We start from the raw sequence: 144179 nt of genomic DNA on the forward strand, positions 1-144179 counted from the left end.
AGGCCTGAACCAGAAATGTCTGAGAGAGACAATTCGGCAGCAGGGGCTGTAAAGAGTTTTATTCTAGCTGTTGGGGAAATAGAGAGGACAGGACAGAGTAATGACGAGGAGGGAAGGCTCTCCAGTGCTGCCTGCTCCCCCATGGCAGGGCAGGGCCTGTGGTACGGAGTGGTTTCTGTGCAGTAAGGGACCACCCCAAAATGGGCCAGGTGGATGAAGACCACAGAAACCGTAGAAGGGGAGTTTTTAAGTTAAAAACAAGGAAAACCCACACAAAGAACACGAATAGCCTTGCATTTCACGTTTCCCGTGTCCCCTGAGGTCTACCCCGGGCAAATGGAGGGAAAGTAGTGACGTCTGCTGTCACTGGGCTGGGCCAGGCTCAGGCCCCTGGGGCAGCTACTCTTGGGGGCGGGGGAACAGACCCTCCCCAGGCAGGGCTGTTGCTCCAGGATAGAGCCGCTGCTGCCATTTCCTCCCCAGGTAGCTGCGTGAGCCTTTCTGCCCGGTTGGTATCCGTCTCTTATTGAAGAATCAAGGCTGACTAGAGGAGAAAAGCCCAGTCTGGGGGAATGACCCAGGCAGAGCAGTTAGTGTGGTCCTGTGGGGCGTGCAGCTAGGCAGGGCTTCCTCCCAGACTTCTGTGCAAGGGGAGAGCTGAAGACACCGGTCTGAGGAAGTGGGGCTGGTAAGGGGCTGAAATTGCCCCTTGTGGTGGAGGGTGAAAGGGCAGAACCTCAAGGTCTTCTAGAACGGTCTGCCAAGTGGCCTCCTCCTCTCCACATAGGCTCAGGCTCCTTGACTCCTTGTCAAAAGCCCAGGTTGCCTGGGATGCAGGTCACTGGGACAGCTCTGGTGGTGACCTTCATCCCCTACCCTCAGTCTCCTTCTCCTTTACCTTGAGAAAGCTCATGTCAAGGACAAGCAAAAGAAGCCTCTTGACACAATCTTCCATTCCTAGACCCCTCCCCACAGGCCAAAATAGAGTTTAAAATTAAGAAGTCTTTAAAAAAAAAAATGGACCAACAACTTCCTAAGTTCACACAGACCCCAATACAAGACAACTAACCTGATTTTCAGACCCAGGAAGGACCCTGGTGGCATGTGTCACCCACTAGACGTCCCCCTAAACTTGGGAGAACATTCAAGGCAGATGGATGGTGGAGAGCTCTGTGGGCAACTTCTAGATGCCAGTGGCCTTGCTCCTCAGAAATGCTTTCCATCTGCCAGGTACTCACCAGGGAGCCAAGCAGGCTGGGAACCTGGGGTGGCTCATCAGATGCAGCAAATGACAGACACCGAGAGAGGAAGGTCAAGGGCATGTTTAGTTCAGGCAATAAGAGATGCTCTGAACACTTCGTGATTCATTCCCAGTTTGCCTCCACAGCAGGTACATGCCTCTTAACTGTGAGTTGAATTTTAGAGATTGCATTCACCATGGCCCCTGACAAAATCAGTCTTAGAATTGAATCCAGCCAAGTAAAGTCACTGGCTTTAGTACCAAAAGTACAATATTTAGTACCAAATTCAATTTAATCTAGGGCTCTGGAGGGGGATTCTGTTCTCTCCCCAGCGGTTTCTTAAATTCTGCCATCCTGTGTGCCCGTCAGCTTCGGTCCAGCTCTGCTAAGCAAAGCTGTGTGTGCTTGGCCTCCCTGGGGCCCTTTCCCTGGGGTGGGGGGGCTCTGAATCAGTGTGCAAGTGGGGATGGCAGATGAAGCAGGCACGCAGGGCAAGGGGTGACCGGGGCCACACAGGTGTCTACACACACACATACATGTATATAGAAACAAAATATTTTAATTCTCTTTTCACAGGGCCCCAGGCCGCCTCCTGTCAGGTGAGCTCCAGCAGGGAGATGTCTTGCAGCCACGTGCCTCGGGACAGGTCGTGGAGGCCAGTGGGGGCGAGTTCCAGCTGCAGCTCTGCAGACAACTGTCTGAGCATTGAGCAGTCCCTGCCTCCTTGGGTGACCGAGCCGCGGCTCCAGATGCCGCATGTCCCGGCTGTCAGGCGCCTCCGAACACCCAGCGGGTGGCTGACGCCTACTGTGGAGTTCGAGAAAACCTGTGATACGGAGCGAGCACAGTCAATGTGCCTATGACGCACTCTAACGTAGAGTACAGGAATACACACCACGGAGCGCAGTCCCGGCCGCTCCACAGCGGGGAGGTGCCAACGGCCAACGTCAGCGCGTGGGGGTGGGAAGGCACAGGGCGCCGCCCGCCACGCCGTTCCCCGTGACCGGCACCGAGAACTTGTCCTTTGTCCTGTTGGTGGTAGGAGCGGTAACAGAAACTATGGCATTTTCTAAGAGCAGAGGATGTCATGACCCAGAGATTACTTAGAACTAATTACTGAAGGTCAGGCTGCTCTCTGGCGGGCGGGACTGGCTTTGGGGGCCAAGGAGGGCTGGCGGGGAATCTCTCAGACACTCACATTCTCACCTGGGGGTGGGGGGGAGCACAGGACGGGACCAGAGTGCACTTCCAAAAGCTGACACAAAAATAGATTGGCACACTCTTTTGATACAGTGAGGATATCTTTTAAAAGCTCTCCCCCAGCTACTACAGATTCTCTTCCCCACTCCGTTCTAGAACTTTGCCCTCCTGAGTTGGATCAGGTCTGCAGGGGAGGCCCTGAACCATGCTTGCGAGGTTTGGATGGGCCCAGGGAAGAACCCCAGGGTGGGGACAGCGGGGAACTCTTGCCAGGGGAAAGCCAAAAGGCCTTCTGCCACCTCTGCACAGGTCTCCCTTCCCCTGCTGTGTAATAAACCGCTCCCGGCTCATCCCGGCTAGCCAGACCAGGACTCCCTGAAAAGTTTCCAGTACTGCTTCTACCCAAAAACATGTTGAGAAGAAAAAAGGTTGGTATGTCGAGTTGTTTTTGCATTTCCAGTAGTAAGTGCTGTTCCATGGGCTCAGAGGAAGTGGTCTCTACCCATCCTTGGGGCCTGTGCTAGGAGCTCTGGATCAGGCGTCTGTAATGGGGCATGACTTCGTGCTCTGGCAGGTGGAGAGCAAACTCCAAGGCCACTAACACTGGGAATTCGAAGGCAATCAGTTCTCGTCTATTCAGCCGGAACTTCTCTTCCAGTTTCTGCAGCAGAATGAAAGGAAACCAAGAGCATTTTAGCTTTGAAATCAAATTCCGAGGCTTTCTCCATGTGTAAGCTCTCTATCCCCCTAGCTAATGAGTGTTTACGGAGAATCCCTTTAGGGGCAAGACTAGGAGGACGGAAGGGGGGGCGTCAGCTGTACTTCCTGTTCTCAGTCCAGGCTGAGAAGGAACCGAACCTCCCCTAGGACACACGGTCTGCCAGGAGACTACCATATAGCCCAGACTTCATCTCTCAAGAATCCTGCAAGGTCAATGCTACATTTTTTTTTTTTTTTTAAGATTTTATTTATCTGTCAGAGAGAGAGTGAGCGAGCGCATGCAGAGGCAGGAGAAGCAGGCTCCCTGCCAAGCAAGGAGCCCGATGTGGGACTCGATCCCAAGACCCTGGGATCACGACCTGAGCCGAAGGCAACTGCTTAACCAACTGAGCCACCCAGGCGTCCCGGTCAATGCTACGGTTATGTCCACTTGACAGATGAGAGAAGATGGGAGTCAAGAGAGTAAGAAGTCTGTCAAAGGGGACGTGTGCGGTAAACTTCAACACTGAGCTCCAACCTTGACCGGGATTCAACCTCTGCCTGTTAACGGTAGAGGATTCAGGCGTGGAGGGAAGACTAAAAAGATACCATATCCTCTACAATAGTAGTAACGACATGGTAAGTCTGGGATTGGAGCAACTGACTACGTAGTTTGGTCCTTTCATTTCATACATAAGGACCCCAAGACCTGCTGAGATCACCTGCCTTTCAGGGCATCGCCCAGCTGGAGTGTGTGCATGCGGACAGCAGTGCTCAGCTTGTGCCCAGGGGCTCCCCTCCTGCACTGCCTCTCGCTCCAACCAGCTGTGAAGGCGGACACCTCGGGGTAGAGTGTTTTTGCCCAAGTGCATTCCGCTTTGGCTTAATAAAAACAAGGACAACAACTAAACTGGCCACCAGAGCCGTTTGTGCCCATGTTCAGGTTCTAACTGGGCTGGGACCTTGCATCAGCTTCGTTGCTACTGCAAATGTCAAACCACAGCCTGTGTGTTCTGCGTGGACACGGTCGGCTCTTGCCGGATGGTGTCTTACTCAAATACAACTCGATGTGCATAACATCACACGCACAAAGATTAGTTCATCGAACATCTATGTACACCTGTTGATTCTCCGATTTGGTAACCAAAGATCCCCCTCCATGTTCCTAAAAGTACAGACAAGGTAGACGAGCATCCATTTCTTAGGAGTAGTAAAGCACGACTTAAAAAACACTTCCATCAATGGTTGAATAGATACACAAAATGTGGAACAGACATGCAGTGACATTCTGCTCAGCCTTAAAAAGGAAGGAAATTCTGACACGTCACAACACAGATGAATCTTGAAGACCTGATGGTAAGGGAAATAAGCCCATCACAAAAGACAAAGAGGAGATGATTTCACTTAGGCGAGATCGCCTGAGTCTGGTTCAGAGACTGTAAGCAGACCAGTGGTGGCCGAGGCCTGGGATGGGTAGGAGGGGGAGTTGGTGTTTAACGGGGACACAGTTTCAGTTTTGCCAGACGATGGTGACAGCCACACAATATGAATGCACTCAATGCCACTGAACTGTACACTTAAAAATAGTAAAAATGGGGCGCTTGGGGGGCTCAGTTGTTAAGAGTCTGCCTTTGACTCAGGTCATGATCCCAGGGTCCTGGGATTGAGCCCCACATTGGGCTCCCTGCTCAGCCAGAAGCCTGCTTCTCCCTCTCCCACTCCCCCTGCTTGTGTTCCTTCCTTCGCGGTCTTTCTCGCTGTCAAATAAAATCTTATAAAAAAGAAGAGTAAAATTGGTAAATTAAAGCAAAAAAGAATGCTCTTACGAGGGAAGTACCTCCATTAGCTCCCTTTCTGCTTTTTCTCCAACTGAGTCAGCCACACAAACACATACACAGGGCCTTGTCATAGCCACGACCTGGAGTTGCAGGATTCTGACGCTTTGAATTCTAGGTTCTTGTTGGCCCGGGCACCTCCTAGGGTTAGCCTAGGGTGCACAATTTGCCAGTGGGCACATCTTTCCTGTGCAAACCCACCAATCCAAGGCCCATACCCCGACTGTCTCCTCAATCTGCCTCTCGCACTCTACCTGCCCTTAGCACCCAGAGTCAGGGAGACAAGTAGGGACAGTGCCTCAGCCCAAGTCCACGGAAATGACTCTCACTAGACAGCCTGAAGCCTGCCTACCCTGCCTGGCCTGTTCCTTCCCACAGGAACCACAAGAGAGTCTCCTGCCCACAGTTCCCCCTTCTCCTTCTGCCTCCTGACCAACCCGGTACTTCCCCACATGGCTCCCTATGGTATGATGTCCCTCCCCACCCCATCCTTATGTTGGCACCCTATCCCCCAACATGCTGATATTAGGTGGGGGGCTCTGGGAGGTGATCAGGCTGAGGAGTGCAGTCCTCGCGATGTAAGAAGAGAGCTGAAGGCTTGCTTGTTAGCTTTCCCTGCCATGTGAGGACACAGTGAAAACCTGTCCATCACAAGCCAAGGAGAGGACTCTCACCAGGAACCGAAGCAGCTGGCACCTTGATCTTGGGCCTTCCTAGCCTCCAGAACTGTGAGAAATAAAGGTCTGTTGTTTAAGCCGCCCTGGCTATGGGATCTCGCTGTGGCAGACAGAACTAAAACACTTCTCTTGGGAACTGTGGTAAGAAGCGTTCTTTTCAATGGCAACTGTCTCCTGATCTGTTGGTTTTTACTGTATCTCAAATTTTCTGACTACAGGCACTCACATATCCATCCAAGATCGGGGTCTCCTTGCTTTGATGGGGCGCTCCTTTAAAAGCAGGAGAAACCACTCAATCAAACCCATGCCCTTCCTCAAAGAAGAGGCAAGTTAAGACCACAGGAAGCCAAGGTCTGTTGAGCCAAAGTGTCTGACGGACGTTCTGTGGTCACAACGCCCCCTAAGTCCCCTTCCTGTTACAATGGCTTCTGTGACTCTGAGAATAAGTTCGCCCCTCAGGGTGTCTGAAAATGGATTTTTATAGCCAGACCCAATACTGGGGATCTTTGGTCTCGTCAAAGTGGATCCTCCCTCTGTTCCAGAACAGCCTGAGCTGGGGGGCCTGACCGCTGCTGCAGGATGACCTCCCAGTCCTGCTCTTTCAGTGGCTACTAACAACCGGAATTCTCCCAGGCAGGATCACCAAGCAGGCTCTTCCCACGTGCTCCCTCAGCCAACGGGACTCAGGTCACTCACGTCAATTAAATGCTTGACTTCGTGTTTTTTGAGGTCACTTCCGATTTTGGCTGCTAACAGTACACACGCTCCAGCACAAAGCTTCCGGTTCTGTTTGTTTAGCTTTCCCTTGAGGGCGAGCTTCTCAAAATAGACAAAGGCCATGGCCACTGTGGGCTCCTCAAAGCCACAGTCCTCCTGGGCAAGCTTCCGCATCTCTCGCTTCAGACTAGAGAAACACAGGAAGAAAGGAACATTATTAGAAGTTGGGAGTTTCAGAGGACTCCAAAGAAAACGACTAGTCCATCCTGAAAGCCTTTCCTTTTTCTCATTCCCAGAAGGGTGACGTGGAATGGGAACAAATCCTGAGGAGTAAGAACTTTCCATTCCCTGTGGGCAACAGACTTAAGCTGCTAGAGTTCTTCTCTGTTGGTGGAACTGGAGACCACGTCAACAAGGGACACGGAAGACCACACTGAACCCAGGTGGTGTCTGAGGGTCTCTGTAAACTAGGCGTAGAGCTGTCCAAAGGGAAAGAGGGAAACTGAGGGGTATTACGATCAATCCACAGCAACACCAAGAGAAAGAAACTAGGTGCTTGGTATCAATTCTGCTGAGGGTCCGTCATGTTCAGAAACTATGGCAGAAGAGGGGTTAGGCTAACAGCACAACGGCCAGTGTACTTAAGAATGCTACCCAGCAAATGGACACAGTGGGAATATTCCATTTTTCTCACATCTTTGGCTTGGAACATGCCAGAGTCAAATCGGCACTGGGCTACACAGCATGTAAATGCTGGCACATACTCCCACGCTGTGTTGGCATATAGTCTAGCCTCTGTCACCATGTGCACTGAGAGTCTGCCCTGCTAGACAGACGCAACCCCAGGCGGCTCCTCTCTGGCCCGGCACATGTGGGTCACTACAAAGTCAATCCAATCTGCTGTAGGGGAAACATGGGCCTGATTCTGCTCTGGCTGCTCTGCTAAATGCTTAAAGGTAGTGCTTGGCTGGCAACTCTTGGGTGGAAGGCTGTGGGCAAAGAATTCCCTCAAAGGCTATCAAACCAACTCTTTTCTGTCTTGTCTACATTTGAGAAAGCAGGGAACTGAATGTTTCCTATTCCGAGTTCTCTGTAACATAACCCTGACTGAAAAGCTGAGCCTCGGACAGTAGGAAATCATGGTTCTTTCACATAAGGAAACTACCCTCACACCCATGTCAACTCGAGTTGAGAGCTCCGCCTTCTGCTCTGCTTCCCTCAGCTCTCGCTCACGGAGGCAGGAGCCAGCCAGAGGTGGGTGAGCCTTTCCTCGCTGCACACACCTGTTTTATTTCCCTGAACTACACGAGGAACCTGCATACAAAAAGTGAGCTGAAAGCATGCCAGGAAGAGGGTCTGAGTGGAGAGTTCAAGTGGATGTTGAGTCTCACGTACCTCCTTATTTTGCTGAGTGTCAACTTAATGTGAGGAAACTTCTCCTTGAATGTCTCATTCATGTCCTTCTTGAGATCTGAGGGCTTCACATAGTCGATTACTGTGGTCTGTAACAGATCGGGCAACTCGGGTCACTCTTTCAAAAAAATTTTTGAAGAGTTTATTTATTTGAAAGAGAGAAAGAGCACGAGTAGGGGTGGGAAGAAGGAGAAGTAGACCCCCCACTGAGCAGGGAGCCCAACACGGGGCTCGATCCCAGGACCCTGGGATCATGACCTGAGCCAAAGGGAGTTGCTTAACCGACTGAGCCACTCAGATCACGGGTTACAATTATGTGCACATTATGGCTATCTTACAACTTTTGACAGCACCAAGCAGTGAGGAAGCCCGGAGGAGAGGCACAGCAAGAGCCCCGCTGAGCCTGAGCGCCTGAAGGGGACACAGTCTCTGGAACACAAATCTGTGCTACAGCAGGACCAGGCAACGTGGGGAAGCAGCAGCCTCCAGACAGTCAGCAATCAGGGTCTGGCAGGAAGGGAGCCCCTCTCTCAGTTCCTGTGCTTTAGCCTGGTATTCAGACAGCACAGCGTTTAGGGCACGGTGTGGGCACCCACACACGAGGCTTCAAACCACACTTGACCATCACTAGTTGTCCAGCCGTGGGGCGTTATCCAATTACCCCAAACGTCAGGTTCTACATCTATAAGATGAAAGCAGCTAACAGTGCCTACTTCACATGGCTATTTGGAGAACTATGAGACATGTCAAGGGCTCTGTGCAGCGCTTGGCATACAGCAAGCACTCGAGAAATGTTAGCGATTTTCTTTTTCATTGTGGGAAAATATATATCACACAAATATACATCACACAAAACTTAGCATTTTAACCATTTTAAAATACATGGTTCAGCGGCATTCAGTACATTCATGTTGGTGCGTGGCCATCATCACAACTTTCATCATCTTGCAAAACTGAAACTCTGTACCCCTTCATCAAGTCCTTATTCACCCCCCACCCCAGCTCCCACCGACAACTGCCATTCTGCTTTCTGTCTCTGAACCTGACTCCTCTTGGTCCCTCATATGAGTGAGATCACAGTGTTGGTGTTGGTCCTTTTATGCCTGGCTTATTTCACTCAGCATCATGTTCTCCAGGGTCAAAAAGTGCAGCAGGGGTCAGAATTCCCTACCTTTTTAAGGCTGGATAACCTTCTGTTGCATGTACATGATGTCCGCTGCCAGTAACAGTCCTTTAAACCCTGGGTTTCTTCCTCTTCCCCTCCCCTTTTCTAAGTAGGCTCTTTGCCCAACACGGGGCTTGAACTCACAACCCCAAGATCAAGAGCTGCATGCTCTATGGATCGAGCCAACCAGGCACCCCTCCCCTCTCCCTTTCTAATCCTAGCCATCCTTGAAGAGTGGTTCCTTCGAGCCCCTTCTGAGGCTTCTGAGGCCCCGGGTCTTCCTGGCTAGTCTGCACTGCACAGTATTAACTCTGAAGGAAACACGTCTCCGGCCAGGCCTCACTAGGTTAGCCTCACTCCTCCTCCTTGGAATTCTGCTTTTGAGGGGCAGCAACAATGCCTGACGCCTCCCTGGCTGGCTGGAGGCGATAACCTTCACCAGGCAGAGCCCGAGAAAGGAGCAAGCGCAGATTCTGCTGAGAAGGCCCGATCCTGGGGATGGCTTCTGCGGCCTGGCGCCTTCCAGGGGATGCGTCACCACTTTCCTCCACGGCTCTAACACCAGCAGGGGGCTATCCGTAAACACCTCCACTGAAAGGTGCCTGGCTGGACAGGATTTTAGTACAGGCACGTGGAAGGTCTCTGGTGTGCGTTAATAACCCAGAGGAGACGAAAAGCCAGCATGTCCCCACTCACATTGATCCTAACAGCACCTTCATACCAGCAGCTTTGGCGAGTAAAAGCGAAACCACAGCAAGACAAACTCAAAACGGTTCCGCCAAACTTGTTCAGGACTTTCTCAGATTCTGAGTGGAAGCAGACTTGGTGCAATGCCAAGAGCTCTTCCGTGGCGCCATGTCTCTCTGGCCCGGTCAAGCTGGCCCAGGACATGCCCGTTCCGGGAGCTGCCCTGTGCCCCTGCGATGTGCGGGCAAGGAGCCAAGGGAGTGGCCCCGTGGCCCCGATGTGCAAACACACGCATGCACACACTTGAGGTTTTGCTGGACGCCCAGAGGAGGGGAGCACTGGACATCATGGAGGCCGCTCAGTGTCTCGCAGAGTGGGCGCTTCCCCTGTGGCAGCCCTCCAAGATGCGTTTATCATCCCGAACAGACGGGGTGGAACAGGATGTACGATTTTTCATTTAGGAAACAGGCAGCAGAATGGGGAACTACATCTAACACGGTTACCTCAAGCTGGGCCGGCTGGCCGATCAGCCAATTCTTCTGGTTCCAAAACACCCAGCCCTCCCTCCTTCTTCTACCCCACACAAGGCATCCCAAACTCTCGAAGACAGCCTCTTCTGCTGGTCCTCGGTGGATGAAAGTCTTAAGCAAAGACTCACCAGCCCTTGCTGGGGACTGAAGCCCTGGGAGCTCCAAGCAAGGATCTCCTGGAATGGGAAGGGGAGATCTGGAGCCTTGCGAGGATACTCTGCTGGGCGGTGTTCTCTCTCTTAGCTTCAAGAGGAACCTGTGAAGCAGCCGCACCAGCCACAGCAGCTCTGCTCTATCTTCTATGGAGCTACACACACCATGGCTTTCCCGCGGCCAGAGAAGCAGCCTACAGCCGTGAGCCGTGAGCCCCATCTCCCAGATGGGGAGGCAGAGGCTCGGAGCAGGGAAGGGGCAGGGCCAGCACCAGGAACTGGGGCTCTCAGCTCGCCACTCGCACTGCCTTCCTGCATCTCCATTCTTCATCGGGCTGAATGAGCAGGGGAGACAGCTCGAGACTGCCGGCAGGAAGGAAGGGCCGGCTGGCGGAGGGCAGCTCTGCCTCCAGCAAGACGGCGGCCCTGAGAAAGACGTTTGGCCTCCCTCGGCCTCGCCTCCCACATCCCTGAAAAAGGATGGACACCTGGCGAGAATACCTGGTGCGGCTGCTTCACAGGTTCCTCTTGAAGCTAAGAGAGAGAACACTGTGTACCCAAAGGCCACCGGCGAATCAAGAGCACGGAGGCAGGTGATGGCAGAGACCAGGCTGCCCCAGGTTCCCTGAGTCAGGGCATGTGGGCAGCACCCTGGGAGTCATCCGCATGGTGAGGCTGCCCAGGGGACCTGCACGCCCAGCAGAGTATCCTCGAGGGGCTGGCACCCAGCCATGGTCTGGCCCGGAGCCACTCTTGTGGGGTCACCTTCTCCCAACCTCCAGTGGCCTGTCCCTCTTCCAGTGATTGGCCTTCACTGCACATGACAGTCCGGACAGGGGACTGTCCAGGGAGGATTCCAGATACCGTTCCAGCTATTTGTGGCCTGCGCACCGGTGCAAGAAGGCACCACTGAAACAGAAACCGGGCTTCTGGTTTTCCTGCTGCCAAGAAAAGTCACGGCAGGAGTCCTGAAGTCCTGGGTGCCTGTTCTGCTGGTGGAGATCACAGCAGGCAGCACGGATCTGAAGCGGCCTGAAGGCGGCGGTGGCACTGCCATGTCTGAAACTGGCAGCTGGTGCCCGATCCCAACCATCTTCCGGGCTCTGATCAAGGACGAGGTCAGGCAGAGGCTCCCCTGGTGGCCTAGCTCTGCAGGGTGGTCCTGGGGTCATTCCTGAAATCCCAACTTAGGCAGTCGTGCGCGCCTCCCCAGTGACTCTGCAAGCTGTTCAGTATTCGGTGATAAATCCCTTATAAACTAGCTTGCATGGATGCTGTTCTTTGTAACCGAACCATCACTGATGCACACACTACCTTCACTGATCGCCTTGATTGATACCCTAAGTGAATCTCACCTGGGAAGACATGGGATAAGGGCAGAGCCCATGGGGGATCCCCTGGGGGATAAGGCCCCGATATCATCAGTTCCCCAGGGTGCCGAGACTTATCCCGGGGGCCCTCACACACCATTTCCTGACCAGACTGAATTTCAGAAGGACCCCATGAACACGGATGACCCAGTTCAGCCTGTAGCCCTGGGCCCAGGAGAGACTGTTTTCACAAGCAACTCTGCCCTAGCCTGCCCTAGCTCTTGGGGTACAGATCCAGAGCCTACTATTCCTGAGAGTAGGAGTGGACACGTGCATTTACTTCCAGGCCAGTCCTGGACAGGTGAAAAGAGGGTGGGCCAGTGAGCTGACACGGAGTCCTGGGCCCAATGCCTGGCTTCCAGCGTGGGCGGCACATGGCAGCTGCAGGGAGAGCCAAGCCCTCGACTTCATCTTCTGGGTGACAGAATTCCTGTGGATCCTGGCTCTGCTGTCCAGAGGTACAGAAGCAGCACTCTGTCATCCTTCCTGTGTGGGGTTTCCAGCCTTACAGTCATGTCCATGCCACTGCTCCTGGCGTGGAGTAGAAGCCTGCCGGGAGCCTCACCCTTCACTTATTTGGCTGACACTGGGCTACTCCGGGTCATTTCTAAAGTAGATATGGTCTATTTGGGGGTGGAGGATCTCTGCAAACCTCTGTCTCTGTCGAGGCCCCCGATTTCCTGACCCCCATGTGGCTGGCAGCTGTCAGGACATGTGGCGGGGGAAGGGCTCCGCTGGACATGGGAGAGCTGAGCCCAGCAGTGCCAGGGTGGCTACTCTGGGAAGTCCAAAGGCATCCGGGGAAGGAGAAGAGAATATAGACTACTGGACGACCGTAGCTGCCGCACCTGAGGCAGGGGCCCAATGAGGCCATCATTTCAGTCCATTTGCTGACATATGGCAGTGGGGTAGGCTGGCCTCTGGGGCAATGAAAGGCCTCCATGACTTAAGACAGGAAGAGGACGGTGGTAAACTATGGACGTCAGTCTGAGCACCCCAGGAAGGCAGAGAATGCGAAAGTGGCTGCGTTCAGTTTCCTGTGGCTGCCGTCACCCAGCACCACAGGCTGCGCGGCTCAAACAGCAATTTATGGTCTCTCAGTTCTGGAGGCTCCGGGTCTAGATCAAGGTGTCAGGTGGGCTCTGTTCCCTCTCAAACCGTGGCTAGAATCCTTCCTTGCTTCTCCCAGCTTCTGGCAGTCCCGGGCAGCCCCTGGCTTGTAGAGGCATCACTGTAGTCTCTGCCAGTCACCACCCGGTGCTCTCCCCACGTCTGTCCACGTGGCTGTCCTCTCTCTGGCTCTCTGTTTATGACATCAAGTCATACTGAGTTAGGTCCACTTACTCCAGTAAAACCTCGCCTTAACTGGTTTATACCTGCAACATCCTACTTCTAAAATAAGGGTCCAGTCTGAAGTACTAGGGATTAGGACCTCAGCCTGTATTTTGGGGGGACACCTTTCACCTCAGTGCAGTGGTGTTTGCTCCTAATGGTGCAGCTACACAGCCCTGCCGTGCTCTGATCCCAGCTGCTCTTCCCAGGCTGGACACGGCTATCCCCACGGGCCTTGGCTTCTACCCAGGCAGCAGGCACTGTTGGCCTTGGCCTCAGTGTGTGGGAACTCTTCCAGTTTCTCCTTTCTCTACCTCCTCTCCTTGCTGGGACGGCTCTGTCTTCAGTCTTGCTGTCATCTCTGCTTCTCTGAGCTGTGGCTCTGTGGGGGAAGATCACAAACCGTGGAGCCAGAGGCCCCGGGTCAGGCCCCAGCCCCACCGCTCAGGAGCTGGGTGGCCCAGTGAAACTGCTCCGTGTGCTGTGCTGCAGGTCCTTCCTCTGGCTTCTCAGCCATCTGCTTCACGTCGGTAGCTGCAGGGCACCTGGACATCTGTGGGGCTGTTTCAGTCTGACTTAAACTCAGCTGCTTGGGGTCCACAACAAGGGCAGCTGAGTGGGCAACCCCTAAAGCGACCATCTGCTCCCAGCCCCATGCTCGCCTGCTGCACCTTGAGCCCACTGCTCCTGAATGGTGCTGCACCGCCCAGACTCTGGGTACTGGCTGAATCACCCCGAGTCCACAACCACCAGGCCAGGCAGTTTCCAGAAGGGATGACAATTCTTGCTGTCCTCGGCTCCAGTTCCTGTTGAGAAGCACTCTCTGGAATGTACGCAGCCACGATTCTCCTGCGTGGTCCTGTCTCGAGGGTGCCTTATGACCTCTTGAAAGGCAGGACCTCTCCACCACCCAGAAGGCAGCTACCCTCTTTGCAGAGACAGAGGTGAGCCGAGGCGGCAGTCCCTGAGGCTGAGCTGCACGCACAGAGGTACGAAGGGTCCCCAGTTACTCAATCCTTCTGGCTTCAGAGGAAATGAATTAAAAGTGAGGCACTGCTATATACCAGCTCCCCTATGAGTCTGACTGTATAAAGACTCCTAATGCCCAGGTTTTGCCAGCATGTGTTACTACAAATCAAAACGCTATGAAGCTGGTGTGGTTCCTTCCTGGCCTGGGACAGACTCAGTGGCCACTGTTTTCAAAGCCACCTAATTCCAGACCACGGGATTTGCCAGACGTAGGGCTCCTTATGGTCCAGGGCAGAGGCTGACAGCTGGGCCAGGCCACATGGTAGACAGAGAGTTCCAGCCCCATGGTGCTTGCCGTTCCACTCTCAGTATGAGAGATGGCTCAGGTGCACGGTCGTGCCACGGCCTGCCCACAAGGAAGCTGTGTGCACAGCTACAGAGGAGGCAACAGAGGAAAGTCAGCTGGGAGGAGACCATCCCAAATGCACAAGGTCCAGAGATGCAATTCAGAAAGTGGCCTGACCTGCTAGAGATGGGAGTCAGCGTCAGGAAGGCCTGCTGTGGGGCTGACACCTCAACTACCTTCCAAGGCGACAGGAAAAGATGGTGAGACCAGACCTTAGTTATCTATCTGGAAGAGTCTACCACATCTATTGTGGACAAAAGGAGGTATCTTTTGCTTTTTAAAGAAAACAAAGACTGACTGACAATAGGAGGGAGGGAAGGGAACTGGGCCTCCCCGGGCTCACAGCAGCAGACACAGTGCTGTGCAGCGGGGGCCTCAGGGGGCTGGATGCAACAGGAGATGGTGGGGGCAGGTGAGGCAGGGAGCAGAGGGAGCAGGGGTGTGTGGAGGGTATGCATACCCTAATAATAGTGCTGGAGAACAAAGAGGGTCTCAGAGCTGACAAGTTGCTGGTCTACTTTCAAGAGAAACAATATAAAAGGTGCTTCCACTTCTGGGCCCAGTAAGTCCCTCCTGCCTTCCTATCCTCTGCCCTCCACAGCTCCCCAGGCATTCTTGCGAGCAGTTCTGAACAGATGTGCTCTTGCTGTAGACTCAGCTATGGTTCCCCTCTGGGTCACAGGAGCTCCCGGGGGCAGAACGTTCCAAGGGAAGGAGGGCTAACTGGCAGGGCTCCCTGCAGCACCTTCCAGCCCCGATGGCCCCCGCACAACTGGGGCTCTTCCACCTGACTGCCTGCCCCACCCACATCCATGGGCGCCCGCTCAGGTCGTTAAGCCAAGCAGCGGCCCTCACTCCATCTATCTAACCACCAGCAGCTGGGCATTTTAGCTCTTCTCGGCATTTCTCCTTTTCCCTAAGAGGACAGTAAATCACGAGGAAAACCGTGGGAATGAGCGGAGGGCCTCTGCAGCCTGGGGCAGCATCTCCTGCTATTTCTACCCATTGGATTCCAAATCCGTGACCCTGGATTTACTCTCTCCCTTGCCCTGAGAGGAGCAGCTCTTTAGTTTCCTTCACTAAAATGAAACCGTGTGCAAATCAAGGAGAGAAACTCAGGGAAAACTACTTCTGTCTCAGGCTTACACCACCAACGTGGAGATGCCAGGAGACGCCCAGCAGGGCCATGGTCTCAGGCATTTGTAGGATACAGGAACTTCTAGAGTAGTGTCTTCACTCACACCAGAAGACACCGGGTGGGTGTGGCCCTGAGGGCACTTATGCAAGCGCGAACACACACACCACATAGTATTTGGACGTACTTGTAAACACATGCTCCTTAATTAAGCGGTCACCTCAGAGCAGGAGCTGATGAACCAAGCCCGGAGAAGCACAGTAGAGACACAAAATGGTCACTGCAAATCTGAGACAAACATGCAGAAATGAAGCAGATGCTACGGCATCTTGCATACAATGTAAAGCTAGTATTTCATTTTGTATTATTTTTGTAAGAAAAGATGAAAAAAACCCCACAATACTGATGCACACTACAACGTGGATGGACCCTGAAAACATTATCTAAGTAAAAGCCAGACACAAAAGACCGCAGAGTGTATGATTCCATTTTTATGAAATCTCCAGAACAGGCAAGTCTATGGAGACAGAAAGTAGATTAGTGGTTGCCTAGGGCTTAGGGGATGGAGGGCTGAGGGTACAGGGGCTTCTTCTGGGGATGATGAAAATGTCTGAAATGCATTATGGTGATGGCTGCACAACTCTGTGAATGTTCTAAAAACCACTTTATTATACACTTTATTATTTATTTTTAGTGGGCTCTATGCCCAATGTGGGGCTTGAACTCACAACCCCTAGACCAAGAGCATGTCCCACCGACTGAGCCAGCCAGGGGCCCCTATACACTGTACACAAGTGAACTGTATGCTATGTGAAATATATCCAATAGAGCTGTCACATACAACCCAAAAAAGCCCTAGATCGAGAAAACAACCCCACCACAATGCAACAGGGGATTCAAGAAGGCACTTTAACACTTGCACCGAAAGCTAGTGGGCCTCAGAGATCCCACCGCTCAGCTCCTATGCAGTGCCTGGCAGATCTTCCCTAGAGCTGGGGAAGCTCTAAGGCCCTTCCAGGTCTCAGGGGAGGCCCAGCAAAGGTATTACTGTAATGACTTATTACTTTTCCTAAACTGAATGAGCTTCAAGCACCTTGCAACCTGAGGGCCCTGGAAGGAGCCTTACACGGGAGGAGCCCCTGGGGCTCACGCTGCTTTAGCTTCTCTATAAACCCACCCTGCAGACAGGTAAGTACCTAGTCATCAAGATGGCTTTCAGCACAAAAGAAATAGGGTGAGGGAAACCAGAGCCCAACCGCCTGCCACACAGAAGGTTGACTTCGCCTTCCTTTTATTGAGTCTTGAATTTCCCACTGCTCAGCATCTCATACTGTGCTGAAAAAGCTCTAAGACATACTCCCACAACGCTGGTCGGGGGTGGGGGGGGACCTGGGGGTAGGAAGGAGGAGTTTTTTCCTAGGAGCAGTTAGATTATAATATTAAGTAAATACGTGAATAGGCATTTTATCAAGATCAATCCAAGACCTGTCCTCTCGAGATTTACATACCTACAGCTATCTGTCGTAAAGGTTATTAGTCGGTTTTCCTTCTGATGTCAAAACAGTCTGAGAGGGATTTCTTCCTGAGACAGGAAAAGGATCCAGATATGCGTTCAAATAACATTAATTTTGTTGGCATTATCTCAGTCAGCTCTTTTGCTTACTTTCTCCTCTTAATTGCTCTCCACACCCAGAAAGGGAAGAAAAAACAAAACCACTACTGGCTTCAGCTGCCAGGTTCTAATGATAAGCAACCACTTTCTGGCGAAACTTTAATGACAAGGCAGGCGGCGCACAGAGCAGGAAGCACCCGGCTCCGACTCGAGGCCTCGCGCCCACCCTCACCACACTGAGAAACACCATCATTAAGCTAAGGCCCTGCGAGAACCTGCGTGTAGCCAGGAGGCTCAACATACTTTCCTACTCTGTGGTCACCGTCTAGAAACTTCAGGGCCAAAACCACAGGGGCAGCTGCGACTTGGGTTTCCAGACCTGCCCCAGGAATTTTTGTTTTTTTACTTCAAAATGTCCCCTTTGCCCCTTCCCAGCGGCCAATAGTGGGAGGGACTTGCACAGATCAAAGTTAAAAACCTGTGTCATTCCGAATGTAAGGGCAGTTCTAAAGGGCTCCCACTTAAACTTTGTACATGACAGGTTTCTTTCTAGGCCTCAGGGAAATGTTCACCTCTGGAACTCTCCCACTTTTGAAGGCATGGCAACTGTGGCCATGAGTGGCCTTTTTATCTTGTACTTAGAACACACATGAATGAAAATACACACCCAGCCACATCCTGGTGAGTTACCACCACTTACACTAGGATCCAGAAGGCGCACTCCTGGGTATTTACCCAAGAGAGATGAAAATGTCCACGAAAACACTTGTGTAAGCATGCCCATGGCAGCAATGTTCAAGGCATCCCCTCCCAGGAAACCACCCAAATGTCCATCAACAGGAGTGGAGATAAATAAACTGGGGTACGTCCAAACAAGGGAAACCTACTCAGCAATTAAAAAAACCCGAGCTACTGATAATGTCCAACACGAGTGAATCTCACCTATTAAATTCCGTGAAGAAGGACAAAAAAAAACTTTTTAAAGAAGCGCATAGTATATGATTCCACTTACATCAAGCACTGGAATAGGCGAAACTAGTTTACGGTGACAGAAGTCAGAACAGGATGTATGGGAAGGAACTTTCCAAGGGGAAAGAAATGTTCTATCTTGATTAAAGCAGAGGCGACAAAATTCATGGAACTGTACACTCAAATGTGTGTGTTTGATCATACGTAAATCACACCCTAACGTGAAAAGAGAAAACAAATGGCGGCTGGGGGATGCGATGGGGTGAGAGGTTTAGCCTGTCACTTTCTGGGTTGCTTGATTCTGCAGAGGCCACATGAACATCTCAGCCCCCGAAACGCCATGCAAACAGAGCACCCGTGAACCCCGGACAACAGCCCCTGGGACTCAGGCTCGAGGCCTCCACTAGGTTGGCCTCCCCTGAGCTGCGCTGGCAACCTAAGGGAGACAGGCATTGGCAGCAGGACCTCAAAGGCCTCGGGGGCCAATATGAAGGGGGGTGGGCAGTGCTGTGCAGTCAGCCTGGCACCTGGCCAGCACCCTTGCCCAGTCTTTCAGCAAAGGCCACACCAGGAAGCCCTGTGGGACGGCACAGAGGAGCCGGCTGCACACAGGTCTGACATCTGCCTGCAGGGGGCGCGCTGCCAATGATGAGGGTTTGCAGACCAGGAGAAAAGCTCTAAGCTGGGTGAGCTTGTCTGGGCTGAGTGCCTCTTACCCACCCACCCACAGGCCAAGATGGGCCCTGGAGCCTCAAAGAGGGTTTTCAAGTAACCATGTTACTTGGGTCATGTAACCGTGTAGCTCTGTCTACCCTGGTAGCTGGTGCCTATTACAAGCACAGCTCCGTGTGCCTGGGGTTCAGTAAGTATGGACAACCTGTCAGGATGATTGTTCTATGGGCTTGCCTTCTCCACTTGTGGCTATGTCCATGTGCACACGTGTAGAGGGAAGGACGGGGACTGTCACTGCTAAAAATACCAATTTCCTACTTGCCCTCACTCACCTCTTCACAAGACAACAGGGGCCTTTCCCACCAAGGCCTGGAATGGCTGCTCCTTACTCCTCACACTCCCTTCAATGCCATTTCTTCAGGGAGACCTTCCTTAAGGTTGACCTCCCACCTCCACCTCCATGCCCTGCTGCCATCCTAGCACTTTCCTTACCCTCCTCATGACCGCAGTGACTTGGCTATTTGCTCACTATCTGACTTCTCTATGCACAGTAAGGCTGAGGAAAATGGGGATCGTGGCCGGTTTGTTCTCCACTATAAGGCCTCAGTCAATACTGGCTGAATGGGCAAATTCTGTATCTTCAAGCAAACCAACAAAAGCCAAAACCAAAACCCCCACATGTACTCGTGCAAGTTTGATGTATTCGAGACAGCCTTATGATGCATGCTTGCTTCTAGAGAAGTCTTTTGGGAGCCAGTCTGAGTCTCTCTGTGACATAGGACACGCATGGCCCTGACAGAGAGGAGGATGCTGAAAAGTGGGTGTCCCACATCTGATCAAAGTACCAATCTCTGTGGCCAGAAGAGGAGATGTACACCTTATGGAACTGACCAGAAAATGCGGTTCATGAGCCATTTCATTCTCTAAAACACGTACTATTACAGGAAACAGAGGTTGCAGATGCAACCTGGTAAGATGAAAAATGAGCCAGCTGGGAACATAAAACAAGGAGGACAGGTCATATGTGCTGACTTGGCAAGCCATCTAGCACACTGCCCAAGGAGGAGAAATCGCTCATGTGCACAGGTGCGCACATGTAGTCTGTGGCCCAGAACCTTGAAGTTCACAGTGAGATCATTTAAAGAAAAAAAATAAATAAGATCTGGCACCAGCCTGCCACCAGGCCTACCGGAGAGGTCAACGTTTTCGCCAAATGTAATGTTACCTAGGGAAGAGCTCCCTGCCAAACCCCAGTCAAAAACAGTGCCCTCTCTTATTCTCTGGGTTACTTAGAAATCTGTTAAACTGTTGGCCCAAAGAGTCATTTTCACGTCCTCCCCTGAGTTCGGCAGTTCTGCCCCCAACTGCTGAGAGATGTGGGAGTCACGGGCCGAGTGAGAAGAGCACCGAGCCAGGAGTTTTGGCCTCGGCCCCCCACTTCCTGTCTGTCAACCGTGACAGCCTCACTCAGACTCCCCAAGCCACAGTTTCCTGCCCATTACTTAGTAAATAAGGCAATGAATAACATAAAGAATACTATTCTTACACAAGTCATGACGTTCCAGTTGTTCCCTCCTTGACATTAGGGCAGTGATTCTGGTCATTTATTAAACACTTATTATGTGCTAGCTTACATGAATAAGGCCTGGTTTTGTAAAAGTAACAACTAATCTTAACAGGTCACAGAGTGGAAAAAAAAAACATACATGGCTCTGGTTCTGCTTTTTGTGTTAGGAGGTGGGAAATAAAGATGGGAAAGTGAGAAGTGGGGCAATTTTAAACTCAGAGCCTTCGGTAATTCATTCTGACTCAGCATGGCATATTAGAATAGAATTTATGCTGGAAGCAACTGGCAAGGACCTGAGTTCTGCCTGGTATTTCTCTGATGGCAGATACTTGCCGAATGTTCAGCTAAGAAAGCGAGGCTGGAGGGTAAAAGCCCAGCACTGAGAACTCCCAGTTCAGAGTGAGTGTTCAGGGGCCCTCTGAGTAAATGGGCTCCCACTCTGGTCTCTGCAGACACAAGAGTCCAGAACAAAAAAAGGACCATTTGCTCATTCCCAAGGCCAGGGCTGCTGAGAACGGCATGGGCTGGGGAGGAGTAAGGGAGCCGGAGTGGGATGTTCTCAGCTGTGCCCACCTCCTCTGGGCCCATCAGGGAGGGGGTGGAAGCATTCTGGGTCGGTGCTCTCCTACCTGGTGCCGTGTGCAGCACGCCTGGCCTGGCAGCCTTCTCTCAAGCCCAGCTCTCCCCTCCTCCCACGGCTGCCTGGGATCCGCCTGCCACGGTGTTGGAGCAAGCCTGCCCCAAGAAGGTACACAGGACCCAGCCAGGCCCCACGGGTGTCTGGAGAAATGGCGGACCAAGTGGTGGGAAATGGTGGTCAGCCAAAAACAGAAACCAAAATTACACAAAGGGAAAAACAGGAAGAGTCCAGGAAGTAAAAACGGCAAGGGAAGTTTTTGCATTTAACGCCCACAGTGGCCTACCTTCATTCCCCCAGGAAAGAATTCTGTCATCCAGAGCCCAGTTCCCAATGATTGACTGGAGTGCACGTGGAGGCCTACAGTCACCAGGAACTCCAGACAGAGCCGTGAGCAACCCACACTGGGGAGTCCCCCAGAAGCTTCCCAGGCTGTGCAGTGTTTGAACCAGCCCCCCGATGCCAGAGAGCAGCCACCTGTTAAAGGTGAGCACGCTTGAGGGGGCAGCAGGGTGAGGCTGAGGGGGTCAGCACACAGACCGTCTCTCCACCGCTACTCACCATGTACGAAGGAAAGATCAGAACTCGCTTGTGCTTGCCACAAGGCCACTGGGGGTCATCCAAGAGATTTGGGTCATAATCCATGAAGTCTCCCAGGTCGCTACCTGAGGATCCCACACAAAATAATCAATAGGGGTCCTGGACTCCCTGAAGCAGAAGCAGGGGGGCGAACACCAAGTCTAAAGTTAGGGTCTCAGGTTGTTGAGGCCAGAATCACGCTGCCCACTCTGCCCCTCAGGAGACATCCCTACAGGCCAGTGAAGGGTACCCCCCACACGAGGGGTCACCAATACTTAACATCCTGACAGGTTCTCCACTTTAGAAAATTATGTATCACTCCCCAGACCTGGGAGAGCACAAACCCTCGTGAGGACAAAAGATGCAGCAGGCACTTGGGTTACAAAATGGGGCACCTAGAAGGCGCATTTGCTGAACCTGCAGATCAAACGAGTCACTCAAGTCCTGCCTCTCGAGCCACTCACTTCTGGTGTGAAGGCTTCCAGGCGGACTACTGTGTCTGCACAGAGGTCAGAGCGGGCGCCAGTGCCAACAGCGGTCAACGGCCAGAGCTGGCGGGAGCAGGAGGACAGTGCTTCCAAACTCCGCACCTGGACAGGCCCGAGGAACTTCCCCGTCATCTGGAGTTTCTCTGACAGTGGACATAAAACTGTTTCATACAGTTCTCTCCCTTGTTCGCACCTTACAAAGGTTTGCAGAGGCAAAGCTAGAAGCAAGCAAGCCTTCCTTCACGCTCACAGGGCCATGTTAGCTCACCCACTAGGGGAATCACCAAAAAGTTCTCACACCTGATCCAAATCTGAACACTAGGAAAACAGCAGCAAAACCCAGGCTGAAGTGAGGAGCTGAGTGGTGGGGAGAGGGTGGGAGAGAGGGCAATCCGGCCATGCCTACGGGTGCAGGTGCCTTCGGTATTTCTCCTTGCAGGAGCTCCGGAGTTTGTGGCTAAAACATCTCCTTGTTAAGGTCCCTCTGTGGCCCGGCCATGAACATGTATGGCCTGAGGCTGGACTTGTCCCAAAGTCACGTGGCGTGTGGGATGGGCTCAGGCTCCATCCAGAGGCCCTAGCTCCAGTCTGTACAAAGGGAGACCCCGCCCACACAGTGCACCGAGGCACCTTCTCCACGTGCTGCCCGGCCCCGCCTGAGGTTACCTGTGTCCAGGCTCCCCTGGGTGCTGCTTGCACGTCCTATGGAGAGACTTCGGTGGCTCAGGTTACGGAACTGGGAGAAGGAGGAGGCGGAGTCTATGGTATTTCTCCGGGCTCCAAAGGCATTTGTGGGTAACAGAAACTGCGTGTAGGAAACAGTCTAAAAGGTGAAAACAAAAATGGACAAAATGGATTACTTCCAAGCCATGAAAGGTGTGCATTCAAATTCTTACATCTGCACTTCTAAAATCCAATGAGATCGGGGTTGAAATATATTTTGGTACTTATTTGCACCAAAACCTAACCTCAACTGACATGAGGCTACACAGAATTTTAATTTATTTCACTGTGTGCAAATATTCACATTATATGGTAGAAACAGCAGTGTTTGAGAACTATCCCAGAGGCACTAGGATGTTGTGTAATACCCGAGGCACATACCACACTGTCTTTATTTTTTTCTTTTTTTTGAACACCACACAAGCTTTATAACCCACCGAGTACAGAATTCCAGAACACATCAGGCCCCAAGAGTAATCATAAGGGGCTTTGGGCTCATTCTTGTGTCGACACTCCTCACTGTCCCTTTTACTAGATGAGAGAAATGAATTCTTGCCCTTAACAGTTCCCCAGATTACTGCTGATAATGAAGGAATTAATGTCACCACAGAACACCCCTGTATGTTCTGCTGGCAGATGTGATCTCTGATGCTTGTCTCTGGCTCACCTCCCTCATTCCTGTGTAGACACTCAACCTTCAGGAATGGACACAGAACAAGTGTTTTTCTTTTCACCTACTTGGAGAAGCCCGGCTCATACTCCCCTGCTTGTGAGCTCAGGGCAGATGACACCCGGACACAGTGGTGACCAACTGTTCTGGGAGAGCGGAGATGGGGAGATCAATGGCTGCCCCAGCAGCTTCAGCTGGAAGCAAACTATCCTGAGATGGCTTCCCCAAATACTTGCATCATCTCCATAAACGGGCTTCTGAAGGGTTTACAAAGACTGCCTGGGTCCAGCACAAAAAGGTCAAGTTCATCTTTGAATCTTCACCCCTCAGATTTCCAGGCAGCAGCTCACTGGATTGCACATAAGGAGGAATGTGACGGCCTTACCGCTAGGTGCTCACTAAGGCTGAGAGACTCAGCTTCTCAGCATTGTGGGAAGCCTCCCCCATCCCTCACACTCAAAGCAAACTTCCTAGTAGCAGGAATGCAGCTTGGTGACACCATCAGCTAACGCATGTCCAAGCCACTTGGTTCTAGAACATGCATGTGGTGTGGGGGATACTTGTCAGTATCCTGCATTCCATCATAAATGGCACTGGTGGAAAAATACTCATGCTGCTACTTCCTCACTGGCTCGGTGGGTTCCCGAGTGCAGGCTAGGGGAGTGGGGGACAAGCTGGCCCAGACCTGGTTCGTCCACCGTGAGCAAGGACCGTGGTCTGTCATGCTGCCTCCGGTCCTGACCCACCCTGGTGGTGTCAGCACAGACTCGCTGACTAGAAGCTAGGAAGCCTTACCTTCCCGTCAGCTCCCAGCTCCACACCTTCAAGTCCAATAATCTCTTTCAAGCTCACGGCACCTGTGGACTGCTTCCCTCCATCCAACTTCAAATCCCTGGGGAGGACAAGCCCAAGAGAAAATGCTTTGGTTTGTACCCCAAAAAGCCACGATGACGTTTACTACACAAGACACCAGTCACACTGATGAAAACAAGCACATGGGCTCCGGCCAACAGGGCATCCCTCTGGCCCTCCTCGGGGGCTGGTTAACGACATTCTAAGGCAGTTCCACCTTGTCTCATCCACTTTGATATAAACGAAATCCAAGCAAACGGAAAGCCAGAAGATGAAAGGCAGGCTCAGAAGCCGATGGACCACTGGCAATCCTTCGGGCAAGGCCCCTCCACTCGCAGTCCGCTAACAGGAAGCCAGGGAGCATTCCCCAGGTGTCACGAGGCCAGTGGTTCTCTTAGGCTCTGGCTGCTGGTTTCATTTTATTTTATTTTTTTTTAAAGATTTTATTTATTTATTTGACAGACAGAGACCACAAGTAGGCAGAGAGGCAGGCAGAGAGAGGAGGAAGCAGGTTCCCCGCTGAGCAGAGAGCCCGATGCGGGGCTCGATCCCAGGACCCTGGGATCATGACCTGAGCCGAAAGCAGAGGCTTTAACCCACTGAGCCACCCAGGTTCCCTGCTGGTTTCATTTTAAAGCTGGCAGAGACCATCTCTCCTCACCGCCCCTTTTACTAGAAGAGAGAAATGAATTCTTACCCTAAACAGTTCCCGAGATTACTGCTGGTAATGAAAGAATTAATGCCACCACAGCCACCCCAGCCACCTCGCCAGGGGACCTAAGAACATGAGCGTCTTAGAGTAATCTCCAGTACTAACCAGCATTTATACAGCACTTTACAATTCACAAAGACTTCCACACATTGTCTCTGCCATGCCTTAAGATGACCCTATCAGACAGGTACTGCTATCATTAACTTCTTTTACAGACAAAAAACCCACAGGAGGCTGAGTGGTTTGCCAAGGTCAACAGGAGAGGAGGTTGTAGAGATGGGGTTTGCATCCAGCGCTGTTTCTAGAACACAGCGTTGTGACTGATGCAAGACTGAGCTGGCTGTGGTTATGCTCAAGTGTAACTGCTTACATTGTCAAGGACAATCCCCCTCCTTATGGTGGTCCTCGGGCTTGGCTGCTGATTAGAATCACGTGGGGAGCTCTGACAAACCAGCACTGCCTGGACCCCACCTGCAGACATTGTTTCAGTTGGTATGAGGGGCAACCTGGGTGCCCGTTTTAAACACTTGCCAGGGGATTTTAAAATGCAGCCTTGTTTGGGAAGGACTGTCTTCCAGTTTCTGTCCCTAGGATGTGGTGCTTGTGAGTCAAAAGTCATCTCAGGCTGGCAGTGCTCTTGCTTTGTGGCCTGGAGAGAGGCCCCACGTTCAAGGGCAGGCTCCTACAACCCAAGCAAGAACAAAAAGAACGTAAAGGCAAGACTCTCCAGGCCAAAGAAAAAGAATTCGAGGAAAAAAAGAGGGAGCCGGGTGAGTAAGGGAAGACAGACAAGGAGCCTCCCCTTCTGGGAAGGAAAACAGGGATTCTCTGATTTAGTTGATCTATCACTGGCTCTAAAAGCCTACCTCTAATGCAGCAGTGTGATTAACGACACTTTTAAAAGAAACAGCCAAGGGGCACATCTGACTTGATTTTGGGCTCAGATCATGATCTTGGGTCCCTGGGATCAGCCCTGTGTGGGTTCCATGCTCAGTGGGGAATCTGCTTGTCCCTCTCCTTCTGGCCCTTCCCACTGCTCACGCATGTACAGGCTTGTTCTCTCAAAAACAAATAAATAAATAGACATTTTAAAAAAAAGGAATAACTAAAATTTGCATCCAGTAAGTATTGCATTTTTTAAAGTAGTCTCCTTAGGACACCGTAATATTGCCATGCTCAAACACTGTGGAGCCCATCCCAGTCTGCAAGCTTTATATTTATACACATTTTTATTCTAAACACTATTACTTGAATTAGGGCTTTCCCCCTTCCCCCCAGCCTACTGAACACAGACTATACATGACTGTAAATGATTTCAGGTAATTCCAGACATCAAGCTCACCCACTAGGGATGGTGCAGAATAGGACAGTAACTCACAGAGCTGTAGACACTGTTAGAAGGTGCAGACCATTCCATCCAGAGCTCCAAGCATATTGTGAACAATGGGAGGACTCTGGGCATGTGCTTGCATTCTCTGGAGGTGGGGGGGGGGCTCTTCTGTGGGGGGACTGTGAGATCCAGGATGACTGAAGTCACGTCACTTTATAAACATGCCTTGTGAACAGAGACCTGCATTCCAGGTCCGGATTGCTAATCTGCAGCTGGAAAGACCAGGCAAGCAGGCGGGGAGCAAAGTGGGGCTCAGCAAGGCCACCAAAACCCGGGGATGGCCCATGCCAGAGACCACCCACCCTGCTGCCCCGCCTCCTGCGGGAGCCGTCCAGGCGGCCGGCCCTCACAAAGGGAAATGCCATCAGAGCAAGAACCTGAACCAGGCACCGAGGCAAAAGTGGCCGTGGCTGGCAAGGAGAAAGGGGATGGCCGTGGGAGCCCAGGAGGGGAGCGGGTACAAAGACGGCAGTGCCTCGCATTTCATGAAAGGATCTCCGGCTCGCTTCCAGGACATCCTCCTTGCCGGAAGCGCAACCCAGCGGGCACGGGCCTCAAATTCCCAACTCCCAAACAACTGTCTCCTTGTTTCCGTTTTGCCAGACAGAGAATGTTATTTAGGGCTGAATCTAATTTAAAAGCAGGGCCTATCTTCATGGGGTAAGAAAACCCAAAGAAGTACGGATATTAAAAATATGCCCATTTTAAGGGTGCTCCTAAATGGAGAGCCGGCTGCAGGCAGGGACAGAGGCTCATTCCATGTTTGTGTCCTACCTACACAATGTCTGATGTGCAGTATTTACTTGAAGAAGCCAAGTAGCCTGGCTCTTTGCTGCCTCACCAGAGCTGGTTTACACAGATGGCAGGGGCGAGGCTATTTTTCTATCATGCCTCATACCATCGGTCTCAATTTGCTCACAGGCTCCTGCTTCCCTGGGCAGCCTTGCCTTAGCCAGGGGCCCCTCCGTGCTGATGTACACAACCCAGGTCACAGAAGGAAACCGGCCATGCTCAAACCACACTCCCCTTCCCGATACCGCCCCCGAGGGAAATGCAGCCCTAACACGCATTCAACTTCATGTGCGCACAAACAGCCGAGATGCCTCTCATGAGATAAATCCCAAAACGCACTTAAACAAACAGGGCAGATCCAGGGAGTATTCTAGCACCTCGGGACACCCCGGACCACACAGAGGACAAAGGGTAACAGGCACAGCCCCACCACACATAACCACGGGAACCCATCTCTCGAAAATGACTGTGTGGGTCTGTTCCCTGCAGCCATCACGTCCCACAGCCCTTCACTTGTATCATTGTCCTTTCTCAGTAACTAAGGCCAAGCTGAGTCAGAAAACAGGCCCGGAGAGCAGTGGGTCCACCCTCAACTGCTCCTAGGAACAACGCAGACTGCTCGTTATGGACCGGCCCTGTCCAACAGTGCTTCCTGCAGCGATGGACACATCCTCTGTCTGAGCTGTCTGATGTGCTAGCCAGCAGTTCTATGTGGCAACAGGGTACTTGAAGTGCGATCACTTGACTGAGGAACTGAATTGTTTATTTCATTTCATTTATTATTTATTTAAAGATTTTTATGTCATCTCTACAGCCAACGTGGGGTTTGAACTCTCAAACCCAAGATCAAGAGTCACATGCTCTACCCAATGAGCCAGCCAGGGACCCCTCATTTTAGTCAATTTAAATGTAAACAGCTAGCTAGCAAGCTAATAACATAGCAAGCGGCTACTGTATTGGACCAAGTAAGCCTTCCACAAGCAGCCTGGCCACTGCCTCGGGGTTTCAGGCCCGGCTCACTGGAGAAGAGACTGTGTCAGGTGTGGGAGGTGGGAGGTGGGAGACAGGCAGGACCCTGCAGATGGAGCAAGCACAGGACCACCCTCCGTGGGGAGGGAAAGGACGACAGTGGGACTCGTGTTCAAAGGGGACCCACGCTCCGCACCCCTTCAACACTCTGGAACAGGGCTCCTGACGGTGATAAAATGCACATCCTAGGTGAGGCACAGAGCAGCAGGGCCCCCAAATCTGAGGCATGAGAGAAACTCCAGGTCCTTTACACATCCTGGTGGAGAAAGAGGAGGATATCCAGTGATGATTATGTTTTAATTTCCCTTAAGTCTTGGGGAGGTGGGGCACTAATAGTTCATATTAAGTTTTTGTTTTTTTTTTTAAGATGAGACATTTTCCGCACACCACATCTGGTGCCTTCTATCTGCTCCATTTGAACTTCAAAACCTCATCCACGTGGTAATAAATATATCTGCTCCAGAAAACCCACAGCTTCATGGCAGTGGCTGAGGGCAAACTTTCCAATTTTTCTGCCTCCCACTCAAGAAGAGTTTGTCCCTAACTTCCGGGCTGCTGTTTTGGTGGCACTGAATTAGGAGCACACTTGTACACACATCTGTTTGCATGTGCATGTCCACCGATCGAGGCCCAGATCTCATCTAAGCTAGGTCAGTATGTTGGTTTCCTAGCTTTTTATTGTCTCTATATTAAGATTTTTGGCATCTGAAAATGGCATCTTTCATAAAGAGGCTGACAAACTTTTCTAGGTTGCTTAGCTAAGTGCTTGCTGAAACCTTGTATTAACACGAGCCACATGAAAATGCTGTTATTTGCCCATTTTGACCTATGTACACAGAGACTGCAAGCACTTCGCGCCACCTGATTTACAGGTAAGGCAGCTGCTCAGGACTGTAGGCGTGACTGTAAACCAAGCAAGAGACTATGGCCCCGGACACCCCCGGTCTGGGGATCCAGGAAGAGCTGCCTATAGAAGGGAACTGTGAACGGTCCTGCTGCTTCACCCAGAAAGAATCTTTTAAAAACTTCAGTGAAAAGGGATTAAGCTGAAGTCCCCAGGGAGTCATGATAAAATCTTGATGTTTTCTTTCTAACATCACTGTCCTGAATTCTCATTAAAATCGTGTATGAAAACAGAAGTATCTGTTTGGCTCAAAAGCCAGCATTAACCCTCCCGGAGCAGGAGAGAAAACTGGAGAACACGGAACTGCAGCTGTAAGTAATTGAAAGCAGAATGAAGTCGGACTTTCCAGTTTCTTTGAAAAGCCTAGGAGATTATTTTCCCCAGATACACGTAGAGTCCAAATATTAATTTATGTTCTGCCTTCTTCTAAAAATGGCATGGAGGCAAGTTCAAATACCATATGTGGATACTGGCCAAAGCTGTGTGCATTACGGTTTACAAGCCGTAGCTCGCACTCACAGACAGACGTGGCTAGGCAGGTCATAGGGAAGGATCTCATTTGGACCAATGCACTAACAGAAGCATCGGTCAGGAACCATGGACAATGCAAGGGTCTGTTTTCTTCTCTTCCACAGGCCCGGGTGACGCTATAGCTCAGACCTACTTAGCTGCAAGAGCTCATTTCTCATCTATTCAAGTTTGTTTTGCAGAGGCTGTAAGCAACAGACACACTTTGAAAACCCAGCACAAAGGTTTTCTTACAAAGTCTGGCCGATGGGGATGGGGGTGGCTGGGAGATGGTTTAAGGCGGGACGGTGCAGGGGCTCCCAGAAGATGGGGGAAGCAATGAAAACAGAAGATGAAATGCATTTGGGGAGACAGCCAAGCAGCAGTTATGCCCTTAAGCGAGGGGCAGAAATAGAGGTTGGTTCTTTGTGGAGTGAAACCCTATTCTTCTTAGGATGGGCCACAAGTCACTGAGTGTAGCTCTCCTTGAAAGCCTGTGACTTGGTGGTTGCAAACCCCCCCGCTGGACCTGTCTTGGTTTCAGCTCTCATGGCAAAGAGTAAATGCAGATGATTCTGCAGTTGTGGAATCATCTGGTCAGAGCAGATGGCCAATCTAGATATCCTGGTACCCAAAGGGGATTACCTAGGTCACTGCCACCACACTATGGCCAACTCCTGATTTCATCGTGTTTAACAGGCAAAATGATCTTTCATTACCTTTTCTGATACTCATGGAGCCATAATGCATGGAACTGATCAAACCAGATTCCCTATTAAGTAACAAGAAGTTTCAGGATGCCTGGGTGACTCGGTTAAATGCCTGCCTTCATCTCAGGTCATGATCCTGGGGTTCTGGGTTGGAGTCCCGCATGGGGCTCCTCGCTCAGCGGGGAGCCTGCTTCTCCCTCTGCCCCTCCTCCCCTGTTTGCGCATGCACACACGCTTGCTCTCTCTGACAAATAAAGTCTTTAAAAAAGAAAAAAAAATAAGTTTAAGGTAAGCCCTTTCTCTTAAGGAGTATATGATTAGTGAACCAATGTTACTCCTAATAAAAGAAAGGTATGATTTAAATACTTAACACTGGAAAGTAGATGGAACTGTGTGAGTAATCCAATTAACTAGTTTCCAGGGCTTTTAGCTTCCAGGATGGCCTGACTGCCACTTGTGATCATTTAATGGTGCTCTAAACTTGAGACCTTGTAATGCCACACAGAAACACCACTGGGCACTTGCTCGTTAAGGGACAACAATAGTTTAAACACTTTGATGCATAAATAATTTAAAAGCCAGTTAAATATTAATAGGATTTCTAGATCTTAAAAAAAAAAAAAGAAAAAGAAAAAAGAGATTTACTGCAGAGAGCAAAGCTTGAAAGCTGGATTAGGAAATACCACTTGTGAGCTAATTTTAATTAAGAGATTATGCATCAACTGGAACTCAGTGATTTAAGTATTTATCATAGTTTAAGAAGTCCTATGTGTCGCCTCTTCAGATACAATACAGCTGCCATCTTGGACTGGGTCTGCTTACTTGTATCAGAGGAGAGCATTACACCACCACAGTTCAGAGTCAATGGAACAAAGCCCAGGGCTGACAGGAAAAAATGAAATCAAAGCAGCTTTTAGTCTACAAGGCCTGCGCCTCACACTCAGCACTCCATCGATAAGCCAGCCCCCCAAGGGTAACTGGCAGACAATGAAGCGGTCTTAATGTAGCTTACACCAAAATCTTTGTCTAAAGGCAGCTCCTATAAACAGCCGGATAACGGCATGATTCATCCATGAGATCATTCCAGAATCTGTCTCTGTGTGGGAATATGGTTGGTGTGAGGAAAGAAACACAATTTGTGAATGTGTAATTTTCCACAACAAAAAAGAGATGTTCTGGGAGAAAGTGGGTAGGGAGGAAGAGGGGGATGGCAGGGGGCATTCAGGCTTCCAGGCCCCCTCCCAGAAGCAGCTGTTCTCTATGGCTGATCTCTCAATGATCAACACTCAGGAAACAGACCCAAGAGGATGACCTCATCTGAAAGGCCCCCATGCCAAAAGCTAAGAAGGACATAAACAAATACCATGTGGGCACTGCTATTTATTTTTTTAAGATTTATTTATTTATTGGGACACCTGGGTGGCTCAGTTGGTTAAGTGTTTGTCTTCGGCTCACGTTATGATCCCAGGACCTGGATAGAGACCAGCACTGGGCTCTTTGCTTAGCAGGGAACCTGCTTCTCCCTCTGCCTGCCGCTCCCCTCTTTCTCTCTCTAGCAAATAAAATATTAAAAAAAAAATAAAAATAAAGGATTTGAGAGAGCGAGCGAACGAGAGGGGAGGTGGGGAGGGAGTGTAGAGGGAGAGGCAGAGAATCTCAAGCAGCCTCCCTGCTAAGCGCGGAGCCAATGCGGGGCTCAACCTCATGCCCCTGAGATCACAACCTGAGCTGGAACCAAGAGTCAGCCACTCAAATGACTGAGCCACCCAGGTGCCCCTGGACACTGTTATTTTAAAACACGCCCCAGAGATAACCCGTGCTGCACTGGGAAGCCATCTTCTTCACAGCAAGGTCTCAGATACATCCGTAGTAAGCGAACCCAGTCACTATCATTTAGTCAGGTCTGGTTATCTGAATGGGTCCGTTCCTACACACACATCAACAAGCTGGAATCATCCAGCGTGGTTACTTTATATAACCCTGAATCACAAGTTAACTCGGTTCACTGCTACTTCCTTCTGAATCAGATCCCTATATACAGAAATACCTACTGATGTCTGTTTCAGGAAATAAAGTGCATCTGGGCACTTGTCTCAGTTCCCGTAAGCAGAGATGGTCCTAGGACTGGCCCTCAATACAACGCTTGCAGTCTCTCACGCCCCAGTGGTTGTGTTCCAAAGCTTTCGAGTTGGATGTCTGGAACTTGGAATGCGTTTTCCCACTGACACTATGTTACAAATGGAGACCGCCCACACAGTGCTCTTTTAGCCTATAATGTCACCAAACTAGCCCTGCGCAAAGCAAGAGGTCTGGTTGTAGGAGCAACAGGTCAGAGGGTGTAAGAGGGGAAAGAAATAGGAAAAAGTGGAGTCTCTCTCATGGTTTCCTGGTTTGGGGCTGACCTTCAGTAACATTTTAAAGGGGGTCAAGTTTGCATTATTTCCCTCTCCCTCTCTGGGGCTCCTTTTCCTTCTCAGGACCCCAGGATCCTTACTCCTAAGCCGTTCTTGTCCATAGTTTCTCCCCTCTCTCTACTTCTCAACCCATAAATTGTTTTGCGGCTTCTGGTCCCAGGGTGATGGCACAGCGGCCCAGAGGACAGGGCCGGGGTGCAAGAGGAGGGGGCAGTGGTCTTAGGTAGAGGTGTGGATGAGCTGTTTATCAAAGTGGGGTCTGCCTACTGAAGAGAGTCGGGAAACTTGACTTGCAATTTATTTTGTAGCAAAGGGTTGCCACGCCAAACCACAGATCTACACTAGAAAAGAGAAGGCAGTGACTCATGTGGATAAAAGGCAAAAAGACTCCATCGGGCCTTGGCAAACTGCTGGTAGAGAGAAGAGGAGCCGGTTTAAGGCTGGGACTTTTCCCAGAAAATAGTATAATTTACAAGCTTAATCTGAGAAGAGTGTTTACAGCTATGGGAAGGTTTGATGTTACAGTTATAGTGAAAGAGACGGGCAACATCTGTTCCTCTTCTCAGTGACCAGCTTCCAATAGCTTGTTTTGAAAGGTGGGATTTGGCAAAGCTTCTCCCCACAAGCAAGAAAGATCAAAACAAAACAATCATCTCCTCATATCCCATACAAGCACGTGTACTACGGGATAAGACGTTAAAAAAAAAAAAAAAAAGACTGGAAGGAAAAAGGCCAAAATGTTAATGAAGGTTTTGTTTAGAAGGTAAAGGCTCAGTAAATTTTACCTTCCTTTCACTTTCACATACATTCTAGATTATTAAAAATAAGCCATGTCCACTAAGGAAAACAATTTAAAGACCAGATAAAAGCAGCTCTGAAGATGAATCCTTTGTGTCTGCAGAAACATAGTGCTGCCTAACTCATCAAAAATTGGACTGAGACCTGCTATGCTGGGGCGGACTTAGAGCAATGAAATAGCTCTGTGACTGGACAAAAATGGAACTAAAGCGGACATTTAATGAGTACTTACTACATACGGCCTGGCAGGTTGCTCGAAGCTTTCATATGTAATACTTCCTTTGATACTCTCAAAACTCCAAGGCTGACATCATAGCCGGTTCTACAGATGAGTGAGCACCAGCAAAGCTAATTAATTTGCTGGGACTGAAGAGTCTGCCTGACCACCAACTCTAACCTGTGCAACCTATGCTCGTTGGCTTCAGCTGCCTATCAGCCCCGAAGGCAGGGATGGAGGGCTGTGGTTTTCCTACTGGGATCATGAAGGACGGAGTGAAAATGAGTGGGCTTCTCATTCCCACCCACTTTTCTGGAATAACTCTGTGGTTAGCTATTTTATTTATGGGCATTCTGTGTAAACTTGTATTGGAGGAATGGTTTCTTCAGAAAAAAAAAAAAAAAAAAAAAAAAAGTCTGAAAACCACAGGACTAAACAGTCTCCAAGTTCCTTCTAGCTCTAAATGTCTATCTTTGAAGTGTGCTCCTTACCACTGAACTGATGTGAAATAGCATTATGTGGCGAACCTTCTGGGTCATGTATCCTTTAGTGAGTTAGCCTGGGGATGCCCCGAGAAGTGGCAATGGCCTCATGTCGAGGAGGGGCTTCTATACCCTTGGAAGTGGTTTCTGCTCTCTGAGCTCAGCCCACAGGCCTGCTGTTATGAGTGACAACTCACTCCTGCTAATGATTAGTGGGACTCGGGGGCCCAACTGCAGTTTACTTGAAAGGAGTTAGGGCAGCCCGACGCCAGTCTTCAATCTAAGCATGCAAGAAAATTCCAGCACACCTTCCCAACACATGCCCCTGATCACACCTGGCCAAGTTAGGCCCCAGAAAAGGCTGGACAGCGAGGACCAGACTACACACCAATATGTGAAGGTGTGAGCTGGTGATGGGAAGGACCAAAGCAAAAGCGTCAATTCATCCAACATAGAAAGGGCACCAGTGACGAGATGAAACTCCCCACTGCCCCTTTGGGAAAACCACCCCCTTCTAACTCGATATAAAAGTCAACTCAAAGATGTCCATTGCTTTAAGTATACATGAAAGGAAAAAAATCACATGTTGGTCAAGGGCTAGAAAAGCAAGCCAGTTAAAGCCAGGAAACCCTGATGGGGCTTGGGCAGATTAGGTGTGACATCAGCAAAAGGCCCTTGGCATTCCTGGGGTTAATATTCAGGGCGTTAGTATTTGAGAGGAACTCCAAGAGCACAGCATGAGTGATACACTGTGTTGGTGAAGCTACATGTGGGGGTCATTTGTCTGGGTAGGTCAGGCAAGGAAACCTAGCTGGGGCTTAGCGCCTGCAGCCTGACACCCCCTTTAGTCACTGCAGACTTAGCAACTTTCACTGTGGCCATGACAGCTATTTGCAGAAAAGCAAGGTGCGGAGGCCCATGACCACTCATCCTTGTTGGCACCTTCCAGGCCCCTCCTGCCCGTCTGGTGCTGCCATTCCCATCAAGACACCCACAGGGATGGGGTGCCAGGCTGAGGACTCCAGAGAGCACTTGCTCCTATGGAAGGTGACAGTCTGGCCATCATTTTCGGGGGCAATGACATATCCATAAAATTAGCCATTCTCAAAGGTCCAGAGACACAGTCCTCAGAAATACTGCCTATATTCATTTATTCAACAAATACCGTGTCTACTAAGCACACTGCAGTGTGAGCAATGCCTTGAAAACTAAGACAATCCACACCCTCAAGGAAGGTTAAGGACAAATTACAAAGACGTTAAAATAGATTTGTTAAGTGCTAGGACAGGCCTAAGGGTACCATAGGACACGAGCGGCCTCTTAGTAGGGCCTTGAGGCAGGGCATTAGGGGGACTGTGACAGTGGCCTGAGAAAGGGCCCTGGAGGAAAGGTCTGAGTTCCCGCAATAAGAAGCGCCAATGGGTTGAAGGATAAGAACAGTCTTTCAAGCTCTGCACCAAGTATAAAAGCCCCAAAGGCAAGGAGAACCTATTGCGGGGCTGGGCATCCTGTTAAGGCCAACAAGAGAAGCCATGGGGAAGAAGGGTCTGAGAGGAGAAGTGAAGCCAGAGCCCAAGGCCCTGTCTCTGTGCTCATTAATCTAGAAAATCACGAAAGAGGCTTTCAGCAGGAGTCAGAAACCTAGAGTCACAAACAACAACAAACACCCAGGGTGCAGGGGCTCCCACGTATCTGACTTCGGTCCTGTTTTCCGAAACTCAACACTAGTTCCAGCTGAGGGCTGCGGTCAGGAGCCAGCTGTGGCACTGGTGAGAACTGAGGAGGCTGGGAAGGGGATGAGACGTGCCAGCAGCACCAGTCTTGGGCCCAGGGCTGGGGGTGCTGCTTTCGCCTGGGGTTTGGAGATGTATGGAGTCTGACTAGATGTCATCTTCTCAATAAAACTGGAAAAAAAAAACCCAATAAAAACAAAATGAAAGTGAAACAAAGACATTTTCAGATAAAAGAAAACTTGAAGCAATAGATCCATACGAGAGAAATAGTAAAGGAAGGGCAAGTTCTTCAAGATGAAACCAAAAGATACCCAGGAAAATTTAGAAGTTTGGGAAGGAATGAACGCTGGAGTGAGTATCTGGCTAACTGCAAGGTCTTTTTGTTCCTTTTTGTCATTATTTCTTTACAAACTACATGCCTGTTTGCAAACACTAAGAGTTTCTTCTTTCAGGGAAGCATGTTTGCGGGGGGCTGTGAGGGGCAGAGTAAAGGGTCCCTTACTTCCTGATGGTTCCTTCCTGGGATAGATGCCAGGTTAAGGCCTGGAGTCCTCTGGTGGCCTCCACAGGTTCAGTGAGGGGACAGGTGGATTCTCCAGTGAGCCACTGATGGCAAGAGACCACAGATGGGCCCACAGTACCCAGGAAGGCCAAAGACTACATTTCCTGGACACCTGGAAGTGGCCTATGTTCTGTGGAGCAGAAGTCCTCACGTGGAGGCTGGAGGCGGAAATAACACAGAGTGGAGCTGGGGGTCAGAGCTTCCGGTGACTGTGGGGTGGCGACATCCAGCATGTTTCCACAGAGGCAGACCAGAGCATGGCTGCATGTTTGTCCCCGCTACACTGCCTCCCGCTGGGTCACTCCTGGGTACCTATACTGCTTTCTCTGTCTGTCCTGGACATTCTGTGGACCATCCCAAGTCCACTGCCTCCCCACCAACAGTCAGGGAGGAGCCTGTCATCTCAGCCTATCCGTCCTGCACTCCATCCCTCCGTGCCCAGCAGAGCCACAGCAAGACTCTGAATTCCTAAACTGGAAGAGCAGGAACAGAGGACAGTTGTTAGAAGCACCTTGTTTTATCTAACAGATGATTTCTAGAAGTGTTGTATGCAAGCAAACTCTGTAAATCAAATGATATTTTAAGAAGGAAGAGAGCTCATTAAGCAGGCAAGAAAACCATCTTTAAAAAAACAAAACAAAACAAAAAACTCTGTCACCAATCCTTTTGTGAAGTGAAGACATGTTTGGTGCTGATGTAACTACTTAGCACACCTTCTCAAAGAGCAGCATCTTCCAGCACAGTGTAAAGACAGGAGGAAGACGCCTACCAGTCCCTCAATCGCTTCCTGGTAGCGTTTGTGGATGACCAGGCTGTGGCTGCATGGGTACTGGGGAGACTGAGCAAGCAACACTTCAGGATCCTGAGCCAGCGACGCCCACACGCAGCCAGGCTGTCTGCACCACAGGGACACCTGCATCATGCGACCTCCTCTCTGCTCTACGTAGACCCTATTCTCTAGCCAACAAACCCTCAGGTGATGGCAATGATAGATTATTTTCACCCCAAGACTCTCCCTAGATATACCTGCAGTTTGTCCTTGGAGGAGCCGGGCCACAGGGTGAACTGGCGACTTCCAAAGCTTTCAGAAGGTCATCACCCAGCACCAAGGCCACTGGGTCCCCAGGAGGTAGCCCTCCTAAGGGCATATACAGAGCTCCACCAACATCCAGGTATGCACTAGCCAGCCAGCATCCTGCACCGGTCACTGCCAGCAGGATCCAAGCCAGCAGGCGGAGCCCAGAGCCTGCGGTCTGCCTGCTCGCCCCCCTTGCTACCTTGGCCATCGCTGCTAAGCTAGTCCCTGTCCCAACCTCGTATCCGCAAACTGACCATCCCAGAATCTAGCGCATGAGCTTCTAGAAGTGATTCAATGAGCGAATGTATAAAAGCCCTCAGCATAGTGCCTGGTGTACCGTAAGCATTATTTTATGCTTCGGCGTGTGTTCCTACAGTTATCATGTTCACACACATGGAGGACTACCTAGTCAGGGAATCCTAAGGACACAGACTTTTTCTCAAGAATCTTCATCTATAAATCAAGGCAGGAAAGAACAGTGTGAAGACTGCGGTACTCACTAAACACCCAGGACAATCTGCTTCAAGCAGGGGCTCTAGAAATCACTGTGAAGATTCTACTACTGTCAGCTTGAAGTGTTAACCTGATGGCATCCAAATGACCCCAAACCCTGCATGTCAACCCTGGGGTGATCCAGCCCTCACTAGGCAACCATATACCAAACAAAGCTACAAAGTCACCAGACTTGTGCTTTTTTTTAAAAAAAAATCTCAAATTTTAAAAAACTGAATGGAGACTCATTATTCAGATAGGAGCTCTAGAAGCAGCTGATCGTCGGTGGATGGAAAATGTGAAAAGCACGCCTCATTCATAAACTCCTCGTTCAGCCAGACTTAACAGCTTCCACATTAGCAAAATTGACAAGGGTGAGAACGGAGTGTGCAGGATCTCTGGAGTCTACTCAAGCCTCCACACGGTACACACTGAGACCTGGGGCAGGCTGAGTGATGGGTCTGTGGCCGGGACGTCCCAGGACAGCCCACTTCGGTCTCCGCCCCCTCCCCTGCCCCCTAGAGCAAACTGCTGCAGTGTGGGTCGGCAGTGGGAGTCCTGCTGGGATGGTGCTTTACCCAATTCTCCCAATGCCAGGCCTTACCGAGAATCCCCACCCCAACCCCAAGAAGTTCACAAGGGGTGAGGCCATCTACATCCTCCTAAGTCACTGGGGAGGCTGGAATATGCCCCTCCCCTTCTCCAAGACCTCACACTTCTCCATCTTGATGAAGAGCTTTGGTCTCTGGGGAGCACTCCCGGATCCCTTGGTCCCAATTCCCTGAGCACCTTCCTCTGTGCTCCAGCTGCTCACTGCTGAGGACTCATTTCATTGCTGGCTCTCGAGTCTGATGGTCTCCTACCCTTAGATGGTAACAAGCAAAGGGACATCTTCTTGTTCACCACTGTGTCCCTACTGCTTAGAACAGTGCCTGGCACATAGTAGGTCTGATGGGTTCTATGGAGCGAATGAGTAAATCCTGCTGTGCAGCAGCAGTGCCTGGATTCCTGCCCGGGAGGCAGGCAGGGGTGGCAATATACTTGGAAGGGGATGGAGACTCACACAGCAAACTCTTGGCTTTTACTGCCAATAGTAGATTCCCTATAAATGTGGGTGCTGATAAAGATCTGGGGGGAGTTAAACACTCCGTAACACCTCTTTGGGGGTCCCCAGTTGTGCTGGATTGGTTGTTTCCATGTCTTGCTTCCGGCTCGATCATAAGCTCCTAGAGTGGGAGTCTTACTTATCCCTATACCCTCCCAGCCTCCATCAAGGCCTGTACCCACCCACAGGGGCAGAAGAAATGCACGAGTGAGTATACGAATAAATAGTAAAACCTCTCCTGAGACTGGCCTGTCTGCTTTGGTCAATGGACGCCAGGAGCCAAAGTGCATGCTCATTTCAGTTTAAAACCAAGAACAAAGCTTTGGGGTCAGGGTGGGAGGCAGGGCCAGCCAAGACGTGAGAGCCAGACTTGGGAAGCTCCAGCACAGCGTAAGCCAGAAAACAAAGCCGAAAGAGATAAGGCCATCCTGATAGATGCTTTGTAAAAGAGGTTCAAGTACACACTGGATGAACTTCTGAGTTTCCTGTTTTTAAAATTTCCTTATGATGAAGTTGGAGTTGGACATCATCCCTTTCAGCAGGGGGGTTTTGCTTGTCTGGAATAATCAGGCACCTGTGGCTCAGTCCACGTGCGTAAGCAGAGCAGAAAAATGGCAACCAGTAACCACAAAGTCAGTGGGCTAAGGTGGCTGGAGTACTGGGTTCTGGAGCGGCTGGTTCTGCTGGGCGTCCACCCCTGAGCCCGAGGGGCCCCAGCTATGAAGCAAGGAGGCCAGGCCATGTCATCTCTGAAATCCTTTCCAGCCCTGCAATTCTAAGATTTGAGTCTCAGTCACACTGAGAATTCCGGCAGAAGGTACTGGTTTGTACAGGCATGAGCTAAAGTGCCGTAAAATACAGATGTATAGAATTTACTGGTATAAATACTTCCGTTATTTGAGCATAGTGATTTCACACAATTAGTGAAAATAATCCTAATTTTAAGTGGCAGTTGTTCATTCTAGGATGTCAGCTCATCAAAAAATTTACAAAGCACAACTGCTTCTTCGTCTCACTGCTAAATTACAATATTTTGAGTGGTGTTCATACTTCCTTGTGTGAGTTCTTAAGCAGAATATGCTACCGAAACAGGCATGTTCTTTTGTCTGTCAAGCATTACAATGGACCCGGTGTTTTTTTGTTAAAGAAAGTTAACCTTACTGCACCTTGGTTTCCTCATTTATAAAGTAGGAAGGAGTAGAGTTTATTCATGTCAAAGATGGAAGAGGTTATGCCCTGTGAGCCCCCAAACACACTTTGCTACTTCCTCTAGGCCACCAGCAGCACAGCTGAGCAAGCTGGCCACCCTATGTCATCTCCCCGGTAACACACAGGGCCCTCCCAGCAGGAGTCAAGGCGACCCAGGTAGTGACAGATGCCCCTCTCCCCCGGTGTCAAAGATGAGGAGGGCCACGTATTTCTAATAAGGATATCAAACCCAGATAGCAGGGGTGATCTCTTTCTGGGAAGTTTAAGTTAAACTGTGTTCCCACGAGCTCTGTATAAAATGCAGGGATCTTCAAAGCTAACAACACTGGTGGTAACTTGTGAACCCCATCCTACAGAGGAACAAGCAGAGGCTCGCAGAGGCTTGCAGAGGCAAGTGATCTGCCGAAGCAAAAAATGACAAGTCTCCCAAGTTCTCCTCACTGATTCCCACATTGTGTTTACTTAAGAAATTTGGGGTCCTTGACAAGTTGGCCCCATCTACCTCTGTTAGGGGCTGTGCTGGACTGTGCATAGTCAGTTGCCCTGGGAGTCTTACTTCACCTCCGTGAGGCAGTTATTATAAAAGCTCCATTTCACAGACGGCATTCTGTGAATATGGAACTTACTTTGCCTGCTGGCCAGAGTGAGTCACGGGAAGTCCCAGGGCTGGACGGACTTGGGTTCAAATTCCCATTCTGGCCCAAAGCGATGTCTGAGACCGTAACTCTTGAGGATCAGTGGTCCTATCTATAAAATGGGGATAAGTACTTGGGTACCATGTTGAGGGGGCCTCAGAACTTGGAAAGAAGAGCACCATTCCAGAATGAAACAAACACGAACAGTTCTAAGATGAAAGCACAGAGAAGTCAGATTATGTTAAAGAAACCAGATGAGTTCTTAGTCAGGAAAACTTGGCAGTCCCGACTGAACATCTTTAGCCTTAATTGAAAGTAGTAATTAATCGTATGGGAAATTTTAATGTGTTTCCCCGTCGTGGTTTTAAGTTTCAGGAGACAGGAACCAGGCCCATCTTTTACTGTCTTTACCCCTGCACCTAGTCACATAGGAAGCACTCAATACATGAGAAAATGGACCATGGCCGGAGGGCAAACACATCAGTCAGAAAGGTTAGCAGGGGAAGCCCAGAAAAATACAAAAATAAGGCCAAGCCCACAGTGGCCATCCAAGCTGGCCATGAGAGGACAAACTTGCACACAACCTTCCACGGCTGATTCAGATCTCCCTGGAAATGTGTTCACAGGCTGGTCACACCAACATCATCTGGGCCCTGGCGTGATTATTTGTGTAAAATCAGTGAACTGGCCTTCTGGGTCACGTGGAGGTCTAAGAGCTAGTACCACCCATTTCCACAGGGAGTAAGTAAGCCTGCTGTCAGGTGCAGCCAAACCCGGAACCACGACAGGTTGGTAAGGTCAAGCAAGCCTCCTCATGAGGTCTCTTGCAGGCAGCTCTGTAGGCCACGCCCGGGGTGATCCTTGAATCCCTGACCGGAAGGGTTTGTTGTTACTTTTTTGAGAACACCTACTTTGTAAGGTCGTTGTAAGGACGCAGGGAGTGAAAAGGACCCGCACAAAGTGTGCCCTCAATCAACAGTAAGATTACTGCGACTCTTTAAGGCACACATCTAATACAGGACCGAGTCAGAATTCCATGAAGATGTGCTTCTGTCTGCCCATGAAGCTTACGGTACAGAGCAGAAATAAGGACCGTGGGTGAGTTGAACAGCCCAAGTCTAACGGGGGTGGTGGGAGGGGGAAGCCATGGTGAACAGGAATGACCAGGGGAGAGAACTCGTAGAATACGGTGGAAGATGAATACATGGTGAGTCAGCACCAGAGGCCACACCACCCTCCCACAGGGCAGCGGTCATGAGTGGGTAGTGTGCCGTTGTCACAGTGTCCAGGGGGGCATTTTACCTGTAGAGTGGAGTCAACATGCCGCACGATTCCTGGCATCCTACACGTTGAGCTGTCTTACCCTAAACACCAGCAGCTCCCCGGCGACAAACACCGGATACAGTGACAGGTGAGGGGCAAGGTCGTGAAGACTCAGAGGAACCAGCACAGAGTTTGGCAAGGGGAGTGAAGGGGAGGCTCCGCAAGGACAGAGCCTCACTTACCTACTTCTCTTCAGAGCAAAAGGAAAGGCTTGTTGAGCTAGAGAAGTAAGCATTCTTTTGGCCTGTGGCGAATCACAGAGGTCTGTTCCTGTACCATTTTGCTTTGGTATTTGCTCCAGCCTGCTGGTCAGTCTCCAGCCCCAAGCCCAAGATGCAAAGAGGCAGGACATTCACATGGTTTTTCTGATTTTTTTCTTCACCTACCTTTCTCCAAAAGCCGACACGGCCCCGAGCAATGGGGTGGGTCCCCGGATTGCTCTTGCTTTACAGCATTGGAAGAGGGGACAAAATGCACATTTGTAAACAGCAGGCCAGATGGTGAGGACGGACGGGCGGACGGACACACACGGACACACACACACACACACACACACACACACAATAACAAGAAAGCTTTCTGGCTGAAAAGAAAGCAGAACTTTCTTCCCAGTTTATAAGCACTCAGTTTGCAGTGTTAGAGCCAGGCAAGTTCTTGGAAACAGAAAGTGCAGCCACATTACGCACACGGTGTCACAACTTTTCACCCAGAGAACTAGAAAGCAAGCATGCATATACATACCCAACTTGGGCACTGTCACGATAGGGCAGCACTGAAAATATACTACAGAAGGATCTTCTGCCACTGATAAGGACTATTCTAAAAAATAAAAAAAAAAAGAACAAACAACAAACAACAAACTAAATGCAAGGACTCTTAAATTAAAAAAAAAAGAAAAGAAACAACTATAGCAATTAAGCATTCATGGAATTCACAGCAATATTTGCACACTCCCGCCGCCTCCTCTGACAGATGGTATTCTGTGCTCCTTGCAAAATGCAACCTCAGCGCAGCCGAAGGACGCTGCCTCTCCTTACCCAGAGGTTAGCTAGCGCGAGAGACGCCGGCTCGGGTCTCTAAGGAGTACACACAAGTCCTCCCCAGCGGGAGCTGTTGGCTGTGGGTTGCACAGCAAGATGGAGCAGACAGAGCCATGAGTCTGGGGTGCCCAGTGCTGCCAACAGTCATGCCACACTGAAACCATCCATGTCTCCTCTGCAGTGAACAATGCAAAAGCCATAGTGCCAGAAACCGTGAGCAAGAGACGCTCAGATGCCATTGTGATCGCTGGGGTTTTTTTTATATGCTGGCAGCACGTTAGGTTCTGAGAATAAATTAAGGGAACAATTACATAATCAGTCTTAGCCTCCATTCCTGCTATAAAGATACGACTGGAAACAGTTCTGCATGATGCTCTTATGCAATCAAAGGCCACTTAAGAAAACATTAAAAAAAAACTCTCTCAAGTACTTATCCTGGCATATGAAAATAACTTTTGCCAAAGAGAATTGCTAGTTTAAAAAAAAGAAGAAAAGAAACAAGCGGAGAAGATTAAAAACCTAACATTCTTTAACACAGTAGAAACACACATCAGATATGAAACTTATTCTTGTAAACTTTTTCTAAAATAATCATGATGAAAAATTAGAGGGGAAAAAAAACCCCAATACTACTAACTGCGCATCAACGTTGGGAGACTGTGACCTTGTTTTTACAGCTATGATATTACACTGTCGACCTGCCCAGGATAAAGTCGGGTTCCCTGGCATGGCCAAGCAGGCCCTCCGTCTTCTGGCTCTTTCTCCTTCTCTGGTCTCAGCAAACACGACCCTACCCCCCACCCCCGACTTTATCATCCATCTATGCTAAAGGGCTTGCTGTCCCCCACCTTGAAAAGACCCTGCTGTTGCATGCCTGTCCCTTGCCTGCCGTGTCCAACTGAGTATGCTCAGAGTGTTAACTACTCTTCCAAACCCAGCTCAAAAGTCATGGCCCTAGGAAGCATTTCCTCCCCCTTCTCCGAGTTCCTCATTTCTGTGTAGAGGAGGACATTAATCACAAAGGGCTGCTCTCCGCTGCCTCCCCGCCCTTCCAGAGGGTGTGTCCAAGGGTGGGGCCCACAGCAGCTCCTCCATAAACAGGGCCATGCTGGGCTTCACAGCAGCACCCCAGTCCCCGTCCCTGGGAAGGCAGGACCAGGGCTACCCGTTCACCCCACACTGACCCATGTCGCCAGTGGTTAACAGGACTGAAGCCACAGTCCCAGTCTCAAATATCAGCTGTGTCGTCTTTGTATGACCTTGCACCTTTTACTAACTCTTCTGAGCCTCAGTTTCCACAACTAAAATGATAGGATACAATTACTAACTAGCCCACAGAAATGCTGTAAAGAGTAAGTCAGTCTGTACTGGGAAAGCCCTTGGAACAATGCCTGGCAAACAATGACACTCAATAAATATTAACTCGTTTTACTGGGCACCGCTTTTTTCCCTGGTAAAACTGAGGGAAGTTTTACCAGCATAGCACCTGGATTCTGAACCTCTTCAGACCTCTGTGCTAAAATACACAGGCCTGCTAAGACGTCAGAAGTGTGCCCAAGGGCAGCTGAGGGATGACACGTGATTACAGGTGTATAACCCACACGCAGAGCTAGCTGTCCCTCCTCTCCAGAAGGAGAAGCTTTTCATCAGGTACCACAGACCCAAACCTTGTCACTGCTGCAAGAACAAGAATGCCACAAGCAGAGTGGGCCACCAAGGCTTCCAGGGCCAACAGCTAAATAAATCATGAGCACACCACCTTGCTCAACACCAGCCAGCCTCCTTGGGCTCTCACTCACGGTGACCAGTGGCAGATTCTCACTATAATGCCTCTGTATGTTTACTTACACAGACATAATAATAGTTAATACTTACTAAGTACCCATTAGATGCCCAATTCTAGATGCTTCAACTGATGAAAGCAAGTGACATGCCAAAGGGGACACATTAGCAGGTGAGACCAGTCGGGGGTCTGAAGCCATGCCCTTCTCCACCTTGTGCCCTGATGCTTTGCCCTTCACTAAGACTTACTAGAAGAGTCTGCCCCTGTGGGTTTGACTGGGTATCCATGGACTTCCTGGACACCAAGAAGTCAACCTTCACCACATTTTCTAGGGTGGCTTTCCAGCCCCGCCTGTAGGTGACCAGGCTGGGAATGGGTGGGGCCAGAGGGTGACCCATCACAGCCACCCTGACTTCAGAGCTGCCCGGTGCCTCCTTCTCCTGCTCTGCTCAGCTGGAGTGCCTTCCCAGGTGGAAGGATAGAGACTCTTCAAACAACCCCCACCAGCCCCTGAAATCCACCCAGGAGGAAAGTCTGGAACTACTCATTCCTTGAGGCTCTCAGTATCCACATCTCCTGCAACAGAGGAAGGAATGGATCGAACAGCCTCAGCTGGCTTAGTGTTAGCGCATATCCTTCATTACTTAGTGCTAATGTGTGCTTCCTTCCCACATACTGAATTTGCTGGGACATTTCTAATAGAACAAGGACACGAGAGAACATAAATGCATGTGAAATTAAGTATCCTTTCCGAAGTTCTAACCACAACGTGCCTATTAGCAAATGGGCTGCACTGTTCTCTAAATGAGTGCTCATCTGTGTGGCCCTCACCATTTAGGTGTCAAGAAGAGGCTGACAGCCTGAGTTTCATTCAGAAAAATGTGTTATTCTACTGCACAGGTCAAGTTTAGCAACTACGAATATGGAATGTTTCCCAACAGTCCAGTCAGGCAGGTCCTTTTCCGGTTGGCCATTCTCAAGCAGCTGGAATGGGAAGGAGGTTAAGTAAGAGCATAGCATCCTTGGGTACTTCCCTTCATTTTTGGGTGGAACCGCCCCGCCGATTCCAACATCATGCAGGGTTCAGAGGAGGAATCCAAAACAGAGACCCGACAGCAGCTCCACACAAGTCTGTGGCTGCTGAAGCCCTGGGGAGCTGGAAATGGCCAACGGAGCTCCCAAGAATGCATCCAACATGTTGCCTAAAGTAGCTCTGGCTTCAGGCTTTAGCTAGAGCAGGCAAATATCAGCAAGTGGCAAGTTCTTGTCTTCTATCTCCTCCACGAGCAACTTGGAGCAGTGCGAACCTAAACAAAGGCCCATAGTGACCAACTGCTGTGTCCCAAACCTGGAGGATTCCTGTGAATTTGCAGCTTTCTTCTTTGTAAGTGTTAGGGAAATACCCATTGTCACGGTGATGCCCAAGGAAATCAGATTTGTTCGCCTTCTTCAAGTGCTTCTGGATTTGTGAGAGAATTAAATCAGATAGTAGTTGTCAAGAATGACACAAGACAGCCACATTCCATTTCCAGGGGACTTTGGAAACTGGCTACCTCCATGTGTTGGCCTCTAACCACTGTAGTTATTTCTTGTATGCCCACATTGCACACAGAAAGCCCACATGATTTTCCCTTCTGTGCCACTCAACACAGAGTCGAGGTGACCAGAAAACATTATACAAAAGACTCTAACTTCAAAATAGGAATTAACTCCAGGGAGACAGGTCTTTAAGGAATTAAAGATCATATTTCCATACAAACATCTGCCAGAGAAGGAAAAAAACAACAAAACAAAGGAAAAAGCTCCCAGGGCAGCAGCCCCCAAAAGCAGAACTGCTTCAAGATATACAATGTTTTCCAAACCTCTCCAGGATGCATGAAGAGCACCATGTTTCTCCTTCACGTGGCTTCAGCTCCTTGCTTAGAAAAGTGTTTCTGGTATGCAGCAGCGAGGGCTTCAGGCCACAAAGCTTCCAAAGGCACACACTGCCTGTGAGATACTGGAGTGTTCCAAATAGCCTGGAGATGCTCAAGGGCCCCATGGTTGACAGAGTATCACAGACCCATCATTAAATCCACTCTCAACCCCTTAGCCCAGAGCCAGGCAAGATTTCATGCCATCCCGGACCCTCAAGTGTTCCCTCAATTGCTGAAAACTGGCTTTCTGTTCTATTTCTAGAGCCCTGGGGCGTCTCTGTTAGCTGTGAGAAAGTTCAATCTCTCCCAGGTGGAATATTCCATGAGAGCAGAAATACACTCTTAAGGACATAAAAACAAGCTACCAACACCTGAAGTTAGAGCAAAGAAAATCACATTCGCAATAACGGTGGGTGAGCACGAACACAGCCCAGGGGTGTCCCTGACCCAGGAGTCTGTTAGGCATTGGGCGCACATGTACACTGCATTTCCCAATTCTGTAGTCCATTCCCTACATAACCAGGAAGAAAAGAAAAACACACTTTCAAATGCTGGTGTCAGGGGTTGAATCGTGTCCCCCCAAAAAGGCATGAAGTCCGTGGCACCTGCAAATGTGGCCAGAAACATGGTCTTCACAGATGCAATCATGTTGGGATACATTCATACTGAATCAGGGTGGGCTTCGACCCAGTTGCTGGGTCTCATAAAGACAGACATTTGCAGACACCCAGATACACACAGAGGAAAAGCCGTGTGACAATGGAGGCGTGCACTGGACTGGCACGGCCTAGAGCCCAAGCCACCAGGGACTGCCAGCCACCCCCAGAAGCTGGACTAGGTGACAGATGATCCCTTTCTAGAGCCCTCAGGAGGCACAAGGCCCCGCTGCCACCTTGACTGCTGATTTTCGGCCTCCAGAGCTGCAAGAGCACGCACTTGTGCGGTTTTTGGCCTCTTCTTCCGTAACGATTTGTAGGGCAGCCCTGGACAGTGCATCCGCCTGGCATCGGTCACTTTGTTCCCATGGCTGCACAGTGCCGCACGCCTCCCGTTCGGCAGGTCAGCCGTGCAATCATGAACGGGGGCGGGTGCATGCAGAAAGTAAAGCTGCTGAGACTGACGCCAGAAAACAAGCGAGTATTATGAAATCTCAGGACCAGAGCCTGCCAGGCGCTTTCTCTTCCCAGCCCCCATCCCTCCCCCAACTGCTTCCTCCTCCCACAGTACTTTGTTACAAGCTGGGGGGGGGTCTTGACACCCCCTCCCTTGCCTTCTGAAGGGCTGGCAATTACATAGCAGATGAATGAAAATTAAACCAAAATCAAGATGTTCTTGTTTCCTCTATTTAAACTCTATTAGCTGTGGGGATGGGGGATGCTCTTCCTCCTTAGGAACACTCACTCCTGCGTGTGCTATAGTGGGGAGGAGGGCAAGGCCAGACAACCTGTGGCCATTCCAAGGCTGTTCTTCACAGGGAGCTCTGTCCCTTGCATCATGGAGTGGGATGAAGACAAACTCCCAATTCTGGGAGTGGGAAAAGGAAGGAGACTATGGAGAAGAGGGACCAGAAGTCTGAGCAAGAGGCAGGGCTGAGGCCAGGGGCAGGTGCTTGGAACCTGGGCTGGGCCCTAGTGGAGGAGTAGAATTCTGATGGCTGAGAACAGGGAACGCAGAGCCCAGGATGAAGGGAAACATGACCATGGCAGATGTGGCAGGCTCTCAGGCAGTCAGAGTAAGGGCAACGGGGGGCCACAGAGCTGGCCTGAGTTAGATGGTAGAAAGTACTGGAAGGTCTAGGCTAAACAGGCCACAAATACAAGATGGTGGTCTTATCATCAGTGGCTGTGTTCCTCTACTAATCCTGAGTGCTCACACCACCCTCATCCTCACAGCTATCCCATGACTGCCAACACCACTACCACCACAGCACAGGCCTTCAGCACCGGCTTACGGGGGCACAGCTTATCCTACAGCGTAGGGAGTGGTGGAGGACCCCTGAGAAAAAGCTGTGTGCGATCTGCCTCTCCTCCCTCCCTTCCACAAACACTTTCCTAGCACTTACTCTATGCCAGACCCTGGGGAGCTGATGATGGGATGACAAAGATGGGAGCTCCACCCTCACAAAACTTGTGGTAGTGGGAGTGGCCTGATTGGGAAAGAGGTTGCTATCCAAGGGACAGCTAACCTGGCCTGAGGGAAGCAAGGTGGGCTTCCTAGAGGAAGTGACACCTAAGTCAAACCCTGAGGGATAAGGGACAAGAAGATACACTGGCAGAGGGACTGCATGAGTCAAGGCTGAGAGGAGAAAGAGCAGAAGGCCTACTGGAGGAGCTGAGTATGCCAGAAAACTCTGCTGGCCTCACGTGCCTGACCCACCAGGGTCTCCACATCCCTCTGTGAGTCACTTTGACCAACTGTCTCACTCACAGCTTGGCCTTAGAGGCTGTTCTCTAGAATAGCCACACTGAGCTGTGCACTTACTAGGGGCCAGTTATGTACCTCCCCAGGTAAAGGGGTATGAGCAGCCAGTTACAGCCAGTGTAACTGGCTGCTCATACTTGTTCGGTAATGACTGCACAGACTGGTGAAATGTGAAGGGAAAACAGGAGCAACGCTACAAAAAACACCAAATGCTTAGAAAGTATTCAAATAAGTCACTAAAAAAGGGGGGGGGTGCTAGAAAGACAACTTTCGAATATCAGGAAAACATCGTGAAAATCCAATAGGATTCTGCACTTGAATTCTTGAGTCACTTTAAAAACGTCCAATCTGAGGACGCCTGGCTGGCTCAGTCAGTAGAGAATGTGACTCTTTATCTCGGGATGATGAGTTCGAGCCCCACGGTGGGTGTCAAGATTACTTAAAAGAAAAAAAAAAAAATCTTAGGGCTCTTGGCTGGCTCAGTCAGAAGAACACAGGACTCTTGACCTCAGGGTTGTGAATTCAAGCCCCACGTTGGGAGTACAGAGATTATTTAAAAATAAAATCTTTTAAAAACACGTAAAATAAAAATCTTTTTAAAAAATTTAAAAGTAAGTGAAATCTTAAACAATAAATTAAAAAAATAAAGAAACCCAGTCAGGACATAGCAGCAATAGGTGGGAATAATGACGGGTGGTTTTGATGCCAGAGACAGAGTCTGATCAGCAGGCCCAGATACAAAGAAGAGGCTTGGCATCAAAAAAATGTGAATGGATGACCACTGATAGGCCTGAAGGTGAAGCACAGTGTTTAAGCAACACATGTGGTTTCTGTGGAGAGCTCTTCCACAGGTCACGGAACTTCCCTCCTAAGCACACACTGCCCGTCAGTAATCGTGCAGAGCTGGATGGTGGCTCGGCAGCAGAAGAGCAGCAGAGCTGTGAAGGCCACAGGCGTGTTCCTGAAAGGCCTCCTAAGCTGCGGACGGAGGGAGTCCCGGAGCTCAGGGAGCCTGGGAGTGGTTAAGATGGTGATGGTGACAGGGACCAAAGCTGTGGCCAGACGAGCTCCCCAAGACAGGACAGGCATTGGAGCTCCTGGCAGTCGTGTGAGCAAGAAAGGGAGGGGGTCTTCGAGGGCTGGCTGCCATGACAAGTGACCACCTGCACATGGCTAACACACAGGAACTGCTCATCTCTTGGTCTAGGAGCCCAAGTCTGAGCCCACGGTGTTCACAGGCCACGCTGCCTCTGATGAAGGCGCTAGGGAAGGTCTGATCCAGACCTCCCTCCCAGCTTCCAGTAGCGCCTTGGCAGGCATCAACGTAACACCAGCCTCTGGCCACGTAGCGTTCTCCCTGCGTGCAGATCTGCGCAAACTTCCCCCTTTTAACAAGGACACCCGGCAGATGAGATTAGGGGCCTGCCCGGCTTCAGTACAATCTTAACTAATTACATCTGCAATGACTCTGTAGCCAAAGAACTCATTCTGTAGTACTGGGCTTGGGACTCAGCAAAATAATCTGGGGGGTGGGGGTACACAAACCAGCCAAAAGCAGGGAAGGAGGAGGAAAACAAGCTGAGCGTGAGGTCAGAAGTCTCACCTTGAGCCATGGAGCTCTCTGCTACCTGCTCTCGTGGGCCCCAGGCCAGGACTTGTCACTGTGTCCTGAGCCCTGGCCCCCAAGCCACGTGCATGAACGGTTTTCTCCTCTGACTGCTGTATTCCACTGGTGGGGACCACGACCTGGTCTCCCCCAGGCTCCTAGGCCCTCTCACCACGCAGAGAACTGAAGCAGAACCACCAAGAGAAGGTTCTAACTCCCAAGCCCTACCTCTGTGACTCATTTTATTTCCTGTAAATCAAACTGGTTGAAAAGCAGCGACCAGTGTTTGCATACTTCGAATACGTTTGTACACCTGAAGCACTGAAAATCATTTCTCTCTACAGCTCCGTGCGGAGTCCCCGATAACCTCCGTGCTTCTTAAAAAGGCTCGAGTGATAAAACCTGGCCTGAGGGTGTTGGCCCCGAGGCACCAGCATCCCCAGTGGACGGTAGACATGCCCAGCTGTTCCCTTCCTCCAGCTGCTGCTCACAGCACTAGGGAAGGTGCGAAGGAAAGCCGCCGGGTCAGCACGGAGGGCACTGTGGGGGCCATTTGGGGTCGGGAGTCTGAGTGAGGTCTGGGGATGGCTGAAGGCTTCTTCAGTCTGTCCACTCACAGCCCCCCAGGCCTGAGGTTTCGCTGACACCTGGTTGCAGACAATAGATGGATACAAATAAAGATGCTTCCAAGCCAGCCCGTGCTACCGGGGGATGGGGGTCCTGGTCTTTTAACAAGGAAAAGTTCCTCGATGGGAAAGGCATGCTTGGGAGGGGTAGATAGATGTTGCACAGAGCCTCACAGAAGATGCTTGACATTTATCAAATCAGGTACATTTATTTCAGAAGAGACAAGGCAATGACATTTTTTTTTCTTCTGAGAAGGTCAGTCCAGAAATTAGCCAGCAGCTTTATTTTATTTTATTTTTTTGAGAGATGCCATTTCCTCCAACTCATTTTTTCAAACTAAACTAGGCTGACAGATTGGGACTGATGAGATCACAGGCAAAGTCTTAATTTAGTTATTACCCGTCCCCTGCCTTCCCTCCAAAATTTTTAGTATAAAAAGTAAAGGCTACAACTTGACTTCGGTTACCATACTTTCCCCATCTGACTTTGGAAAGCAGATAAAGGGAGCTAAAATCTTTTATACCTTTTCCTTCCTGCTGAGTCCACACTTTAAAGAGGCAACACTCCAGAGCTCACTTCTTTGTGTACACCGGCACCTCAAAGCCTTTTTAAACCTCTTTGAAAATTCCTCCCAAAGGATGAGACAGCCTAGTCAGTGACTGCAAAGAACACCTGTCTGCCTGTTCAGAGTGAAATGACTCTCAAAGCGGAGCCGGGGGCGGGCGCTTCCAGCGGACTTGACAGCCATCGCCTCGTGCCACACAGATGCCTGAAAACCAGAGGACTTCCGCGGAGCGCTGAATGATGCCTACCAGCCGCATGCCTGAGGAAAGGTGTCACCCACTTGCAATGAGGGCTCTTGCCTCCTACTATTCTCAAGGACAAACATTCGACGCTCCGGAACTGGAAGCACCAAAAGAAAAGGACCATGATGGTTACTAGATAGAAATGCCCTGAAAGGTCATAGGCCACCTTCGTGTCTTCAGTCTTCATGCTCAGAAGCTCCATCGTCTGCTCTGATGGCCCCGTTCTACCCGGCCAGCAACCCGCTTTCCACCAGCACTTGCTGCCCTGCCAAGGCTGGGCATCTGTAAGGGCGTATCTCATCCCCGAGGACCGAGGTTTGTCTTCACTTCTGCTGAACCTCTCTTCCCCAGCAGACAGAGGGGCTCTCGGTAAAGATGCAGATTAGAGCGAACCATGACTGGCTTTTCTCTAACAACCAACTGGCCCGCGGCCCCCACCTGCCAACTCCCCTCCTCACGGGATGCTCAGAGGCACCTTGCTCCAGATGCTCTGGCACAGGATCACTGGTCATCTCTCCTCCACGACAGAGGGTGTGCTCATATGTCTGTAATAGTTTTTTGAAGACTTCGAGTCATTTTTAAATGTTTAAAAAATAAACCCACTTTTGAAAGACAATACACAATATACATATCCACTAATTTTCTGTAAGGATAAGGTTACCGAAAAAGTCCTGCAATGCTTGCCCTTGATTTTTGGTTAGCCGGAGTATTCCTGGTTCAAGTGCAAGCCAGACCATGCTGGTCCTCTACTGGGCACCCTCTACGGCTCTCATTGGGCTCACAAAAAAAATAGACATCATCACAATCCAGCCTCCAAGACTTCTCCTCTCTCCTCTCTACTCCTCCCATGTCTGCTTTCCTACAGTTCTGCAGGCACACCCCTCAGCCACGTTCCACCATTAGTGACTCTACTGCTGCTGTTCCACCTACCCTGCTGAATGCCCTTCCCTGCTGGGACAGCTCAGAGCTGGCTCCCTCACCTCCTTCAGACCTATGCTTAAAAGTCTCCCCACTGGGGTGCCTGGGTGGCTCAGCCTGTTAAGTAACTGACTCTTGATCTCAGCTCAGGTCATGATCTCAGGATCATGAGTTCAAACCCCACAATGGGCTCTGTGGTGGGTGTGGAGCCTACTTAAATAAAAAAAAAGTCTCCCCATCAGTAGACCCTCCCCCACGCCTTACCCCACCTCCCCAGCCAGCCTGGAAGTCCTTGAAGCAGGATCTTTGTCTGCTTTATTTATAGAAATATCCCATCACTACAAATGCCCAGCAAGGGCAGGTGCCAGTACCCCCAAAGGGATCACTCTGCATTCTACATAGTTAAGGAACTACTTTATCAGGCACCTTCTGCCTGGACGCACATCTCTTTCCCCAGAAATGACGGTTTTATATAAGGCAGTTCAATGAAATGGACTCTGGCTGTTCCCATTCACTCTGTGTCATCCATCCTTCTGTGAGAAAGAGGACTGGAGAATCCTAGGCCACTGCAATGAGGCCATGCCAGTACAAATCCAGTGTTCTAAAACAGGACACTCATGCTGACTCCAACAGGGCAGATGGGACTGACCCTGGCTGGGTGCGAGAGTGATACGTTTCCCTCCGTTAGGACAAGGTAAATGAGCTCACTCTGTGGTTACAACACACTGCTAGGCTCTCTGGAAAACAGTGTCCATCCAGATTCCAAGATACGTTTCACTTCTGAAGAGTCTTTACCCTGTACTGAAAACTATCACCAACCTCCATGACGGTTATCCCTGCTGACTGAACCACCTTGAGCTGGGTCTAGCATCTCCAGCCGCTGGGGAGCTGCGGTGCAGGTGGTCATCCATCACACGTGCCCCTTCTCTCCCTGCCTCTGGCCTCCTGTACGGCCCATGGTGAGGCTTGCTGGCCTTGGCTCTGAGGAACACTCAACATGCTCTGGGGAAGATGGTATGCCAGGCCCCTCCGGGTCCCCTTTAGGCAGACAGCAGTCACTGCGTGCAGGGGCTCTGGCTTCACAATCCCCCAGTGAATGCTGGGCTGAGTGATGAGGAACAGTCTAGCATGTTGTCCAGATCGAGAAATGTCACGTTTATAGCAGTCCGCTAATTTACTAACCTAGTTATTCCATCAGTGCAGAACTGAAGTTAACCTAACGTGGCTCCTTCTCAGTGAGGTCATGTTAACGGCTATCAACCTCCACTCCTTCTGAAAGCACACGAACCATCTGTTTCAGTCCTCCCAGCTCTGCCAGCAATCTACCCAAGGCTTGCCTGCTCGCTTGTGATGGTTAGGGCTCACCCACTGCTACCACCTTGGTCTCTTTTTGATTTTTTTTAGGCAACATCTGCCTGGCAGTTGACTTAGAACTTCTTTTATTCTCGGTGATATTTTAAAGGTCATTTGTTGTTTTTAAATTCTTTCGGTTCCCTAGGATCTAGGCCCCGAGGGCTGGCACTCACTTCAAAATATAAGGCCTCTCTGTTCACTTATTCCACAATAAGTGGTATCTATTTACTGAGTGCCAGTGGTGTGCCCAGCCCGACACCTGGTTTAGAGTCGACATTTCACAGTTCCGCCAGTTGGAGCAGCGAAAACGATGCCAGCGGCTAACTTCTGCTCTGTCCTTATACCATCAACCCCAAGAAGTTAACCATCTCTCCCTTCCCTCTTCTGAATGTGGTTTGAAAAGCCCCACGGCTATCGCTGGCATTTTATTTGATTGTGGCAAAATACATATAGAACAGAAAATAGTAGGTGTACGACTGGCTGTTAGTTAGTAAGTAAGTACATGCGCAAGGCCATGCCTTCACCACCACTGCTCCCAGAACTCTTCCATAACCCCACACAGAGGCTCCATCCCCCTTCACCCGGTCCCTGGCAACTGCTGATCTGCGAGTGTCTCTCCAGATTTACCTCTTCCGGATACTCTGTATAAATGCAATCATACACTCTGTGACCTTCTGTGTCTGGCCTATTTCGATCAGCATGATGTTTTCAGGGTTCATACCTACTTTCTCAGGCGTGTTAGCAGCACTTTGATCCTTGATTACAGCTGAGTATTATTTCTTCGCAGGGACAGCCCGTATTTTGTTTATTAGCAGTCACCTGCTGATGGACACTCGGTTTGTTTCTACCTTCTGGCTGTTGTAAACGGTGCTACTATGAACACTGGCACACAACTATGATTTGAACTCCTTTTTTTGATGCTTTTAGGTATCACCTGGTAGTGGGATTGTTGGGTTATAGGATAATTTTATGTTTAACTTTTTGAGGAACTGCCAAACTGTTTTCATTAGCAGCTGCACCATTTTACATTCCCACCAGCCATGTACAAGGGTGCCAGTTGTTCTTTCTTTTCCTCAATTCTGACTTCACTCGGGACTTTAGGGCTCCTCAAACTATTCTTCCAAGCTTACCTACTAGTCTGGGGCCTTTAGCGAATAAATTTTAAAAAGCAGAATTCAATAGTTTTCTCAAAATCCACCAGGACATACTGTCTTATAATATTTAGATTTTTACCTCCCACCTCTCCCTTTGATTACGAGAATGAGCTTTGCAATCTGATGCCTGGATCTGGATTCTACCCCTCACTTTCCAGTCATGTGTTCCAGCTTCCTCCTTTGTAAACTGGGATGTTGAGTGTTTTCGTTTACTATGGCTGTGGTAACAAATCACCACAGTCATGAGCTTAGAACAAGAGTCATTATCTTATAACTCTGGTGGTCAGAACTCTGAAATGGGTCTTGTGGGGCTAACATCGAGGGGTTAGAGCCAGATCCCACTGAGGGCTCAAAGAAAGAATCTGTTTTCTTGCCTCTTACAGCTTCCACCACAGTCCTTGGTGCAAGGCCCCTTTCTCCATCTTCAAGGCCAACAACGGCGAGTGAGTCTTTCTCACATCCTATCACTCTGACACGGACTCTGCTGCCTCCCTCTTCCACCTTTAAGAACCCCGGTGATTACCTGGGCAAACCTAGATAACCCAGAATCAGGGACCTCAACTCCCCTTGCCACGTAACCACATATTCACAGGCACCAGGGATACTGGCCGGCATCATTCTACTTAACACAGTAACAGCAATACCTTCCTCTCAAGGTTGTTTCTAAATTCTTTCCATTCCTCAAGATACATAGTTCTGAAGACTAGAAGTCACCTAGAAGATCTCTCTACTCACTTACTCAACAAATACCCACTGAGTTAATGAAACAAAGCATATAAAGTACTTAGAGCCTGGCACCCAGTAAACACTTAATAAATGTTACCCATCATCACTGTATGATCCACATATTTTATAATCCCTTTTGGCCATGGGATTGTAGCCACAAGAATCCACTTCATAGTCTGAACGTTCTGGGACCAGTCTTCCTAAAACCCAGCCAAACACTACTTCCTTTCACAACCATCAAGTCCAACACAACTTCCCCATCACTAACCCGTGCTTGCGTTATAACAATAGTGGAACCGGAGCATGGCGGCTCCCCTCACCATGTCCCCTGACCTCGAGGAGATGAAGCACAACATGGAGCTGGTCAAGAACTCATGATACCATCTGGTTCCAATAGCAGAGCCGAAGCTTCCGTCACTGGGTCTCTAACCTGTATCCAGCCTGCAGCCTTCAGCTCCACCTGGCTCAAGAGTCTGCAACATGATCCCGAAACATGCTGAGCTTGGTGCTCTGCACTTTACTCCCACACGAAGCCTTCCAGTAGGTCCCCAAGGCCAGCTGCACAGAATTCACTGATTTTGAAGAAGGTGATGATGGGTTTTCCTTCAAGAAGAGTCCATCCTCCATCAGAACCACACCTTTTACTGAAGGTGCTTACCTCTACTTCAGATGTTGTTGAGATTCCTCTAATGTCACAGAGTGAAGTGGGAGAACGTGAAGCTGGCCGAGACCCCAATGTTTGTTTCTAAGCAGCTACCCTGACATTGATCATTATGTCCCCCTGAGTTTGATGCAAGTGTTGTCTTTTATCATATTTGGTCCTCAGTTTTTATGATTTTTCTCCTTCCTGTTTTAAACTCTTTTTCATACTCACAGGTTGGCAATGAATCCCAGAACAGATGCTTCCTTCCCCTGGTGTCAGTTGCACTAGTCCTTCCTGAGCCTGGAGCCCCAATTTCCCTCCATGGTGGTGGCTCTGTCACAGAGTCAGCAGGCCTGGGGACGGAGCAGCCTCCATACTGAGGTCTTCAGATCCAGAGCGGCAAGTGGGCCCCAGGTCCGGCCTGCAGTCTTGAAAGTCTGGTGTGTGCTAGTCATGCACTTGGGAGCTGGCACAGGCTTGAGTGGGAACCGCTGTGGGACTGGGCCTCAGGACTCTGAAGGGACCCTTCTCGGTCTCCTTCCCCAAGTACAAGAGGCAGGATACTACTACTCAGGCCATTCCATTTGCAGTTCAGACCTTCAAGCTCTCTAATGAACACCTCTGGCCTTAACTGTAAAGCCTCAATCCTTTCCAACCCTAGCAGGCAAACCTGAGCTCAATCCTCACTGCAACAATGCGCCCTCTGGTGTGGTGCCACACACGTGCCTCAGTACACCCAAGGTGGCAGAATCGGAGACTCCCGCCCATGCACCTGCCCCTCCCCTCCGAGAGCATGACCAGGATCCCTCCTCCCCACCACCGCTGGACTAGAGCTCATCCACATGCCCCTCTGTCGGGACAATCTCATGGCTGCTGCTGAGCCGTGATGGGGGCAATTCTCCTTCCCTTTCTCAAAAGGCTGGGTCACATCTTCCCCTTCATTAGCTATTGACCACAACTTCCTTCTGTCATCTCAGAAACCATATTATCTTCCTGGTATCCCCTCAGGTTGTTTCTTTCATCTATGGACAATCCAACCTTGCCAATAACGCAGAGGAAGAGAGGAGAGCACCTCCAGCCCTTTTACTGTCCTCTGGCACAGGAGAAGCTGCTCTCACCTGGGAAGATACAACCAACTGTGGCCCAGCCCATAGCCCATGGGTCCCACAACAGCTCTTAGCTTGCTTTCCTGCCCTAAATTCCAGTTCTCAGATCTTCAGATAAGCTAATAATCCTTCCTGGCTCCCTCTGAAAATTCCCCAGCAAAACTGCTAGCAACTGCATGCTTTCTGGACTGTTTATGCTGTTCCTGGGTCAAGGGTGTGCCAGGAAGGCCAGCTCTGTCCTGTAGGCCGGCAAGCCCCTCGGCCCAAATATCTTCCTTGCTACATCCTCTCGCTACCACAGCAGGCCAGGAGCTTAGCTGCCTCTGCACCCCTCCACAGCATCAGCACCCCCAGAGGTGGGCAAGCCTACTCATCTGGCCCACTCCTTTGGTTCTGTCTTGATTTGGGAATTAAAGGCTATCTACGTTTATTTTATGATTAAAGAGATTATGACAAGAACACAAATGTAAATAAACAATGATTAATTATACTAAAAACAGCATGAGTGAGGTTTCAGTTCAGTAAGAGCCTCAAAAGAAAAATAAAACAGGATGGTTCAGGGAATAAGGCAAAATAACTGTGAGAGTGAGACTGAGTGAGAGAAATTCAGAGTATTCTCTTTAACAGATGACAGCTGGGTAATTTTAATTAAAAACTCTGTATTTAAAATAGGAATATACACCGACTACACAAACCCTAGTTGATGAGGGAACTCAGTTCTGCTATTCTGAAACCACTGAAAAGCTGGAAAATTATGTTCCCTATTTCAGTCGGTTTAAAAAAAAAATAGGTATTAACTTCCAAGAAAACAAATCTTTAAACTCTATAATCACTGGTGGTGTCGTTTGGGTTGTACAGTGCTATTTTATAACAAATTATAGACAGGTATGCTGGGCCTTGGTCCATGAGTCTAACTCAAGACTTTTTAGCAACTTTCATTTGATATGGCTCAGAAATTATTAGTGGGGGCCATATGGTTTTCTGTAAATCCAGAGGCACTAAAACAAAATGGTCCTTGTGGCAGGACCTCTGCTCTAGGGTGGCGTCTGTAACTTTCCCATTCACAAGGAACACTCGGCAGGTCACAGGTCAATGGGGAGGAGCCTAAAGGTCATAGGTCAATGGGAAGGAGCCTAAAGGATACAGAGCCTCAGGGACCCTGAGGTCTTGAAGCTCTGTTTCCTTGCTGCCGTCAGGCTGCCGTGAGTAGACTTATCCGCGACAAGAATCCGACCTAATTGTCGCCAGGAGTTTTAATATCAGGGTTATACAAATTTCCATCACAGTCACTTTCATTTAATTGCACTTTCCAAAAGAGCAATGGAAGAACTGGAGAGATACGCACTCCAGATCTCAGTAGCCCAGGAATCTGAATTGGCACCCAAAATGAACCTGCTGGCAAATTTGTCATTCTGCTCTCCTACAGAGCCCTCAGAGCCAGCACCAAAACCAAGTTCAGGCACAGACCCAGTGGGATATTTACTGACCAGAGCATACAGCCCTAGTGAAAAAAAAGAAAACCCAACAAAGCAGAAAAAGAAAAAAACAAAAAACAAAAAGTAACTTTTTCTGTTAGGTTTTCTATAAAAATGTATTTGAGTGCAATTAGATAGATAGTCCATTAGAAAATCTCATTGAGCCTTTGATCACTATTAGGGAGCATTATTTTCTGTAGTCTTCTCTAGATGTTTCTAATGGGAGTGGGGTGGAAAACAGTATGTTTGGGACGGTTCCATGAGATCCTATTTGTGTGAACAGCGTGGGATTCTCTGGCTAGGCAAATAGTACCCCCTCCCATCGTCACTGGACCACCTCCTTCTGCAGGGAGGCTGACAGGGCAGCTCTTGCTAGCGTGGTACCTGCCATTCCTGGTATCGTGCTGCCGCATGTTCTTGATAAAATGAATCTTCTTAAAGTTCTTTGGTCTGGGCGAACCTGAGAGAGTTCGACATCTGAAAAATAAAGTCATTTCAAAAACACAGTCAGTTGCCTGCATGACAGCTGAGACATCTCCACACAAAGACAGGAAGGAAGACCAGACAAATGGTTTGAATCACCCTGAGGATAATGAGGACAATACGGCTAGAAGCGAGGAAGCTTTAAAAAAAAAAAAAAAAAACCCAACGAAAGACAACTTCCTTGATAATCCTGATAATCATTTATATGGGTCTCTGGAAAGCCAGCTAATGAAAACTATTGTCCTCAGTTAAAATAACATAACCCACATGGATTCCAAAGCCATTATTCTTTCTTGTCATCTTAAAAAGAATCCTCCTGTATCAACACTGGTAACGGGAACAGAAAACTGTAAATTTAAAGAATTTACAGGGGGAAGAAAAACACTGGAAAATTTAGTTTAAGAGCAATGCCAAATCATTTTTCTTCCATAGCAGGACTCTGGCCTGAACCACCTGGACGGCTGTTGCAACTTAACTTGCTTAACTTGACTACGCCTGGAAGTCATGGCTTTACTTTGAAAAGGCGGCTGTTTTCTTTCTTTTTTTCCTTAAGATTCATTTTTAAAGGAATATTTGTTGAACAAAATGACTTGGATTCAAAGTTACTTTTTTCCTGGAATATATGACACTGCTTGCACTACAGGACTAACAGAACACACCACAGGCTGCAAAGATCTTGTTTGTGTATTTTTCAAAGTTACCTGGCAAACTCTAAAGTTATACAACTGTAACAACAAGAAAAAGGGCAAGAAAAAAAAATCAACAAATAAGAGACTGAAGTTTGGTCCTGTCTTCAGAAAGGGAGCTGCAACGTCTCTATTTGGGTTTCTGCTACCCATTTTTTTGGTCTACTTAAACCTGTCTGACCACTGGCCCCAAGGGCTGGCTCCTGCCATGGGGCGTGGGTACTTGGGACGTTAGGCTTCAAAGAGTGAGTTTTGGAGCAGTAGTACCTGGCTTCCCAAAGCCACACTGAGCTCTGGGCTGGGGCCACCACCGAAGTCTGTTCAGTTCTGAACTCTGAGGCTTCAGGTCAGACTGACAAGATGACCCAACAAGGAGGTACAGCTGAGGGCTGGCCGGCCGTGGGGGTATGCTGGCGTACAGGTGTGGGGAGTAGGGAGGGTCCCAGACCTGCACAGCAACTCCAAGGGCCTAGCTCAAGGGAAACTGGGTGCTGTCCCTGGCCTAGACATCAGGCGTATGTTTCCTAAAGCCCCCTCACTCACCCTCTAGTAAAGACCCAGTCTTCCTAGAAGCCATTCCCTGAGAATGCAGAGAATGATTTTTTTCCCCACTTAACTTGGAAAAAACAACAACATATTGATGTGAATGAATGCAGGCTAAAGCAAAGACATGGTATCAGATACTTGGTAGCTTTCATCGGGGGAAAATGGGGGTTCCCCAGTCCTTGGATCTAGAGAAGGGAAAGCCCCCCTTTAAGTCATGTCCACCACATCAGGGCAGGGTCCATGGTCCATGCACACCACCCATGTGGGCCTGTAAGATACTTCAGCAGAAACCACGGTCCTCGCTGCCTTCAGCCCCAAACTCACCAACTCTGACACCCTATCACTAGTAATATTTCAGATCCCTCCTGGCCTTGATGTGAGGAATAAAAGCGATGTTATATACAAGAGATGCACAAACTGTCAAGTGACACATTCAAATACATCTGTACAAACAAGTAAATATTTGTATACAAATCTCAGTGTTGTGATTATTAACATACCATTAACTAGAAAGCAAGCATATTTTGTTACTATTTGCTTCCTTTATTCTTAAAACTGTAGCTATCACCACTGGTCCTGAATTCTTGGTTTTAGATTCTTTCAAAGACCTTTATTTAGTTGATGTTTCCTGTCTCCTCCACTTGGGGGTTTGAACAGATGGCACCCGTCAATCCCCCTTCCCATTCCAAGTTTCCAAACTCAGAGTTAGTCTTCACTGAGGTTCAACAGCACGGTGCCTCAGTCTGCTTTCTTGGGGCAGCTCCCTGGAAGCAGACCCAGGACCCTGAACTGCCTCAGTTCTACCTCCAAAATGACCATTTGAGTCTGCAGGCCCCAAATGTCTCTCTCATACACACTACACACTGCAGAAGGTTCTAGAGACATGTAGCCACTGGAGAGAAGACAATCTCTGAAAGCATAAGGCTATGCTTCCACTGGTTTCTGGAGAGGGCCAAGCGTCCAGAAGTGTCCTCACACCCTTACCCTGCTTCCCCCCAAACAGCAGAGCTTCCTGAGCCAGCCAGACTGAGGACAGTGGGCCAAGGGCCGGACTGTGAGGGTAAAGGGTAGGTACTCCTACCCCCAGCAGCCGGAAGCTGGTACCCTTCAGGTTTAAGCACAAAATTCCTCTGCCTCCTGCTAGAACTGGAAGTTGGCAAAAGGGCCACAGGTGGTTGTTGGCACTCACAGGGGAAGGAGGAGGCACCAGTAATCACTAAATGGTGCAGTAGCCAGTACCCATCAACCCAGACAGGCTGGAAAACAGGGGCAGGTGGAGATGGCTGGCACATTTGCCACCATCAACCTGAGGTCTTTCTGGACACCTCGTAGCAATGTCCTGGGCCTTAATAAGGGTACCAGGTCACCACCAGGCAGGTGCAAAGTCCAAGCCTCTCATTAGGAACACTTAACTCTTGGAGTTCTAGGCAGGTACAGGACACTACCTTACTAACAAACTGTGATATGCAAGAGAAAAGCGAGACTTTCAAAAAGAATGTATCAGTCCCCAACTATAAGGGCATATGCTACTAATCTAGCCCCTCCTTCAGCAAGTTGTGCGTTGTCTTGCATTTTTTTTTTAAAGCATTCAACTAAACCACCAAGGAATCTAAGAAATGTTTTAAAAGAGAACTGTGGCATTAGCAACAATTGCCAAGGAAACTGGAAGACTGGGCCCTCAGCTTGCGGCAGGTTAAGCAAAGAACGAATTAATTTCAGTATCCATTTAAAAACATACATCTTAAATGATGCAAAATTAAATTAGGATAGAATTAAATTAAAAACTAATTTAATGAAAGATTAGCTCTTTCTTGTTAGCACTGATTACAGCGTACACTTAATTATGCAAAAGGTTTTTAATAGATGCCTTGCAGCCATTTGTTCAATGTGCTGAGTTTAAAAGCAAGTTGGGCTAATAGCCTTCCGCCCCCACGGTTCCCAAAACACTTCAGTATCCTTACTGGTACATTCATTTCACAAAACTGCAAGCCAGAAAGGACCTCAGAGAACAGTCAATTTGCCCTCCCATTTTACAGATGGGAAAATTGAGACCCCCAGAGAAGCGAAATAAAATGTCCAAGGCCGTGTAACCAGTTAGCAGAAGAATCAAACCAAGAATTCAGGACCCCAGACTCCCAAATGAATATCCCTTCTGCTATACCATGCTAATTTTATTTCCAAGAAATAAGTACATTTCTAAGTTAGTTGTTATTTTTATTCCTACTGTAATTCCACACAGCATTACATTAGTTTCAGGTGTACAATATAGTCATTCAACAATACTGTACAGCATCCAATGCTCATCCTTTCTAAGTAAATATTAGAACTCTGGAAAAAAAAAAGTCTATTATGGAAAATAAAGCCTTCCCAACCTACCCAGGTTCCCCTGGTTTCATACTTGTTTTTTAAATTTTGTATTTACACAAGATTTGTTGGAAATTAGGTATTCTGTAAGAAAGCGTTGGGTAAGTTATAGCTAAGGCAGATAAGCCCTTTTTACTGTGGTCATTTGTAGTATCCGAGGACTGAAGGGTAGAGGGCAGAGGATCAGCCTGGGTGGACTCTGGAAGGTACAGAGGTGAACATGCCGCACGTGACCAGGCACACAGCACTGTACTCCTCCTTGCCCTTCTCCCCACCCCCTTTAACCACCTGAATCCCTGAGGACAGAGTAACATATTTTTACCTGGTTTTCACTGACTCACAGCTACCACACTGTTTTAACTGAGGCTTCTCACAGCCTCTGGACACACCAGGAGCTTTTTAGTCCTATTCACTGATTTCCCCATTTGTGGCAAGAGTGACCTTAACCTGCTCCAATACCAAAGCCGCTCAGAGCCACCTGAGAATATTTTTCCTCCACTTTCCAGGATTACTCTGGACCAGAGCCAGCTCCTTAAGTGGACTTTTTGTGCAGCTTTTTACAGAACTACCTAAGGAAACAGCCTTCTCCCAACATTTAATAGTAAGGGATAGAAGAACACTCACACCCAAGCCACATTACACAGCCACACGCCATTCACCCTAAAATAGTCCCAGAGATTACGTACGTTTTCAGAAAGACTTCGAAAGTGGAAATCAGACTGGCTGGCCCTGACTTTGTCTTTGCGACATCAGCAGCTAGACTCCACTATCACCCAATACTTTCGATCAGATCCGCCACCGATGTTCCAGCTTCTAGCCAGGTAGTCTGTGGACAGGACTAACCCGGGAGCAAAGCCCCAAGCTGGGAAGGGAGCGGGCTCTAGGGTGAGAAGCCTCGGTCCACAGCGGCGCTCTCTCAAGCTCAAAAAAGGAGCCCACACTCCTGGGCCCTGCCCAGGAACCAAAGCAAAAGGTGTGCAGACGTGGATACCGGAAGCTGGTCTAGCCAATGGGAGCATACGTTCTTCCATGGGCCTCCCTTGGCGCAACGCAGGCGCATGCCCTGTGAAGCCACAGCGCATGCCCTGTGAAGCATCCGTGTCCCATCCTGGCTCAGTTCCTTCTGCCGGAGGAGCACCCCGCGACCAACCCCGCTGAGCCGCCGTGAAGACTGAAGGAGCTATGCTGTGTGAATAGAGTCTCTTCCCCTCAAGAAGGGCCAGGGGAGACCAAGGCACAGATAGGGGTGGGCGGCGAGGTGCAGGATGAGAGCAAGGAAAGCTGCCGGAGGCACAGCACAGTTCAGCAACTACTGTCACCCAAACACCTTGCGAGCACCTTTCCAATCCTAATGGAGAAATCACTTTCAGCCCAAGGAAGCCCTCACAGCTATCCCCATTGAGTTTCCCCAGCAACTGGTGATGGAGTCATGTGGTGGGCACCTGCTAATGAAATCCAGGATCGTGATCACTGTGTCACTGCACCTAAGAAAGCTGGGACAATGATCGGCTAGTCTTCATCAAACAGCAGCTTTCCCATTGCAAAGGAAACAGCACCCCAATCCACCACGCAAACTGGGCTTTCCCAATACATAATTGAGATTTAATACTGCTCTGTGGTCCTCAGACTTGGTGTTTCCAAACTATGAGTCTGAGGATCAGGCCACCATTTAAAAAGATTATTTCTGCTGATCAAAGGCTTAAAAAAAAAAAAAATCAAACTTTGGCTGTCATATTGTACTGCAGGCCATTTACATACACATAAATGGAACAGTAAAAACTTACCTCCGCAGAGGGGCATTTTCCTCAATATCTTCCAGGGTCTCCAAGGATGATCTCTGGGAGATGAGGCGACGTCTGCAGGAAAGAGGGAAGAAAATCTACATGTTAAAACCGGGTTGTAGGGGCGCCTGGGTGGCTCCGTGGGTTAAAGCTGCTGCCTTCGGCTCAGGTCATGATCCCAGGGTCCTAGGATCGAGCCCCACATCGGGCTCTCTGCTCTGCGGGGAGCCTGCTCCCCGCCCCCCCCTACTTGTGATCTGTCAAATAAATAAATAAATAAATCTTAAAAAAAAAAACAAAAAACCAAACCCGGGTTGTAAAATGGATCAGGCATTTCTGTAATCTAAAACTGTTCTAAAAACTAAAGTTTATTTTAAAAAAAAAAAAAAAAGACTAGACAAAAGCTGTCTTTAAGAGGCTGTCATGTTCCCAGCCTGCACCCTGAATGCCAGGCCCATCTCACTCTGCTGAATTTTGAGCATTTCCCCTGGTTAATAGGGCCCTTGATGTTGATCAGGGAAGTGACTGATGTTTGTATGCTGCAGTTTTATCAAAAAGGACAAGGTCCCTCTTATTTAACTTGGAAACTGTGCAGTTTTTATAAAACATTAGATAATACTGTTGAGTATTCAAGTACTCCATGGTCTGAACCAAGTTAACTGATAAATATTACATTTTAAAACCGTATTAAACAAAATCTCAAAATCATTAGGATGCAATAAAAAAGTTATGGTCTCTGGATGGCCATGATTTCAAAAGCAACTAGCAACGTGGAAGACATTATTCCTTTGGGAAAGTTTCTCGGGGACCCTAAGATTAGACACCTGGGCATGATTAGGCAAAACATGGACTCTTTAGGGCTGCTAAAGAATTGCAAACCACCAGCCAAAACCTCCTTAATCTGATTCCTTTTGCCAGATGAAAGAACGAACAGGTTCTAGTTAACTGAGAGTATCTGTTAAAGGGATCAGGGTGGTGTGCAGAGGCTCGTAACATTACAATCAGTCCATTTGAACAAAGACCATTATTTCATAGTAAATGGTTTGGCTGACGATGTAGATGGAAAAAAATCTGATTGGGCTTTTATCTTGAAAAAAGGGGAATATAATGAGAAGGATAAGCCTATTTTATATTACATTTGATAAAATTAGGTTAAAAACATGCAATTATAACCATGTTCTAATCTGTCCTAAAGAACAACAACAACAAAATGAAATGCGTGTGTACTTCTGTGTGTACTTTTTCCTGGAATCTTTTATGTCTTACTCTTAATAAGACAATCAGAAAGGTCATTTTTGCAAAAGATTCAAGGGCTTCATCAATTTTCTAAGTGCCTTTCCTAATCTTTTTATATCAATTCCTTTCCAAAAGAGTCATCACTCCCCTTCTTCTTTGTTCTTCAGTGGTAAACTGGTATTCTCTCAGACCTTCATTTACCAATGTGGGAATACCAAGAGTTCTAGAACATTACCTTCAGTGTCTTCATGACACACTGGACCTTTTGCAAGATCCGCAGTGTCACTCTGCACTTAACTTCCACTGAATTTCTATTTCCATAATATTCCCAGATTTCTAATAGTCAGCCAGACCTGAGGCAGTGGCTGTGGGGAGACACTGGTCTTACCTGAGAGGGGTGCACGGGAGCCCAAGTGGGTGGGAACTGATTTTATAGGTGGCTAATTCATTGGTAAGTAGGACTGTCCTGAGCAGCCCTGTAACTCCAGGGACTCAGCTACACCAGGATCCCTGTGATAGCCCCTTGCAGCTGTGGCTTTGAACTGACCAGGCCAGCAGCTGAAGCACAGCCCTTCCATGTACGGAGTCCCAGGCTGGGACAGGACAAATGCCCAGTCAGTCAAACTCCCACCCATCACAGCTCTTGGGACCAGAGCCCTCCCTCACAGTCCCCATCAAGAAGCAAGTGCAATCCCACAAGCGCCATGCATGCAGAGTCAAACAAATTCAGATTTCAGTCCTGGGGTTCAGAGGCTTTAGAGTCCTAGAAAACTCCTTAATCTTTGAGCCTCAATTTCCTCATCTATGAAACAGGAAAAGGAAAATAACTAAGAAACAGAGAGACAGATTCCCTGACACAGGGCAAAAAATGACCCGTAGCTACTGGATTTCTGACAACACTCCCTGCACTGAGGCTGCACCCTGACCTGACACCACACCCCCACCCACACATCCTGGCTCAAAGGACTGGGATCAGCTTGGCTGCCCTAGCTCGGGCCCCTCCCCCAACCCCAGCCAGTGGTAAGGTCACCCCCAAATGCCTTGTGCCTGAACCCACCTGAGGCACATGCTCTTTTGACATCTACACCCTCTAAGAAGAACTGAGTGCCACCTTTGCTGATGCCCTGGTCTCAGGCCTCCTCCAGCATCTGATGCTGCTTCCCAGCCCCTCTAAGAACAGTGTGGTTGGCACTCCAGCTGCAAATACCAGGTGAATCCCATGGTGAACATACAAGGCCTGGCATGTAGCCTGGGACCCCACAGACTCTCATCCAACATTCAGGCCAAGGTGTTCACCCTGGACAAAGAGGGCCATTCACTAAAGCACATAATCTGACAATTTCCCTACCAAAAAGCTGTATCCAGATCTTCCTACACCAGGAAAAAAAAGGTGCTTATTTGGAAAAGAACCAAATTTGAGGAGCACCTGGCTGGCTCAGTCAGCAGAGCACTCAACTCTTGATCTCGGGGTTGTGAGTTCAAGTCCCATGCTGGGTACAGAGATTACTTAACAATAAAATCTTATGGGGCAGCTGGGTGGCTCAGTGGGTTGGGTGTCCAACCCTTGATTTTGGCTCAGGTCATGATCTGGAGGTTATGGGATTAAGCCTTACATCCGACTGAGTGTTCAGCTCAGAGTCTGCTTCTGCCTCTCCCTCAACTCATCCCCCTACTCGTCTGTGTTCTTTATTATGCTATTAATTAACTAATTAATTAAATCTTAAAAAAGGAAAAAAGTAGTCTGTATGCCCAAGGTGGGGCTTGAACTCACAACCCTGAGATCAAGAGTCACATGCTCTACCGATTGAGCCAACCAGGCGCCCCCGATTTGTTTTCTAAAAGCCAGTACACCTGGGACACTTGGGTGGCTCAGTCAGTTGAATGTCTGCCTTCAGCTCAGGTCATGATCCCAGGGTCCTGGGATTGAGTCCCAGCCAGGAGCCTGCTTCTCCTTCTGCCTGCTGCTCTGCCTGCTTGTGCTCTTCCTGTCTCTCTCACTCACTCTGTCACATAAATAAATAAAAATCTCTTAAAAAAAAAAAAAAAAAAAGCCAGTACATCTAATGGTCTCTTCATGAGTTGAACAGGTATAGATTCACACGCAAACACACACACACACACACACACACACACACACACACACACACACACAAGAATTTAAGGTCTGGTACCCTTAAAGGGAAGAAAACCCAAACCCCAAATACCCACTGGTTCCTTTAAATTCGGTGACTGTGCTTCTCTTCTTCATGAATGGAACCCAAGCAATATCCATTTGACCTTCGAACACCATGGGACTGGCTGTGCAGGTCCATTTATATGTGAACATTTTTTATAAATACAGAACAGGACTACAAGTATATTTTTCCTTCCTTATGGTTTTAACATTTTCTTTTCTTCAGATTCCTTTATTGTAAGAATACAGTATATAATACCTATAACGTACAAAATATGTGTTCATCAACTATTTGTCATTGGTAAGGCTTCTTTCTGGTCAAAAGTAGGCTACTCATAGTTGTGGGGGAGTAAAAAAAAAAACTACACGCAGATTTTCCACTGCACACAGGGGTGGGGGGCAGTGTTCCTAACCCCCACGTTGTCTAGGGCCAACTGCATGTATTGTCTGAGATAGACATACAGAGCTTGCAAACAACATTATAGTCAAAAGGCACCACGGAAACAAATATGCGATGCCCGCCCTTCCCACATAAAATAAGCCTGTGTTCACAGCCACAAGGGCATGCATGCCCTGTGGTGTTAACCCAAGGGTGCTCCTCTCTGCTTCCTGCCACCTGTTAGATCCTTCCAAGTCATGTAATAACCTCTCCCCTTGCTTTCTATCCTCAGAAAGCCCGAAATGGAAGAGAAGGCTCAGGGCAGGGGGCCGACCTTCACCAGGTGCTTTCCACCCTTCAATTGGCCTCCTAAGCTGAGTCCATTACGACACAAAGTCCTCATCACTGGGCACAGGTAACAAGCAGAGGTCTCGGCACGTTTAAATGACAATGCATAGCCTTCTTAGTAAGCAAGCAGACATTAAGTAAGAGCCCGAGCATTACGTTTCGACATCAACAAATGGGAAGACGCAGTGACCGGCCCTCCCAGGGAGTCCTCAGGTTTCCCTGCCTGGTCTGAGGGTTACGATTTGGGCCTTTCCACACAGTCCCTGAATACTTTTGAGGCCAATGTGGCTCATACTCAACTGTGCACACAGTTTCCCTAAAGCCCCCAGAACATTATCTTTCAAATGCTGACTCTGTCTAGACAAGGAAGTGCTAATCGTGATGAGACTGCTTATCTGGACACACCCCCACCCGGATCAAATTAATGCACTTCTCATTAGGGCCGATGGTTCACTGCAGAGTGACTCACTGCGTGCTCCTGACACTCAGGGCTGCTTATAATGAATCCACTGACACCGAAAACTTAAGGAAAGGTCACGGGGAGAAGAGAGGGGGAAAAAAATCACACGGAAAAACACATGACTGGGGTAACAGGGGGCCAGACGAGGCAGGACCCAGGGCCAGTATTTGGAAAGTGTCTTTTAGGCACAGAAGTGTCAGCGCAGTAACCACGAGTAGTTATCCACACAAATTGACGGGGGTAGAGGAGCTGCCCGGCCACCTCAAAAGGCCTCCTGGACACAGCTGTTGTCAACCCAGTTGGCAGCAATTCTGGGGACCTGAGGAGGGTGAGGGACAAGGTGGGAGCTGTGCCCGGGACATCTTCATCAGGCCTTCTGGAGAGGGGCTGTCTCTTCTTAGCATTGTAAGCAGAGTGCCTCTGAGAGAGAGCTGATGGGGGCAGGGCAGTAACTGTCAGAAGAGCCTCACCAGAGCTGAACTCTGAGCTCGCTGCTGTCCCTGCTGATCAGGGAGGCCAGGCAGGGTCATTCTGGGGGCCAGCTAGGTCACCTGGTCAAGGGCAATCCCCTTAAGGGGGGGGACATGAAGCAGCACGTTGGCTCAAAAGCAAATAGCAGACAGTGGGCACCGCAGGGAACAGCACGGGACTCTGACAGGACCAGCAAGTAATGCGGAAGGTGGCCCCTGGCCTTAGCCTCAGTGTCAAACAAGAAGTAAGTTTGGGGGCGCCTGGGTGGCTCAGTGGGTTAAGCCGCTGCCTTCGGCTCAGGTCATGATCTCAGGGTCCTGGGATCGAGTCCCGCATCGGGCTCTCTGCTCAGCAGGGAGCCTGCTTCCCCCTCTCTCTCTCTCTGCCTGCCTCTCTGCCTACTTGTGATCTCTCTCTGTCAAATAAATAAATAAAATCTTTAAAAAAAAAAAAAAGTAAGTTTGGATCACTGCTCTCTCCCTTGGCTGCCCATTGGGAACCCTGGAGCCCTGTTAAAAATCTCTAGGGGCAAAACACAAGCTTTGAGAGCAAGGAGGAGCGTGGGCCATCTGGGCTGATGAACGCTATCCTCACAAAAAGGCAATTTCCTCCGTGGCTCCAGCCCTGCCCATGTAAGAGCCCCCTTCCTGGCTATGAGACGGGCCACTGGAGGGCACAGTTAGGCCTTCACAGGTGTGAAGAAAGCAAGGGCCTCATGGATACCTCAGTCACACAGGTGATGGGTGAGCTGAGGTCATGGCTTCAATCTGCTCAGACAGCTTTTATGACTCCCCCCTCAAAAAAAACACAACCACCACAAAAATAACCTTTAACTAATTTAGTCATAAGACATGCACACACTTGTAATTTATTTGCTTTTTGCCTATGTCTTTCACCCACTGACCATCTCTAACCCCCAGACAAAACTGAACCGCACTAGACAGTGGGCTGACTCAAGGGAGATACCATTCCTTCCTTCCTTGTCTGGCCTAGGGATAGAACGTGTTTCAGCAAACAGTAGGTACTCAATTAATGCTGGCTGAATAAAACGATGAACTCCACCATTAGGCAGGTGGGTTCTTTTTTTTTTTTTTTTTTAAAGATTTTGTCTATTTATTTATCAGAGAGCAAGCGAGCGAGTGCACAGGCAGACAGAGGGGCAGAGGGAGAAGCAGGCTCCCCGCTGAGCAAAGAGCCCGATGTGGGACTCGATCCCAGGACCCTGAGATCATGACCCGAGCCGAAGGCAGCTGCTTAACCAACTGAGCCACCCAGGCGTCCCCCCCCTTTTTTTTTTTTAAAGATTTTGTTTATTTAAGGCAGGTGGGTTCTAGTGGACTTTTCCCAGAAAGCACCTGATCTTTCCCTCAATGCTTTTCTATACACAGTGATCAGTGGGCTCGCTCTACTCAGTGTAGAGTTCCCAGTTTGGTCAACAGAAGCCCCAACATCATCCTCAGAAAGCTTCCCAATGTTGCACTACAACAGGAAGTCGAGGGAGGCAGAAGACACTCATCTAGCGGAAGGGCGGGAAGGGACAGGGTATAAGACATGATGCTTAAAACGGGTTTCTTCTAAGGAGGGTGCCTGGGTGAGCTCAGTTGTTAAGCATCTGCCTTGGGCTCAGGTCATGATCTCAGGGTCCTGGGATCTAACCTTGAGGTAGGCTCCCTGCTCAGCAGAGAACCTGCTTCTCCCTTTGCCTCTGCCCTTCCCCCAGACTTGTGCTCATGCTGTCTCTCATTCTCTCTCAAATAAAATCTCTTAAAGAGGAAGGGGGGGGGGTTCTTCTGTTAGAGCTTATTACACATTCATTTTTCCAAGTGGAATTTGAACTGCTTTTGTGACTATGAAAGTAATACATCTCACCCTAAAAAATTCAAAGCAGGAAACGTGTATGAAGTAGAAACAGAAATGACCTGTAGGTGTGGGGGAGAAGTCCAAGACCCTTCTGGGGTCTCAGAGACCTCTGAGGACGATCAGGGTGCAGACCCCCTCTCCCAGATAAAGCTGGTGCTACAGAGCTGTAGGCCAAGAGTCAGGGCTGGACATTGAAGAAGCCCCAACCCAACCAAGAGACGAGGGAAGCTTCCTCTCTTAAGTTTCCCTGACTGAGATTCGAAGCTCCCAAGGTGCCCAAAGAGGACCTAGCAAGACAAGACAGAGAGGCCAGTAGCCTAGAACCTGGTAGGGCTGGCCTCTTTAGTAGACAGACAATCTCTTGGTAAAATGTTCTGAGATCCTCCCCCCGTCTCTTGCATCTCCACATCACAGACCTAGTCTCTTATTCCATAAATAGTGTTCAGCTCATGCACAAGAGGTGTTCCTAGAAAGCAGAGCAGAAGTCTGTAATTGGTAAACTTATTTACAAGGGGGCCTACTGCTTAAAGGAACCCTAAAGAGAAGAACCTCCATATGTCCAAGAATTACACTGTCATTGATACACCTTTCGTGAAAACGCTGGTTTTCAAATACCAGGCTCTCTGAAAGCCTAGTGCACCTCTAATCCACGCTGTTCCTCCCTTCATTTCTCCAACACGGCTTTGAGCTGTTGACATCACAGCATCATAAGCTTACTCGACAGATTCAACAAGTAAGTTATGATGACTTTGTTCATGATTTGGCAAAAGTTAAAGCCAAGATTCCAGATGCTCCTTTAGCAGAAGTCAAATGAGACCAGGCTCAGTGAAGAAGCAAACTGTTTTTGTACCAATACATATGTGTTCACAGATGAAGAAAGAAAAGTCAGCTGTCACCTCTTAATAGAAGTAACATACACGGTCTAAAAGCAAAATTGGCCTGAGCTTCAGCAGGAAGATATGTGATTCAGATCCAGGCTTAATTCCGCTTTGCATGGATCTCAAGCTCTGTCCAGCAGCAAAGGTGGTGATGGACTTGAAGCTGGCCCTTACTGCCCGCCTGGGAACAGCTGCCTGTCCGACAGCAGAGGAAAGCCCGGCAGAAAGCCATGGAATCCATCACTGCAGGGGCATTCTGACTGGGACAGGCCCCCAGGCTGGGGCCATCAGCCAACACCCTGCGACACCAGTCAGCCCTTGCCCTGCCTCTGAGCAAAGGACACATGGCTGGCTTGCCTGTGCAAGGAAAAACTTCCAGGGCAGCTCATGCATCTAAAGCCAGCTCCACACCTGGAATATGGACAGAAACAATTCAAATCCCCAGCGGGTCATGGAAATCTTCCTTGCAAAAGAAGGAAAATAGAGGATTATCTTTAAGAAAAGAAGCGGGTCACCCGGGTGTCTCAGTCAGTGAAGCGTCTGACTCTTGATCTCGGCTCTGGTCATGATCTCAGGGTTGTGAGGTCAAGCCCCCCCATCGGGCTCCACGCTCAGTGCAGAGTCTGCTTGAGGTTCTCTCTTCCTCTCCCTTTGTCCCTCCCCCTGCCCGTGCTTCCCCTCATTCCAATAAATAATCAAAATCTTTTACAAAATTAAAAAAAAAAAGGAGGAATGGAAACGGATTTTGAAAGTGGCTATGTTTTAAAATTTCTAGCTGATTAATCAGGCAGAAATCAAATTTTAAAATCAGTGCACCAAGAGTTGCCCATCAGCTTCTTCAAATAAGATCTGTTTCTACATTTTTATACGCAGGTCAAAAAAGCAACTTTAAATGTTTACAGAGAAGACAAAGGCATTTGGCTTGCCTGAGTTTGCTTTCATTTCAAAGTCCTCATCAGAATCGCCAAATCCTGGAAAACCAAGGTGTGAGGTCATCTCGGTATTTAGGGCTATTCAGAGACAGACTTGTTGGCAGGATTTAGTAAGCGGCCGGGCACTCGGTCCTCAGATGCCCCAGTCCACCCTGCCCACCCACACCCTGCTAACTTTGCAAAACACTCTTTCTGTCACGTCACTCCCCAGGGTAAAAGCCACAAAGATTCACTGTGGGAACAGGTCCAACTCCTCTGACAAAGGGACTAGATGGGGAGGTGAGAAGACAGCACTGTCACACAGCACCCTGAGCCACCACGAAGGCCCTTTTCCAGTCTCCTGGGACACCCTCAGGGCATCAGGAAATAAAGGGGCCAGCCAGGGCCACAGGCTGGGTGACAGGGCTGCATCCTAAACCCTGCTTTGCCTTGTCCTGGAGGGAAGGGCCTTGCCCTGCAGCTGAGGGGACCAAGTTGACCAAATGTGCAGAAAGGCAAAAAGCAAAAGTGGGCATGATGATTGGGGGGAAAAAAAATCAATCAATCAATCAATCAGGGTCCAGAAAGGTTTGGGGTTTTGTGTGGCTGAGAGATAAATGATGTTGTTCTTGCTGCGCAATGTGCCAGATACCAATCAGGGGGCTGGGGGTAAAAGAGTGGGGACCAAGCCAGGACAAGGGTGGGAAAGAGAGATGAACCATGGAAAACCACCCAAAAATAAAAGGGTTGGCTTCACCCTGGAGACAAAAGAGCCCTATTGATCTAACATAACCAACGCAAGAAGTATGGGGCCAACTCATGGATGTCCTGACTGGGCGTCACACTCTAAGCAATCAGATCCAGCGGTTCTCTGCAGAAGGGATTCCCTGGGCCTGGTGGGGGTCGGCGACTGGAAATGCAACACGGGGGCCCAGAGTCTAAGGCCAAGAGAGATCAGGTATGGCATGTGTGGGAGGCAGAAGAGGGCGTGAGTGAGCTCCAAGGAGAACCAAAATTTAATTGGGAAGAGGCAAGGAGGAGCAACCCAGACTAGCGTGGGTGGTTCGAAAGGTAAACTCGGGGCAGATTTCTCATAAGGTTATGAGAAATAAGGTTATGAGCCTCACCAGAGCTCAACAGGATGGAACACCAGGTATGTACCAGGCACAATCCTGGAAGCAAAGTCAGGGAAGAACCTAAAAAGAGCTGGGAAACAAGCCCCCCAATCAGACGCCCAGGGTCGGTTCCAGAAGAAGCTGGAATGGGTGCGTGGGGCTGGGGTTGGTGCCACGTGAGTGTGAACCCACCTTCATGCAGTGTGTCCCTCTGACAGCGGAACAACAAAAGCGGTGTGCAAACCCCTGCAGGGCTCACACCGGGGCACGAGGGTGCGGATGCAGTAGGCTGGTGAAGGCCCACGGGCACCGAGTTGTATCAGAGAGATGTGCGGCCTCCACTCAGCTCAGGCCTTTTCAGGAAGCATGTTGCATCCAGGACCTTCTTCTCTGCCCTCAGGATGGGCCCTTGTCTTAAATATCGCACCCTGACAGTGGGCTGAGCATGGGCGACGGCACTTCCTTTCCCCATCATTAGGAGGCCTCACGGGCGCTTTGCAGGAATGCCTCTGCAGGCTCAACACTTTCTAAGCCACGTACACACACTTCCCTTGAAAGCCAAACCAGGGCCCTCTACGCCCAGCTGTATGGGCTTTGCTGCACAAAGGCTGAGGTGCACCTGCTCTAGGAGAAAGCCCGACTCTGGCGGGAGGGGCACCCCTCTCCCTGCTCCCCAGTCCTGGGAAGGTGAGAGGCCAACGGAGCTAATTCAACTCTGACCAGCAGGGAGTCGGGCAGGCTGGTTACTTCCACATCCGTATTTAAAGGGACCTTTAGGAAGCTGCCCTTCCTGCATAATCCCTCCCCTGAGTTTCTCCCTTGGTTCCCAGCTTGACCTTTCCCTGTTCTAAAGGGCCTTCAGAAGAAATGGATTTTGACAGCTCAGAAACAGCATGCAATTATTTATAGCAAATTCAGGATTGACGGGGTTCCATCAATCTTTATTTTCTAGTTTTCCAGATTAACCTCAGCCCACGCTCCATAACAGCTTATGGTAACAAAGATTGATGCTTCCTTGTCCGGCCAGCTCAAAGCCACACCATCCTCTCTCCTGACAATGGGCCCAGGTGACTTCATTCCCTTCTGGAAGGCTTTTTAAAAATGCCTTATTTCTCCTGCCCCAAGATGTTAATTCCCTTTACTGAAGTTGAATGGGGATTGGGGACTTCAGAATCACTGGCCTCTTAAGAGGTTTATGGGGTAAGGAATGCCGCCCCCCCCCCAGGGTGACCAAATCTTATTTCAAAAGAAAACTCAGAATCTGCTTCACCTGCTCCTCATCCATCCAAACACTACCGTCTCCTCCCAAGGCACCGTGCAGAGCCACCTGCTCTGCGAAGCTGTCCCTGACTATTTCTGAATTCCTTCGTTTCGTATCTTTACCGTATTAGGAAATATTCATATCTAGATACTTGTAGAATGATTGATTTTATTCTTATTTTATACCCTGTATCTCCAACCAGACTGCAAGTACCTTGACCAGATAACTGTCTCCCCTTCTTTGAAACTCCTTTAATAACTACATTACCTTTGTCGCAGTAAGTGCTCCATAAATCCTGAAGTATACACAGACAACCGTCTGTAGCTACCACTGGCCCACGCAGGGCAGGGGGGCTGGGGGGTTGGGGAGGCCAAGGATGGATCTTAACTGCTCCCGGGAGACCCTCAGACAAGCCCATAGAAGCCAAAGCCATATTGAAAATGAGGTCCAAAACCAAAGATGGGACCTCGGGGCTCATCAGATCGCTGATGTTCAAACTTCTGAGCAGCAGGATTCTTTTTTTTCCAAATTAACTTTACGTCAAATCCCAAGATGTAATACAGATTAGAATAATTAAAACTATTTTAAATCGGATGTATAAAATGTACTTATGACACAACCACTATCAGAGCAGAAAAGCTATTTTGATGTACAAACAACATAAAACCAGGAATTACGGATGACATTTCTAGTCTAAGATCAATGTCAGCACCTAATTTGTTTCGTTTGGTCTTGGTTGTGCAGGACAGAGATAATCTCAACTGACACAGATAAGGAGCTGCCTATGGCAACCATTTTTAAACATCTCAGGACCCAATTCAATTCAAGAGATGTGGCAGGTGAAGCTTAGTTGCACAAAATCCACTTATTCTGGCAGCACAAATTAATGCATAATTAAGGCATAGATGGTCACACGTGTGATAGGATTTGCTCGAGAACACCGTCAGGTTCGTTTTACTGCAGTTCTTAAAACATTTCTATACAACTATATACACATAAATATATATGATATTTGCTAAGTGTATATTTATATATTAATAGACAACTACATATGTACATACATATGTATGTATATACGTATGTATAATATATATTATATAACATATTATAGTACAAACATACAAAATAACATATGCATATAGATTATACATATTGTATATATAGATGTATATGTGTATATGTATACACATGTATATATTATACACATGTACGTGTACATATACACATGTACATTATACCTCAAAATGTTAAATACATAACTATACCACATGACTGGCAATTCCATTCCTAGCTATAACCCAAGAGAAACAAAGGCACACCTATGTAAAAATTTGCACAAGAAGGTTCAAAACAGCACGATTCCCAACAGCAAAGAAGGGAGAACAACCCACACGTCCAACCACTCATGAATGGGTGCGTAAGACACAACAGGATTCAGCCGTAAAAAGAACAAACTATGGACACAAGCTCCAAAACGGAGGAACCTTGAAAACATGACTCGAGGTGAAGAAGGCAGTCACAAAAGAGCCCGTATTGTGGGATTCCAATTGTAGGAACCGCCCAGAACAGGCCAATCCTTGGAGACACGCCACGCATTAGTGGTTGTCCAGAGCTGGGTGTGAGAAGTGCGGGGAACGCGGAATGGCTGCCAGTGGTCACAGGGTTTCTTCTCAGGGTGATGAAAATGCTCGAAAATTACATGGTGACGACGGTTGTACAACTCCGTGAGTACACTAAACCCACTGAATAGTACCCTTGAAATGGATGGTGTGTGAACTGTATCTCAATCAAGCTGTTAAAATACTTACATACGAGATATATAGATGTTAAAATATCTATGCTATATATATAGAAAGAGAAAAATGCATATTGAGGAAAACACATAGTGAAAAATAGATCAACTGTTTGTGGAATTGCGAAAGTTCTTGCCGAGATCCTTAGAGCTCTAGATAACACAGTTTTGAAGACTATGGCTCTGGTTCAATTTCTCTCACCCAGAGCTACGGGAACTGCGAGCCTCCCCGGCCTGGCCAGGCCGTGGCCAGACGGGAGGAGAGCAAGGCCAGGGCGCAGACGACCTCACCGCAGAGGGGCTTCCTTTCCTTCCTCAGGTGGGTTGAACCGGTCCTTTCGGGTCTGTGTCCAGCCCTCAGCAGCAGGTAGTGCAGGGGGCAGGGAAGGTGGACCTGGGCAAACCCTGGAAAGGCACAGCCAGCTCCTCGCTTCCGCAGGGCCCCCAGAGCAGCGTCGCCCACCGCCTGCCGAGCGCCCACACGGCCGCCATCTTTCTCCCTGTGGGGCCAACAGGCAACCTCCCGGATGCACTCACCAGAGTGGTCTGTTCAGACTTCTCATCTCCCTAAGCTCTAGGGGAAACTATGTGGACAAAGCGCTCCCTTTTTATTAAAAGCTGATCCTGTTTTCTAGGAGAGAACCCGAGAGCACCTTCAGGTATCCAAGAGGCAAGAAGGAAGACAATACCCACTCTGAGGTGCTTCTGTGCTCCTGTCAGTGTCTGGGGAGGTAGTTTAATTTTTTAACAGCTCTTGCGGAGCCCTTTGAAAATATATTATTAGTGCATCTGCCTCGCCGTATACATAATTAGCAACAGTTCTAATTACCAGGCTGTTCAGGAAAGGTTTCCAAAGTGAATTTGCGGCAGAAGAACTGTGCCTAAAACCACATGAATATTCACTTAGATGTAATGTGGATTCAACTGTTTATTGGATTCTTTGCAAAAGCCTATCCCAGAGGTCTGAATGGTCCCTTTATGCCAGGGCTTCTGTAGGATACCACATGGTTATTGTGGAAAATAACATATTCTGAACAACCTGGAAAGTGGGGGAGGGGGAGGATACACGGTTTTCAACCAATGCCTTCAGAAAGTAATGGGCTAAAATAAAAGCAATCAGCCGCCATTTTATTTCCCCAAGGACTTTTTTTTTTTTTTTAAAGATTTTACTTAAATATGAGAGAGAAAGAGGGAGCACGAGCAGGGAGAGGAGGCAGAGGGAGAGAGAGAAGCAGACTCCCTGCTAAGCGGGGAGCCCCAACACAGGAGCTCAATCCCAGGACCCTGGGACCATGACCTGAGCCGAAGCCAGCAGCTTCACCGACGGGGCCACCCAGGCGCCCCTTCCCTAAGGAGGCTCTGTGGTGTCACTCTTTAGCCCAGGAGCCTTAAACTGGGATGCCTGACTTCCCAGGGGTTCTATGCACTTTAAAAACCAGATGTAAAGGTGGTTATGTATGTATGTACTTGTGCTCACTTCCCCCTCTTTTGTAAAAAAGAGAATCTAGGAAATCCCAAGGGAAGATTAGAAACCACTGTTACCAAGCAGAGGATGGTGCTAACGGGGTGGCAGGGGTAATGGGGTGAGTTCCAGATTCAACTGTCACTATTATGCGACTCTAAGCAAGAAGGCGTTACTGTCATTATTACTGTCTCCACTATATATACACAAGTACTCACAGTCCTGGGTGTCAGGGATACAAAGAAGAGCGAAGAAATGCTAAGACTCAGCCCCCATTTGGGGTGACTCATAACCTTATATGGAGATAGGGCAGACAAAACTCTCAAACTTCAAGACTTTTGGGGCGCCTGGGTGGTGGTGTTGATGAAGGGTCCGGCTCCATTCCAGGTGTGGGGTCTGCTTAAGGTTCTCTCTCTTCCTCTGCCCCTGCAGTGCTCACACCTGTGTGCACGTTCTCTCTTTCTCAAATAAATAAATAAAATCTTAAATATAAACAAAAAACCACAAACATCAGGACTAGTCAGATTCTCATAGGCCAGAGCTTGGGACGCAGGTGAGCTCTGAGCTATGCCTCTTTGGCAAGGACACAAGTCCGACACAGTCGCAATCGTGGGGAACCAGAACTCCAGCGAAGGCATATGTGGTGAGTGGGTGTCTGAGGGGGGCCAGGCCCAGGGAGCTGGGGTTCCAGGGGATGGTGGCAATCTGGGGAGACACTGAGGGAGGACAGTCAAAGCACCACCAGACTAGAAGTGAAGGCCCTCTCTGAAAACTGAGCAGATTCCTAAACATCGCAAGGAAAAATAATAATACTGTGATCTTTCAAAAAGTTAAATAGTAGTAAGACAGAAAGACATTGCAAAGCTTTACCAAGAAACAGAGGCATAAATAAATGGATGAGGGGCTGACAAGCAGAGGATATATACCAGGGGAAGGTTCAGTGCACAGGAACCGTTCCCTCACCACGTAGGACAAAGCTCACCAGAACTCTCAACTCTGTGTGCTATTCAACCATTCATCCATCATGCATTATGCACCCACAACAAGGTGCCAGGGAATATAGGATGAAAAGCACGTGGTGCCCGCCTCCAAGAACAACCCGGTGGGGAGACCCATTTGGAGAGAGAATTATAGAAGTGGAGAGTGCACCAACAGGTGGGTTTGAGGTGGGAGCACGGAGGAGGTAGGGCCCCAGGTGGGGCTAGGTGGGGCCAAGGAGGAGCAAACTAGGGAAAGCTTCCTGGGTGTCAGTGCTGGGAGGGACCCAGGAGGTCCCTAATCCAGGGGAGGGGACCACACACTGCCCAGCTGCACAGGTCACTGTGCTAGCCAAGCCCATGAGCCTCCAATCACATATGACACTATCCGCTCATCCCTCAAGGGAAGAGCAAACCTTTGTCTTCTTTGCAGCCAACACATGTGAACAAAGGAGGTTTTAACCTTTCCAACTCGAAACACCCCTCCAATTTGTCCTGGCTCCCTGCTCAGTCTGAGACATTCTGTTCCTGGATTCTGACACGTGTCCTTTGAAACTGAAGCTTGTCAAGCATCAGGACAGGCGAGGCTTGCTCTGAGGCTGGTCTGTGCCTATTAAACTGGCTCCAAGATTTAATGCCTCATAATCATCAAGAACCCATTTTCCCAGGTTCGTAAAAAACCCAGCAGTCTGGCTTTGGCTTCTGCTTCTAAACTAATAAAAAGCACGGGGGCATAAAGGGACCCAAGGCCCATCAACACACTGCCCAGGAAGCGTTGAGTGTGTGGTCTTGGAAGCCAGAAACACCGAGCATAGAGCTCGGAAGCATCCCTACCACCCAGCCCTCCAGAGGCCCAGAGTGAAGGTGTGGGACAAAGGGGACAGTTGCCCTATGTGTGCTCAGGCACCCCTTCCAAGAGCACTGAGGCTCTCAGGAGGAACATCACACCAGATCAAGAAGCCGGCAGGCCCCGGTTACACATTTATATTTCATTTTGTGAACACTCCGTACTAAGCTAGCCTCTGCTAGAGGCTTTTTTTTTTTTTTCAAAGATTTTATTTACTTATTTGAGACAAAGCATAAGCAGGGGGAGCAGCAGAGGCAGAGGGAGAAGCAGACTCCCCACCAAGCAAGATGCCTGATGTGGGACTCGACCCCAGGACCCTGGGATCATGAACTGAGCCAAAGGCAGACGTAACCGACTGAGCCTCCCAGGCACCCCTCTGCTAAAGGCCTTATAGAACATTTCTGTGTTTATTTCTCACATCACCCCTGCAAGTTTAGGTCCCACTGACTTTCATTTTACAGATGGAGAATCTGAGGTCCCAACATGGTGCGTAACTTGCCCAAGGCCACAGAGCCAGGAGGTGACAGGTAAGGAATGGGGCAATGTCTATACAACAGTCTGAGGTGGCACTTTGAAAAGGGAGATTCATTCTTGCATCTCGCCTTTTCTGGAACTACAGCTCACAAGTGTCTCTTATAGAAGAAGGAATGGGGCTGTTTTCCAGAGGGGAACTGGGAAGGACAAAGGGCTGTTCAGTGATCCCTCCCTCCCACAGGGCTAGCTGATGCACTCAGAGCCACTGCCAACTTCAGGAAGGAGGCACCTCCTCTGAGGCCACCTGTGACCCCACAGGCCGCTGGCTTCAATTAGGGGAAAACCAACCGGATTTCAAAGAAGTCTCTGGAGAGCCTCTGTAGGTCACACACCACTTCAACCCCTCTCACTGCCTATGTGAGCAACACATCTGTCCCACAGTCCTTGCAAATTCTGCTGAGTTCCTCAGGACCTTGTTTCAAAAGAAGTGAAGCTCTTTCTGTTTCTGCTACCTTTGAAAGGAAGCTCTTTTAGCTTCAAACAACCTTGAAGTTCATTTTCCAATGATCTATTTTGCCGAAAAAATGAAGTTTCACCCAAATAGGGAGGAATGATGGGTTTTTAAAGAATTAACTTGGGACACCTGGATGGCTCAGTCAGTTAAGCTTCTGCCTTCGGCTCAGGTCACGATCCCAGGGCCCTAGGATCGAGTCCTCCATCGGGCTCCTTGCTTAGTGGGGCGTCTGCTTCTCCCTCTGCCTCTGCTGCTCCCCCTGCTTTTGAGCACATGCTCTCTCACAAATAATAAATAAAATCTTTAAAAATAAATAAATAAAAAATAAAAAAATTAACTTTGGAGCACAGATCAGCTTGGTTGCTTGTTGGAGGTCTTTGCTTGGTGACTGTGGCTCTCCCTGGGAGCAGCAGGAGCACTGCGGTGGTTTGGAGAAGCAGTCTAAGACTTTGGCATCGGGGTAAAAGAAGATGGCCCCAGGGTGCCTGGGTGGCTCAGTCAGTTGAGCATCCAACTCTTGGTTTCAGCTCGGGTCATGAGCTCAGGGTCATGAGCACAGGGTCCTGGGATCCAACCCCGGGTCAGGCTCCACACTCAGCACAGAGTCTATTTACGTCCCTCTCTCTCTGCTCTCCCCCCACCTGCCTCTCTTTCATAAATAAAACCTTTAAAAAAGGAAGAGAAGAGAAAGAAAAGAAAAGAAAAGAAAAGGGCCCAAGCCAAGCAGACCACCCACAGATCCACAGCTGGGAAGGGGCCTCGCAAAGCCCACAGGAGAAACACCCCCTCTACCGCCAGGGTGAGAACACCCCATGGCCACAGGCCCAGGACCATTGCACTTCTGGAGGCCTATGGTTACCAGAAATCCACCAAGCTTGAGCTTTTTATCCAGAAGCTGCCTTTCCAGAGGTTGGTGAGGGAGACTGCCCAGGGTTTCAAAACCCATCTGAGGTTTTAGGGTGCTGCCACCGGCTCACTTCTGGAGACCAGGGAAACGCGGCAGGTGGGCTTCTTCGAAGATCCTAATCTGGGAGCCATCCAGGCTGAGAGTCACCATCACGCCCAAAGACATTCAGTTGGCTCACCAGACACGGGGGAGAGAGCTTAAGTGAAAGCAGTTTTTATGGTGCTTTGTAGTAAATTCTGTCAAACACTTTGGCTTCATTCGCAACTTTTTTTCATTAAGAAATTGTTTGTCATGCATTGCATTTGCACTTAAGTCTCTCCACCTTTCCCTCAGGATGACTGTGAAAAGTGAGTCTTCACAGGCCTCGGGGATGTGAGCAGGGGTGCTCGGGAGCCAAGTTGCTAAGATGCAGAAGGGATGGGTCTCATGATGCATGTTTGTGTACGTGAAGGGCGTGCTGGGCAGCTATTCACGTACTAGAACTGATGCATGTGTACAGGGTCCTTTTGCAATAAAACTGGTTATGACCTGATCCTAGGGTTTAACCATTGGGGCTGTTAAGTCTGGCCATACATCACTGTGCTAGAATGTGGGCTTTTTCAAGGGTCAAGATAACAAGTCTTTTTTTTTTTTTTTTGACAGAGAGACACAGCGAGAGAGGGAACATAAGCAGGGGAAGTGGGAGAGGGAGAAGCAGCCTTCCTGCCGAGCAGGGAGCCCGATGTAGGGCTTGATCCCAGGACCCTGGCATCATGACCCAAGCAGAAGGCAGATGCTCAATGACTGAGCCACCCAGGTGTCCAAAGATAGTAAGTCTTAACCAAAGTGTAGCTTACAGTTTCCTTTAAAAAAAAAAAAGAAGAAAGAAGTGCATTTGTAAGATTTCTTTTTATATATTGTAGTGTCAACATTTTTAAATTAAATATTTTACATTTAAAAAAAAAATTAACTTTGGAACCTTGGATTGGGTCACACTGCAAGCTTTACTTTGGAACACTAAGGCTCCAGTAACAGAATTGTGTGTTTCCTGAGAGACTAGGCAGCTTCTCTATAAAAGGTCTGACAGGACAGGCTTGATGTATTTAACCATGGGTCTTTAGGTGACTAGGGCCCTGCGGAGACCCTGCATCGTGGGGACCTGTGGGGATACCCTTCCAGCACAAATGGCCACGTGCAAACCTCCGACTGCTCTTCTGCCCCACGGAGGGCCTTGTCTTTGTCCTCCTCATGGGAGGCAGTATGGAGGGGGAGCTTCTCCAGAGCGGGTATGTGGAGGGCCCAGGGACTCCTCCTGTGGCTCAACAGTCAGCTCTGGCCTAGAGCTCAGCTTTGCTCTATGCCTCGCTCACTTGCTTGCTTTCTTTTTGAAAAAGATTTTTTTTTTATTTGAAAGAGAGTGTGTGAGCGAGTGGGGTGGGGTGCAGAGGGAGAGAGTCTCAAGTAGACATTGTTTTAAGCTGAGCGCAGAGCCCGATCCGGTAACCCTGAGATCACGACCTGAGCCGAAACCGAGAATTGGCCACCCAACTGACTGCGCCACGCAGGCACCTCTATGCTTGGCTTTTTTTCTGCCATTATCATTTTTATTATTGTGATAAAATATGCATAACATAAAACTGCCACTTCAACCATTTTTAAGTGCACAGTTTAGTGGCATTAAGTACATTCAAATTGTCGCACCTCCATAAGCACCATCCATCTCTAGAAATTTTTCATCCCACACTATGCTCTTATTAAACACTAACTTCCTAGTTCTCCTCCCCACGGGAAACCGCCGTCCTATTTTCCGTCTCCGTGATTTTGATTACTTGAGGTACTTCGAGTAACTGGAATCGTTCAACATTCAGTCTTCTATGTCTGGCCTGTTTCACTTAGCGCCATGTCCTCAAAGTTCACCCACGTTGTGCGTGTGTCAGAATTTCCTTCCTTTTTAAGGCCGAAGAGTAGTATATATGCTGCATTTTGGTTAAGAGATTCGTCCATTGATGGATATGTGGGTTGCTTTTGTGAATAATGCTGCAATGAACATTAGTGGGCAAACACTTGTTTGAGTTCCAACCTCGGGTTTTTTGTTTGTTTGTTTTTTTTTTAGTCATAAAAATCAAACTGGTATCAGTCCCATCAGAAACCTGAAGGGTTGCCCTGGGTGACCCTGAGGGGCCTCAGGTGTGAAAGGGCAGAGGGGGGCAAAGGGCGTCCCGGGAGCTGCCACCGTCTGTCCTGTCCACACAGCCACGGGTGTCACCCAGAGAGGTGCCTGCTCAGCTCTACCGTGTTTACGAGAAACTGCCTGCTGCTTCCAAGCGTGGGAATGGACAGAAGGGCACAAGCCCTTGCACGCCCTGGTATCCTTCCACGCCCCCAGACACACCCTTCCCTCCAAGGAGGCAAAGCTGCCTGTCGAGATTCCCCCAGGACATACCTTGGGTTGCAGGGCCTCTGGACTGGAATGGCCCTTTCCCTGATCCCTCTTGCCCCTCTCTGCTCCCATGGCATCCTGACCTGTGCTCCATCATTACAGCCCTGGACCACCTGGGGATATTCTTGTCTGGCTCTCCTAAGTGATTCACAGGTCCCTAAGGCCAGGACTAACACACCTTAGGTGCACACAGTAACAACCTGTTAAATCACCAAACAAACCAAAATCATCAGCACCTCAAAACCCCCCAAAACAATTAGCACCAAATTAACACTCCCCAAAGTACAACCGACAAAATCTAACCAGTATGACTTCCGTACGGATGGCACCTTGTTAGCCTTTGAAGTACTAGTATTTTGAAAGAGCTAATAAAACTGCAAAAAGGGAGGCATCTGGTAAATGAAAGAGACCCTGAATTTCCAAACAGCTTTTGAAAAAACTGGCCTGCTGCTGGCCTAAGGATTCTCAGTGGGAGTGTCCAGGGGACGGTCCCAGGCGCACACAGGCTTCCAGCCACGTGAGAGAACATCCTTGAGTCTCCCAAAGAAGTCTGGAAAGTTTTCACTTTCTTAAGTGGAAAAAAAAAAAAAAAAAAACCAAAAAAAAAAACAAAAACAAACCGTGGCATTGAAATTACCATTAAGCAAACATACAAATATTAAAAGCATACTCCCATGAGATTAGGGGAAAATCATTTCCGCTGATAGAGATCTTGAGATTAGTTTTATAGAGTGACTCGAGCAACAGGCAGTGAATGAGCGCTCTGGTTTCTATTTCCAGCTTTCCCCGGCCCCGTTAAGTCGTTTGGAGCTACCTTCTCCTAGTTTTTTCTACTGTAAAATGAGGGGAATTGCCACCCTTCCTCCTCCATTAAGATCTACAGCAGAGAACTCACGCTCGACACAAAACCCACAGGACACCTGACCCTGCAGGAGGCACAAGGGACAGAATGCACCATGTTTCTGACAATGGAGTGAAAGCCAGGCAGCAGGAGTCACACACAGGGTATGATTTCACAAGGGCGGGTGTTCACAATGTCTTAGTGATAAAAGGACACTTACAGAACAGTATGTGCAGTTTGCACTCCAGGACTTAAAAAGAGAGAATATACACATACACCGTAACAGACAACCACCGGTCCGTGTGCGCATGTGTCCTATGCCAAAATGTTACCTGGTCCTCTCCGGGTGGTAGGTTTATGGGTGATTTCAATTTCTGCTTCTTCTAAATGACTCACACAGGTATTCCGTTTTCTTACCAGAAACAGAAAAAATATGTAGTTTGGGAAAGGGATGCCTCCATGTTATTTAGAGAGACAGAAATATGGACGGTTACGGTGTTCTGGGTAGTCTGAAAGAATCGACTGGCACCATTACTGAAAAAATAGGGGGAAGGGGAAGAAATAAAAGGTTGATAAGAGGGGCGCCTGGGTGGCTCAGTGGGTTAGAGCTGCTGCCTTCGGCTCAGGTCAGGATCCCAGCGTCCTGGGATCGAGCCCCGCATCCGGCTCTCTGCTCAGCGGGGAGCCTGCTTCCTCCCTTCTCTCTCTGCCTGCCTCTATGCCTACCTGTGATCTCTCTGTCAAATAAATAAATAAAATCTTTAAAAAAAAAAAAAAAAAAGGTTGATAAGACAGCCCATTAGGATTAATGTCCTAGCCAGTTGCTTGCACATACATGAAAAAAAAAAAATCCCTAGAATTGCTTCTTTCCAGTAGATAGGAAATCAGTCATTTCCCTTGAAATGTGAACTTTCAGGCACCAAGCTTGATGAGGAATCATTGCATTCAAAGCAACCTTCCCCTTCCCTTTGTAAATCACCCCTTATGAGAGATTGCTTCTAGATGGGTGGGGGGGGAAAGAGAGCAAAATCTTGAGTGTGATTTTCCCCCACATTCGTAGCAGTATTCACAACAGCCGAAAAGCAGAAGCAACCGGAATATCCGTGGACGTATGAATGGATAAGCAAAACGTGGGAAATGCTCACAATGGAATATGATTCAGCCTTTAAAAGGAAGGAGATTCTAACACATGCACAACAAGGACGGGCTTTGTGCTAAATGAAATAAGCCTGGTAGGTAAGCATCCGACTGTTGATTTCCGCTCAAGTCACCACCTCAGGGTCATGAGATCAAGCCCCTGCTTGAGAGTCTCTCTTTCCCTCTCCCTCTCCCCCTCTCGCTAAAAAAAGAAAAGAAAAGAAAAAGGCAAATACTGTATGATTTCCCTTATATGGGACACCTAGAGCAAGTGAATTCAGAGACAGACAGAGGAATCGTGGTTTTTCAGGGCAGGGGAGAGGGGGCAACAGGGAGTTATTTAATGGGTACAGAGTTAGAGTCTCACAAGATGAAGGGTTCTGGTGATTGAAACAATGTGAATGTACTTAGTATCACTGAACTGTATCCTTACGAATGGCTAAGATGGCAAATTCGATGTTATGTAACATCAAATGGGTTTACATTCTCTGTTCAGTTTGGTTTACAGATGCAGGGAGCAATTTCTGATGCACAGAAACCCATGTCCTCCCAACATCACACCTGTCTTCCAGCAGAGGCTGGCCTGTAGTTAAACCTAATGCAGGAAAAGAATCTCATTCCCGCTCCACTCACGGATAGATCCTTAAAGAGATACACCAGAAAACACAGAGCCCACACGTGGCCCAGGCACTGGCCCCGCTGCTGGCTGCTGTGGGGGCCGCAAGAGGTCAGGCTGCACACTCAGCCCCAGGCCACCATGATGACAACACTGGCCTGTGTTGATCTTGGGGGAGAAGGGTGCTGGCCAACAACAAGACAGTCATGGGCTAAAGGGAGACAGCCTCACCCTAACTTGCAAGGTGAAATTAAGCGTTCCTATCCGAATTCACCTTCATATCCAAACAGAGCTGAAAGAGCCCATAGACCCTTCCAGGGAGAGTCTGCTCCAGATGACAAAGTTTCTGAAACAATTTCACTTGCTTACAATCCTGGCCCCTCCAAAGCAGTACAGTGAAAGACAGTCCCCCCCCCCTTTGGCTGCAGAGCCCCAAGGGCAGCATGACATACCAGATAAGAACCCAGACTTGATAACCTGTTAATCACTCTGACATCTTTCCAGGCTGGCTCCCTGGGTGAATCCACCCTCCCTACCCTCACCCCTCACCTTGAACACCAGCCGGATGATGCCGATATCTGTTTCACCAACCCACCTCCCTATGGAGCTCCAGGCCCCTGTGTGCCCATCTACCTTCCTTAAATCTGCACGTGGCATTCTCACAGGCGGCTTGGACTTCATGCACCAAACTCAACTTCTTCCTCTTCTCCCATTAAACCAGCACCCCCTGAGCTGCCCTGCCTCAGTTTCTGGTACCAAGAAGCCAAGTCACAAACCCAGGACTCAACTTTGACTCCCCTCCACAACACATCTACATTAAGCAGCAGTAAGTACCGCCCAGTATATTTCTGAAATAAACCGTGAACCCTGGTTCCCCAGCTTGATCATGGCTCGTCTCCCATCTCCTGGGTAGCCAATGTGAACTAACCGGACTTGGTTGCTCTGGGCTTCAAACCCACTGAGTGTCTCCCACTGCACGAAGAAGAAACCACAAACTCATTAAGGAAACCCACAAGGCACAAAAAGTCTAGCCCATCTCTCCCCCTCTGACCCCATAATTCTCAGCTACACTGGCGTCCTTTCACTTCTTCCCCCAAATGGGATCTTCCTAGCCACACAGCTTTGGAACACGTCATTGTTCCCCTCTGCTGTCCTTAACTTTCTCTCCTTCACTCCACCTACTGGTGGCTTCTCTTCCAGCTCTTGAAGACACCTCCTTCAGGAAGCCCTCCGTGACTCCACCCAGTGGAAGCTGTTCTCCCTCCTCCACTGATCTCGTCCACAGCCCACATATTCTTCTTCTCGGGCACACATCACATCTTATACCCCTATTTGTATGTACTTACTTATTTCTCTTAATTACATCCTGTTCAGAACTCTAAGTTCCCTGAGGGTGAGAACCAACAACATTTTGTTCAACCCCCTATGCCCAGCCCCCAGCAAATATGTTTACTCAATAGGCATTTCCTGAAAAAATGAGCCTAAAGAAAACAAATGTCAGGTACATGCCTCCCTTATGCTGCCTAAGTGTCTGGTAGCACAGCAGGACATTAAGCAGCTGGCTCTCTGAGCTAAAAACATCTTGCTTAAAAAGAACGTAACACACCCAGCAATCATTAGAGGTGATTATCTAGATTATAAAAATTGGCTCGCAAAGGATTTATCACAATTATTTTTTTTAAGAGTCTTCCTGATACTTTACAAATGTGGTTCTTTTTTCGCCTCAAATGAAAAAGAAAAAAGCAATTCAAAAACATGGAAAGCATGATGCCACTTACAAAATAAGTACACACGTGTGCGGGCACCTTCCTGGCACACGTCCTCAAACCCTGTGAGAGCAGAGTCTGCTTCTACAGCCTATGGCTGCTCTGGTCCGTGTCACAGAGCTCAGACCCCACAAACAGGGCAGGGAAAGTGGAAGACCGAGGGAACCCCACCCCAGGAGTCACACCAGCGTGTTAGCAGCAATGGGATGACAGGTGACGTGACTCACGTTCTGTCACTCATTTTAAACACTCAGACGATGTAGATACAACTTTTCTGCCACACAGATTCCTAAAAAGCATCAAGGAAGTGTTCGATCATAAAGTGCAAAGGCGGAATGTAGCAGATGAAGTGAGAGTTGGCTTTGGGTTGTTGTTTTCCCATTTTTCTTTTTTTTTTTTTTTTTCAAAGATTTTATTTGTTTATTAGACACACAGAGAGAGATCACAAGTAGGCAGAGAGAGAGGAGGAAGCAGGCTCCCTGCTGAACAGAGAGCCCGATGTGGGGCTCGATCCCAGGACCCCGAGATCATGACCTGAGCCGAAGGCAGAGGCTTAACCCACTGAGCCACCCAGGCGCCCCTGTTTTCCCATTTTTCAAAGCAAAATTTTTATCACAGTCCACAGGCCAGTTGGTGTTTAGAAGGGCCCCTCACGGGGATGGCTGGGGACTCAGTGAGCAGAGCCTAGCGACTCTCGATCTGAGGACTGGGGGTTCCAGCCAGTGTAGAGATTACTTAAAAATAAAATCTTTTAAAAAATAACAAGAAGGTGCACCTAGGTGGCTCAGTGGGTTGAGGCCTCCGCCTTCCGCTCAGGTCATGATCTCAGGGTCCTGGGATAGAGCCCCGCATTGGGCTCTCTGCTCAGCAGGGAGCCTGCTTCCTCCTCTCTCTCTCTCTGCCTGCCTCTCTGCCTACTTGTGATCTCTCTCTGTCGAATAAATAAATAAAATCTTAAAAAAAAAAAAAAAAAAAGAAGAGGGGTCTTCACTGACAAGTGTTAGGATGAAGACCCCATAGGACACAGGGCCCCTGCAAAGCACGTCTGGGGACCATCTTGGGGAATGTCCGGGAGCACCTCCCCTCAATCCTCGGCCCTCTGCTGACTGCAGACAGCAGATGAGCAGGGGTCCCTACAGGAAGGGTGGGCTAGACAGACAGGCCGGACAGACCGGCCACCACTAAGGCACTCAGGACAGTGCATGGCAGTGTGCAGTCCCCAGTACTGCGCCAGGGCCAAAGGGCTTGCAAAAGAAAACTGAAAGATGACTTTGCCGGTGTCTTTTCCTATGTGTCATTCAACACTCTAGTACTCCATCACCAAAACACCTATTTAAAAAATCAACACATCTTTTTGAATTGGGAGAATCGCTTGGGAGATCTTCTCTTATTTTAGGCCATTTCCTAAAGTGATAAGAATTACGTTACAGGTAAGACTTACAATTCTCCAGAGATACCAAAGAGTACTACCTGCCCTGTGAGATTATTTTAACTTGACAATGAGTTAAAAAAAAAAAAAAAAAAAAGTTAAAACCTTTATCATTTTCTCTACCCAGATCTTTCAACGAAATTAAAAAAAAAAAAAAATCAAATTCTTTGGAGACAAATATAAAGAACCCCTGTAACACAGCGGACTAATTTTAATCTCGCTAGGAGCAACGACCTTTTGTCTCTGCCTGTGTTTTAATTATTTATTTTTGAACTTAAACAGATGTCTTTTATAAACTCACACACCCAGGATCATCTGACTGGAATCTGTTTAGCAGTCTTATCTCACGCCGTCGCCTCAGGCTGAGTAAACACAGACTTTGAAGAAAGAATCACTTGTTCACTGATAAAAAAAATGAGTACAGTGAACAACTATTCTAGGGTAAAAGGTCTACCTAAAATGCATCATAAAACACTTCCTTATAGGAAAGGTGCCCTTTTCTCTTAATAGGGGTTTTCAAGCAAGAGAACTCTATATCATAATATGAACTTGTATCATGAATGCAAGCAGGGGAAGCAAAGCAAAGCTTACCATTAGATAGTAGGAGGAACTGGTCTGCAATTTTTTGTAAGCAAATAACAGAAAGCGCCACCCCCCCCCCCAGTTCCAAACCCTATTTCCAGAGAGCAAACAGAAATCTCCTGTGCCACTCTCATAGTCTACTGGCCCTATGCCCTTGCTCCCCATGGAAGCATCTCCCAGAAAAGATGAATTTTGTGAGACCTGGGTCCATGGGCAGGGAGTGGGGGTGGGGGAGAGAAATGCAGAAAGTAACTTGACTGCCCCAAATTGGGGTTTCCAGAGAAAAGATAAAGAATCAATTTTTCCAAATGACTACTATATCATAGTTGTGCAGATGTGGAAATAATGCTACGTCCTTTGCAATCATCTTCTGCAGGTGACCCAAAAGGTATTACTAAGGAAAGGGGCTGGCAGCCATTTAGAAAGATGTGGGTCTGATGGGTCTGGAGATGGCTTCGGTGTGGGGACTCTCCCCACGGTGTGTCTCCACCCGTGTGGGGCGCACAATTGCTTTTTACTAACATCTCTACCAAACGCTGAGAAGCAGAAGAAAGGAGAGAAAAACTCTGGCAGTTTTAAGTTCACTTGGGTAGCTGTAAAGATGGAGATTGTAGGGTGACACGGAAACGTGCCCTTTATATCCCTTAATAGTGCTCAGCCTCGTGACATCACATACTCTTCTCTTCTCCTGAATGTTCACGGGCAGGAACAATTATACCCAGCAGGCTCCCTGGCACCCAGGAGGTACCCACTAATATTTGCTCATCTGATTAGCTGTCCATTCACCAAAAATGACACAGACTTGACAAAGTCTGTTTGATTTGCTGACAGTCAAACTGGATAAATAAAGCTCTAAAACAGATTTTCCAGGTCTGAACTGGGTCGCCCCAATGGATCAAAAGGACTGGAAAATTGCAAAATCTCCTCTTGGCTCTGGGCCGTGCAAAATTACAGCCATACGTTACCATTTGCCTAATTTTCGGAGTCATCGTGGACTGACTCGACACGGATTTCCTGAGTACTTATCCTGCCAACCGATAATCACAGCTAACACACAGAGGGTTACAGTGTGCCGGGCACAGATCGAAGCACTAAATATGAATTAATTCACATAATTTTCACATTAACCCCACACAGCAGGTGTTAATACTATCTTTATTTTACAAACGAGGAAACGAAGAGTCAGAAAGGTTTTACTTGACTTATAAAGTACCCCCAAATCGCATAGGTAGTGAGTAGCAAAGCCAGGATTCAAATAGAGTCTGGCCCCAGAATTTATGCTCCTAGTCACAATGCTATGCCACCTTTATCTAATGAGATCATAGAGAATTCATTACAGAGGTAATTTTTTTATTTTTTAAAATTTTATTTATTGTCAGAAAGAGAGAGCCGGCAGAGGGAGAAGCAGTGTCCCCGATGAGCAAGGAGCCTGACGTAGGACTTGATCCCACGACCCTGAGATCATGACCTGAGCCAAAGGCAGACGCTTAACCAACTGAGCTACCCAGGAGTCCCAGGAAGGTAACTTTTTTTTTTTAAAGATTTATTGATTCATTTGTCAGAGAGAGAGGCACAGCGAGAGAGGGAACACAAGCAGAGGGAGTGAGAGAGGGAGAAGCAGGCTTCCCACTGAGCAAGCAGCCCGATGTGGGGCTCGATCCCCGGATGCTGGGATCATGACCTGAGCTGAATGCAGATGCTTAATGACTGAGTCAACCAGGCGTCCCAGGAATAACTTAAGCAGTATTAAAATATGATGCCAGCAGGGACGCCTGGGTGGCTCAGTCACTTAAGTGTCTGCCTTTGGCTCAGGTCATAATCTTGGGGTTTGGGGATGGAGCTCCACATCGGGCTCCCTGCTCGGCGGAGAGTCTGCTTCTCCCTCTCCTCTCCCCTCTGCTCATGTACTTTCTCCGCCTCAAATAAATAAAATCTTAAAAAAAAACACAATATGATGCCAGCATTCCAACTCTACCGGTCGAAGCACTCGTCCTATCTTGCATCTATGCCTGCCTGTGCATAGCACAGCGGGAAGAAAATGGCGTCAGAGCTAAGAGACTCAGATTCGGTTGGGATGCTGGGACCCTGAGTCATATCAGCTCTCGGGTTCTTGGTTTCCTTGTCCGTAAAGGGAAGACAGTAAAGCCAGCTCTTCCCCTATCAAGGGTGTTATCGGGAATAAATATAAGAACACACGAGGCAGGCCTTTGTAAAACAGAAAAAACACCCCTTCTAAGACATCCCCGTCTTAGGAAGCCTCCAGCATACAGCACGCACTTAATAAACACCTGCAAAAAGGATAGTTGATTCTCCTTACTTGCAGATTCTAGAGCCGTGAATTCACTTACTTGCTAAAATTTACGTGTAACCCCCCAAAATCAATACTTACTGTGCTTTTGCAATCACTCGTGGCCATGTGCACAGGCAGAGCAGGGAAAATTTTAAACAGCTGAGGTGACAAGGCAAGGCTCTGCCTTCCTGTCTCCACTCTCATACTATAAACAAGTATATTTCAACGTACTTTCAGCGCCACATTTTTTGCATTTTTGTTGGTGATTCTGCTGTTTAAAATGCCCCCCGCCCCCCCGCAAAGAACTGAAGCACTATTCAGTGTTTAAGTGCAACACGGCTGCAAGGTGCCCAAGGGAGAAACACGTGTATGAGAGAGAAGCTTCGTTCAGGCGTGACTGTGGGCTGTGAGTTCAATGTTAATGACTTAGTACCAAGTAAGGTATCTTCACACAGAAACACAGAGAAAATAAGGTTATGTATTGACTGATTGATGGAAGTGTGACCCGAGACTCACAGGAGCCCTCCTCTGTCCCTCTCCTCCGAGTGACAGTTCAGCGCTCAGTGTCTGCAGCTAACTCAGCGTTCACCCAGACTTGACAACTTCACGGGACAGGACTACTGCACGACCCTTGTACAACACAGGTTGGAACTTTCGGGGGGTGGAGGGTCGTCTATTTATACATGATTCTTTTTTTTACAGTACCGTGCTATGAACGTATTTTCTCTTCCTTATGATTTTCTTAATAACATTTTCTTTCCCCTTGCTTACTCTATTGTAAGAATTTGGTGTATAATACATATACAAAACGTGTGTTAATCGACTACGCTATCAGTAAGGCTTCCGATCAGCAGCAGGCTATTAGTAGTTTTTTAGGGAGCATTAGTAGTACTTTAATTAGTATTATTTAGGATACTGTATTTAGTACTATAATTAGTACTAATTATGTTAATTAGTATTATATGCAGATTTTTGACTATGTGGGGGAGTCAATGCCCTTAACCCCCACATTGTTCAAGGGTCAGCCGTATAAGCCAAAAATGTGATACTAAAAATTCACCCCCGTAGAGTAGAGGCAGCTAACATAGGAGGACAAAGTCGGGATGCTGAGCTCTAAAGAGGAAATGTAAGAGTACTTGGATCACCCAGTCTTGGCCCCCTCTAGGTGTCCGTCCATAGCTGAGAAGCCTTTGACCAACATTAGCCCCAGTGTGCAAGGGCAAGGGCTCCCATCCTTTCATTCCACCATACTTAGAGCTCAGGAGTGCATGGCAGCCTCACCTCTCTGGGCCTCTGCAAGGTCCCTTCTAGTCCATCTGAAAGTCTATACAGCTTGGCCCCTGTAGGAAATACCAAGGCTCATCTGGAGGCCACGGGGTGACCTCACTCCACTCCAGTCCTGCAACCCTCCAACCACTCGGGTCTGCTATTCCTCTTTTCCAGACTCAGCCTCAGAGAATGATTCTCACCAGAGTCTGACAGCCTCCAAGGTGTGGAGCCAGAATTCAGACTCCGCTCTCCCAGTCATCCCGGCAACTCTCCAATAACTCAAAATGGGAAAATCAGCATATCCTCTTACACAGCAGCACCTTTTTTTTTCTCTTTTTTGAAGATTTTATTTAGTGCTTGCTTCGGCAGCACATATACTAAAGATTTTATTTATTCATTTGAGAGAGACAGAGAGAGCAGAAGCAGGGGAAGCAGCAGAGGGAGAGGGAGAAGCCGGCTCCCCGCTGAGCAGGGAGCCCTTTGTGGGGCTCGGCCCTAGGACCTGGAGATCATGACCTGAGCTGAAGGCAGATGCTTAACCCACTGAGCCACCCAGATGCCCCAACAGCAGCGCCTTTTCGAAAGCATTCAGGGAACATGGCAGAGGTGTCCAGCCATTCAAGATTCATTTTATGAGTCATTCAAACGCCAGCAGGAAAAACGGCCTAGAAGAGAAGGGAACACTGCTGAGTCCAAACCTAAGACCCAAAACTAAAAGCTACTTTTATTTATTTTTTTTAAACCATAGGGAAAAATGTACAAGCCACCCCATGAGCCTGGGGTCCTGCCACATGGAGACCACATGAGGCCAGCCGCCCCAGACAGAAGTGCTCTTGTGCCTTCTCCTCTGACCTGAGGTTGAAGGGAATGGAAATGAAACTACTAGCTCTGGACACAGTTAGACAAGGCTGAGCTAGCTCCCAGCGCGAGTGGGAGATGCCAATGTTAATAAAATGTCACCTCAATTACTTTTGCCAGGGTTATAAAAAGAAACTGGAGACTTCCTCCCTTGGGCATCTTCTGTTAATTGCCATTTATAAAAGTTCTGTTTGCTAGGCCTGGAATATGCATTATTTTCCCTTTGAAAACAAAAAGAAACTTCTAAAATATCAATCAGCATTCCAAATGGCAAAGTGATTTGTTTTCCAACTCACACTCTCGGATCAGCTCGGGAGTCTGTCTGAAATGCAGGCATCTGGTAACAATTTGTGACAATATAAAATCAAAGCTGAACTCCCGTGTAAATATTCTTTTTTTTTTTTTAGCCCAGATTTCACCAGCCTGCACGTATCTTATCCATTTCCTTATATTCCAGTCTTGACTTTTATTTTCCTGGCTCCGAAAGAACTAGAGTCACACATTACGAATGTCACACCTCTTAATAAGCTCTACAGTCTAAATTCTTTCCAGCTCTGTGAAATGCAGCTTGCAGGGAGGGTCTATCTAGATTGGGTGACCCGACTCAAATATATCATTCCCGTCTCTTCCAATCTGCTTGGCCTCAATTATTCACTTGCCTTTGGAGCAAACAGGGCTGAATAAAAAAGTCTGGTGTGGGGGCACCTGGGTGGCTCAGTGGGTTAAAGCCTCTACCTTCGGCTTGGGTCATGATCCCAGGGTCCTGGGATGAGCCCTGCATTGAGGTCTCTGTGCAGCAGGGAGCCTGTTTTCCCTTCTCTCTCTCTGCCTGCTGCTCTGCCTGCTTGTGATCTCTCTCTGTCAAATAAATGAATAAAATCTTAAAAAAAAAAAAAAAGAAAAAGGCTGGCGTGGTCACTCTATTTACACATAGCTGCCCCACTGACACGTCCAGAGGCAAACGGGCTGAATCGGTAAAGGACAGGAAACATCAGCGTATCTTCTTAGACAGCGAAAGCGTCGAACAGTGCACATGCCAAGAACCACCACCGGATCCTCAGGCGAAATGCACTTCACTCAGCAAGGGCCACAAAACTTGTTGGGTTGAAACAATGCACGTGTCAAAGGCAATAAAGCATCGTAGCAGAAGTACGGTCTTACGGGTGAGAGAGGATCCCAAGCTCTACGTGACTTGGCGGGAAAAGCAAGCTCCCTAGACTTCAGTTCCCTCATTTATGGGGTGATGTCAGCTGCTCTGAGACATGCAGAGCGCCAGCAGAGCATAAGGGATGCAATGATCACATCGGGTATTTACCGCGATCTAACTATGTGCCAGGCACTGTGCTAAGAGCTCTACAGAAATCACTGGATTTAATCTTGGCAGTCATGCCATGAGGTGTCTGATTATTACAGGCTGTTTCCGTCCTCTTTATAGAGGAGTGCTGAGCTCCATGGGGATTACAGAATCTGCCCAAGGTCACACCCAGGAAATGGCAGATCTGGGATGTGAAGCAACTTCCATATGGCTCCAGAGCTCAGAATGTCAGTGTTCCATAATCATGCCTTAGGATAAAAAACCACCAATAAAACAAGAAAAAGAAACAACGGCGCTGAAATATTGACAGAGCATCACGGCCTTACTCTGAGTCATGGACAAGTATGACGTCACCCCCACCCTGCGTCCCTGTTTAGCGACTGCAGCCGACCAATCTTGCAGATTTGTGAGCGGCGTCTCCTTTTCTCCTGGAGAACGTATCTTCACCCTCCACATTCCAGATCACTGGGACCTCGGCACCTGGTAACGAACTGCAAATGTGTGCAAGCTGAACCAGAAATTGCTTGGAAAGTCTTAGGCTCTCACTCAAGGATATTTTTTTCTTTAATAAAAAGAAACGATAGATAGGTCTTTAACTAAAATTAAATGAATAAAATCTGATGTACGGTATTTTTTCTTTTTTTGGAATTAATATGCTCAACATTTACCTTAAAAAGTAATTATTAGAATTCTTAGGCCAAAGAACTTGGGAATGAGCATAAAACTCGAGATAGCCTCCAAGCAGAAACAGCCTTCTCTATGTCGGAGGAAAAAGGAAAATGAATGCATCTTCACTCAAAAAGTTATTTATGACCCTACAGATAGTCACCCCAGTCTCTGGCATGTGGCAGAACGCTCCCAACACGCCTGTTGGAATACTCGAGCAAACAGCTAAGATCTGCAAATAGAGGGAACTGTGAAATGCCGAAGGAGGCCAGGAAGACTGATGTGAGAGGGAGCCCTCAGAGCCACGTCTAGAAGCTCACAGGGTAGATGGGGGGCAGGAGGGGGAGGCAGAAAAAGATGAGCCTAAACAGTCACGAGCAGCCTCATACCTGAATCACCCGGGCCCTCGGCAGAGCCCCACATCTGGAGAGAACTTCCACTGATTTGCACTTGGATAAATGTGTTGAAGCAAAATGAAAATACGTCACGTAACACCAGACACTGTTTACATCTCCCCGGAGGTGCAATAAAGCCGGAGACACAACAGGCTTTGTTCGCAGCAACAACACTGTTCCCAAACTCGCATGGACCCCAGAGGCACCTCAAGGGCCTTCGGGGACAGATGACTAGTCCCCGCCTCCAGAATTCCTGATTCATACTGGTTGGGCCTGGAAAACTGGATATTTCTAATGAGTTTCTAGGAGATGCCTGTGCTCCTGGTCCAGGGACCACATTTTGAGAACGACTGGTCTACCGCTGTGACAAAGAACTGGACAAAAACAGAATTGTTCACCACAGAGTTTAGGTCCCGCCCCCCCCCCCCCCACCAAATTCCACAGTGTCCCGGCCACCTACAGGCACGCCTTCAGGCTGTGCATTGGGATTTCTGTCCTTTCCCACTGGCCAGGGAGAGGAAGGCTGGTCCACACGGCTGGAGGACCGGATCCAAGTCTAACAACGCGACACCACCAGGCCTGTGTTTCCTGGGGCCGCCGTAACACCTTAACGCAAGCTGGGCAGCTTCAAAAATCAGAATTTGATTCTCTCACAGTTCAGGAGACCAGCTAGATGTTCGAAATCTGGGCATCTGCAGGCTCTAGGGGAGCGTCCTTCCTTGCGTCTTTCCGCTTCTGGTGCTTGCTGGCAATGCTTTGGCTCATAGATACATTGCTCAGTCTCCATCTCCATCTTTCCTGGTGTTCTCCTCTCGGTCTCTTGGGTGTTGACACGGCCTTCTTGTGAAGACACCAGGCCCTGGCTTCAGGGCCCACCCTACTCCAGTAGTTCTGACCTGACTACAGCTGCAAAGACCCTATTTCCAAATAAGATCACCATTCTGGGGCCCCATGTGGACCTGAATGTCGGGGGACACACCTCGAGGGCTGCAGAGGTGGGTGACCCAAGGGACTTCAGAGATTAGAGGCAGTGCTTCCCCTGAGGGGCATGCCCTCAATCCAGGTCACCATGACAAGCTAGCATCACGTGTCTGGGACAGTCAGAGACCCCGGGGCTGCCTCTGCATTCAGGCCCCCACCTCCCTCTGGGACCCCTACACCAGCTTTGTCACCCATATCCCCACCTTGGGGAGAAAACTTCCAGCCTCCATGAACCTCTGGACATTCTTCCAAAAATTCTGCATGTGTAAAAGTAGAGGAACTCCCTCAAAGTGAACATTTTGGACACACACACGTTCGTCTTTCTGAAGGGACAACGAGGATGCCAAAGGGTGAAAACCACAAGGCAGGCACTCCTAGGGTCCTCCTCCTCCATCTGACCCACCTCCAGAGGTCAGACTTGCCCCACTCAGAAGCCTCCATCCCTGCTCTAAATTGAAGCTCCCGGCCACAGTTCAGCACCCAGTGAACCGAGCCATCACGCTGCCTGCGCCCACGGCAGCAACAGTGGGCCTGACCTCTCTTGCTACCCAGGCGCCCAACTGCCTTGGGCTCTACTTCTCTCCTGGAAGGCAGGCGCTGGCCCCACCCATCTGTGAACAAAGAAGCCACTTGACTGTTCACACGGAGGCGTGTGAACAATCCGGCACACGGAGAGGCATGGGCTGCCACCAGCCCAAAGCCAAGCTGGGAGCCCTGGAGAAAGCCCCAACTCTGTTCAAAGACAGGAGGTGAGGGCCACAGGCAAAGGGACCTTTGAACAGTGATGGGAAGAGGGGGAGGCCAAGACACCAGAGGAGCATACAACGGACGCCATGGTCATGACCACAGGGGCCCAAGGGGTGCCCCAAGGTCCCTCACCCTCGAGGGGGATAGGATATCCTGCGTAGAAAAGGAGGCCGGGCAGGCAACACACACAGACCCTGGAAGGAGGGCTGTGGCTTCTGCAAAGGGAGCGAGGAAAGGTACGTCTTCTAGAATTCTCTTTGGAGGCAGCAGTCCCGCATGTGCCCCGGGACAGCGTCTTCTACGTGCCTGCGTGTGGGCCAGACCAGCTGTTGCCCTCCACCTCACTGCCCTGCAGAGCCAAGTGTACAAGGCTGAACATGTGGATTCAGCCCTCCTTGCTTCCCCGTCCCTGAGACCTTTATTTTGGCAATGGAAATTGTCAAGACTCCAGTGCAAATAGAGGCGAAAGTCAGGGCCTAAAGGAAGGGGCATTGTTTTCCTTCGCCGCTCTGATTTTACTTTACTACTAGTTATGAAATGAAAACAATGCAGCACATTATCTGTTCGGTGTACCATAGCACGAGCTCCACCAAGGCTAACGACTCCGTGCCAGATGATCCTAGCGGACCCCGTCAAGTTTCTCAACAGACCGCGTAAGGCACAGGCAACTTGGACTTCACGGCTATTATGAGACGGATCAGCTACGGAGGAGGGCCAAACCTCTGCGAGGTGCTTCATGCTTCATTCTTACGTCAGGGTTGGCAACACTCCAAAAAGGCAGACATTCTTACCCCCCCATTCTACAGATGAGGATGTTGAGGTTCAAAGGGGTTAAATGAGGCACCTGAAAGCGCCCCATGTGGCAGAGCCTTCCCACACCAAAGCTGGTCTTTCCAGTCTTGAATCTGTTCACCCAATTAGCTGAGGAGGAGGCCGGGCCACCAGGGGCGGGGACGCAGGAACTCTGATTGGGGAGCAAGAGGTTACTGGGGAAATTTTCCACAACCAGGCTTCTTGGGCCTGCCCCAGAGCTTATCACGTGGAAATCAGCATCCTGCCTGCTGAGAGGCACTGGCCGGCCAAAAACTATGGCACGATATTTCTTTGTACTTCAACACACTGAAGACAAAATTCCGGGTCTGTCACACCCACAGTTCACGTCCACAGACCTCTTCGTTCTTCTTAGTCTGCACTTCCTAATCAATAAAATGGCTAACACACCGCCTTTTTTGAGACGACCTGATGAAATAATCTATACGGAAACGTTCTGTAAACTGCAGAGCCCCAAAGCAGCAGAAAGAACTTCTATCATCAGATGTTTTGTTTGGTGATGGGTAAACTGAGTCCTCAATTACCCCCCACACGTGACCCTGGACTTCTATCATGTTCTTGCTTCACTGTTCCCCCTCCAAAAGCAAACTTTATCCAACTCATTAAATGCAGTACTTAACGAGAACCACCTTTCAACACCGCATCAACCATCTATTCCCTAGCATGCCAACGTCTGTCCTCAAGCAAAACTAGATTTGGCCTGTCTTCCGGTCCCTGACATTCCCCATGATCTTCCTAAGACCATCAAAGCAGATAGTGGGTTAAAAGCATTGGTTTTACAAATCACTGGGTTAATGAGTAAAGTGCTTTAAAGTAAAAATCCCCGTGGTAGGCATCTTCGGCATTCTCAATATTTTACTATTCTCTTCTTGAAAGGTTTGTCATCTATCATGGGGTTGAACCCAGGTATGTGAACGCCCTGGCCTTTAAATCAAGCGCAGGGCCAGACTCTCTCATGCACACACATATTATCACAAGATTCCAAGTCCTAAACTTCTGGCATTTGCATGTGCCGCCTTACAAGCTTTTTATCTTCATAACGAAATCTGCAGCAATGAACTCCAAGCCGCATTAATGATAACCCTGTTAAATATAAACTAGTGTGCAATTATCCAAAATGCTAACACCACAAACAAAAAGGGGGAAAAGAAACCCAGGGAACTCTGATTGATTATATGTTCTTGGAGGCTTTTAAAAACCAAACAAAAATAAAAATACAATATCACATAGTTTGTAAAAGAGAATAACGGCTAATACTTTTGTGATTCCTACACATAATATGAAATGGTCTGTTCAAGCTCCACAGTGCCTGTGAAAAGCCTGGTTTTTAAATTGTACATAGGCTGAAACGTAAGGGGGTCTGACCTTTTTCTGAGGTGGAAAGTAAGTGGTGGTGAACTTTGGGCACATTTACAACATTATGTGAAGTAGCTGATTCTTATATAAAAACAAAACAAAAACACAAAAAAACTCTGGTTTTCAATACTCTTCCCCTGATGGTGACATTGTGCCCGTACAGCCCCCAAGGGGAGAATGGAACCAAATGATATGCTGGTAAACCAGCTCTCTGGAGGGGGGTGGAAAAACAGAAGAATCGTCCCCCGCTGGCAGAGCTGACTGATTCCCAGGGTGTAAATATTCCCATCAGGACTGGTTTCAGGCTATCAACCAGCTCAGATCCCCCGTTGGTCGTCTTTAACCACCTCTGTAGGAGCCAACTATCACACACCGGCTCTAGCAGAAACCCACTTACAAACAGAGTTCAAATCCCAGCTCTAGATCCCAGTTGGGCCTTCGGCCAAGTTCCCTTTACCCCTCCAAGCCTCTGCCTCCATAGCTCTAAGATGGATAGCCTCCCTATTCCACAGGAATGCTGCATAAATGAAACAAAACGATGCATGTAAAGCACACAGGACTTTGAAAGGCACTCAGAACTCCATACATGTTCCCTCCCCTCCCCAGGGAAGGGGAGAGGTAGACAGGGCTGGGTGGGGTTAGGGGTTTATATCACCTGCACCTGTCTCACCCCCAGGACGGGGACAGAAACATCCAAGTGGGGAGGTTCCTTACTGCAGAACTGAGGAAGAGGTGGTGGCGAGGTTGTTTTACTAAAGAAAGGGTTGGGGGTGACCACACCATGAAAAGACAAGACCTAAAAGGCTGGGGGGGTGGGTACCAGGATTATTGTTACCTTGAAGACCAAGGTATCCCCCAGAATTTCAAGTGGTTTTGCCAGTGTCTTGGGATTAAATTTCCCTACTAACAGTCAGGGAATGTGGGTTTTGCTTGGTTCTGTGGGTGCTCTGTAGAGGGAGCTGCTCCACTCTGCTGAGAACCAGCCCCAGATCATCACCAACCAGCCCCCAAAGGGTCAACAACCAGGGAGGGGTCAGGGCCCGTATGCACCGGGGAAAAAAGAAAGTCAAGGCCTGGAGAGGGTGCTCAGTGCCAAACATGAGGGCTCTGTGGGGTGATGGGTCAGAAAGGAAGGGGCATCTGGTGGAAGGGGAGTAGGGACCCTCCCCTGGGGAAGCCTGTTGAGTGCCACAGCCCTCAGTGCTCAGTGGAAAATCGGCAGGCCTGGACATGACAGGTGGGGGAGGGGAAGGACACGGTTGGGGGGGCCGGCGGTTTGCAGTGGTTGCCAGGTGGCCACACGTGAAATATAAGGAATTTAAAGTGGGACAGGGTCAGATGTGGGTTTCAGAAAGTTCCCTCTACCAGCCAGGGGGAGAAGGAGTGGGCGGGCCCAAACAGAAGCCAGGAGCCCCCAGGAGGCAAGGAGAATGGGGTGGGGGGGGCGGGAACGGGACAGGACGACACCAGTGCACACCTCCGGTGTACAGAGGGCTGGGCTGGGGCAGGGGGTCGCACATGTCTCCTGTAAGGAGCCAGAGAAGAGCTAGCTTAGGCTTTGGGACCATGCTCTCTGCCACAGCTGCTCACTGGGGTTCCTGCAGCCCCGGGCAGCCAAAGACAACACAGAACCGAACTGGTGGGGGCGCCTGGGTGGCTCAGTGGGTTGGGCCTCTGCTTTCCGCTCAGGTCATGGTCTCAGGGTCCTGGGATGGAGCCCCGCGTCGGGCTCTCAGTTCGGCGGGGAACCTGCTTCCCCCTCTCTGACTACTTGTGATCTGTCAAATAAATAAATAAAATCTTAAAAAAGAAAAGAAAAGAAAAGAAAAATCGGGTGTGGCGGTTTCCCAGAAGATGTTATGAAAAACAGCCCGTGGGCAGCAGATGGCGGACCCTGGAGTTGGGGGAACGGGATACAGAGGGAGAAGACACGGCAGGTCCAAACAGAAAACACACCCAGGAGGGAGGCAGTACTGTTCCCATTTCATGGATGACAGCCTCCCCACAAAGGCGGTGGCAGGGCGGGGCCACAGTGGGCCACGGCAGGGCCAGGCTCAGGCTGGGTCCCACTCTTTCCCGGCCCGTGCTGTAGACCAGCAGAAGCACAGACAAAGCAATGGGAAGCCAGAGGCAGCCAGATGTGGCTAAGACGAGCTCAGGAGGCCGGGCAGGCAACTCAGCAGGACCGGGTTACTGCAGTCGCCGGAATCCTCATCCAGCCGGGACTGCCCTCCCGGCCCTCGGCCCCAGAGGTCCTCCCTGAATGCCAGAAAGGCAGAAACCTAAACAAGGAAACCACAGGGCTCGCAAGGCCCTCCAGTCATGCAGGCCACCTTCTGCCCTGTTCAGCAGAAGCGCCGGGAAGGAGTGCTTATGAGCCTGGCTCAAACCACAGCACAGACTTGGGAGCCAGACTACCTGCATCTTTAACATTTTCTTGCAAGATTTTCTTTATTATATATTACTTATATATATGATATATATAACATATAAATATTTATCAAATATATTTTTATTATATTATATATTATTATATTATATAATTTGTATGTTATATATATTACATTACTTATCTATGTTTATTATATACATATATCTCAAGTATTATATGAGAGAGAGAGAGCAAAAAGAGAATATTGGGCGGGGCGCCTGAGTGGCTCAGTGGGTTAAAGCCTCTGCCTTCGGCTCAGGTCATGATCTCGGGGTCCTGGGATCGAGCCCCACATCGGGCTCTCTGCTCGGCGGGGAGCCTGCTTCCCCCCTCTCTCTGCCTGTCTCTCTGACTACTTGTGGTCTCTGTCTCTCTCTGCACCAAATAAATAAATAAAATTTAAAAAAAAAAAAAAAAAAAAAAAGAGAATATTGGGCTTGCAGGGATAGAGAGAAGCAGGCTTCCTGCTGAGCAGGGTTTGACCCCAGGACCCTGGGATCATGACCTGAGCAGAAGGCAGATGCTTAACCAACTGAGCCACCCAAACATCCTGCATTTGAAGCCAGCCCCCGTACAGGCTCTGGGACCCTCTGCTTCAGAAAGGGGGTGATGTAGTAGCGCTGTCTTGGGGCATTTATAAATATAAACTTGCTTAATCCTCATTAAGAGCTTCAAATAATGCTTGGCACATGTTTGGTAAATAAAAATACTGTGTCAAGGCACTGAGCCAGGTCCCACAGGGGAGGGCATAGTGTTCCCACCTTGGTGGGGGCCCAAAACAACACGTGCACCTCTAACCAAGCACTCATCACTGGAAAGACTGGTCCATTTGCTATTTATATCTCCCAACAGACAGGGACCTCCCCTTTATGTCCCTACCTCCCATGACTAGCCCACTGGCACCTCACCAATGAGAGTCAATGTTCAACGTTTGTTGAATAAATGACACAAGACAGTAAGTTCCCAAACTAGAATTTCCTCTACCTGCATGCCTAACGTAGTACCTCAAGCCACCCTTTGCTCACTCTGTGGCCTTGGATTCCTGCCCCTCCATGTTGTTAGGGGGCTGGAATCAAGGTCTACAAAGAGCTTTGCCAACCTGAAGGCCCCTGAACAAGAGAGGAGGTCAGCACAGACCTCTTTCTCAATGGGGTGGTGTTGGTTGGGGACTGACCAACTCACGAGGCAGTGGCTTCCAGCATGGATGGCCTCCGAAACTGGCCAGTCCAGTTATGACACCTTCACTGCCAGAAGCACAGGGTGTTTGGAAAGTTCTCCCCGACACGGGGGGAAACCCACTCAATCCTTCATTCATCAGAACACGTCCCGCCAACTGGAGCCACGTGGGATCAACTCAGTGCCACTTCCGCAACCGATTCTAAGGCTAGGTGATCCACCGGACCTAGCTAAACACACCCCGTCCTCAGCAGCAGGCCCACGACTGAGCTGCTCAGAGCCCCATGCCAGGAAGAGTGGCAGCTCACCTATCCCAGCCCTTTAAGCCCTCAAAGGTAGAAAATGACCTGTCCAGAGTTAGCAGGCCTGGCAAGGGCTGGCCCAGAATCCAGAGCTGCCAAGTGCTGACTGGCATTCCTGATTCACACCATGACACCTCCCCGGGCCTCACCCCGTTTTCCTTCCCAGTGTGCTTGAAAGGCTACCTAGTACCAGGTCCCTCTCCCCACCAAACAGCTCTCCTTCCAATGGGAAAAAGTCCATGCAGGCGGAGCTCCCCGGGCCAGCTGTGGGGACAGGGTACAGAGCCATGCTGCGGCTCCCCCACCCCCTTTCCAAAGGGCAAAAGGTCAGACTTGAACTAGCTGCCCTTCTGGGCGCTTGCCAGCGGTGAGCAGGCTTCCGATTTATTTCCCTTTCTGAGTTTGCCCACAACATTACAGGCTTTGTGAGTGCAAAGGGGAGGGCAGCGGGTGAACCTCGGGCTACTGACCTCAGTCCCCGGCGAGGCACGGCCTCCGCTGAGTCTTGGGTAAGCGTCCCGACCAGGGCCGAGCCCGCCTGGGACTGCAGCTTTGGCCTCGGTCATTCATGCTGCTGGAAAAATGGCTCAACAATAACCTGGGTTTGCTGATTGCTGGAGGAGATCAAAGTCCTGTCTGGATTTCTAAAACCCAGATGGGTCAGGTGGCTTACAACAGGAACACGGGGTGGCGACTTGCCTGAGGTCCCAAAACAAGGAGGTGACAAGCTGAGGGAAAACGTCCATCTCCCTTCTCTTACTCTGGCTGTCGACCTCCGGGTCAGCCCACCTAGTTTTCTTTTCAGTGAAGGAAGGGACTGCGGATACAGCACCTTGACATTCAACCGAAGAGGGGCAAGACGGAGTGAGAGGTGGTCAGCTCAAGCAGCCTGAGCCCTGCCCCAGTGGGCTGAGTGACCTTGAGCACATTATTTCACCACTCCGAGAGGAGACCTGGTTTCCTCCCTCTTACAGTCGGAACAATCCTAGCAGCCAGTCAAGCCTTCCTTCTCAAAAGGCTGCCCATTTGCATTTGCAGGAAGCTGTTAGAAATGCAGAATCCAGGCTCTCCCAGACCTGCAGGATCAGAATTTTCCCATTTTTTTTTCAAGGTCCCAGGGGATTCTAAATATATTTACATTTGAGAAGCCCAGATACAAAGGGTGGGGGGGGTGGATATGCCCCCTCAGAGGCAGCCCTCAGCCCTCAATGATGTAAGCCCAGTTCACACTTGAAAGGGCCCAAGACACAGCCCCCAACTCCCCACCCCCACCCCCTGGCTCTCTAGGGGAATCAGACCCAAAAAGGCTGATTAACTTGCCCAGAGTCTCACAGTGGCTTCACGATTTGAATCCAAGCCTTGGGAGTTCTTTCGCACCGCGGCTCTTTCCATGTACGAATTAACTCTCCATCCACAAGGCACAATGCTAACGCAGGCGCTCTAAGAAGGAAAGTCTTTGTATATTTTTAAATTAATTCCCTGGTCACCATGCAGGGTCCTCAGGCAGGCCCGATGGCTGTCACTGGTTCAGCTGGGCTCGACTCTGTGCTTCTGGGCAGCTGTCTGCCATTCAGAAGCTCGAGGAAGTGGAGCAGCCAGGATTGCTGGCGGCTGCAGCCGGAGATGAAATGTCTAAAGTGAAAGGAAGCCTTAAAACACACCTTATAAATTTACACTCCCTTTCACCTATTAACACCTTCCCCAAGCAGCTGGCACCGCCCAAGCACAGCACACAACAGGGTGTCAAGCTAGATGGCATCTTTTTGGCTTCCCACCTCTGACACCTAGCCAGAGAGCAAACCCCAGCATGCTGGCTTCCCAGGACTGGAGCTCTGTCCATCAGGCTGGGAAGATGCCCAGGCCCCCAGGACTGGGTTCCCCAGACGCTCCAAAGGAGACAGTAGCAGAAGCAGCAGGGGGCCCAAACAAAGGTTAAATGGGGGAGAGGGGTGACTAAAGAGTACAGAATCACACCAGCAGGACTGCCCTGCTGTATCCCAGACAAACATTTCCAGACCACAGCTCCAAAATTGTTCTAGGGCCTACCACATGCAAGGCATAACCACGCAGCTGAGTGGCAGAGGAAAAGACGGCAGCCTCGGATGTCCCAGGTCTGGGTTCCCATCTTGGCCAGCACTGGCTCTGGGAAACCACCTACACACAGATGTGCCTAAGCAGATTCAACGAGATGTAGGTCAAATGTCCAGCCCAGGGCACAGAAATGGTGCCTGGGCCCAGAAATTTTCCTCTGACATATTTCAAGGTCTAGAAGTCTGAGTAGTGACTGCGATTTTACCAGTGGGCAGATGGAAATAACACAGAACATTTCACGGTTTCAGATTGAGAAATTCTGATTTTATGTATTCATAACAAACCCTATCTAGGATATCTCAAGTTCATCATAAAAGGCAGATTTCAGATTAACTATGGCAATGCCTTCCAAGCTTTCATTTGTGTATGAATCATCTGGAGTTCCTGTTAAAAATGCCGATTTGCGGGGCGCCTGGGTGGCTCAGTGGGTTAAAGCCTCTGCCTTTTGGCTCGGGTCATGATCCCAGGGAGCCTGCTTCCCTCTCTCTCTGCCTGCCTCTCTGCCTACTTGTGATCTCTGTCAAATAAATAAAATCTCTAAAAAAAAAAAAAAAAAATGCCGATTTGCACTCAAGTTATCTGGAGTAGGACCGGAGAGTGTGCATTTCTAAGAACTCTGGTGAAGCTCAGGTTCCCAGAGCCCCCCCTTTTGAACAGCAAGGTTCTATGGAATTCCTTAAATAGTAAGAGATACATGCACGGAAGGTATAATTTGATTTAAAAAGGACATCCCAAGAGAACAACCATGAAGTAGAACAGAACCACGCTGGCCAGGGCGGTTTCTTAAAGGGAGGCACACCTGGGAAAGCCAACTGCATTCCTGTACATTGGCCCGGGGCCCTATTCAGATGAACTTGTACTCTACAACACACCATCTAGGCAGGTAAAAGTACTCCTTAGTGGTCATAAAGGCAGTACGCTTCCGACAAAATTCCCAAAAGCAGCGTGGTGTCAGAAATAAAGCATCCTAGAATATTTCAAGTTCATGACCACTCCAACAGCTGTGGCCAAGCTAGGCTCTTCAAGGCCTTTCTTAAATCCCTCTTTTACCCATTCACCTCTTTTCTGTAAGCTAAATCTCATGCTGTTTCTGTTGACAGCTGTAATAAAAAAAAAAATGCCTCTATCAAGTTGCCAGATAGGGATAACTTCTAAGTAGTAAGACGAATATGACTGTCAGGAAGCATCTTCAATTGACTGAGTCATCCTAATGTGTGTGCTGGGGCGGGGGGGGGCGGGGGGGGCAGTGCTCCATAAAACATCCAAGGGGTTCATATTTACAGGACTGGAGATCCAATTCTGGCTACTCTTTGGATCAGAAATAACACAGGGGTGCCTGGCTGGCTCAGTCGATGGACCATGTAACACTTGATCTCAGGGTTCTAAGTTCCAGCCCCATGCTGGGTGTAGAGATAACTTAAAAATAAAATCTTAAAAGAAAAGAAACAGATAGTAACACAGAAGATCTTCCATATCTCCTGCAGTGAAATTCTTGGAGACAAAATGTGAGGTAATCTGATCTCCAGCTGCTTTTAGCACAGGAACACATCTGTCCACCATGAGACACAGGCCAGCCCTGCACACTGGCTTAGAATAACATGTATGTTTATTACAATTCCTGTCATGACCCTCTGGCCTGGCTGGGCTAACACTCAAACTATAGAGTCATTATGACCCATGGTAACAGCGAGCCGCCCAGAAACTGCTGAGCATGCACCAGTCGCCCAGAAAGGAAGGGATTCCCCTCCTGTGCACTTGCCCGCTAACGGATAGATGCATGCTCAGACCAGAAATGCCAGGGCCGGTCACCTGTGCTCAGCGTCTCATTCATCCATGCAATCACGAGGCTGCCTCCCTGTCCCACACCCCTCCCCGCAGCCCATGTGCAATCACACCGTGAGGCTACACACCAGGCAGCTCATGATTTCACCCTTTGGGGAAGAAGGAGACTCAGAGCAAATTTCTGGATGAGACTGGCTTGTTTTTCCCCATCTGTCTGTTGGGGGAGGAAGTGAAGTTTTCCAACAGGGCCACCTTCTTGCTTGGGGCAGAAAAAATGAGATTTCAGAAGAGCAGTACAGGAGAGAGGCTAGAACAAAAAATATTCTCCTTTCTCATCTTGAGGTCTGCGAAATGTTTTCATTTCAGAAGGGGAAATGGAGACCCCAGAGGTTACGAGGCCTTATTGGCGAACAAGGGACGATAACTCCCTCCCAGGAAACAGGCCTGTATTTCTCCACTGCTCCCCACACAGGTTCTTTTCCAAACTCTGGTCCCGCTTCTAACACAGACCTAATTCCCAACTGTCCTCTGAGCATATGTTGACAAACTCCAGCTATGTCCGCCACAATAAGCAAATGCCCAACATTTCAGATTTTTGCTAAGATGCATAAAACCTGCAGAGGACTGAAGCTGGCAAATACAAGCTTGTTAACTAATTCTAACAAATTCATCTTGGAATGGAGAAAAAAAAATCCTCAAGCCCTATTTCCTCCCTCTCCCCAAACTCCAAAGCCCGGTGCAATGGAAAGGTAAGGATTTTCCATTTCTTAGGAAAGCAAAAGGAAAAAGCCAAGTTTTCCTGGGACGGTGGACCACTCTGAGTGTAGGCAGTAACTTCCTTCAGGAGGGATTCACCGCGCATCTTCAAGAAGCTCAGACTCACACGCGCCACTCGGCGGGCCGGACGGACCCACCGCTGGACTTTGCGCCCCGCCAGGTCTTGCCTGGCGTGGGGAGCGCGAGCCTCTGGGTCTGGACAGGATTTCTAGAAGTTCGTGATCTCCTCCTTGCAATGGGAGGTTTGGGGGCGGCTTTTTGATGGGCTCCTGCAACTCCCAAGTCCGGACTCAGAGCGTGAAGCGTGATGCTTCTGCTCTGCGAAAGGCGGGCTCATGCATACACCTGTGAATACACAGTCCCTCTTTCGCGTGCCCTCGTGGTTTGGAATCTGGGCCAGAAGCCCAGGGATCCGGCAGGGCGCGGAAAGGTGGGCGCGACCCGTGTCCCGCGGCCAGGCGCCTGCCAGGAGGAACCTGGGGGTTAGGCGCGCGTGGCGTCCTGCCTACTCACCGGGACCTCTGCAACTGTTCCAAGGCGCTGGTGCTGGCCCCCTGGCCCGGCTGTTCCAGGGAGCAGTAGTTCTGCGAAGTCTGCCTGGAGAAGGCGATGGGCAGGATTCCCTGAGTGAACGAGTTGAGGCGACCCCGACTGCCGCTCCCACTGCCGGGGGTCCCGGAGCCTAAAAAGGCGGCCGCCGGCACCTGCACGCTGAAAAAGGCATCGTCCTCTTCCAACTCCTCCTGCCCGGCGTCCCCGGGCCCGTCGGGCGGCTGCGGCGGAGCGCAGTAGGCGAGAGGCGCCGGCCGGGGCGGCTGTAACTGCTCCCCCGACGCCCGGCCCGCGCCCAGGGGGCTCACGAAGCCCCGGGCCGCCCCGGGGCCCGGCCCCGCAGCGTGGCCGCCGGGGACCAGGGGTGGCAGCGGCGAGGGATGCGGGAGGCAGGGGCCCCATCCGGCTGCCGCCGCCGCCGCCGTGCCCGCAGCGGCGAGCGCGTTGCAGCCGCCCCGCTCGGCGGCGGCGATCAGGCTGAGCCGAGTCCTCGCGCCGCAGGCGCTGCCGGCGCCCGGCTTGGCCGCGCCGCTCTCCTCGCCGCCGCCCCACCCCTCGTCCTGCAACGGCGGCCGGCCGTCCAGCGAGATGTTGGTGAGGAAGGAGAGGGCAGCCTGGCGGCGCCGCGGGTCCATGCGCGGCTTCCTGGGGGGCTCGGGCGGCGGCGGCTGGGCCGGCGCGGCGGCCGCGGGCTGGGGCTGCGGCGGCGGCTGCTGCAATCCGCTGGTGCCCGCGGCGTCGGTGCCGGCGCTGCTGCTGTTGCTGCTGCTGCTGCTGCTGCAGGCGGCCGTGCCGGCGGTGGCGGCAGTCGCCGCCATTGTGTCCGTCTGCGGCGGTATTTCCGCGCTGCCCGGAGAAGCGAGAGGCGCCGGAGTGCTAAGCGGCGAGCGCGAGCGCCGGTGACCCGGGCTGGGCAGGGCGCGGGGCGCGGGCGGCGTGCGCGGCGGCCCGGCCCCCCCGCGGGCGGGCCATGCTCGCCCCTCGGTGCTGCGGCCGGGGACGCCGCCGCCCCGGCCCACGCGCGCGGCTCGCTCGCTGGCTCGCTGGCCGACCGGCCGCGGATCGCCGGGTCCCGGGCCCTGCCCGCCCCTGCGGTCTCCAGCCGCCCGGCCCGGGAGCCCGTATTTATAGGTGCGCGCGCCCTGCGCTCGCGCTCCGAAGCGCTCTTTGCAATAACACAGTATCACGTGTGGGGAATGAAACCTGGGAGGAAAACAAAGCCGCAGGCGGCGGCCGCGGAGGCAGGCGGCGGGAGGCGAGGGGCCGGAGGAGGAGGAAGAGGAGGAGGAAGGGAAAGCCGAGCGAGTGGCGGGGCGGGGGATCTTGCCGGCGGTCCAGGTAGCCCGAGCTTCCTGCGGGGAGCTGGTGGCTCCCAGGGCGCGCGGGAGCCAGCTAAGGGAGGCGAGCACGTTTCGCCGCCGCGCCCGCACTGGGAATTGGGGGTGCCAGCAGAACCCCGGGGTCGCGCGGCTTGAGGATGTGGCCCCGGGAGAGTTGTGGGTCTGCGGGATAGTTACTTGGAGGGACGCTGAGATCTGGCCCACGAGCTCGCTAACTGGACCCCGCGCCGCCGTTGGTCCCTGAGAAATAGGTCCTTGTTAATAGTTAACACGGGCAGGTCCACAACCCCGTCGGTGGATAGTCCCACCTCAAAGCTGTCGCTTAACCCTTAACGGTTGTGTCTCATTCGTTCGCAGGCGGAGGGTGCAGCCCCTTGAGATAAATGCACGCCCCTCCGTGCATAAGAGCCCAGGCACCTTTGAACGTCCTCTGTGTGGGCAGACTGATTTACACATCCCCATCTGAGGGTGCCGTCACTTTTCATCTCTCTCTTAGCAAAGGCCAACGTCAATTTTTACTCTATGAAGACCGAGAAAAGCCATGATGGCCTCATACCCTTTTCCCCTTGTCACCCTGCACAATTTGTGGATTATGATCTCGTTTTATCCCATATAAACTGGGAACAGTATGGTTACTTTCTGTCATTTATTTCATAAACATCCGTTTGGCACCTACCATATCTTCTCTTAAGACGGGTCCCTGCCCAAGGATTGGAAGACCGTTCAGGAGCAGTTGGCATGCTGTACCTCGGGGCCCCAGCCCCACCAAATGCCTGTGTTGGCTGAGGAGGGTGGGGGGCTAGGGGGCACCAGGACCGACCTGAGAAACGTGTACGGGTTTCCCTGTGCGGTTTGGGTGACATACCAAATGTAGTAAGGAACAATTGTCACACTTGATTAAGCTCAGCGCCATCTAAGACACCTCTCTACACTTTTCTGAGGGAGAAACAATGTGTTTACCATCAGGGGATTAATTTAATTAAAGGTTTAAATTTAGCTCTGGAACTAATGGGTAACTCTACATTGAAATTCCACTCCACTTCAAGTTCAGGAAAGTAAATTGAGTAATGTGGAGCAAATACACCAGAGATGTGCACTGAGCCTGGAGTGTACGAGATATGGGTGAGTTTCAGGTTACATTTGCTTAGGACAAACATGGCACATGGCCCTTTGCATGAACAATTGTTCATATTTTATGCCATTTTTAGGCCTTTTGAAAAAGTAGAGAATGGGCTCTATTTATAGCAGCCTTACAGCAGCTAAGTCAAAGCTTGGTGACCAGCTCTGTGAAATTTCATTAGGAGTTTAATGATTTTGTTTAACTAACTACCTTGAAACTTCCAAGAGGCTTTATTACAATTAACTTAATTTGCATGACCACTGGCCTGGTTGTGCCCGCAGGCGGTGTTAAATGAAAGACACCAGCTCTGTTCATGTTAAGTAACTTTTTTTCTTACAAAAATGATAAATGTTAATTGCACAACATTTAGAGAATAAGATAAGTAAAGAGAAATTTTAGTAAGAAAGCATCACTAACAATCTCATCTGCTGTGCAGATAACTGTTGAACTTTTTATGTCTGTCTCGTACTTTTAAACAGGTTAGAGCACGCTGTTCCTGTACTGTGATTTTTGCTTGCTGTGTTGCGATCATCTTTTCATTTAGAATATTCTTTTATGGGATCATTTTAATGGCTGCATAGTGTTCAATTTGATGGAGAGATTATAATTATTAAACCTGTACCCTTTACTGAACTTTTAGATTGTTTCCACTTTTGCTGTTATAAAGAGAGTGGTGATGACTTCCTTGGTTTTTCTGAATCTTTTTACCATCTGGTATTTTCTTAGTTAAACAGATACTGGGGCAAATTCAGTGTCATGTTTTTAAGGTTTCCCATCCAGAAAGGTTGTTGCAGTTTGCTGCAACACTCTTGCCAGCATGTCAGTTTTTTCATCAATCTTCATTTTTTTGTCCATCTGATATAACTCTTTGTCTATTTTAAGTGGCAAACATGCGGACTAATTTCAAATATTTATTAAAGCATCAAACAAGAATCAATATCTTATTTAATTTCCGCACAGTTCCTATGATGGATTTTCTTATAGGGACCATGAGAGATATGGTTTATTGTTCACCTACTGTGTGCCAGCCACAGAATATTTCTATTTCCAATCCTTTGTACTCTGCAAGGAGGGGTGGTGGTGTGTTATGATCAATATTTTACAGAGGAGGCTCAGAAAAATGTAATAATTTCCCCAAGGACATATAGCTCTTAACTGGGCCAGTACACAAACCTGTTAGAATATAACAGGTCCTGCGCCCTCTGCTGGTGAGGACGTTTTACGGGGCGGTCCATCTCCAGATTTAATTTCATATTTGTACTTAAGAGTCAACTCATCTCAGAAATAGTACAAACTTAGAAGGAAAGGGATCCGAGTTTCAGGAGCGAGTCTCTTAGCCTCTTCAAGCCAATTTCCTCTACAGGTTATTCTGAGGTACAAATAAGACTGCTTGAGAAGCATTTTAGAAAACCTTAAATTACCTTTAAAAATGTCAGTTGTTATTTATATCAACCCAATCTACCTACTCCCTGAATTATTCCAAATTCACTTATTTTTCACCTATGGAATCACTAATTAAATGTTATCGAGGAATTTCTATGTACATAGCACCATGTTGCTACAAAAGGAAAAAAAAAGTGTGGCTCTTTGCCCCTGTGCCCTCTATAGTGAAAATAGTGGAAAGCAAAGCCAAAGCCCAGGACGTATTTCAATAAAAATGAGAGGCAGAGCCTGATTAAGTGATCAAATGAGCAATCAGACTGGAACTGTGAATCTTATCAAAATCTGAAAAAGGACTTTTATTTGAGGTGAGGTTTGTCAGGGAGGCCTCAGCCAGGAGCCAGGATTTCTACTGACCTGGGTGCTAAGGAGGGAAGGGGGAGGACCCCTCAGGAAGAGCATGTTTTCCATGCAAATTCCTTGTGGCTTGCAGGCCTACAAAGAATTTAAAGTGTAATTCTTGGCCTTGCAGAGGTTTTTGTGTTTTGGGGGAGTCTCCCCCCCAATTTACTTTAATATTGCGCCTTTCCAGTACCCATAAACTTTTTTTTTGCATGCATCAACTGTTTTGATTGACACGTCAGTTAAAAAAAAAAAAAAAAAAGAACCTACAGGTAATCACTGACCCTTTCAAAAAAGTAATTCTGCAGAACATCTTGTCTGAAAATGAGCTTAGAGATGACAGTGGATGTCAATCCTAACAAAAGCCGTCTGACACTGTGGTTCTGCGGCCCACTTAGGTGCTTACAGATCGTGATCTTTGGGGGCTTGAGCTGGGGAAAATGACAAACTTTTTGCCTTGGTTGCTTCACCTGTAAATATCAGTTTTGTGATATTTTCCCTTGCAGCATCGTGAGGATCAGTGATAATATAATTTATGTAACTAGCAGAGGGTCTCAAGCAGGTAGCTTTTATTAGAAAAATGCAAAATGTAGAAGGTGCACACAACAAAGGCTGGAATATTTTAGGCTCCGGGTTTTTGTAGTTTGCACCAGTCCTGCCAGGAAGGGAGATGAGAAACTTCAGATGCCGGCTTCGGTTCAGATCAGATTATTTTACTGCACGTTCCATAAAAGCACAGCCAGAACTCACACCAGGCCAGTAGGTCTAAACCACAGGCAGAGTGCCTGGGAGAGACCTGCTGCTTGCCTTCATCAGATGAAAGTTAAATTGCCAAGACCTGAAATAGAGAATGCCCAGGAGGTGGGCCTCAACACCCCAGCTCTTCCCCCTGAAATTCACCTTCCCCGTGGGGACTTCTGATCATTTCTCTCAGCCAGGGAGACGGGCAGCGAGATGAGGGGTGTCATTGTTTTCCCTTTACAATTTGGCGCAGATACTTTAATTTCCTTCTTTAATTTCTCCAGACCATCGGAGACCAGACGCAAGACCTAAGTGAGACATACTGGGAAGCTCAAGGATAATGAATGCAGAACCGAAGTCAGTGAGGACCACAGAGCCACACTGCACGGCTCACAAAGTGGGACTTCCTCGTAGTCCTCACCCCAGTATTTCCTAATCGCCAGTCCCGTGCTCGGTTCTGGGCGAGGTTCTGTGAGTACCCAGGAGAACAGGATGTGACCTTTTCCTGGAGACCGAAAGTGAATGGCGGAGAAAGCTACATCCATATTGTCACCAAAAATACACCAAGTATTTAAAAGAAAGCACTGTATGCACAGGGTTCAGCTAAACCCCAGCAGACCTCCTAGACCAGAGGCTATCTCAGCCTTCGCCCCCCTGCACCACCCTCCTCTTCCTGCACGGGAGATGCCCTGGGGAGGTGCATTCCTGCCACTCAATAGCCATAGTGCGATTGCCTCGGATTATCTCCAAGTCTCCTTGTCCTGCCTGAGGTCCTGCCCTTCCCTCTGTGGTTGGTACCTGCAGCCCCACACCTAGGCCCACACAGGAACATTTCGCCTCCAGACACCTCACACTCTGTGGAGGAAAGAGAATTCTATGACAGTCCCTGCCTGGGATGACATAAGGCCTCCAGGCTCTTATCACTGGTGTGAGAAACTGAGAGACATAGGTGATGGGGCATGTCCATGGGCTGTGTGAACAGTCATGGGAGCCTGTGTTACCAATCTATTAAGGACAACAGTTCAAGCCAAGAATGGACTTAGATACCTCGTTAATCTGGGAAGACGTGTTTCAGTAAAACCTTCCTCGTCTCCACAGTGTTTTTAGAGCAGACTTCTGCAGACAACAATGCAAATGGCTTTACTCTTCAAATTCCTCTGATCCATCGGAAATCTCCATTGGACACAGCCCAGCCAGCTGGGAAGGAGAAAGGACAGCCATCTAGGGTGAAGTAGCCTATCCCACAAGCCCACCATGAGAAGGGCATAGCCAAAGGTCACAGGCTTCAGTTTGTAGATCCCAACTCTCTCACTAACCCCTGACTCCTGGGCCTCAGCCTCTCCATCTCAAGGCTGAAGCGAGTCCTACCCATCTTGCGTGGTTACTGTGTGGATGAGAACCAGATCACGCGTAAAACATCTCCCAGGTGTCCAGCATCGTAGTGGGTGGTTGTGAGTAGTGCCTGTTGTCATTGTACAAGGAACCCCAGAGAAGCACACTGTTGAGCAAGTGGGCAGAGGACATGGTAGAAACCCGGCGTCAGACTGTGTTAGGAAAATACGTTGCAGATGCTTCCATGAAATGTCCTCAGTCTTCCAGAAGTGCATTGTTCATGCCTGTAATGCCACCCATCATCCCACTGCAGTTTTCATGGTATTAGCATTGTAAAGAAAAAGCAATGAATTTTCTCTGTTGTATTACCTTTATACTTAAATCATAGCAAACTCTTAGTTTTATTTTCTTTGAAATTAACCTGTTGTTGTTGTTTTTTTAATTATACTGGCATGCATGCATAGAGAGCTCATGGACTAAGAAGAAAGCATTTTCCATGTAATCACAGGGGCTAACCCTGCAACAGACATATGGCCCGCACTCCCAGGCCTCCAAAGAAGGCGCCTCTAAACCCTGAACAGACAGGCCGGCCTACCCGGCTCTATGTCCCCCGACATAGGAGCATTATTTTATAGTGTTTGCATTTGTTCAGGTCATGGTCATATCAGAGTGGGATGGATTGTGGCCAGATTCTGGGGGAAACAATACCCCTTTGCCTGCCACTGGGAAGTTCAGCGGGACTGACTGGTGATCCGTGGTAACCTTGACTGTTAAGTGGGCAAATGATATGAGGAGACAGCTCACAGAAGGTGAAATGCAAATGCCTGGCAATCACATGTAGGAGGGACTATTAATGGGGCCCCTGGGTGGCTCAGTCAGTTAATCAGATAATTGTCTAACTCTTGGTTTTGGCTCAGGTCACGATCTCAGTGTTGTCATTGTCGGACTCTGCACTCAGCTGGGAGTCTGCTGGGGATTATCTCCCTCCTCCTCTTCTCCTCCTCTGCTCCTCTCCCCTGCATGTGCTCTCTGTCTCTCAAATAAATTAATAAGATCTTTCAAAAAGAAAGAAGGAAAGAAGGATGATTAAGAGTGATGGACACTCATCCTACCGGTGATGTCGACTGGAACAACCTTTCTGGAAAGTCTGGCAGCGATATGTATGAAGAGCTTTAAAAAGTTCATGATAGGGCACCTGGGTGGCAGGCACAGTGGGTTAAGCCTCTGCCTTCAGCTCAGGTCATGATCTTGGGGTCCTTGGATGGAGCCCCGCTTCAGGCTCTCTGCTCTGTCGGGGGCCTAATTCCCCCTCCCTCTCTCTGCCTACTTGTGATCACTCTCACTGTCAAATAAATAAATAAAATCTTTTTTTTTAAAAGATTTTATTTATTTGACAGAGAGAGGGAGATCACAAGTAGGCAGAGAGGCAGGCAGAGACAGAGGGGGAAGCAGGCTCTCCGCCTAGCAGAAAGCCCAACGTGGGGCTCGATCCCAGGACCCTGGGATCATGACCTGAGCCGAAGGCAATGGCTTCACCCACTGAGTCACCCAGGCACCCCAATAAATAAAATCTTAAAAAAAAAAGCAAGTTTGGGGCACCTGGGTGGCTCAGTCATTAAGTGTCTGCCTTTGGCTCGGGTCATGATCCCAGGGTCCTGGGATTGAGTCCCACATTGGGCTCCCTGCTCGGCGGGAAGCCCTCTCCCACTCCCCTCGCTCATTGTGTCTCTCTCTGTCAAATAAATAAATACAATCTTAAAAAAAAAAAAAGTTCATGATTGAGAACATGAGCTTTGGGGTCATACCAGTTAGGTTAAATTTTGGCCCCACTCTCATGACTTTGAGCATATAGAGCATGTAACTGATGTACTTCAGTGTTGTCATCTGTGAAATGGGAATAATATCTACTTTATAACATTGTTATGAGGATTCAGTGCATTAACAGTGCAGTAAATGCTGGGGTTCCCCAGGTAGCGCAGTCGGTTAAGCATCTGCCTTCAGCTCAGATCATGATCCCAGGGTTCTGGGATTGAGCCCAGCACTCCCCGCTCAGTGGGGAGTTGACTTCTCCCTCTGCGTGTCACTCCATTCATGCTGTCTTTCTCTCTAATAAATAAATAAAATCTTTATTTATTTTTTTAAAGATTTTATTTATTTATTTGAGAAAGAGAGAGCATAAGCAGTAGGGAGGGTTAGAGGGAGAGGGAGAAGCAGACTCCCCGTCGAACAAGGAGCCTAGCGACGTGGGCCTCCATCCTGGGACTCCCAGATCATGACCTGAGCTAAAGGCAGACGCTTAACTGACTGAGTCACCCAGGTGCCCCTAAAATCCTTAAAAAACAAAGAGCGCAGTAAATGTTTGGTACATGGTAAGCACTCCAAAAATATGGTTGTTGTTTTTTGTTTTCTTATTTTTTTTAAGTAGTCTCCTCCATACCCAAAGTGGGGCTTGAACTTAGGACCCTGAGATGAAGAGTTGCAAGCTCTAAGCCAAGCAGGTGCCCCAGAAATGTAATTATTGTAATAATCCTAAGAAGCTATTGAGAAACAAGGTCAAAGCTTTATGCACAAAAATATTCATTGAAGCATTATTTCAAATAAAGAACACTTGAAAAAAGTAGCTCTAAATGTGAGAGTTGGAAAAACTAAGTAAATTATGGTTTATGCAAACAATCGGATATTGTGCTTCTGTTTTTGAAAAAAATTATCCTTACCGAACTTTCTTAATGACATGAAAAATGTTTTTTGAAACAATGCTAACCAAATAAAGCAGAACAGAAACCAGATAGATCATAGTATCTCAACTTTGTAAACAATGAATGGAATTGTTGTTTTAAATGCTAATATGTATCTAAAGGCTACATTGTGACCAGAAGTTAAATCACTGGCTAGCAGGATTATGGTGATTTTTATTTGCTTATCTAAGTATAAGTAAGCATGTGGTCATTATAGGAACTGTTTTTCAACTAACAATTTTTATTTTATTTTTATTTTTTTAAGATTTTATTTATTTATCAGAGAGAGAGAGAGAGTGAGAGAGAGAGCACAAGCAGGGGGAGCAGAAGGTAGAGGGAGAAGCAGGCTCCCTGCTGAGCAGGACTCTGTCCCAGGACCCTCGGATCAGGACCCGAGCCAAAGACAGACGCTTAACTGACTGAGCCACCCAGGAGTCCCTCAACTAACAATTTTTAAAAATATTTTTCAGGGGCGCCTGGGTGGCTCGGGGGGTTGGGGCCTCTGGCTTCAGTTCGGGTCATGATTGTGGGGTCCTGGGATCGAGCCCTACATCGGGCTCTCTGCTTGGCAGGGAGCCTGCTTCCCCCTCTCCCTCTGCCTGCCTCTCTGCCTACTGGTGATCTCTGTCTGTCAAATAAATTTTTAAAAATCTTAAAAAAATAAAAAATAAAAAATATTTTTCAATGCATGGAAATAAGTTCTAGAATAAAATCTGCCCAAACAAATGGTGGAATTATTAGGGACTTTTTTCAGTTTCTTTGGGGATATTAGGTGGCATCTAGCTTTCTCTGCCATTGTTGAGTAGGAGGTGGTTGAAGGAAATGCCTCTTGGGGAAGGGGTTGAGTATGAATGAAGGATAAGAAAGGAAAGGACTTTTGGGAAGTGACTGGCAATGAGGAAATCCGCCAGAACAGCTACATTAAAAGTTTTGTACCAGTGAATAATGGGATATAAGATTGAAAAACAGCTTAAAGGGCCAGATTATGAAAACCTTGAATCTAACATAAGGAATTTGAGGAGCGCCTGGCTGGCTCAGTGGGTAGAGCCTGCAACTCTTAATTTCAGGACTGTGAGATCAAGTCCCAATTGGGTATAGAGATTACTTAAAAGTAAAATCTTAAAAAGAAATAAATAAGATAAAATAAGGAATTTGAACCCATAGGTAGGAGAGAGCCATAGATGATTTTTTAAAAAAGATTTTATTTATTTATTTGACATAGAGAGAGATCACAAGTAGGCAGAGAGGCAGGCAGAGAGAGAGGGGGAAGCAGGCTCCCTGCTGAGCAGAGAGCCTGATGTGGGGCTTGATCACAGGCCCCTGAGATCATGACCTGCGCCGAAGGCAGTGGCTTTAACCCACTGAGCCACCCAGGCACTCTGCCGTAGATGATTTTTATTTTTTATTTTTTATTTATTTTTATTTTTTATTTTTTTAAAGATTTATTTATTTATTTATTTGACAGGGAGAGAGATCACAAGTAGGCAGATAGGCAAAGAGAGAGAGAGAGGGAAGCAGGCTCTCCGCCGAGCAGAGAGCCCGATGCGGGACTCGATCCCAGGACCCTGAGATCATGACCCGAGCCGAAGGCAGCGGCTTAACCCACTGAGCCACCCAGGCGCCCCATAGATGATTTTTAAACAAGAAGTAACACATGTGAAGAACCAAACCAACGGAGCATTAATTTGGCGAATGTGCATTTGGGGTTGAACAGAGAGCCTAAAGGAGAAGAGAGGGTTTTTTTAATTCATTCTTCCATGTATATGCTTATCTGTTCAGCATGGACTGAGCTCCTGCTCCATGCTGTGCTCTCTGCTAGGCCCTCGGAGTAAGGCAAGGTCCCCGGCCTCAGGGAGTGAACAACCTGCTGAGAAAATTGGGGAACCAGAGCAAAGGGAACGGGGGTGGGTTCCCTTTTATGTGCAAGCCCCCAAAGAGTCCTTTCTACATATTAGTTTATTGAATTCTCACCACAGCCTTGCTATTCAGCCTGTCTGATGGATAAAGAAACAGGCTCTGAAAAGCAGAGCCCAGTGACGTGCCTCTGGTCACACAGCTGATCCCCGGATAGTTCCTTCTGTAGTATCTTAGGGTGCAGGTCTGTGTCAGCAGGGAACAGCCGAATCCTCGAGGTCAAAGAGGCCCCACAGAGAAGGTGATATTTGACTTGGACTCTAGAGTACATGTGAGAAGGGACATTTCGGGTCATGCAAAGGCATGGGGCAATCGTGTTAGGACTCTGTTACAATAGGCAGTAAAACTTGGAGTTGGCAGAGAGAATGGAAAAGTAGGGTCAAGTGCAAGAGACATGAAGGAGAAACTGGCTTCCAGATTTCCAGCGGCGGGGGGTGGGGGTGGGGCGCAGCTGTAATTCCTGAAAGAATCCAGAGTACTCTAGGGAGAAGAGAACACGTGAGAGGGAGAAATGTGGGCTAAATTTTGGCCTGAGTTCTTGTCCTCCATCATCACACAGTGGCCTCATGGAGAGGCTCAGGTCTCATGTTTCTAAATCACAACTTCATTTGTCTGTATCATATTGAAAGATAGGCTTTGAGTTTGTCCTGGCATGGTCTTTAGTGTGGTTACAGCTGGGCTTTCAGGGTGCAGGGCTGAGGACATGGGCCACTGGAGGCCCCGTGCTGGCCACCGGCCGCCATCACACACTGCGTTTGCCCTTTGAGACACAATTCAAAGTCCAAATAGCCTTCTAGTCCCTGTTCATGATACACCCAAGTGAATGCTTGGGAGACAAACTCTTCCAGGATCAGACCCTGTTCAGCCATTTCCTAGGATCCCCCTGATTGCAGGTGACAGAAACCTGTCAGGGGCGCCTGGGTTCCTCAGTGGGTTAAAGACTCTGCCTTCGGCTCAGGTCATGATCCCAGGGTCCTGGGATCGAGCCCCGCATCAGGCTCTCTGCTCAGCAAGGATCCTGCTTCCTCCTCTCTCTCTGCCTGCCTCTCTGCCTACTTGTGATCTCTGTCTGTCAAATAAATAAATAAAATCTTAGAAAAAAAAAAAAAAAAGAAACCTGTCAAAGTGTTAAAGCAGCTTATGGAGAATTTGTTCAAAAGATATAGAAAAGTCTAGAGGAACACCAAAACAGGGAAGCAGCTGACACCCAGCCAGCCACACAGAGACCCATAGACAGGAATGTTCGGGGACTCACCCTTTCTTTCCCCCTAACCTTCTTTAGTGCCTTATTCAGGATCATCTCCCTCTACAGGTTAGGTTCCTCTGCCTTCCTCCGTGGGCAAGAAATGTGGCCTTTATAACTTTGGCCCCTCTAGGTTTCCATCTCAAATTTACAGAGAAAGACTAACTGGCTGCTGATGTTGGATGGATGGCATTGGAGTAGGGTGAGGAGTGGGGGGTGAGGGGCAGATAAAATAATAGGGGCTTAACCTATTGAGGTACCTTATTAATTTCTCTAAGCTTAATTTTCTTTTCTTTTTTTTTTTGCCATCTGGTACATTTTATTTATTTATTTTTAAAATTAATATAATTAAATTTTTTATTTATTTTCAGCGTAACAGTATTCATTGTTTTTTCACCACACCCAGTTCTCCATGCAATCCGTGCCCTCCCCAATACCCACCACCTGGTTCCCCCACCCTCCCACCCCCCGCCCCTTCAAAACTCTCAGGTTGTTTTTCAGAGTCCATAGTCTCTCATGGTTCACCTCCCCTTCCACATTCCCTCAACTCCCTTCTCCTCTCCATCTACCCTTGTCCTCTATATTATTTGTTATGCTCCACAAATAAGTGAAACCATATGATACTTGACTCTCTCTGTTTGACTTATTTCACTCAGCTTAATTTTCTTGCTTGGAAAATATAAATACCCTATCTACCTTGGAGGTTCTTAGTGAAGATCAAGGAGGATAAAAAGATATCGGTGATACTCAGATTTCCCAGCAAGTACTCCCACAGGCAGAAGAGAGGGTTCCTAAAGACTCATAACAGCCTGAGGGGTCTGAGGGGTCTGCTGGGGACGCCTGAAGCGGGACGTTTCTTTGAAGTCCTCTTTTCAGCTTAAAAATGTATGAGCCGTGGGAATCTGGCATATGATAACACTGACAGATCAGTGAAGAAAAGATAAATTATTTAGTCAGTGATGTTGGGACAACTGGGTTGCTAGTTGGGAAGGAAAAAAAAAAAAAGGATCCCTCACAGTTTATACCAAATTGAATTCCCAACAGAAGAAAGACTTAATTGCAAAAAAACAAACAAACAAACAAACAAAAAAAACCCTGAAACCATGAAAGTACTTAGGAAAAGCACTAAAAACTCGGAACCTGCGGCCGCGGTCTGTTTAGTTTGGCACATAACTTCCACACCTGAAGTGGTGCTTGGCACAGTCAGACCTCAGAACATCTTTGGAGGCAGACCTCAATGAGAAAATGATTTTTAATCCCCTCAGGTAGGGTAGAAGCCTCTCTAAGAACAGGAAAAACCCCAGAAGCTATGAAAGCAAAGGTAAAGGGGCACTTGGGTGGCTCAGTTGGTTAAGCGACTGCCTTTGGCTCAGGTCATGCTCTCAGGGTCCTGAGATCAAGTTCCACATCAGGCTTCCTGCTCAGCAGGGATCCTGCTTCTCCTTCTTCCACTCTCCCTGCTTGTGCACTCTCTCTCTCTTTCTCTGTCAAATAAATAAAGCAAAGGTAAATTCAGCTACCAAAAAAAAAAACAAAAAACCCCCCAAAAAACTTACAAATGACTATATGGTGGGGGTTGGGGTGGGGGTAGAACCAGACTAAATCAAAAGACAAACATACTGAAGGGAAGTATTTGTAATTCAAATCACAAAAGTTACCTTTCCTAAATATTTAAAGAAATCCTAAGTATTGATAAGAAAAAAGCCAAAAATCCAATAGAAAAATGGGCAAAGGGTATAAAAAAAAACCGTTCCCAGAATAAGAAATACCAATGGATTTCAAACATTAAAAAAAAACAGGAGGGGGTTGCCTGGTTGGCTCAGATGGTGGTGTATGGGACTCTTGATCTCAGGGTCATGAGTCCCACATTAGGCATAGAGATTATTTATTTATTTATTTATTTAAAAGATTTCATTTATTTATTTGACAGAGAGAGACACAGAGAGAAAGGGAACACAAGCAGGGGGTGTGGGAGAGGGAGAAGCAGGCTTCCCGCCAAGCAGTGAGCCCAATGTGGGACTCGATCCCAGGACCCTGGGATCATGACCTGAGCCGAATGCGACGCTTAATAACTGAGCCACCCAGGCACTCCTGGCCATAGGCATTATTTAAAAAAACAAAAACAAAAACAAAAGATACTCAAACTTTAACATGATTTAAGAAAAGCAAATAAGAGTTCTAATGAAATACAAATTTCTAGGTATCAGATTGGCCAAGGTAAAAAAGTTGGAGAACACATTATTGTCTATTGTGTATTGGCTAAGGGATGAGGAAACAAGATATTCTGATATAGTGTAGACTGGGAAAGCTCTTCTGGGGCCAACTGGACCCTACAGCATTCCCTACGATCCAGGTCTAGGAATTCTTCCTGCAGACATACTAACACATGCACAGATGAAGAATATTCAGGTTCCTGTTTGTTGCAGTGTTGTTTATACTTGGGAACTATTAGAAATAACCATCATAGGGTTGGTTAACAAATTCCAGCCCACCCATAAAATGAGATACTGTGCAGCTGTTAAAATAATGACATAATTCTTTATGAACATGTTCTGGAAAGGTCTCCAAGATGTAGTGTTATCTGAAAAAAAGCTAGCTGCAGAGCAGTGTGTCTTTCATGCTAGCATGTGTACTAAACAAAACAACAACCCTATACATAGATACTTACCTGTACTACATCTAGATTATCTCCGGGAGGCTTCCCAGGAACCTAGGAATACTGGTTGCCTCCTGGGAGTAAAACCAGATGGTTGGAGAACTTTTCATATTTTGTCTTATGCCTGTATTACCTCTTCAAATAGTAAATTAAATTAAATTAAATGTGCTAAGGAGTGCTGTGAATTGTGTAAGAAATGAAAAATACATTCTATGTTAATAAAAAATAAATAAAAAATAAATTTATGAATTAAATTAAGAAAAATGTGTTCATTTGGCACTTTGCTCCACAGCATCTCCACAACTGATATAATGTAAAAATGTCTTAAATTACTTACCTTACACTAATTAACTCTCCCTCTCGAATCTTTGAGTGAAATTAACATTCTAGAAATATGAGGCATTTATCCTGGGACTCTGTCTCCTGGGCACACCAGCGAGTGTCCCCTTTCTGAAGAGAAGAGAACTTTGCAGAGTGTTTGGCACATCAAGTGGCTGCCCTACAAATGCCCTACAAATGGCTCTGTGGGAACGGAACTGTTCCTGGGAGGGGAGCCTTGGAGGGAACCCCTGCTCTGCTGGCAAGAACAGACAGCTGATGAGTGTCTTATGCCATAAGCATGACCTTGGGAGATGTTATCCGGTGAAATCCAAGGTTTTACAGGACCCACATTCTTCAGCCTCGCCCAGGGTCTGGCACATAGTAGATACTCAAAAAAACATGTTTTTGTAATGAATGAACATACCAAGAGTTATGGGCTTTTGCCTGAGGGAATGACAGAGGTTGTTGGCTGTTCGGAGGCACCCAGAGGATAAGAGGGAGAAAGCAAGCATTTCAGACAGAGAGAAGAGCTTACCTTTGGGATGAGAGTGGACGGGGAGGCGGCCAGCTGGAAAGGCCAGGGGTGCTGAGCGCACAGGGCTCCTACCTACCCTGCTGGGAGAGCAATCCAGTATGGTTAGACACCTCAGGGCCAACACCTGGGATGATGGTTACCTGACAAAGTTATTTTTATCAAGTTCCAGGAGCTGACAGGAAAGAAGGTTCGAGGTGTGCATTCACTTGAACCTAGATGGGGCTGTGGGTAGGGAGAAACTCAAGGATAGAAGGGAGCCCCCAACCCTGGGGGGAGCTGACACTGAGTGGAGGTTGGAGTCATGGTCTCAGCCTATCAGATCCTACCAGTGCTGCTGCCTTATAATTCCCCTTCATCATGGCCAAGTGAGAGCTCCATGTAATGGAAGGTTGTAATCCCTTATCCAGAATCCAAAAAGCTTTTAAAAATCCAAAGTTTTTTTTTTTTTTTTAATTTTGTCAACAAAATCTGCCCTGAGCTCATCTGAAGCTACATATAGACTTTATTCATCCCACGCTGCCTATTTATGTTTTACTGTAGAAATAGTGTGTTTGGGGCACCTGGGTGGCTCAGGTCATGATCTCAGGCTCCTGGGATTGAGCCCCGCATCATTGAATCATCCATCGTATCATGGGGCTCTCTGCTCAGCGGGGAGTCTGCTTCCCTCCTCTCCCACCCTCCTGCTTGTGTTCCCTCTCCTGCTTGCTGTGTCTCTCTCTGTCAAATAAATAAATAAAATCTTTTTAAAAATATTAGTGTGTTTGATTATAAGATGCTGTTCCAGACCCAGTTGAGAGGTTATGTAATATATCGTATGTGCACCACATGGCTTTCCTAAAATCTGGAAAATTCTGAAACACATCTGGCCCCAAGGGTTTTGGATGAGGAGTTGTGGTCTAGTATAATCAACTGACACTCGTAATGTTTAAAAATAAAAATGATATAATGGACTTGGGTGTAAAATAAAGAAGAAATAAGATTAGAAACTTTTAATAATACAATATACATTTCAATATGTAAATGCTAGGGCAGGACTGTACTGGAAAGACCTAAGAAATAAGTTGGATACTTGCCCCTAAACGTAGACTCTCCTGAATGTGGCAATTCAATGTAACTGATAGGGAAGCAAACCATCAGAGACTTTTAACTTTAGAGAACAAACTGAGAGTTGCTGGAGGGGAGGTGGGTGGGAAGTGGGCCAGATGGGTGATGGGGATTAAGGAGGGCTCTCACTGTGATGAGCCCTGGGTATTGTATGTAACTGATGAATTACTGAATTCTATACCTGAAACCAATTTTTAAACCAATGTTAACCACCTAGAATTTAAATAAAAACTTGAAATAAAACAACTGTAACTGATAGAGTTGCATATACTTTTTTTGCAACTCAAACACTAGGAATGGCATTGGCTTTTCCAGAATGGTGCTCAACTCTAGGTAAATTTCCAAGTATAAAAAGAAATCACTGTCTCTCTCAATTTACTCAATAGTTGCATTCCTGGAAAATCTGGTGTGTGTAAAAACCATGCAAAATTACTCTGTGTTCGTTTGTAAAACATAATTAGGTTTTAGGTTCAGATAATTATAATGGGGTTCTCACTTACAAGATACATTTTAACGAGATATTTGAAAGTGATTCAGGACGCAGAACAATTCTTTGTTGTGGGCCACTGCCTTATGCATGGCAGGGAGCCAATGTGTGTCTCCAGCCCCACACATTAGGTATCAGCAGTGCCCCCAAACCAGACCATAAGACAACCAGGAGTGCCCTTCCCATTTCCACAAAGCCCCTGTGGTAGTGCGCCCTGCGAGGGGAACTCTGCTTACCCCCCCCCCCCCCGGCACCACTGGGAGCCTCCGGGTGGAAGATATCAGCAGGGGCTGGCAGATGAACCCGTGGAGGCTCTGGTCCAGCTGGGGAATCCTGCAATAGTGGCTGGACTGAGAAATTTGGATTTGAAAGACCTTATCTTCCCACTGGATGCCTAAATTCCTCATCAGAGGTGCTGGCATGGACCATGGAACTCATGTGGCAAACCTACAGGTGTTGGCCTCAGGCATCTTTCTCTCCTGCAGGCGAGGTGGCGACTTCTGGAATGGACTGATGGGCGACACGGTCCCTGGCAGATCGACGGGGTGGGGTGTCGGGCAGCCTGTGGGTTGTGTGCCCCCCTCTAAGACTCGTTCAAAGTCTCCATGTATCTTAGTGGTTAAGAGTTAAACACAGCAGCATTATTCACAATGGCCAAGAAGGGAAGGCAACCTGAGCGTGCACCCATGGGTGACTGGTGAACAAATGTGTTGCAGACGTACAATGGGGTACTATTCGGCCTTAGAAAGGAAGGGAATGCTGACACCTGCTACAAGGCAGATGAGCCCTGAGGACCGTCTGCTAAGTGAAATAAGCCAGTCATAGAAGGACAAATGCTGTATAAACCCACTTCTTAGAGTAGTCAATTTCAGAGAGACAGAACTTAGAATGGTGGTTGCCAAGGGCTGCTGGAGAGGGGAGAGGGAATAGGGAGTTGTTTTTTGAATGGGAATGGAGGTTCAGTTCTGCAAGATGGAGAGAATTCTGGGGATGGAGGGTGATGATGGCCACCCAAAAGTGCAAAGATACGGTGACGATAGTAAATTGTATTACCTATATTTTTCCCAATATGTAAATTCCTAATTTCCTACCTAAAGTGTAGGTAATAAATTAGAGGAAATGTAGATAATAACATTTAGGAAAAAATTAACAGCTAAGGCTCTGGATAGCTCAGTCATTAAACGTCTGCCTTCAGCTCAGGTCATGATCCCAGGGTCCTGGGATCGAGCCCTGCATCTGGCTCCTTGCTCAGTGGGAAGCCTGCTTCTCCCTCATCCACTTCCCCTGCTTGTGTTCCCTTTCTCACTGCGTCTCTCTGTGTCAAATAAATAAATAAAATATTAAAAAAAAAAAAAGGCTCTGATGAGAGACAGGGGATCAAGTTCTGGGTCTGCTCCTCACCAGAGTGTGGTGGATCTTGATCAAGCTAATCTCTCTGAATCTCAGTTTCCCCATCTGTGAAACAGGAACAGTGATTGTGTTCTCCTCCTGGGGGCCTGATGGAGCTCACTAGAGATGGCGTGGGTAAACCACAGGGCGCAGCACCTGCCGCGGACATGGTCTGTACTCAGGAAGTGTGATTATTATCATGTGTGTGGGTTTTACCTATTCACTGTTCATGGGAGCAATCTTTTCCCCCTCAAGCCACCCCCTACTCTTCCCCGCCTCCCCCGCCAAGCATTGAGGGCATTTGGCTTAACAGCAAAGTTATAAGGACACTGACAAAGAATGACTGGGACCCAGGGGGTGTCCGTGTAACCTTCCTGAGTCTTCCTGCCTGTGGGTCAGCATCCTCCCAGCCCACAGCCAATGATCCTCAAGGGCACTCAGGGCAACTTTGCTGTATTTAGAGAAAGCCCTTCTTAACCGACCCCCAGAGGGACACTTCTCCTTAAATTTAATACCTTCGCTGTTTCCACATAGACTCAGAGGGAGAGTTGATCCCTGCTGTCGACAGCAATAAAAGTGCATTTTCTTTTATTTTGGTTAAACAATAATTTGATTGGAAAATGCTTCCGGGAGCAGTCATTAATGACCGGTTGGAGGTAAAGCCAAAAGCATTTAACCCAGAAAGTCATGAGCTATCAGGAAACGTTAGACCTAGAGGGGCTTCAGGGCTGGTACCAACTCTGATATTGGTAGGATGAATGAGAGAAAAAGAAACATGTAAGCGGTTTCTTTTTATGCAATGAAAAGTTTAAAAATGGAGCGTTGTGTTGCCATAGACACCATTTCTGGCTCCAGGCGGCTCTGGGCTGTCCTCCACGCCTGCACCCAGCCGCACAGCAATTAGACACGGTTTTCAGCGGGGCAGCTGTGCCTCCCGAGTACCTATAATGAATATCTGCGGCTCCAGGCTCCTGCGGAAATCCTCAAGCCTTCACTTGTCACCGTAATTTCCTTGGGAAGTGTTTCTAATTACACATTTCTTGCTGCCTGCCCCAGGTCAAGTCTTCTTGTATACAATACACGAATTGCAGAAAACCACAGAGCGGCCAAGGGGACCTACTCCACCCCCTGGAGTGGTCCCAATTGCTATGTGGTTGTTTTTAACTTAGTAGTTAAGCACTGCTGGGTGTAATAGGGCGTCATTTGCGTGAGCAAGAACGACATGAAAGGAACAGCACGTGCCTCATTCTTTCTAACTCTGTAGAGGTTAGAACCCATTTCAGCAAGACAGCTCTGTAATCATAGAACTTCCAACTCTTTAACACACGTACTGTTTATTTTAACTATTCTCGCAGGGTCCTTGGGACGAGGGACGTAACTATTTTGTGTGTTCCCTGGGACCTGCCATTTAGGGAACTTCGGCCGGTTTGTTTCCTGGAGGTGAAAACATCATTACCTTTGGACTCGCTTAGTTTAGGAAGCTCTTCAAGACCTAAGACAACATTTTTATCAAATACTTTTTTTTTTTAAAGATTTTATTTATTTGTTTGTTTGACAGAGAGAGAGAGAGATCACAAGTAGGCAGAGAGGCAGGCAGAGAGGGAGAGAAGAAGGCTCCCTGCTGAGCAGAGAGCCCTATGCGGGGCTCGATCCCAGGACCCTGAGATCATGACCTGAGCCAAAGGCAGTGGCTTTAACCCACTGAGCCACCCAGGTGCCCCTTATCAAATACTTTTAAAGGAAACGGAAGTCAAGTTAAATCTAAATCCAGATGCTACGGTTTAGATGTTAAGTTTTCTTTGAAGTTGAGCAAAAATTAGCTCTAGAAGAAGAGGCACAAATGGTTTTCTAGAAGGAGGGTTTCTGGACGGGGGCCACCCCCTCTCCACCGGAGGGGTTTATGGCCACCACCCTCCCCGCCCTGCTTTGTGTTATGCAAGATGAGCACTTGAGGGTCTGAGGTATTGATCGACTGATCATCTTGATGGACCTGATGAGCTGGGCTCGCTTGAGCCCCCAGGCAGTGCCCACTGGAGAGGGCTGGTTCTGGATCCAGGGGGCAGCTGGTGGCCAACACAAGAACCTGTCCTGACCTCACTTCCTAAAGGAATTTCATAAGGAAGGAGCAGTTGCTGCAAAAAAAAAAAAAAAAAAAAAAAAAAAAAAAAATGGCAGGGGCACCCAAGTGGCTCAGTCGTTAAGCATCTACCCTCGGCTCAGGTCATGATCCCAGGGTCCTGGGATCGAGCCCCACATCAGGCACCCTGCTTGGCGGGATGCCTGCTTCTCCCTCTCCTGCTCCCCCTGCTTGTGTTCCCTCTCTCGCTGTAATAAAATCTTTAAAAAAAAAAAATGGCATTTGCTCTAGGCTTCCTTCTGCCCACTGGCTCTTCTGCCTCCCGTCCTCTAAATGTTGAGTGCCCAGGGCTCAGTCCTGGACCTCTTCAGTCTACATTTGCTTCCTACGGGATCTCATTGAATTACAAGTCCCTAAATCAATACCCTCTGTAGCAAACTGTATTTTCCAAAGTTGGCCACAACATTATTTCCATTCTACATGCTCTTCTGTAAAGTGACCTTCACGTGCCTTTGATCAAGAGAAGGGATATACATCAACCACCCTCCCCACCTCACCTTGAATCCAGGCAGGCTGTGACTCTCTTGTAGCCCATAAAATGAAATGGAAATGATGCTGCCTAACTTTCAAGGCTAAGTTAGGAAAGATGATGCAGCTTCTGCCTCCTTCATTCGTATACTCACTTTAGAGCCCCGAACTGCCACGTAAGTGGTCCCATCATCCCAAGGCTTGTGTGCTATAAGGAAGCTCAAGCTATGCGAAGAAGCCACTCTAAGTACTCTGGTTGACAACTTCTGCTAGGTCCCAGTAAACAGACAGCCTGAATTGTCAGATTTTTAAGTAAAGATGCTTCCATGGGATTCCAGCCCCAACTATCATGTTGCCTCCAGCCCTTGAGATTTCCAAGCTGAGATCCCAGAAATCATGGTGTAGAGACTAAACATTCCTGTTGTGTCTGTCCTAAATTCTTAACCCATAAATTGGTGGGCAAATGAAACAGCTGTATTAATCTAAGTCTTGGGGTCATTTCTTACACAACATTATCCGGAATGCCATCTATATGCCATGATTCCCACATTTGTATCTCCAGCCTCCCTAAGCCCTAGACTCACACTTCCCACTGTTTATTTAGCTCTTCTACTTGGATGTCTAACAGGCTTTGCACATGCCCAGGATCAAATTATTGGCTAACCTGCCTTGAAAAGCTGCTCTTCCCTCAGATGTCCTCATCTGAATAAATGACACCATACTTCCTCAATACCCTGCTGCTCAGGCTAACAATCTTGGCATCATAACTGACTCCTCTCCTTCCCTCCCATCTCCCATCCATCCATTAGCAAATCCCACTATCTCTGTCCTGGGTCATGGCTATTGCCTCTGATCTGTTCTCCCTGCCTCCATGCCTGATCTGTTGTCCCTTTCCCCCCAACCATGTCTCCAGGAGACACAATCATTGTCTCAAGATGTAAACGACATCATGAACCTCAACTCCTCCCCTTTCACTTGTCTGGCTGTTGACCAGGAATCTGATGGGGGAGCTGTTGGTGAGACCGGTATGGCCTTCGTGTGGCCTAGACTTCCTCACAATACGGTGGCTGTGTTCAGAGAGCAAGCGTCCTTAGAGAGAGAAGGAGAGCCAGCTAGGAGGGCTTCTCAGGACATAGCCTTGGATGTCAGGCGGCCGCGCTTCTGCCACATTCTACTGGTTGAGGCAAATATGGAGGCCCATCCAGGATCAACAACAGGGAGCAGAGACTCCACCTCTCAATGAAACCTGTTACCGTCCTATCCTAAGAGCATGTGCGATGAGATGTATAGTAGTGCAGCTATCTTTGGAAAATACAGTCTGCCACATCGTCTGAGAAGACTGAACCACATAACAGAGAAAATGATCTACACCCCGAAAAATACCACATGCACTTTGTAAATGCAAAAGGCAGTGTAGAGAAATGTTGACTCTTTTCGCTGAGCCCCTCCTGTGGCCATCGTGGGTTGATGACAAGCATATCTGACTGGTAACCTTTCTTTTATAGTACTACGGAGAGAAGTGGGGTCCACGGTGCCTGCTTTCTCTGGGCTTTGAGGGCAGGAGGGAGAGAGAGCTCTCTCTGTCACTTCCACCTTGAAAGTTCACCTCCGATGCCGCGTTCTCTGCAGACCCTCCCTGATGCCCGTGTCGGGGCACGGACAGGTTTCACCCCTCTCACAAACTATTTATACTTTCTCCCTTGTACTGTGGTTATTCACGTGCCTCTTATAAATCCTCCCTTTTGAAAACCTCGAGTGTCTTGAACTGTACATTTTCGAGGAGCAGGGATTTTTTTTTTAAGATTTTATTTATTTATTTATTCTACAGACAAAGATCACAAGTAGGCAGAGAGGCAGGCAGAGAGAGAGATGAGGAAGCAGGCTCCCTGCAGAGCAGAGACCTGATGCGGGGCTCAATCCCAGGACCCTGGGATCATGACCTGAGCCGAAAGCAGAGGCTTTAACCCACTGAGCCACCCAGGTGCCCCGGAGCAGGGATTTTTTAAAGATTCATCCAGTTCCCTTCCTGCCCTGGTCTCTGCACTGTTCACACATGCTGATTATTCAGCAATGCTGGTTGAATTCACAAAGCAGCAGTTGTGCACAGGTGTCTCTGTCATCTACATCTGATAATCCTGGAACACAGGGGGTTCTCGATTAAAACATGCTTTCAGTGAATGGATTGTAATTGACTAAACGCAGGACATGTAAGGTGGAAGTAAGCATTAAGAGCTCTTCCTAGCCTTCTGCCTCTTTGACCTTGCCCAACAACAGAAGAGCTATGACAAGACTGTATAGTACACCACTATGATTTATTGACAAAGTGTATAGGACTTAGAGAAACCTTTTTTTTTTTTAAAGGATTTTTATTTACTTGAGAGAGAGAGATAACGAGAGAGAGCACAAGTGGGGGAGAGGTGGGGAGAGGGAGAAGCAGGCTCCCCGCTGAGCAGGGAGCCTGATGCGGGGCTCGATCCCAGGGCACCAGGGATCATGAAGGCAGATGCCTAACTAACTTAGCCACCAGGCATCCCTACAGAAAGCTTTTTAAGATTATACATGCCAAGTTAGAAAACATGAAGAAGATTAATAGTTTCTACTGCATAAAACCTAAAAATAAAATACTTCTGTACATTAAAAAAATCATAAATGCAATTAATGCAAACAGCAAGCTGGGAAAATCTTGCCAATATATTAACAAAGTGTTCCTATCCTTAATGTTTGAAGAGGTCTTCTATAACAGCGAGAAAAAGACAAGTGCTGCAAAAAAGTTAAAGAAAGGATATAGTCAAAACAAGAAGAAAAATGTAAATGGTTAATGAACAGTGAAGAAAGCCCTTCACTCTCATGAGGAATCATATATATTCATAGTAAAAATACAGTGAAACCATCTTTTTTCTTTTATCAAATTGGCAAAGTATTTTTATCGAAATAATTTGCAATGTTGGCAAGACTAGGAAGACTGAAAATTGATATTTAAAGTTGCATGTCAGAATGCCTGGGTGGCATTCTGTGTCTGTCTTCGGCTCAGGTCATGATCCCAGGGTCCTGGGATCCAGCCCTGCATGGGGCTCCTTGCTCTGGAGGGAGCCTGCTTCTGCCTCTCCCACTCCCTCTCCCACTCCCCCTGCTTATGCTCTCTCTCTCTCTCACACACAAATAAATAAATAAAATATTTTAAAAAATAAAGTTGCATGTCAAAAACCTTTAAAATGGGCATGCTCTGTGACCTGGCATTTCAACATCCCCTAACTTCTACCAGAGAACATATTGCTGAGGTTTATACAAAGATGCCTCAGAAGTATTGATTTTAATAGCAGAAAATTGGGATTAATGTCCAGCAATGCGGATTAATTTAAATTAGTTAAATAGATCATAGCATCCCCTTAACGCAACCACTTCAAATAGCCATTTCAAATGCTCATATGAAATAATACCAAATAAAGTGGGAGCATGACACATAGTTAATTAAAAAATAGTTAATTAAAAAAATCAATTTATCTAGCAAATAAAGAGTTATTTTTCCCCCTTCCCATATACATTCCAAAAACATAAAATTCCATAAAAGCAGCCTAGAAGGATTTACCACCAAAATTTTAGGATTCTGTGGTTTTTCTTTTTCGGATCTCTATTTTGTGTCTTTAAACCTTCTACACGAACATTATTTTCCATTGAGGGCAAAACAAACAAAAAAAAATAGAGAAAGAAAGAAAATGTCATTATTTCTTGTAAGTGGTGTGGAAGTTGCCCCCGAAACGTAGATGGGAATGCGAGTTCTAGCTGTTTCCCTTGAAAATATCTCCAGACCCCACAGGCACACATTTACAACGGCCTGTTCTCTCCTGAGAATCGAGTGGGGGTGGGAGGAATTTGGGTGAATGTTTGTACTTGCAACTCGCCCTGCAGTAAATCTTTAAGACTATGGGAATAGGTGCTTCGCATGCCCTCCAATCGGCGAACGGACTTCAGGTTCTCTGATGGAAATGTTCCTCGGTTTCCATCACACAGAGAGATCCGGGAGTTGGGGGCTTTGGAATGGGAACGTCATTCCAACCCTGTTGGGAGCATCTCAGTTTCGTGGGCAAGTGATTTGCATTATCTGCTTTGTTTCATCCCCGCAGAAATAAGGGGACTCTATGGTTCTGTGCACAGCACGTGGCGGTGGAGGTTAAGTGAATTAGAGCATCCTGCCGCAGAGAACAAATGAGATGGGTGTGAGAGTCCCAGAAGAAGAGGGAAGCAAACTTAATTTCTTCTCTCCTTTATTTAGCTCCTGGTTTTATGAGGATACACAAAGAAATCTGGCGGGAATCGTCTCTAAAACTAAAAAGTAACATAAACTGATGGTTCAGCCTGCATGGATTCCTTGGACTCTATTTCCAAATACAATTTCTATATAAAACTATCCCATGCCACTTTGGGGACCATTAAAAGCAGTGATTATTATAAGACCCCTCCCCCCTCAAAAGGAAAAGTTTTAAAATATATGGGTGTTCAGATGCTTGCATCAAATATCAAAGCCTGTCAGTTCACAGCAGAGGGTACCCACCTGGCCAAAGGTATAAGCAAAAACATTTCCTTTGACTGCAAAGTATTTTTTTTCCATTTTATTATTCCTAGTGTCAAAAATCTATGAAGTGTCTTAAAACGCACTAGTGGTTTTAGCTGACTTTTTATGAGGTTCCTTTTGGATACAGGAAGCTTGGAATGACATAAATGAACTCTGCATGGATGCTTCTGGAAAGTTTATGACTCATCTTAGAGGCTCCCAGAGTGGTCCTCTCCTCATCACACCTCATGGGACCCATGACCCATGATGATGAAGTCAAAGGAGGCTGTAATTCTCTGTCAGCCTTCTTCAGGCTTGACACGTAGAAGTGCCACAGAAAACAAATTCAGTGACACATCGGATGGGTGGCTTCCCCGTGTCGGCAGCCACACCTGCTAGGGACCAGGGCTGTTCGAGCCCTTGACCTGCTGCAGTTTATAGCCAGGGGTAAGCATAGAGCCAAGGAAGGGACATTTATTTAATAGGTTTCTGGGCATTTGAGTTCTTATTTCACTCTCAGACAAGCTGATGAAGGCAATGGTTTTCAACGGCCTATCTGACCAAACTGCTTGCGTATTTCACTGAATTATCTCTAGAAACGCTAAAGGACAGTTTAATAATCATGCAAAGCCTCACAGTTCTCTCTCTCTCTCTCTCTCAACTTGGGTCACATGCCCTGCCTGTCCTCGTCAGTCTCCTGAATCTCTGTCCTCTTCTCCCTCCTCACACTCCCCAGATTCCCCCTAGCTCAGCCAATTCTGACCTTTCTCTCCCTCCTTTTACTCATTCTTTCCTGTGGATTTTTCCTTCTTCCTACTTCCACTTTCTTTTCTTCCCTGTATAAATCAGATCAGCCTATCCTGGCCCTTCTCATTTTCCTCTCGTACCCTAACCCCACAACAAAAGGCCCAGAATCTACCAGAAAAGACAGAATTCTCTCTTAGAGTATTAGAGTATTAGACACAGTTGACTCCCTTGACAAATGAGACCCTGGAGACAGGTTAAGTAACTCCCCCCAAGGCCACACCACCCTCGAGCAGGAGAACCGACCTTCAGAATTCCTCATCCCAAAGTTTGGGCTGTTTCCCAAGGACAAGGGGAGGCCCTCGGGGAGGACTCTGGGTGGGTGAGGAACAGAATTACATCACAGTACCAACAGCCACATCCTCTCAGGGTGGTGGGAGTGCTTCAAGGCCTGGGACAGGAAACAGCCCTTCTCCCAGGATGCTCCCTGTGGTGCGTGTCTCCAGAGAATGTCGCCATTCTCATTCTCAGAGGCCCGTTCTGCACAGCACTAGGGGTGGGGGTGGGGTGGGGGCTGTGACATCTGCTCTTGGAGTGTTTCCCAGCCCTGCTGAGGTTCAAAGCCCTCATCTGTTCCGGGGACTTTGGCTTCTGGTTCCCCCCGCCACTTCTCACTGACGCTTTCAGGAGGGGACCGATAACCGAAGCTTAAGACTCGGGTTGTTATACACTTGGAAGTGTCAACAGCTCCGGCAGATGGAAGTATTTCAAAGTCTCTGAGAAAAGGGTATCCCAAAATGTATTTGTAAATACGTGGTCATCGACTCTGGAAATAACTGGTATATGAAATTCAGAAACAGCCACTTTTAGATAAGAATCTATGAGACATTTCGAGAGTGTGGAGTGGGGGTGGGACAGAGCAGGAAGGAAGGAGACTTCAGGGTTTCTGCAGAAACAGTTTGAGGGTCTGGGGGTCTTCTCCCCCCTTGCTCCCCCTTGGGTAGGTCTCCACGAGTCAGAACTCCATTTTCCCATGGCCGAAGCTCCCCACAGTTTCCTACCTAACTCCCGACTCCCACTCCCCATCCTGGGGAGCTAGCGACCAATTCAAAGACCAAGGATAGGGAGAAAAGCTGTCTTCATCCGTGGATCAAGGGTCACTTTTTTTTTTTTTTTAAGATTTTATTTATTTATTTGACAGACAGAGATCACAGTAGGCAGGGGTGGGGGTGGGGGGGAGTAGGCTCCCTGCTGAGCAGAGAACCCGATGTGGGGCTCGATCCCAGGACCCTGGGATCATGACCTGAGCCGAAGACAGAGGCTTTAACCCACTGAGCCACCCAGGCGCCCCCAAGGGTCACTTTAAATGCGTGAAACTCTGTGTGCTTGGGGCTTGAAAAAGCCTGAACTCCTAACTTATTTTTAGTACCCATCTTTGATCTGTTTTTAGCACAGTGACCAACCAACAGACAATTGACTCACAAGAGCCAGAATGGAACGTAAAAGCCGAAGGAGGCTTCTGGAAAGCAATGCTACTTAAAACAAACCGTTTCTTGTGGCTGTGAAGGCTGTCATCCGCCGGCAAGCTTCCCAGGTGAAACTGGTGTCTTTGAAGCAACAAGAAGGGAGCTACGGGGTTTGTTCCCCCTCCATACTGAATCAATAAAAGTAACAAACCTTGAGATGCGTGGGTGGCTCCGTTGGTTAAGCATCTGCCTTTGGCTCGAGTCATGATCCCTGGGTCCTGGGATCAAGTCCTGCATCGGGCTCCTTGCTCAGTGGGGAGCCTGCTTCTACCTCTGCAGCTCCTCCTGCTCCTGCTCTCTCTCTCTCTGTCAAATAAATAAATAAAATCTTAAGAAAAAAAAAGGTAACAAACCTTGTGTGATTACAATAAAAATATATGTTTGGTCTTCGTTACCAGTTCCTGACACAGAGCTCCTAGATCCCTTGGAATATCCTAGAGGCTCTTCTGTTCTAATTAGGCTTCTTGTGGCTGCTGGCTAGGTAGCTTCAAGGTGGGGGCTTATCTCTAGAAAGACCAAGCCGTGATTAGAGGGTTGGACCTCCACAGAAGGATAGGGGCTAGAGATTGAGTTCAACCACCAGTGACCAATGGCTTAGTCAATCATGCCTGTCCAATGACATCTCCTTAAAACCCCTAAACAATGGGTTTGGAGAGCTGCTGGGTTAGTGAATGCATCACGGTGCAGGGAGAGTTGTGTGCCGAGAGAGAACATGGAAGGAAGGTCCACATCCCTCCCCTATACCTTGTCCTCGTGCATCTCTTCCATTTGGCTGTTCCTGAGTTGAATCCTTTAAGATAAACCAGGAATAGTAGGTAAAGTCTTTTCCTGAGTTCTGTGAACCTTTCTAGTGAATTATCAACCCTGAGGAAGGGGTTGTGAGAAGCCCAAGTTTATAGCTGGTCAGTCAGAAGTACAAAGGACAAACGGGGACTTGTGGCTGGCATCTGAAGTGGAGACAATCTCATGGGACTGAGCCTTTAGACCCGTGTGGTCTGCGCCAGTTCTGGGGAGTGTCAGAACTGAACTGAATTGTACGACATCCAGTCGGGGCCCAGAGAGTTGGAGAATTGGTTGATGTGGAGGGAAAAAAAACAAAAACAAAAACAAAACGCCCTCACTTGGTGTCAGAAGTGGTATGAGTGAAAACTTGTTACAAGTGTTCTTTTTTAAGGACCAAGAATTCCGGAACACTGAAAAAGTTAGCACCAGAGGTGAGACTGGAACAAAGGAGGGACAGTTAATTAATGAACTTTCGGCTGTTTTCTGTTCTTTCACTCTTGGGCAAGCTGATAAGGAAGATGGCTTTAAGCAGCCTCTCTGATGAAACCATTTGTTGATTTGAGTTTGGAGGGTGTTGTTTCATTTCGTTAAGATAAATGGAAGCTAGCTGATATGCAGAGTTGGGGACCCTCCTTGAAGCACTGTGCCTGGCCCGCCAACAGCGGGAAGGACTCCGCAGGCTGGGATCCAGGAGCGGCCTGCTGGCCTTTTCGGTGCTGCTGGACAAACAGAGAGGCCGGAGACAACATGCCGAAGGAATGTTCTCTCAGCCTGGCCCAGGGAGGCCACACATCTGTCCCGGCTTGTTGACCTACTTTTTGCGGCCAACATAGGAGCCGGGTCCAGCAGGGACGGAGGCCATCAGTCAATGATATGTGTATAATGTTCAACATTCTTCACATATTTCACACTACATAAAATTAACATTACATTTACAATTAGTTTCTTAGATTCTAATTGTGTTCACTAAGCAAAGATGAGCTGATGACCTATTCTCTAAACATAGTTGAAGAATTTTAAGAGACCAAAATAAGAATTTAGACAGAAGCACCCTTGCATTCAATGAATAAGGCTCTACGTGTTTGGGGGATTGAAGAAGCCTGAACTTCATGGTTCATGTCGGTTTCTGTCTTTGATCTGTTTTTCGCTAATGATCCATCAATAGACATTTGAGTGACTACCTGAAAAAAACCTTTATGTACAGCACACTGTGCTGGAATCATTATCGTACGTCCTATTCAGACTCTGTGGGAAAGAAAAGTGTTTCTTCTTGTTTCATGGTCACAAGAAATCCTTTCATCAGTGTATGTTGATATTAGCAACTTTCAATCTATTAAAATATGGAACAGAAGGAAATCAAAAGTTTAGAGTATAGAGCGGAGTACAGTCTTTTTAAAAACTCAGTTGCCGGGGCGCCTGGGTGGCTCAGCAGATTAAGCATCTGCCTTTGGCTCCGGTCATGATCCCGGGGTCCTGAGATTGAGCCCTGAGTTGGGCTTCCTGCCCAGTGGGGAGTCTGCATCTCCCTCTTCCTTTGCCACTCCCTATGCTCATGCTCTCTCTCTCACTCTCTCTCTCAAATAAATAAAATCTTAAAAAAAAAAAAAAAAGAAATTCAATTGCCAATGCACTAACATGCTGTGTCCAAGCTGTGATCTTCCTAGAAACTGTCTACAAAACTCTGTCTTCATAGAAACTCTTTAGTGTCCCCTCCTCCCCGAGTGTTTTATACTAAACAGTAGTACGAGAACAGTACCAACTACTTCAAGATTCCAGTTGTTTTTCCCAAGGAGTACATGCTGTTGTTATCAAATGTCTGTGTGTTGTGAAATTTTTACAGCTTCTCAAAAGCTGTTCATTCAGAGAAATGTGCTCCAGCAAGCAAAGCAGCTACAGCCACACACGCACACACACACACACACACACACACGCACACTTCAAAAATTCAGAACATTCATGCCTGTGTCAACATGATTTCAGATAAGCACCAACCCAAGAACCCAAACATGGTGTTGGCAGAGCCAGTAAATAAAGAAAAACACAGTGTTCCGCTGGTGCTCACCTCAGCTGCCTCCAAGAGGAGTGTATTTTAACGCATTTTGATTATATTGCCAACCCCATCCTATTTGTGTACCTGGGTATTTTACTAGGGAGTATGGTTTCTAATTTTTAGAAGCAAAATTATCTTTCCTTAATTGCAAGACTGTGGATGTCAGAAATATAATGAAGTATTAAATACTAGAGTATTTTTTTTTTTAATCACATTGAGGGTCACCTGGGTGGCTCAGTGGGTTAAAGCCTCTGCCTCTGGCTCAGGTCATGATCTCAGGGTCCTGGGATCAAGCCCTGCATTGGGCTCTCTGCTCAGCGGGGAATCTGTTTCCCTCTCTCTCTCTGCTGCCTCTCTACCTACTTGTGATCTCTGTCTGTCAAATAAATAAATAAAATATTTTTTAAAAAATCACATTGAGAAAAAAAAAATCACATTGAGAAGGACCGTGAGGATCTGTTTCCAGCCCCACGAGCCCTGCACCCGACTCACACAGGAATTATAAAGCAGGTGCTTTGGCCACAGTTGGTATCACCGCTCACCTAGATGTATCAGCTCTTGGTGGAGCTGATGGATCAAAGCTTTTTAAGCTGATTCCAGATACCAGACTGCCACAGTTCAGCTACCACCATTTTAGTAAATATTATTTGAAAACTTTCCAGTCTATCATTCATGATGCATCTAAAGTGAATTGCTCTGTCAGGTTTGGTACCAGTTTTTAGAAGA

General features: G+C 48.4%; 1 protein-coding gene across 2 annotated transcripts; it reads right to left on the reverse strand.

Annotated features, from left to right (window-relative positions):
• Positions 1–1780: 1780 nt before the first annotated feature.
• On the reverse strand, positions 1781–113315 carry CABLES1 (Cdk5 and Abl enzyme substrate 1; the record flags this gene model as incomplete). Of its 2 annotated transcripts, XM_080822023.1 has the most annotated exons (10): positions 1781–3102; positions 6349–6556; positions 7765–7871; positions 21547–21650; positions 22719–22875; positions 24241–24337; positions 43131–43208; positions 60348–60440; positions 65827–65898; positions 112459–113315. In XM_080822023.1, 10 exons carry the CDS (start codon positions 113313–113315, stop codon positions 2962–2964), a joined length of 1914 nt encoding a protein of 637 aa, XP_080678149.1. In that variant the 3' UTR covers positions 1781–2961. The 2 variants fall into 2 exon arrangements, with proteins under 2 accessions (XP_080678149.1, XP_080678150.1); XM_080822024.1 differs by lacking the exons at positions 65827–65898; positions 112459–113315 and adding an exon at positions 64729–64794.
• Positions 113316–144179: the final 30864 nt, after the last annotated feature.

This window comes from Martes martes (assembly GCF_963455335.1).
Source record: "Martes martes genome assembly, chromosome: 13".
Classification (NCBI taxonomy): Eukaryota; Metazoa; Chordata; class Mammalia; order Carnivora; family Mustelidae; genus Martes; species Martes martes.